The sequence below is a fragment of the Pseudoliparis swirei genome, chromosome 15 (assembly GCF_029220125.1).
Source record: "Pseudoliparis swirei isolate HS2019 ecotype Mariana Trench chromosome 15, NWPU_hadal_v1, whole genome shotgun sequence".
In the NCBI taxonomy this organism is placed as follows: domain Eukaryota; kingdom Metazoa; phylum Chordata; class Actinopteri; order Perciformes; family Liparidae; genus Pseudoliparis; species Pseudoliparis swirei.
In genome coordinates, this window is record NC_079402.1 from 9,283,793 (window position 1) to 9,417,342 (window position 133,550).

Consider the following 133,550-nt stretch of genomic DNA (forward strand, 5'->3'; position numbering starts at 1 on the left):
TCGGGCCTCTACAGGTGATGGCCAAGTGATCTTAGGGTCCAAGTAATGTTTTTGTAAATTGGGTGAGTACAAAGTCGTGATTAAACATCACCAATCTAGACATGTGCAGTTAAGAGTTTACACAAAATTATACCTAACTCTAATTAGATCATTTTCCGACAAAGATATGACTGGATTGTGCCGATTCAATTCAGGTTCTTGGAGCAATCTTTGGACATGTAAGTGCATTTTGAACATGCAACACACGGCCTCTCGCCTGTTCTCGGACAGCTCTGTGCATTCTGCACAAACCAACTAGCCGTTTGCCCAAAAGAAAAGTCTATATTTGTGGTCCGTGGTCTATATTTGTGGTCCGGAAGGAGAAACCCTTTTGAATATATTAATGAAACTACTAACTTCTTCAACAAGTTTTTGGCTAAATGCAAATATTGCAACTCCTAGATTTTTACAGCCACTGGTCACGCTAAGCAGATTACAGTATGCATGGCTGCATGTAAATGGGAATATTACTGGAACATTCATTTTGACATGAAGCAATGTAAACAGCTAAGTGGAGATATTGTCTTTTTCACAATAAGGGAATATTTTGTGTCCGTAAACATGTCAGTGTTTGGGGTTTCTGGGGTCCAGGAACGTGACCCCAGATGAAGGACTGCTGCATAGCGACTGGATGCATAAAGAAGAAGCAGTTTTCTCACACGTTTGCCATAAAGATATGTAAAAGCAGCTTTGTTGACAAATTCTCTGTTTATTCATCATCTCCATCGCACACAATAAAGATGAACTACAGGGCATGGTGGACTATTACAGGTTGTCACATTGTAACAAGACATTCATTCAGCTCGTCACCTTTGAAGCTGGACTTTGAGGTTGTGCATTGAAAACAAAATGGAAAGATTTTGAGTTAAGTTTTCTGAGGCAGAGATGCGGGGGGGAAAAAATCAATAAAAATGTGAGGAGAAAGTGTAGGCGGCTGAGTTGGCTTCACACCTCTGTGTGTCCATCTCCTCATCATGTTGTGACAGACAGAGAGAGAGAGAGAGAGAGAGAGAGAGAGAGAGAGAGAGCGATAAGGAATCAGATATGTTAACCGAGCATCAAACTAGAGCGTTAAATCGGAGAGGCCTTTTTTTTTAACTGCCTTTGAATCAGATCGAGTAGCCTCATGTGAATGGGGGACTAGTGCTGCCAAACCCACTCTGCATAACAAGTGTTGCTGTATTTAGATATTTCAGCCACCTGTTGTTCATTATTTAGTTTTTAGTCTCACAGGCCTTCCAAGGACTGTACAGCAAGTGAACTAGCTCGATAGTAAAACTTCAGGGGCGCAAAACAAATGGCTGCTGAAGAAAATCGTGACCAAATCAAAGGAGAGTGAATGTTGCCCTCTAGTGGTCACAAATCACACAATGCTGCTTTAAAACACAGTCCGGCCATTAGACAGCAAACAGACACAAGTCTCTAAGTCTAAAGCTTCTTGAGCGTGATATTCACCCTGGCCTGAATGACTAACCATCATGTCCCATGAGAAACATTTTCATATTGTTTGCTGACATTTTCGCAATTTCTCATTTTCCAGTTCACTGTGGAGAGAAACAAATAGTGCTTGCCCCGGAGAACATGAAATTAACTTTCATAGTTTTTTCAATTTGCATCAAATCAGTGGCTGAAAATAGTCCCCCACATTCCCCAGTTCACCCCTGTCTGAAAAACACTTGCTAAAAACTACAGTTCCCACCTTTACCTGTCTATAGTTACACATTCATGAGGTGGAAAAGGGGGGAAATCCATGTGTTGAGTTTTTTTAAAGGCCCAAATATCAAATTTATAAAAATAGATTACTACAATTGTGGTAACACTTGAAATAGCTGCTCTCTATGAAGCATTAGTATGAGTACACACTTAATTCATCACTTATAAAGCATTGTTCCACACTTTATGAATAATGGATTCACCATTTGTAAATGAATTATTATATAATGCTTCATAGCGTGCAGTTATTACATTTATAACTTTAAAAACTTTTATAACTGCATGCAAATGGTGAATCAATCATTTATAAAGTGGGAACAAATGCATTAGAAATGATGAATTAAGTGTTTACTCATAGGTAACTAATGCTTCATAGAGTGCAGTTATTATAAAGTGTTACCCAATTTCAAATCTAATGTTATTGAGACCAGATTTGAGGATCACAAGCATCCATCTCCAGGATCTTTCTTTCTCCTCGGCCCTGTCATGGTGGCGTCCAGCTGCTCTCGGTTTACGTTTCATGTTGAGCCCAAAAAGGGAAAGAAACATTCAGTGTGTGACCATTTGAATGTATTTTAACTCTAAATCTGTCCTTCTGTACACATGACATCTATTGCACCTGTCCATCCTGGAGAGGGATCCTCCTCTGTTGCTCTCCTGAAGGTTTTTTCCCTTTTTTCCCCCTGAAGGGTTATTTGGGAGTTTTTCCTGATCCGATGTGAGGTTTTGGGACAGGGATGTCTATGTGTACAGATTGTAAAGCACTCCGAGACAAATTTGTAATTTGTGAAATTGGGCTAAACAAATAAACTGAATTGAATTGAATTGAATTTGGTGGACAGGCCACATGTAACTACTACTTCCTGTTTCAAGGTGTCTTCTGCACAGTGCACATTACCAGAAAGTTTTCTTTCTCAGATTCCTAAAAGGTTCACTTTCATATACATGTATGTCCGTTTGAATGCTAAATATGTATACGTACTTTCAGTGCTTTCAAACCATTTCATTTACATGAATTCCTATATGTCTCTGTCGTTCCTTGCAGTAAACGCTGTCATTAAGCTCCTCCCCCTTGTTGCAGTAATGCATAGCTGCACGACCAGACCAACGCAACATCGTTGTTGGTTGTCGAACGACATGCAACACGGTATTCAGCCAGAGATAAGTGCAACAATATTTAATGTGCCATGAGCGGTTTGGGCAAGTGTTTCATCACAATGGTCAAAGATAGAAGTTGACACTGTATTTCATCACAAACTGCCAGACTGTGAAATGGGTCCCTTTCTGATTTCATATCCTGGGTTTTCAATTTTGATGTTTTGTTTACACCTATTTCAAGATGAAATATGAAATGAAGGATAACAAAAAATTAAAAAAACACATCTACTTTTGACATTACATTCAGCAGTTTCAGATTGCTCTCACTGCTGGTAAAAGACAAGAATACAAACTGCTCTACAATAGTGAACTTTACACCTAACTGTTACCTCGTCATTGATGCCATATTAGAGGTTTAAAAGCAGAAGAGTTTGGCATGTGATCTGCTGTAGTTTCTGAGATCTGTGGCGATTCATCTTCACATCCTGATGTCCAACTGAGAAGCCCAGTTCTCTGGGTTGAGAATCGGAACCTGGAAAAATATTGGCAGTGGATGGACGCAAGAACAACTCGTGTTTAAGCACAATTTGGTTAAATCTCATTTCGAGTCACCAAGAGTCAGATCGGACCATCTGACGGCCAGCAATAGTGCCTCTGACCCTGGAATACATGTAACCTCAAGAGGATTCTGGCTCTTAGAGTGAATATCCAGGTGAGATAATCCCAGTCTCAGGTCAGTTCACAGTAGACTGTGAAGAATGCTTCGCTTCTGAGCTAACTCAATGGTCCCCCACATCAGCTGATGATGTCATAGCTCGATCAAGACATTCTCAAAGTGGTCCGAGAGAGTCCTGGGACTCCTGCTCGTTGGCCAGTATCGTCTGCCCGTTGTCACTGTAGCTGCGATTTGGCAGGAATGACAATCTGAAAAAAAAAAGAGAGTTCTTTAGTAAACTTTACACTACGTCACCCTTCCTGGCTCGCGAGTACCGGAATCACTGTACATACACATGAGTTACGTGTGCTAAACAAATTATAGTGCATTTCTTTTTGTCAGAGATTTTCCTACTTACTTTAATTCATAATCTCTCTGATACCAAGACATCCATCATCGCAAGGACTGGCACAAAAAGAATGAAACAAATATAATAAAAACTAATACGACAAAAGAAAATGAGAAGAATTGTTTTTTTTAATAATGAAATACAAACGGCGTGATTGGTATTGTAAGAAGAGGTTAGTGGGAAAGGTTGAGTTCAAGGCAGAGCCGTCTCATAACTCATAAGCACAGCTTGTGCAGTGGAGGCAGCGGGAAGAGAAGAGGAAGGAGGCAGAGGAAATGAGTAAAGAGCGACTGGCAACTACTGACAACATTCTTCTCAAAGTTGGCAGTAAAGTTCTGCGCCAAGAGGGAGGGAGAGGAGGGAGACTGGAACAACGTTAGTTTACATATGACATTTCAAATAATAGAAAAAACAAATGCTTAGCAAAAAGGAAAATATGTTGTGGTTCTGTATGTTTTGTACGTTTTCATTGGTCTGTTGACTGAGTTTTAAAAAACAGCAGCGCAATGTATTCATGTTTAAAGTCCGTATGGACAGCCTCGATGTTTTCGAGGTTTTTTAAGGACAGTAAATGCACAGATATTATGTATTCACAGAATTTTACATTTATTATCCTCAAAATTTGGCAAAATTAATAAATTGATTAAATCGGCACAAACAGCACTTTGGGAAATGTACATCGTTAAAAACTGTGTTTTAAATTCTTTAGGAAAGAAAACTTGAATTAAACGTGACTCAAACTGACACTCAGTCATACAAATGAAAACCCGTAACTAGCCTGAAGTGGTCCTTTACTGGAGAGGACTTCAGTCATCTGTCCCTCTGTGTGATGACTGCATGACTCCATGAGCATGATCATTCTAGGAAATACACGCACACACACACACACACACACACACACACACACACACACACACACACACACACACACACACACACACACACACACACACACACACACACACACACACACACACACACACACACACACACACACACACACACACACACACACACACACACACACACACACACACACCTGAACGGAAGTCAGGGTGGCTTCCTTCTGGTAAATCCCATTGAATTATTAGCTGTTATCAGACCATTCACTTCAGGTACACACACACACACACACACTCACACTAATGCACACACTCGGGCCCATGTGGAGGCTTGTCCAGGGTGAGGAGGTGACAGGGGTGGGATTATAAACACAAGATGTTCTGTAACTTTTACTCCTCTGTTTTCTGGACAGCGAGTGTGTTTACAGTCTAAAACCCGCCTGTCTCTCCGTCACACTGGGGAAGGACCAGCATGAGATACCGAGGAGGAAAATCTTGGAATCAGGCATCCAGATTACAAATAATCATGAAATTAGAGTCGAGGAAACTCACGGTCAGAAAATAAATTCTGTGGTGAGAAAGTCAACATGATGCAAGATTCAATTTGGAATTAACTTAAGATGACTTTAAATACTGAACCAAGACCCCAATCTGTCCATGACCTTCACTGAGGGGTTACTGAGTTGTCAGGAGTGAATCATGGAGGAAAAACGAGTGGCTGGCACTAAATACGAATATTTTACACATAAAAATGTCTTTCTTGTCTTCAAAAACAAAGGAACCCATTCTAATTCGTTGTATATGAATGCAATTTTAGGAGGGCTGAAAACTCACATTGTTGAAGTAACTCTGCAAAAGAATAAAGATAAATATGTATCTTCAGTATTTTCTACAATAAAAAACGAATTCACTGATGTTTATTATTGTTATTTCATTTGGAGACTTTATATTTATTTATTTTAATCAAGTAACATAAACCTGGATAGGTCCAGGTCCTGCTTTTCAGAAACACAATTCATTTTCTATTTATTGAGTTATTTAATTAACAAGGACAAAGCACATCAACGATCATAATTGTAAATGGACCTAAAGGCCGTTACGTAGGCACCATCAAAATGAATACTGAATTTACCGAGCATATAATAAGTATCCTTTCGTGGTGTAATGCAGATACTCTTTTTGCTCTACCTCCAAAAAAATCTGGATCGGATTACATCAGAAGCTGTTCGAAATTGTAGAATTTTGCACTCAATAGTCATTCATACTTCTCATTCACACATCTTCAAGTTTAGCCGCCAACAAAATCCTCTCATAATTTAAGCTTAACTCCCGCTCATCAGTTCAGCACATCTGAAATGGCGCCGCTCCGGCTACGAGCAGTTCCTGTTCACACCGTCACAACAATCCCCTCCTGGTTTTGGAGCAAAGACATCTGAATCTGGCATTTATCCGCCAAGATCTTACGTTGAAAGGACGTTTATCTGTAGGCACAAAGATAGATAGATAGATAGATAGATATATACTTTATTAATCTCCAAGGGGAAATTAGTTCTCTGCATTTAACCCATCCTTAGTTATTAAGGAGCAGTGGGCTGCAGTGATGCGCCCGGGAAGCAACTGGGGGTCCAGTGCCTTGCTCAAGGACACTTCGACTTGCTACTAATGGGGAGAGCCGGGAGAGCGTCAACAAGAAGCGTCTGCCCGCCCCAGCTGTCCCTACTGCCTTCCGGAAGATTACAAGTTTATTGAGTTTATTTTAATCAAATTGTCATGCATAAATCCTTAACTAGACCCTCTTGTAAACATGTTGTGTTCAATTTCATCCTCTAGATTGACTAGCATTTAAATTCATGTTTACAGTTTGACCAAAACACTAATATCCGGAGAGTGAGACGCAGGTCACTTTGCAGACTTGCTGATATGGTATTTATTGTTCATAAGCAAAACACAAATATGTTATCCTTAAATCTCATCCGTATGGCAAATGTTTTTACAATACAGATTTTAGATGCTATATATACTTTGGCAAGTTTCATCTATAGCGTAAAAAAGAGATAGAACGGATCATCCCCAGAGTCAAGGGGGGTAGGAGAGCGTTGGAATTGTCCCACCTGTTAAATCAAATCATGCCACTTCACTCTGTCCAGAGATCCAGTGGTCAACTCCCACCAGAGCTTTCCCCTCATGTCTCCTCCAATCTGTCTTTTTACCGTCCAATAAGGAGAAAACGTAAAAAGTAAGAGAGAATTTATCTTGCAATGCATGTACACTTTGGTAATCTTGCATCATTTCCTTCAGTTTGATGGCAGTGACATGTTTTATGAGGTTGTGTCAGCTGGCAATTATGATAAAACATTTTTTTAAACTTGTAGGGACCAGCGAAGAAAGGAGAAACTAACTTATCTCGTGGGAATATACAAATATTTTTCTGTTTTCTATTCGGACACGACACGCAGCAGTGGCAAGGAAAGCAGAGCTGTTTTCAAACTATTGTTTGTGTTAGATTTTCACAACATGAAACCGCATTTTTGTCCCTATTTATAGTCTGCAACTAATGTACTTAGAACCAGTAATAACCTCTTCGTATATCTGATTTTATTGTGGATTTAAATTGCCTTAACAGGATATGATGCAGCTCTTGCTGTTTTCACAACGAGCCTCCCTGTTGATGGCTAACTCTCCCACAGCATTGTCGAAGCTGGATGCAGATGTTTGTAAGATTTAGGGGGATATTTGGGAGAGGTAGAATATGAAATTAATAAGTATGTTTTCATTAGTGTATAATAAACTAGGAATCCGCCATGTTGCACCGCCATGTTTCTACTGTTGCCCACAATAGAAAAAAACACTTTAGATAGGGCCATTTGTATTTGTTGGTGTCAGTCGTCGTAGTTCGGCACATGGGAGAGGTTTCAGTTGGTTGCAATCTGCAACCGGACCACTAGATGTCACTAAATCCTGGCCCTTACTCTTAATGCAAACCCTTCATTTCATATTATTCACATTAAAAGCATCAAACTGGTTCTCATTGTAAAGCAGCCACACTAAACACAATGTTTTGTATTCGTCATTAAGCTTTAACTTTAGCATTAATCGCAACTGTTCTTTAAAAATGTGTTTACATAAAAATACATGGTCACTTTGGTCATATCTGAGACAGGATCATGAAAAAACAATATAACACGCAGTGATGCAGTGAGGTTGCACATTTGACAAGAAACGAGAAGAAAGAAAACTGTCTGGATCACCACAAATCTCGTATACTATCAATGCTATCCAATTACTTTTGAATACTTTTAAGACAATTTAACTGCCATACATATTATTCATGTCATTATTTAATAGGCTTGTTTACATATTATTATTTGTACAACTTGTTTCTTGAATATTAATTCTGTTTGTAGTTACACTTGATAGGAACTATTTGTACATCCTATGTTGTGCTTTAGTTGCGACCAGCTCCTGAAGACATGTGCAGCGGTTGTGTGGTATTTCAGTTTTTCTTTTTTAATACAAAATGTCTACAGTTCTGTTTTTGTCTATCAAGATGTAGTGCTGAGTGTACATTCATGATAAAAACAATAAACGTTTCTGATTTTAGCAAATGGCTTCACTGAAACAAAGAGTGAACAATTTAAAGGGGTCTGAATACTTTCCGTACCCACTGTATACAGTTGGGCGGTGGAGTGATGACGGTGGTGTTGACTCAGGCGCACGTGAGACGAATAAATCCACCAGTAACCGAAGAACTATGGTGTGGTGTATTTCCTGGAGGGAGTGAGAGACAATGTATACATGTTCTTCAATCCATAAACTTGAGATCAGTCAGTGGAAACATGCCTGAGTTCCTGAGAGGCAGCTCTCAGAAAAACAGCTCAGTTAAAAATAGCCCAGGAGTCAGGACAGGTCATGAGGTCAACGTACTGCTCCTGACTGCATCTGGCGCCTTGGTGCTGCCAGATTTGCTGTGATTCGTTTGATATTTGGCAACATTCCACAAAAACAAAACACACATCAAGGAGCTACAGTATATCAAGGAAAATACCGTGAGAAAGGACGGCATTTGGACTCCTTGAAATTTGTTTTTCTTTTGGGGCAAAGAGGGCATTTTAACTGACAGCAGGCATTTCAGATGAGCTTTTTGAAACTAGTTATTGCTTTAGTCTTTTGTTTACGTTGCCGTGTCCTCTCCTGCTCGTGTGTTCAAACTGTCGAGGTGTTTTATCGATCAATGTTTTGCTTTTGTTATGATATGTCAACACATATCATATCATAAGATGTTTAAATAACAATCTTTTTATTTTTTTTATAAAAACACTTTAAACTAGAATGGGCACTCGGTAGAGCGCATACCTTCGCATATCACAAGATTGTGCATTGAATTATGAACATTTTGGCATTAGTTGCATGCCAATTGGACAAAAATGTATCGTGCTATGGTAAAAAAAGAGTTTGACCTTTCCATGACCTTGACCTTTGACCCGATTGATCCCAAAATCTAATCAAATGGTCCCCGGATAATAACCAATCATCCCACCAAATTTCATGCGATTCAAGAACATTTTGACCTGTTCATGACCTTTGACCTTGACCTTTGACCCGATCGATCCCAAAATCTAGTCAACTGGTCCCCGGATAATAAACAATCATCCCACTAAATTTCATGCGATTCGGTTCAATACTTTTTGAGTTCTGCGAAAGATTTTGACCTGTTGATGACCTTTGACCTTTGACCCGATCGATCCCAAAATCTAATCAACTGGTCCCCGGATAATAAACAATCATCCCACCAAATTTCATGCGATTCGGTTCAATACTTTTTGAGTTTTGCGAATAACACGCATACAAATAAATAAATAAATACACGGCGATCAAAACATAACCTTCCGGCATTTTCAATTATAGCCAATCCTGCACTTCCATTTTTTTTAATACAGTTTATACAATCTTTTTAATTATGCACAGTTAATCTTGAATTTAAAACATTATAAGGGAGACACCGCAACTGATCCATATTTCTTGCTAATGAGAACCACATTTTGTTTGTACCCGACCTCGTTCAGGATTCAGCATGCTTCAAGAAAACTAGCATGTTCATGCCAAGAAACAACACGTGTGGACAATCAACTTGATCTCTCTGTCCCGATAGAGCCCCGTCACGCTCCATGCACCCTTTTCATATTTCCGTCTGGTATGCGGCCCTGTCATGTGACCCGTACCCGTGACCTTAAGACAGATCAACACGAGATACAAGAGAGGTTTGTGTTCCTTTAATTTAGCGCCAATATCTTTCGGGGACATTAAATAATCAGATTTCCCTCTTATCTCCTCGCTTTCGTGGCTGAAGTAGCGAGGACGCAGCGCTGATGGGAAAACAAGATAAGCTTTGTTTAGCCACAGAATCCCTGAGGATATTACTGGAGGAGCTACTTTTTTTTCTTTCTCAGCAAACTTCTCATTTCTACCTATTTCACATGTTTTAATTACAAACATTTACCAACGCAAGAAGGGATGTTGTACTTGGGAAACTTTAGTCTGAACACAGGGTATCACGGACAACTTTGGCCTTTACACACACTGAAACAGTTGTGTCCACACACACACACAGACACACACACACTGCGTAGGCAGCTCCATCGCTCGAGGGAAAATTCATCGACTAATTGTCAGCGTGAATCCACGAAGACAAACTGGAATCTGGGCCAGTAAGGACTTCACTGTTTCCAGTACGATGAATATGTCTAGATTTAAAATGTTGAAGCACCTGACTGGTGTTGACACACCGGCCTCAAAACAAAGCCGGAAGGAAGCAGAACCACTCAGCTCTGATGTATGGGCTCTTCACGCGGTAATGGAGAAGACATGTTAGATAGTGGACGCTCGGCCCTATTAATTATACATCACAGGCTTTTAGAGACCCAGATTTTGTAATTTATTTAACTTCTTCTTACTGCACACTTCTATAAACAATGTAACTTCCCCCCTCCTCTCTGGAAGGAGTCGGCCTCTTTGTGTGCTCTCATCCAGGCTTTTGTTCCAAAACCTCCTGTCACTCTTCCAAGAGACCAAACGCAATGAAACCATGAAGGGACACAACAGACCATCGGCTCATAAATAGACAGCGTCCTAAAAACAAATCCCAAACCACTGGCGAGGCCCGAGCATTCACACATCACACAAACCCCCCCAAGAAATCTAAAATTCACACTGGTGTCCTGCAGCCCCTTCACGAGCATCATCTGGGTTTCTAGGACAGAACATCCTCTCGTTTCATGTTTCTGCTATTTCACTGCGGATGATGAAGAGGCAGTCATTCTGGACGGAGACATATTTCCATGCAATGACCCGACACCATCTCCCTACAGATCTCAACATCACACTCGTTTATATTACGTTGACTTGTAAAAAAAGCTTTCTTTCCTCTCCATCTGAATCTCAGTATCTGCAGCAACGTTGCCGTTGTTGTGCAGCTCATCGGAATGAGATCAGTCGATTTGTTAAGCGTGATTCTTCCATAAACTGATCTGATGTCAGTTTTGTCCATATCAGCTCCGGTGCCGGCTCTGTGTGTCTGTGCAAACTCCCGTCATATAACAAGCACTGGCTTTAAAGAAAACAAAGAAGATCCCTCCCGTTCATCAAACAGAGTCAAATGCACCTGGACCTGATCTCCCCCACATCCCACTGAAGTTAAACCACCTCACTTCCTGCTCAGAGATGGACCCGATAGTGAGAGGCTGCTTCTATTTCGGACACTGTGTGTCTGCGTGTTTGCACAAGTGCGTGCGCATGTTTTAACAATATGATCTTTCAGTTGGGTGAAATGTTGTCAAGTCATTGAACCTTTCTTCATCTCGTGACTCATGCAAAGATGTGTATTGTTTTGGATGAACTTCTCACAGCTTGTCCTTTGTTTTTTTGGGGTTTTTTTCACCATCAACTACAAGCTTTAAACTATTTACCAACATTTTTAAAGAGGAAATCGTCTTGATTCCCACGGTTCTTCATGTGTTTGTCAGAATAATTTGGTCTGTGCTGCTGTGGTAAGCTACATGTGACACATTGTGCTGCTGCTGTTATTCATCACGTCCTGCATTTGGATGTAAAGACAGTGGAAGATCGTTACCGTCACACCAACAATCACATCAATTTAGTTTTTATTTTACACACTTTTTTTCATCATTTTATGTAGTATAATAAATACAATCTCTATGTCTCCCTGTACCCAAGGGTGTAGGTTGTTATTATTTATGTGAAATATTGCATACACATTATCACACTATGTACAGTGTGTTTTTTTGTACAGTGTTTTTTTAAAATATGTTTCATATTTCTATTATTACGGTTACTATTATTATTATTATAGTGTGTTTGTTTTGTACCTCTGTTGACTCGGAGAACCCTGCAAAAATAATTCCGATGTGTCTGGACTGCCGGTCTAGGCACAGATGGCAAATAAAAAACCTTGAACCTTGAACCTTGAACCCAATTAACATCAAATAAAGTGATTGAAGTACAGCCAGAGTTTTATCTGGCTTCACCAGATCTGTTGGACCGAGCTCTGAGGACTGTAGGACTACTGGCCCGTCCGCACGTTGTACCGCAACATGCAACTTTCTTTTAATCAAATACACACACGCAATCCCACTCGCACACACACACACACAAGCCTGGTCACCATGCTCTGCAGACGTGTTGCCTGTCACTAACTTCAGATCTAATCCAAAATCTAACCAAATTTCTGCAGGTCAATGTTCCTAAAAACGTCCATTTTAGGATCCAATATGATGGCGACAGCAGAGATGATAAGGTTTGTCACATTTTAAGCATTCAAATAAGCAAAGAACTGGATGGTAGACACAATTGAAGAAGAAGGTTAACATGTATTTGTGTCATTTCTTATGCCCAAGATGTGTGATTTTTGGGGGCTTTTAGTATTTTTTCTTGGAGCATCTACTTCAGAAAGAAATGCGTGGATGCTGCAGCCACGTCATGCACCAGGGAAAAGAGCAGACTGGGCCTTGAGGGGGGTCTTAAGAGACGGGCGTTAAAGCAACACCTTACAGATCGAGGGTGAACACAAGTAATTTAAAACAGGCAGAATGAGAAAAATAATGTGTTTTTGAAACCCAAAATACAAATGTGGGCCTGAACATGGGCACACGACCCCTCTAACACAGATAAATGCACAATCTAAAGTTAGCGAGCAGTCCTCTGAGTTTGTGAATACTTTCTAGCCGTAACTAAACAAATTCGGTTTTCTCATGCCTCCTGTTGGGTTCATAAACATCTGAAAACAGCACCTTCTATTCTGGAGAAGAGAAAATGACTCATGGAATGATGACTATCATTAAAACATTTATTTGGCATTCACGCAAACATGTTGTTCCCAAAGCCATATATCTTTTTCAAAGTATAGGCAGTCGGATGTAATTATCTTATCTATCAAGTGCATAAGAGTGAAATCGATCTGTGATGACTAACTAACCAACGAGGTTAGAAAAACTGTTAATCATTTTCTCCTACCTGCTTGCTGTTGCTCAGGAAACAAATAGAGGGGGGAAAAAGACACTCACGGTTTTCACAAAAAAAACGTAAATGTCTGGTTCAACAGAGGGCTGACAGCACACAGGGAATCGCAGAAAATAAATAGATGAAGAAAGTAAATAAGATGTGCTCTTTCTCTCTTCAGTGGCTCCCTGAAGCTCGACGACCGGCAGCAGATGGCTGAGGCTGAACTCGAAGTAATACTATCTCTGAAGTATTATGTATATGTGTGACTTGTATAAAAAAGAAAGGTAATCGGGCTGTTGCTAAAATGCAAACAATCCAGTTTAAATAAATACAGCACACACACACACACACACACACACACACACACACACACACACACACACACACACACACACACACACACACACACACACACACACACACACACACACACACACACACACACACACACACACACACACACACACACACACACACACACAAGAAGAGCATGTGGGCTCAAAGTGAGTGTGACATTGAGAGAGTAATGAAGTAAGGATGACACAGGCTCATCAGATCCATGACCCAGCTGCAGTCTGACTACAACAAGACCTTTATGCTTTCATCGCTTCCTGGTTTGGCCACAGTCAGCCTCGTGGCAATAAGATGCAGCGTTTATCAAATTCAATACAGAAAGTTAACATGCGATACGGCTGGTGATCAAAAATAGACCAAAAGAGACATCTATTTATGAGCAATTCAAGTAGTCAAGCATCAAGTTCAATTGGGCGCATTCCTAAAAAAACATTCGGAACTGAACTGAACCGAATGATATCTCCTTTGTTTCTTTGGGAGGGATTGTGCTCCGCAGAGTTCAAAGTAAAAACACAAGATACTCAACAGAGACTGCCCTCCTTGCTGTCTCTGAGCAGCTTCACACTGCTAGAGCAGCCTCTCTCTCCTCTGTCCTTATCCTTCTAGACCTTTCTGCAGCATTTGACACCGTGAACCACCAGATCCTTATCTCTTCTCTTCAGGACCTGGGGATCTCAGGCACTGCACTCGCTCTTTTCTCTTCCTACCTTAACGACCGCACCTACCGGGTAACCTGGAGAGGATCTGTGTCTGATCCTTGTCCTCTCACTACTGGGGTTCCTCAAGGCTCCGTCCTGGGTCCACTGCTCTTCTCTCTGTACACAAATTCTCTCGGCTCTGTCATTCGTTCGCATGGCTTCTCCTACCATAGCTATGCTGATGACACCCAACTGATCTTCTCGTTTCCACCGGCTGAAACACGGGTGGCGGCGCGAATCTCTGCCTGTCTGACTGACATCTCTCAGTGGATGTCTGCTCACCACCTGAAGATCAACCCTGACAAGACCGAGCTACTATTCCTTCCAGGGAAAGGCTCCCCCACCCATGACCTGACTACCACCTTCAACAGCTCTGTGTTGGCCCCTACCCTGACTGCCAGGAACCTCGGGGTGACACGAGACAGTCAACTCTCCCTGACGGCCAACATCACTGCGACGACGCGTTCCTGTAGGTACATGCTGCACAACATCAGGAGAATACGGCCTCTTCTTACTCAGAAGGCGGCGCAGGTTCTGGTCCAGGCTCTGCTCATTTCACGCCTTGACTACTGCAACTCCCTCCTGGCTGGTCTACCTGCTAAGGCCATCCGACCTCTGCAGCTCATCCAGAATGCAGCAGCTCGACTGGTCTTCAGTCTCCCGAAATTCACCCACACCACTCCGCTCCTTCGATCTCTCCACTGGTTACCGGTGGCTGCCCGCATCCGCTTCAAAACACTGGTTCTGGCGTACCGTGCTCTGAACGGATCGGGCCCCGTCTACATCCGGGATATGGTCACACCGTACACCCCGGCACGTTCGCTCCGCTCGGCAACAGCCAACCGTCTTGTGACTCCTGCACCTCGAGCTAATCACTCGAAATCCAGACTGTTTGCTGTCCTGGCTCCTCAGTGGTGGAACGAGCTCCCCACTGACATCAGGACAGCAGAAAGTCTCTACATCTTCCGTCTGAGACTGAAAACACATCTTTTCCGACTATATCTGGATTAAAACACAGATTTGCATTTTAGTGGCACTGGGATGGCACTTATTGTGGTGCTTTTGTGGTTCGACTGAGTTGAGGAAGTGTTGCTTCCTGTGTTCTTGTAGTTCTTGGTTTGTACTCTAGGTTGGATGCACTTATTGTAAGTCGCTTTGGATAAAAGCGTGTGCTAAATGACATGTAATGTAATGTAAAAGATAAGACCAGGGAAGACAAAGGACAATAACAAATCCGAAGAATACCTGCACCTCTTCCCCGAATGTAATACCAGCTGAGCTGCACAATACTGCGGGTGTTTATGACCGATTTAAACTGACACAAGGCCATTGTTGAGCTTTTTTTTCAGCAGACGGAAAAATGTAAAGTATGTGATTTACCTGGAGCTAAAACAAGAGCAGCAGGTAAAGGTCAGAGACTTTACAACACCACGGAAAGTTGACCTTATACTTTATGACTGTTTCCCCTCGATACATCCACATATACACACAGGTTCTCAAAACACAACAGCAACAAAATACCAGGAAAGAACATGTGATCCACTCGAACGGCAGGAAATAACCCCAAAACACAAGGAATTATGGGTCGCAGAAGATGGATGCCACATGTGATTAGCAGCAGGTGCTCATGCATGTAAAGTAAAGTAGAAATAAAAGTTAATCATCAGAATTCTTGCAAAGCATTCATTCGTCTAACCTCGCCTGCGAGTCATGTGACTGTTATGGGCTAAAAACGAGTCCGTCAGCACCCCAAAGGAACCAAACGCAACAACGCTGACATTTCCAGAATCATTTGCACCGTTCTCAGGTGTGATCACACCCTCACTCGTCATCATACTGTCTTTTCCCCTCATGTTCGGACTGATAAGACGTGCGGCATCAGCGTCTAAAGACAGCAGTGAGGGGCGGAGCGCTCTCACAGGGCGATGGGAAACCCGTGTGAGTCCTCAGAAGCCTCTTCAGACGCCTGGCTGGACATCTGATGTTCAATCGCAATGTCTCAATGTGCCGAAATTATTTTTTCCTGCCCCGTGTTGTTTTGAGCAGAATCTCCGTGTCAGCTGAGGCGAAGTCCTTCAGTTTCGATTGACAACGTTGTGATATCAATGACAAGTGACCCGCAGTTCCTCTGGTGGTTCTGTCTTCGTTACATTGCACGTCCAGAACCAAACGGCAGCTGAAGGGACTGACAGTGACCAAAACCCAGTGCTAAAAGGACAGTGAACATTGGCGTCATCTTGTTCCTGCTGCCCCGATGTAGCCAAACAAACTTCTTTTGAAGGTCTAATAATAGGTCCTGGTTCTTTTTCCCACGGACATTGACTTCTTTGAAGAAAAGCCCAGGTGCTACTCACATTAACAATGACATTGTCTTTATAACAGCATCCTGAAACTCAAGCAGCTGATTCATTCACCGTTCATTTCCTCATGTACACCTATGCGTTTCCTCCTCAACAAGTCCTCCATGACAATAAGCCTATTGTCAACGTCCTGTTCGATGCAACACAGTGCGTTTACATGATGGTATAATTCGAATCTTGCTTTAGTCGGACTATGCTATCTTTTGGGGATCTGCTGTTATCCCAATATACATGGCAGTGAGTAATTCAAATCATTGGCCGAAAGCATGTCATATCCGATACGATAGGTGGCGCTGTTTTCATTACAACTCGTGGTGATACAGTCATTTCCGCTTGACCTCTTCACCACCACCAACAACAACCAACAACAACAACATCAACATTTCGAGAAAGATGGCGAACAGAGAGCAAGGCGAAGCTACATCCCTCTACTGTTCTTGCATGATGTTAATAGTGACATTATCGTCTCTTTCGACTCTTTCGACTTCCGGGTCACGGCATGGGAGGGAGGAGGGAGGAGGGCGGCGGGATCTCAAGCATGCGTAAAGACGCAAAGTCCAGTTCCTAATCCAATTCACCGTTACATGCCGCGATAGTCGAATTATCAACTGGATCGGATCAAGCTATCCAGGGGTGTTAATCGGATCGAAGTCGGACCGCACATAGTCCGACAAAGGTGTTTACATGAAACGGATAATTCGATTTCAGTCCGACTAAGCCAATAATTCGAATGCATGTAAACGCACTGAATGTGTCTGCTACCGGCACACACAGACAGCAGCGGATTTGTGATTCCTATTCTACTGACATTCATTCTGTGTTTACATGTGTCATATGAGGAGCATTTTCAGTGGCAGACTCCTGTCACTGTCATGCTCATCGGACAGGCTGAGGAAGTCCTTTGTCCCCAGGGCAATACAACTTTACAACGCCACGCAGAAGGGGAGGGAGATGGACTTCTCTGCATGAGTCTACCTCAGTCTCCCCTCCTCTTCTCAGCTCTTTATTTTTCCATCCCACTGTCCATCTTTTTACTCTTTTTACTGGCTATACTAGCCCATTGCACACTACTATTTATATCACTTTGCACACTGTAATATCTGTATAATATCTGTATACACCCTACTCCCTGTGAACATGTTCTCCCTATGTGTATTGTTTTTCTACTGTGATTCTACTGTGATTTGTGTCTGTATGTTTGTGAGTTAAGTTAAGTGTATAAGCTACTGGATGACCTAAATTTCCCTCGGGATTAATAAAGTATCCATCTATCTATCTATCTATATGGAAGAATGCTAAATGTGGAGCTGAGTCTGAGTTTCAAATCAGGGAAGTAACACCAGAAGATCTTCCATAACCAAAACCATCTTAAAAGAAAGAAACACAAAGCGAGTCTTTTGTCCCTCACAGAAAAGCAGACGAATTGAGATTCAAAGAGCTGATTTGACCAGGTGGGTTTGTTCTACTGTCCCATTTGTCACCAAGGAAACCACGTTTCTGTTACAGGGGAGAGCAAAACTAAGAAACTGAGGGAGAGGTGAGTTTAATTTAGAATCACAGATGAGTTTAGAACATCCGGATATCTATCATTGAGGAGGAGGAGAAACGACAGCAGCTGATGCCAACGGGACGCCAACAACTTATATCGTACGCTTGTTTTTAATATCATTTAGATGCGAGTTACTCTCTCATGTTCTTTCCTATTTATTTATTTTATCCCATTGTTGTTTTATAAAATAGGATGACGAACACTAATTCCTTTATTTAGAGCTAGAGATGAGAGGCAGGGATGAAGAAGAAGAAGAAAAAAGATCCACATCTTCTGGGAAGAAAGAGGGAGAAAAGTGAGAGTTAGAGAGGAGCAGCTGGAGGATTTGGGTTCTCGCTCAAACAATAATAAATCATTTAAGCCTGATAATAAATCACAGGCCGGAGTGTTTACACTTCTCCGGCCTGTCAGTCTAAACTTAGTGTCTGTGGTCCTCACAACAAGCTCAAAGCATCGCCTGTGCAATCAAGATGAGTTCTAAAAAACAAGCTTTGTTTTGACATGGCATGGCTCCGGCATTCTGGGAAAAAGCGCTATTGGACTCTCCTGCTGATGTGAAGGATAAACCATGTGGAGCAACAGGTGATCATCCAGTCCCGAAGGATGAAACCACGCGTCCTCAATCAAGGTTTGGAATAGACGGATCTATTTCGGGACTCTATCTTCTAAGATGAGAAGAAGAAGCTTAGTCTTTCCTTTGGATTCTCTTTCCTCCAACATCCTACCAGAGCTGGACCCTTAAGATTTGGGATAGCTTGAAACACATACATAAATAAAAAGCTTAAATATCCTTCAAAATCTAGATCCATAATGCTACTTCTTGCACCCTCTTCCTGGTTAATACCAACATCTTCAAAACTCCACATCTCCAGTTTATAGAAGGCTTGTTCATCAATGGGGTTTAATTTCCAGACTTGACAAAACTCCCACAGACCCACAGAAGACTTTACACATCTTTTTTTTTTTGTGTTAGTAAATTGATCCTGTGTGTGGAAAATTCCATGAACAGCCCGTTTAATGAAACAGTTATGTTGGGTGTCATTCGCTTCAGGTTTCATTAATTTAGTGTTATTATTATAGTGTGTATTATTTTACATTGCATTTTTGCTCCCATTGCTCATTTGTCTTCTTGTCTGCTGCATATAACTTCCATATATGGAGCTGAACGCTTTAGCTTATTCTAATACTGAAAACATAAGATTCAGGATGGGAAAACAGCTTTGATTGAGCACGGCAGCAGTCGTCATGCTCCGGGGAGATTACAAATGTTGCTGTTTTAAACGGCGGCGCATTGCTTTGGCATCATGCGGCAGATCGTCAAACCGCGTAACAATCCCACTGATTGTACAGGACTCACAGTGCTGCGTCTGTGGAATCCAACAGGACCGGTCGATCCGCATGCGGAGTCGAAGGTGAACTCGGGACGGATCTCGCTGAAGTTGAATAACTGCAACAGGAAGAGTTGGACATTTTGAGTTGTAGCTTGTTATTTTTCCTCACCAGACACTTGACACGTAAGAGGAAAAAGGTTTTTACGACAGTCATTCCTGGCGTCCCTAAAGGTTTCGCTACGCTTTGATATATAGCAGTGAAAAGTGCACGTATCCTGGTCCGCCTGGAATACAGCGAGGCCCATTTTGTTGGTCGCTAATTTGTTATCTGGGGTCTGATTTGTGCACATCAAGACTGTAGCTACCCCTCACTTTACACCTTTCACTCTTGTTTGGATCACTCCCGTGCTTGTATGTTTTGAGTTGAAGCTCACACGTTCAGCCCACACTGTTTTAGGTTTTGATGTCAGCTGCTCTGAAGGAGGTAAGAAGACGGAGCGTCACGGAGAAAAAAAGTGATTAACAGCAGAGTGATGAGATTAAACTGGTTTCAGAAGATTTAGCGGCCACATAGAAAACCATGATGACCACGAGACTTTCAACATGTTTAACAACAATAAGCTACCGAGGAGGAGAGCTCACATAATTCCTAAAATGTCAGTGTGTAGTAACGGGGAGAGCCCCGGATGAAAGTAGCAAATCCTCCAACAACTTGTTTGATCTTTCAAAACTATGTTAAATGACAAGAGTATGTTGGCAGATAATTAAGTTGAGTTCCAATTTATTCATTTTCTCATAGAGTGAACAAGGACTCAAATTCTGTGAGAGGAAGGTGTTCACTATCTTCTGGAGGAACTCAAGGCCCCTGGGGATAATGCAACGGTATTTAGTCAACAGCGTTTTCTACTTTCTCCACGACACAAAGTTATGATATGACTCTAAACACAAAGAAGTGTCTCGTATCCACTGCTGGAGCGTAGTGTCGATGGTGAGTGTTGACAGCGTGTGTTTGTTGTCAGGACCACTCAGGAAAACAACAATGCTAAAAGCCAACATTCACAAATCCCATATAGTAAAAAAAACACGTATTTTTTCTTTTTTATGAACTAGAAGATGTATAAAGTCAATGTTAACTTAACAATCAATAATTTTCCAGCTACAAATTAAAAACTGTCATACAACTTTGTATTTATTGCCATCTCATGGTGGCTTTAAATATTTCTCCATATTGATTCAAATTGTGTATCCATTGTGTCATTACTGCATATTATCAAGTTGTGTGTTGCCTTTCTTCCCTGTAGGCAGTAACTGTTTAATTCCCTCTTCATCAACTTGTAGAGACGTGAAACCAAAATGACCAAGAAACAAAAGTTCTTCATCTGTGACCCGACTTCAGTAGAAACCAGAAGACTTTTGCTGACCGTGGAGTGGAGGAACAAATGAAGCTCTAGCGTAAGCTCAGTCAGGAAGACGATGCTCTTTTAAGCTTGTAGTTTATTTCTCACACATCTGCCCTCCAATCCATCCTCATGCATGCTCACTCATTGTCCCTTGCTGTCGCTGCCTGGGGCTGTCAATCATGACATCAGCTGTTTCGATCAGCTGGTCTCCTCTCCAGAAGCAATTACATCGTTAGGCTATCGTCCTGCTGCTGTCTCTTTTTAAATATGAGTGTCTCTCTAGCTTCAGTAGCTCCACCTCCACATCTCCCTCCCGGTTTTTGCAGATCCATCAGCTCCATCAGCTCCATCAACTCATCATTCTATCAGCCTCATCAGCACCACGACCGCCGCCAGGTGTGGACTCCACGGGGGCATTGCTCCTGGCAGACACCCCTTGATTACAAATCTCCCTGTAGAGTTATCATCACAAATCATCTGTTAATAATAAACCATTATATTTTCTTAATCTGACTTCTCTCTACTAATTGAAGTGTTTTAAAAGATGCTGCTAGCAATCTTTGAAGATGAATGGTGCATCTTTACAAGAAGACATCTATCTGCCTTTTTGGTTCTGTGTCCTACAAACTGCAAGATTGTTGTCAAGTGTGAACAAAAGCACATTCACACAGGAATAGTAATAAATAAAAAAGCAGGGAGACACTTTTGGTGATAAACTGCACGATGGAGAAAACACCCACACAGACTCGTACACCGTCCACGCGTAAGCGCCTCACGGCCCACGGACAAAATGACTCGTCAGGATTCCTTTCAGTAATTTCAGTTTCCAGTATCCGGTTGGCTGTAATCTGATCGTCTGAGTCTGTTTTCTGTCCGAAAAAGTTTATATGAGAGTACATCAGATTGGAGTTAAAACTGTCTTTTCAGTTTCCGACACACACCGGCAGAAAGCCCCCAAAACACACACAGAAACCACAGAAACACACATTCCCACAAAACCACTATGACCGGAGCCAAGGTGTAAACTCAGCAAGCTTCCTCTCTACACACTGCACACACACACACACATGCACGCACAGACACACTCACGCATGCACTTGCGAGCATGAAGCATTGTATGTGTGTTTTTGATTTTTAGAATCTCTCACTCACTGCATTGTACATAATTTGTACACATACATTTGTCAGCTGTGTGTGTGTAACTGTGTGTTTGTGTGTGTAAGTGCGTACGCCTCTGAATCTCTCCAGCAGTAAAGTACTTGTGTTAAAGTTAAACAGTGGAGACACAAACAGGTCACCTCCTCCATCATCTCCACTTAAAGGGGGGAGCACAAACACAGACCATTCACGTCATCAGAAAACCCGCTGTAAAATCAAAAGAATGTTGCACTCTCATTGTTCGTATTCATTGTCATCAATTAAAGATCTTGTGAAATAAGAAAAATGTAGGAAAATTAAATCAATCCGCCCTGAATTTCAACAACTCGGATGACTAAGCTCTAGAAAGCTCCGCAGCTGTGTGACAAACGACTTGAGATGGCTCGTATTATTTAAAGCAACATGGGGTTTACTTTCAGCACTTTAATTTAGGTGTCAGTTTTATCCAGTGAGGGCTTTATAAAAGCGTTAAATACAAAGGCGACACAGTTTAAAGCCAGTGCTTTGTCCAATTTGGTACAATTTGTTCCTGTGACACGTTAAATATGTTAAAAACAACGTTAAAAAAACAAGTGTTCTGTTCAGAGCTCTGCTCACCGATGCTGCAACCCATTGTACATTGGAAGTCGATAATTCTAGGTCAGTCCTCCCGACTTCTGATCTAAATGCATCCCAGTGCATCTGCTCAGTAAACATTGACGCCTTCAGCAAAGTGGTGCTTGTGAAGCTGAGATACTTGCCATACAAACATCACTTTGCTGCAGGCGACCATGTTTTCCTCGGCAGATGCATGGGGACGCATTTAGATCGGAAGTCGCTGACTCAGAATTAACGGCTTCCATCTACAGCGGCACAGATGAATCTTGCCAGAGTTTTGACCAATCAGTTGCACTTCTCCATGCTGGAGTGCATGGATTTTAGTCTGATTATAAAACTGCTACTGCTGCTGGTTTATAACTCCACAAGCTACATGCTGATGGGTCAAGACAGAAAGAAAAGCACACGACACAGCTCATGAGCTGACCTCTTTTCTACAATACGAGGACACACCATGCTCCAAAATCCTTTTTTTCCTGGTAAGATGTTGACCATGAACATTTATTATGAGAGAAGTCACAGCCTGTTCACATCTATTATTTACACATTAGGCTATGACACATGGCCTCAATGAGAAATGATGGCTTCATCTAAATCAGATGATGGCTTGCATTCAAGCAGACATTGAATGTAGCATAATCTATGCCAGCAATTAGTCATTTAAACGGAGTGTCATCTTGTACTGATGAATGTGAGGTCCACGTTACACCCATAAGACGTCTGCAGTTCAGCAGAATTGGGCCGACTGGCGTAACTTCTGCAGATGAACAAAAGCAGGTTGTGGGGACAACAAGACTGACAAAGGAACAAAAACAGTCCAATCCGTCATTCTCTTTTCGATTTGATGGTGAAGTACATCCAAGAACATATGAATACAATAAAAAAGACCAACAGCCCACTGGCACTCAGTCCACAGTTGAAGCACACTTTGCCTCTCTTTGCAAGAGACGACAAAAGAACCCTCTTCCCGCCTGAGGGCCTTTATTTCTTCTCTGATGGATTTTAACACGGACAACACACACACACACATACGATGCACACTTTCAAATGCCTTTACCGTGCGTTTACCTCAGTGCCATCGATGTCCCGTTGACCGATGCGGCCGAGCACGCTCTCTGGGTGTGTCCATAGGAGCAGCTCCCGTGCCGTGCATACCGCTCATCGCCACAGCAGAGAATCACCAGAAACGCCCTCCGAAATGCCCGGTTCAGAAAGGCGTACAGGAAAGGGTTCAACCCCGAATTAATGTAGCCGAGCCACAGCCAGGCTGTCCACAGCTGCCAGGGCACTGAGTAATGGATGAAGGGGTCCACCACGTTGGTGATGAAGAACGGCGCCCAGCACAGACAGAAACAACCCATGATAACCGCCAGCGTCTTCGCCGCCTTGGTCTCGATGCGCATGCGGCTGTTCGCTAGGGGAGCCTGCTCTGAGGGCGGGGAGCCCGTCGTTGTCCCAAGGCGGGAGTGCTCCGATGGATCCGAGGAAGTGGAGGACCTCACGGTTGGGACTGGGCTCGTCCCGGTGACGGGAGCAGAGCCGGCACGCTGCAGTGTTTCGATCTGCCGGACGTGGGTCATGGCGGTGACGTAGATCCGCTGGTAGGCCAGGACCATGAGGGCCAACGGGACGTAGAAGGCCACTGTTGAGCAGATCAGGGCATACGGCCGGTTGACCAGAAACACACAGCTGGTGTCGTTGGAGCCTCCTGCCAACGCGTTCCTCTCTTCAATCTGGAAAGGAGAACAAAATTATAGAAAATAATCAAATTTTAGTTTTCTGAACATCGAGGAGGCATAACCTCGGAACATTTCAATGATATTGTTGGAGCTATTTATTTCGACATTTGTATTTAGTGTTATTGTAAAGTAATATTGGTTATTCATTGCTTATTACCTTCGCATTGAAAATGCGGAAGGTTATGTTTTGATCGCCGTGTATTTATTTATTTATTTGTATGCGTGTTATTCGCAGAACTCAAAAAGTATTGAACCGAATCGCATGAAATTTGCTGGGATGATTGGTTATTATCCGGGGACCAGTTGATTAGATTTTGGGATCGATCAGGTCAAAGGTCAAGGTCAAAGGTCATGAACAGGTCAAATCGTCTTGAATCGCATGCAATTTGGTGGGATGATTGGTTATTATCTGGGGACCATTTGATTAGATTTTGGGATCAATCGGGTCAAAGGTCAAGGTCATGGAAAGGTCAAAATCTATTTCTTACCATAGCACGATACATTTTTGTCCAATTGGCAACTAATGCCAACATGTTCATAACTCAATGCCCAATCTTGTGATATGCGAAGGTATGCGCTCTACCGAGTGCCCATTCTAGTTTAAGTTATATTTTGATATGTAAGAAGTGCTTTTTTCTTATGATAGTTTTAGTTTAGTTTAGTTCATTGTGATTGTTGTTTGAATATATTTTGTTTTAGGATTGGTTCACTGATTGGGTAACACTGGGCACCTGTGGTTATATGTAGGTGTGGGTAGCTTCAGGACCAGCATGCACCAGGGTGGCCTATGGTTTTTTACCAGTACACGGAAGGCAGTGTCAGCATTTTGTTTATTCATTTTGTTTGTTTAGGAAATAAATTATAAAAATAATGACATACGGAAATGGACATTACTTTCTTCATGGCTGCGTCAACTCAAAAACCCCACGGTGCGTCAGTGGCAATTTGATTTATAGTTTTATTTGATTTATTTGGACAAATGGCCACTACAGGTATCATTCACACAATACACTTATTGAGTCATTCGGGTTTCAAAGGTAGATGAAGACAGAGATGAGACTCCTCAGTTTCATATCGCGTGTGATCCTGTCTTCGGTGGAAACAGACACAGTTCCCACCAAGCGGCCATACGCTCCCGTACCGTTTAACTTGTGTCACAACTATTAAATCAGTTCTGACGGCTTTCTGACACCTCGAGTGAGAAGAAGATACAATTTCAAACAGTTCCTTTTTGGGGCAGAAAAAAGAGTGCAATGGAAGAAAAACTAAGCGACTAAAGACAAAAAGTGAAAAAACAAACAAAAAAACCACTAAAACCTGGCTAATAACTAGTCATTGGCAATTTTGCTTGACATATGACTTCAAGGCATCCATCCAGCTTTTAAAAATCCCAAAGATTGTTGTTTGGATGCTGGCAGACTGAAAGACAGAGAAAAGAGTATTTCATTAACTCTGGCTGAATGAATTCATCTACCCTGCTCTGCCTCTGGGAGTCCTGCAGCTCATTTCAAGGCAGCTCAGAAATAACCTCACGCCAAAACATATCCAAAGCAGCAGGAAATGCTTGTTGAAGAGCTGTCTGTGCTCGCAGCAAGAGAGCCTCCACAGGGACTGGGATTGTTTTGTGATCACTGCATTAGCGTGTGATATTTCAAGGGATTGGAAACATTATTAGAAACAGAGAATATTAGGCTGGAAAGGTATTCTGCATTTGCCCTCCTCTCTTTAGGCATTTGAGGGATATGAACTCTTAAGTGTGCTACTTTGTTCAAATACACTGTGTGTTTTGTTGATGCCCGGCTGTTTCTAATAAGTTGCTTTTGAGCTTGCCCCCTTTTTTAAATTCCGATCTCAGCTGCTGAGGACTCACAATGTCCTCGATGCCGATGGCGTTCCAGCTTTGCATGATGGGTAGAAAGGAGATGAATATGGGGATGAGCCAGCAGCCACTGAGCATCACTGCCACTCTGACTGGGGTCATCTTGTTTCTGTAGACCAGCGGCTGGCAGCAGATAGCGTAATACCTGGAGTAAGATACACACACACACACATGCTGTCCACCAGAAAGACTATGAATGAGGTTCAAATCTCACACACACACACACACACACACACACACACACACACACACACACACACACACACACACACACACACACACACACACACACACACACACAAACCTGTCCAGTGCGATGCAGCAGAGGTGCAGTATGGACGCTGTGGTCAACAGGACGTCGAGGGACGTTCGGACCAGACAGAAGATCTCTCCGTACCTCCACTCTCCGGTGGTCAGCTCGATGGCAGCGAAGGGCATCACCAACAAGGCGACCAGCAAGTCAGCGAACGCCAGCGACACAATGAAGTAGTTAGTCTTCTTTTTTCTGAGAGGACAAGCAGGGAAACAAGTCTGTCTAAGTTCATAGTGTACTTACTGTATGTTGCACTGGGCCATACAGACATACACTTTGTTTGCCAGCTGACAGTGATCAAAACAGGAAATATAACATTTCCTGTTTTGCTTCTTTTATATAATGAAGTCTGTCTAATGTCTGTTTTAGGATTAAGGATGTGTCTTTAACTATACGCGTTTTATGGAAATGTCACAGTAACCTGAGATTTTCCAGGAAAGGACCTCTGTAATGTGAGTGCTCTGACATTTGATGGGTTTGTTCCAAAGCATTGCGTAACACTGTTTCCTCAGAATGCAATACACCATACATGTGTGTTACAGTACAAATAGAAAGAAACCAAAGCCCTGGTGTTGTCTCCTGGTCTGTGTTGCTTTGATCCGGCGGTGAACATGTAGCCGCCTGTGTTGAGGTAACAGGCAGAACCTGGAGGTGTGTGTGAGGTGTCCGCTGGCTGCAGAAAGACCCTTCTCACTGGGGCTATAAAACCAACATGGACCATTGTTACTGCTTCCAGTATTTTTTTAAAGTGACAACCGGCTCACCTCAGATGTCTGTCCTTGCAGAGTGCCACCATGACCAGCAGGTTGCCAAACACTGTCATGACGATAATAATGGAGAGAAAGATGGTCAGAACAATTGTCTCCAGCGATCTCAGGAATTCCTCCTGCTGCTGCTGCTGCTGCTGTTCTTGTCCTCCTTTTTCTATGTCATCCAACAAACTGCAAAAATTAAAAAAATTAAAATCTCAGATTATTGAGGGTAGATTATATTGATAGTATTGATAGTACTGTAGATAGATAGAGATACATCAAGGTAGAGAGAGAGGGGGGTGGGGGGGCAAAATGTCAGTGATGTAATACAAAGCAATAATAATAAAGACTTGTTTTTGTAGTTTGTAAACTGGTTCATTCTAAGTTTATTTTGAATTCATGACTTACTGTCGAGGTGATGTTGTGGCCATCACTGGTCGTCTGCATTGAGATCAGCAGAGGATAGTCCTCATCATCCCATGCTCTGGCCCTGTTGACACACACGCACACACACACACACACACACACACACACACACACTTGCAGTGAGTCTGCAATCTAGTAGCCAGCTGTACAGACGGGACCAAAAAGATGATATTTGTATTGTAAATAAAAAACTGGAACCCAGCTTGAGAGAGTGTAATATTTAGAGGGCAGATTCAATTCAATTCAATTCAGTTTATTTGTATAGCCCAATTTCACAAATTACAAATTTGTCTTGGAGTGCTTTACAATCTGTACACATAGACATCCCTGCCCCAAAACCTCACATCGGACCAGGAAAAACTCCCAAATAACCCTTCAGGGGGAAAAAAAGGGAAGAAACCTGCAGGAGAGCAACAGAGGAGGATCCCTCTCCAGGATGGACAGATGCAACAGATGTAATGTGTACAGAAGGACAGATTTAGAGTTAAAATACATTCAATGAATATGACAGAGTGTATGAATAGTTCATAGTAGGCATATTCCACGATGGAGACCTCCACGATCCATCAGGCAGATGGCGGTGGGGAGGAGGAGTGGGCGGAGTCTCAACAGTGGGCGGAGTCTCAACAGGACAGTGGCGCAGTCAGGAGCAGGAATTCCACGACCCAGACCTCGATGATCCATCAGGCAGATAGGATCTATGCCGTCTCATAGGGTCCCATGACCCCATGAGACGTGAAGTCAAAAGGACTCCGGGGAGAAAGCAGAGTTAGTAACGTGTGATTGAGAGATGAAAATTCATCCTTAAGGAGAGAAGCTGCAACAAGCATCAGCTGTCTCTGCCAGATTCCATCAGCATGTTAGTTTGTCTTTGTAATGCAACAATAATAACATGCTTTAGTGAGTGCCACAGGGGGGATTCCCCTTTCTTACTTCCCTTTCAAGGGAGGTCAAAGGTCAGGTATTAGCTCCAGAACAGCACCTCTGGGACGAGTTGGGTATCAGTAGATCCTGGTTCTCCCTTTGAGGGACAGTCTGCCTGACAACATATTGACTTTAAGAACAGCAAGAGGTATTGAGAGGACATTTACTCCACCGACAAATGAGAGACATTAAAGCATTGACGTTAAAGTGATTATCGACCAGGACCCTGTATGCCTCTTTTTTTCGGCAAAATCAATAACTTCTGATCCGAATCAGAAGACAGCTTCATATGTTTTTGCCTTGGCTGATTGCAGCTCTCTTAAGTAAGTGGGCACTCCTGAAATCACCCCCAAAAAGGGGTGATGTACCAAATTTTCCTAAAAAATGATTTTCAACTAAATCCAAAAAGAAAAGGCGAAGGACCACCGACCTTCTTGAAATGTATCCACAAGAAAGCTTCACATTCTGTTCCAAGTTTCATGGCAATCCATCTAATAGTTATTGCAATAGTTTTGTCTTCACTAACGTTGTTGCCCCTCTGATACACTGAAGTAAAGACGCAGGTACATGTAACGTCTCTCTATGTTTACGGTATAGTTGACTGAGAGGATATTGTCAAAAATCAGCCAACGTGACAGAAATGACATGTAAAGGTTGAAAATGTCTCCGGCTCACGGTCTGAGTCATTGTACCGTGAGTATCTGTTCTTGAGGAACAGCAGAGAAACTTTCATCACTGCAGTTATAGATGCCTTATCAGTTTTAAGCACCTATTTAAACATTTGCTTTCGCTGCCTTTTTATGACTGCTGTCCAGTCTTATCGCATTCTACGGTCAATATCATCTGACAGACCGTGACAGCCGGCGTTCCGGTCAACGACTCCCACTTCCTGCAGGCTGATCACCGATTCCAGTTCGCCACATCTGCGTATCATTTATTCCAGTAATTTTTTGAATTGTCCGATCTTGTGTCGTTGCAATGTTGACTGTGAGGCTCTGATGTGAGTTCAACTAAAACCAATCACTTTATTTTATATTGACAATTTTCTATCCACCAAAATTGACAGGGGTTGGCTGTAGCTCAGTGGGGAGAGTGGTTGCCCCGTAACCCCATTAGTGCATGTCGAAGTGTCCTTGATCAAGACACAACCCTCAGATGCTCCCCGGGTGCTTCACTGCAGCCCACTGCTCCTTAATAACTAAGGATGGGTCAAATGCAGAGAAGAATTTCCCCACGGGGATCAATAAAAGTGTACATTACTTACAGTGTGGGTCAGCCAGACTGGTCTTGATTTGCTTGCTGGTCCCCAGACACACAAAAAAGGCTGCGAACCCCTGGCCTAATCAAGGACTTTACATAATACATAACATTCATGGGACTGTGAAATTGAGCTGAAATCGAAACCAAAACAAAGGGGTTTTCTATCAACAGCTCCACAGTCTCGAGGAGAGCAGAGAGCGATAACAGGAGAAGATAACGCCAAAGCCTGAAGAGCAGCCATACCATGTGGACTGCCATGGGCCAGGTTTCTGAACACATGTGGAACAATGGACAGACAAGTACCCACACCAGGGGTGCATGGACCCAAGGCTGTAAGATTGTGAAGCGATTTGAAAATAAATGTAATTGTGTGGAGAAAAAACACATATTCGTCTTCAGGGGGAAGCAAAATAGAAAGAAATGGAGAAAAAAAACTTTGGAACAGGCCGGATGGTACTTGAGCTCATCCAACAGGACAGCAGGAGTACGTCAGACATGACAGGCTTGGAGTGACTTTCATACACAACCTTAATAACAGCCCCTTAAAACATACGCTCGGACTAAAGGGTTCAGTACTCTGTAAACGTTTTTGTCCAACCACACGTCATCCGAACTCATCTAAAGGCAGTTGCAAGTGTTCAGACCAGTTACAGGAGCCGGCATCTCAGAGAGCCTTGGTAGCCCAGTGGTGGCGGCGCAAAGCAACGGGGCCGAGGCAAATGTGTGGTTGGGCTATACAAAATAGATGTAATTGAAATGTACCATCTCGCCCTTCCATTTCGACACTGTCGTCTGCCAAATAAAGGCGAAAATGTAAGAATAAAATAAACAGAGTTTGAGAAAGTAGATCAAAACCTGTTTACGTTTGCACCTTCACACACCAGGCCAAATAATGACATGGTATACGATCTAACAAGCACTCATTTGAAGCAGACGGAGGCCTTTAGGGGCCTCTGAACACTCACCCACTCACACACATGGCCCTTGTACCCGCATGCATGATTAGGACCAAAGAAAAACACTGATTATATGCACAGCAAATATAATTACATATCAAGTTGCTGCAGGAATAACTTGGCGCAACAATGGTGCACAGATTGGATGTTGTTCAGCTTTGCATTCTCATTACGACACCCAATTTTTACCAGAACACCGAAAGATGACTGATTACTGTTTGCATTTCAAATGGTCCGGAGAGGAAACTGTAATGAGCATTATCCTCTCACACGCAGAAATCATCACTGGACAACACAACTAACACCACCCACCCACCCTCGTACTCGTTGCTCACTCAGTTACTCACACTTAAGAATCTAGGGAATGAGAAAAATATTTACTCAATCTGAGTTCCAACAATAGGGGGAGGAAAAAAAGGAGAGTGAGCCAGACGGGTGAAGAGCCGCGTCACTGCTGCGGTTCTCTTGTGTGATGTGCGTCCAGGGAGGCGCGTTTTCACAGCTCATCGTGTCCATTTCACATCGGGCTGACACCGTTGCACAGAACAGAGTGACCTCTGGAGAGCAGGGAGAGACTGCGTGGCTCTGTGACTATTGACGTCCTCTTTAGTCCACTCTTATGGTCATTATTGCTAAAAGTTTCTTCGTTTTTTTTCTTGACAAAAATCATTATTTATTTTGACCCAAACTCTACACACATATCCAAAAACTAAATTGTGCATCATCTCGGTGAAGCTGATTTATATGGAAAAAGAAATAAGACTAACTGTCCTGAGACACAAGCAGCTCTGTCAGACGACTTCGGCATGGAGGCGCTCGAGAGCTAAATTCCAATGTCAACGACAATAATAAGATGGTATTGTTTGACAGGTTTAATGTTTACTATGTGGTTATCATCTTGGTTTTTAATGTTAGCATCCTCATTTTTGCCAGTGAGGTCTAAACAAAGCACACATCTGAGGCTGTTTGGGAGGTCAGTTTTATAAGTATTTGGTCATAGACAAAAGTATTCTACATTTTGTTTTCATTCTGACTTGATGGAACTAAACGGGTCAAAAGGAACACCAAACGTATTACAATTCATCCCTTCGGATGGGAACAATTTCATGGCAAGTCATAAAAGGTTGAAGCACATCCTGGAGAGGGATCCTCCTCTGTTGCTCTCCTCCACGTTTCTTCCCTTTTTTTCCCCCTGAAGGGTTATTTGGGAGTTTTTCCTGGTCCGATGTGAGGTTTTGGGGCAGGGATGTCTATGTGTACAGATTGTAAAGCACTCCGAGACAAATTTGTAATTTGTGAAATTGGGCTATACAAATAAACTGAATTGAAACTGAATTGAATTACAGATCCTAAAACTATAAATCTGAACCTCATGCTGGCACAAAAGTAAAAGCCAGTAAATCTATAGTGCCAATCCATTACAGTAAATTAGTGTTATTTATTATTTAGTTGTATTACACTGTATGAAAGAAACCTTTGACCTGCTGTGGACCAAAGTGGTGGAACAACCGATTGACAGACCGGCATTGGCATCCATAAAGTTACACAGGCAACAAATCAGCAATATGAACAATATAAAGTGAAGAGGAACAAGTACAAATACCAAAGGGGATCAGAAAGATCTATATATCTGTAGATAGATAGGAAGAAAGACAGATTAATAGATGAATAGATAGATAGAAAGACAGACAGACAGATAGATAGACAGATAGATAGATAGATAGATAGATATACATACAGATAGATATACAGATAGATAAAAAGATAGACAGATAGATAGATAGATGGACAGACAGATAGATATATAGATAGATAGATAGAAACAAACAGGCAGACAGACGACGTAGGAGGACTGACTGACTCATCTGATGTGAGCTGAAATTAGAAGATGCTCACTTGCCATCTGGGAAACTTCCTGAACTGCCGACCTAATGTCTGAAACTCTGATTCTACTGAACTGAAGAAACGGTTTATGTTTGTTTCCAAGACATTCCTGAAAATATCAATTTTTAGGCTATTTTCACCTTTACATCTAGACTTCAAATTGAGTGTTCTTCATCTGTGGGACAACACGACGGCTGTGATTCTGTTTCTAATCAATTTCTGACACATCTATCCATCACCTTGTGGAGATTTATTCTGCACCAATGAGGCATGTGTTGAACCTCATCTCGTGTGCCTGATTGGCTTTCAGCAGACTGACCACTTGCACGCACACACACACATACACACAAACACAAACACACAACAATTCCACACTGAATAACAATGAGCAGGTGTGCAGACATCTCAACAAGAACAGCGTGCAATATGCTGACCGCTTGACAACGTGCCCACAAGTGTTTGCTGAGATCATTTGGGACGCAAAGAACGACGAACAATTGCAAATCACATTAGTTTGATGAAACAGTCGCGTGTTTTTTTCAGTGAATCCAGCTAATTAAATTATCTTTAACTCTTTCGTCCTTTGATTTCTTTCAGGTGGGAAGTAGTTCTCGCATAATCTCACACCTCAGATTGTGAGAGGGCTGAACCATGTGTATGTGTGTGTGAATGTGTGTGTGTGTGTGTGAATATGTGTGTGTGTGTGTGTATGCTCATATGCACATATTTTGTTTGTATGCGGAGGAGGAGTCTCTGGTCCTGTTGCCAAGGAGACTGAGAGGTATCATGCTCAACAGACTCTCCTACTGTAATTTTAATTGTTTGAGTAAGGAAGGCTGACGCTTAAGCAAACTATTGCCGGACAGATGTTCTCAGCTCAGGCTGTGCTGGAGTGTCTAGATTATAAACAGTGTTGATGAAGATCAATTGTTAGATTTAAAAGATACGATATGAAACATCACCCCAAATCTCAGGAAAATACCATAATCCAGAAGTGAGTAGATCCAATTTGCCTGTGTAGCCAAAGCTGGATGTAGTTTATTCGACACTAGCAGGGTGACATGGTCCTTCATTATGATCCCAATCCCAAATTCACCAGTCTGGTGCCGATAAATACTCAGTGAAGCAACAGATGGCATTAATCTGCCACTGAAAATAGCCTCCAACAAATGCACTATTAACTTTTCTACCTTGTCTAACAAATGAAAGTATTCAAAAGTATTCACATATGACAACCGTTCACACCTACGGGCAATTTAGAGTCTCCAATTACCTGAGCTGCATGCTTTTGGGAAGAAGCCTGAGAACCCGGAAGGAACCCACAGATTCCCTCCGCTGTCATGAGGAGAATACACAGAACCCGGGCCCCTCTTGCTGTGAGGTGATGGTGCTAGCCACGACACCACTGTGCACCCCCAAATAAAACATTTTCAATATTATTTGTGTTTGAATAATTATTTTTTTAGAAGTACATTTCCCTTTTGAATCGCACCTTACGTAACACCACTCACCATTCAAACTTATGTTATTCAAATATTAATTATTAGTCCTTGGAGCTGCAATGTATTTTGGGAAGTTGAGTTTGTCCACTAGGCTCTATGCCAAGAGATTCTTGCTAGTTTAGAATACATCCAGCCATTTCTCCCGTACCCAAATGCAACATATTATGCATTTGGAACGGACTTCATACTTAATTTTGCGCCGTGAAAAGTAGTGTGAATATGTGAGTCTGCGATTGGGAACACAGCCTCTGTCTCTTCTGAAATTAATCTCGCACTTAATGATGGCATTCGCTATTTTTCTTTTAGGTCCGTCAATATTTTTGATGTGCATCTTTAGACCTTTGCCAGTGAATGGTGCGGTATGATTAAGACTCACGGATGGAGGTGTTGTTTACCCATATGTTGAGACCTGCAAACAACACTGAACGCCAATCTTCTTTTTCATAATGCACTTGGAGCCTCACACAGAAGCCCAGTGTGTTTGTGTTTCTGGATTATGTTTGTCATCCACACGCCCTGCGCCGCTCCAAATGTCCACTACTTCTCCACTACTGTGTGAAGCCACAGGTGTCACCAAATCGACCAGGGCTGTGATGTAGGTATTACATATCAGCGAAAACACAAACTTGAAACTTGATAAACATTTTACAACTGATGTCAAATGGCATTAGAAATCCGGAGAGATGCATCGCTCGCTTAACGAGGCTCCTCCCCTCGACTGATCGCGTATTTGTATGACTGCGTAACTGCAAAACAGAAAGCAGAACCCCCGTCAGAAATGATCAGCCAAAAGCAAAACACACACACACACACACACACAGGACCGCTGTTACTTTAATACCATGTGAACTGAAAGCAGCAGCAGGAAAGAAAATAACTGGAGAAATGACGTGTAAAAATTGCTCAATTGAATTGTTTGGGACACAATTCAAAACCATCAAATAAGTGCCAACCACCAGCCGCCAGCACACCAACACATGATTCAACAACACTTTCTCTGGTTGGGAGTGAAAGGCCTCCTCAGTCAGGAGTCCATCTCACACTAAACTCTCGACTGCAACCAAAAGATATTTGATTCTTAAATCTGTGGTGGAAAGAGTGTATTGAATATCACGAAAACTCTTTGGAAAAATAACAGTTTTCTCTTGTAATTTCTCAGATCCTTGTTTGTTTTTTGTCTCCATCATTTCTGCTCAGCACTTGTTGATGTTGCTGAGTTTTCTGCACCAGGAGTCCATCGTCATACCTATTCATGTTAGGCTATATGGTTTTGGATTCTCTGTCAATAATGTTTCTATAGATGGTGCTTATGCTAACAGTGCTCATGCTAGCAAGGTTCATGTCCAGCATTTTTTTTTTTACATAAAAGTAATTTAGTAAACATTACTTGGCTAATAACTCAACATACTATTATTGCTCTGGCTATGGCTATAATAATAATAACTATTATTATTAGTAGTAGTAGTAGTAGTAGTAGTAGTAGTGGTAGTAGTAGTAGTAGTAGTAGTAGTAGTAGTAGTAGTAGTAGTAGTAGTAGTAGTATTGTCCCATATGATACATATAAAAACATGACTACAACACACTACTCAGTTCATCAGCACATTTTAACATCAATTTATTTTTCCTCCACCTTGAACTCACAACCTTCTCGGTCATAAGCCTGAAATAATTGCTGTAATGACAGATCCTGTTGAACAAAGTCTGCTGAGAATGAACTCATTTTCTCAAACCAGGGTCACATGTAGCAGGGAAAGAAGACTTGATATGAAATATGAAAGGACTTTTGCTCCACTGGCTGGCTTTGAGTCTATTTTGAGCCCACATGAGCGTTGTGGACGTAGCATGTGATGTTATGAGTTCCAGTCTAAAGACCATATTTGGCGGCTAGAATAAAGATTACTGAATTTTTTTAACATCCAGTGAGGCTGAAGAAACTATTTGGCTTCTTCAAAATAAATATATATATATATATAGATAGATAGATAGATGGATAAATAGATGGATAGATTCATAGATGGATAGATAGATAGATGAAGAGATAGATAGATAGATAGATAGATAGATGGATGGATAGACAAATAGATACATAGATAGATGGATAGATAGATAAATGTATAGATAGATAGATGGATGGATGGATAGATAGAAAAATAGATAAATAGATGGATAGATAAACAGATGGATCTAAAATGGCAAGTCTAAACGGCACGCTAACAGGAAAAGCTGAGGAACTTTGGATCTTGAAATATTTGCAGTCCAGTTTTATTCCACGTCAAACACCAGACCACCTGAACGAAAGAACCTGAAACTGGTGGCCGAATCAGAGGGTCCGTCAGCACGCATGTCCCCGCTGGACTAGTACTACGATCTGGACCAGGAGCTGATCCTGGTACTGGAGAGACCGATGCCGGCCTTAGACCTCAAACACTTTAGAGTCAAAGGAGGCTGCTTGGATGAAATGGAAGCCAAGGTGAGCTGCTGTCCTCAGCTCAGGGTCACAGCCCTAAAAACATGCGAAAGCATCCTCCACTGATCCCTCATCTCTCTCTTTTTGTCCATCAGACGATACAGACACAGCTGGTCGATGCAGCCATTGACCTCCAGTAGAGAAATTTTCCACCAGCGCATTAAGGTAGAAAATCTCCTTATTGAGAGCTGGTGGCGAGTTCACCTCATCAACTTTGGTCTAAGATGCTTCGCCAAAGAAGGAGACGCTTATCGCTTCTTCTGTGGCAAGATGTTACTTGCCCATCAGTTACTTTTACATTGAAACAAAGCTCCTCCTCCTCACTGTCTTTTTATCATGTCTGAATATTTTAGTTACTCACGTCCCTTCAGATTGGTTCAGTCGGCTCCACCACAGTATTTAAGATGGGGGTGGTCCTGTCTGACATGATCCACAGGGTGTCATTTAGAACATACATGTTCTATCAAAGTTAGCAGAGAATCAGCTAAAGTCTCTCCGAAAGGAAGAAAAACAAACAGGTCGGCAGACAGAAATCTGTTAATTTGGGTTCCCGCTCTGATGGATCACCAGAGCCGTCGCCCGCTCCTTTCTTTCTTTCTCTCATTTTACTCTGGAGCAGCTCAGGAATCACCCGGGAATGCGATAACACAACACCACACACACACATGCACACGCATGGACACATACACACACACGTCTAAATTTAAATTTAAACATAACTACTTAAACATACATGTAAATGTTGTCCATGTCCTTGAGCAAGTCGTGCCTTTAGTTCTCCAAAGACTAAAACGGCGTTTTGCTATGCAAGTCAATCTACCAATGTTTGATTAATAATACAATAATTAGTATTAAGCGACAATGTTATTATCCAATGTCATCGAAATACTAATGTTGCTCCATCTTTGACAAGAAGGAGGACGTGAGGAACTTTTTATGGACAGCTTCAAGGACTTAAGGATTATTTAGTATCTACAGCACAGGTATATAGATAGATAAATTGTTTAATTAATTTAGATCCTGTAGCACGCCCAGTGTTTTTTCTCATCTCTAAGGAGACGAGAAAAAACAGGAGCTGCTGCTGATTTGGGAGAATAGAACCCAATTAGTAAAATAAACTTTGAAAAAAAAAAAAAAAAAAAAAAATTTGAAACCCAATAAATACACCTTTTCTTTCGAATACATACAATACAGTCTGTTTCTGTATTCTGTATAATTAAACCTACAGTATGTTGGAAAGGTGTTCATGGAAAGCTTCAAGCTTCATTTTAGCTAGCTGTAGCTTTTTATTATTGATATTATTTGATGTGTCGTTACATCTTTGTGTGTGTGTGCGTGTGTGTGTGTGTGTGTGTGTGTGTGTGTGTGTGTGTGTGTGTGTGTGTGTGTGTGTGTGTGTGTGTGTGTGAACATGGATTCTATATTTTCTTCATGGAAAAGTCGTTGTTGCCCGATTAAAAAAACTAAAATGAATCTAAATAAACAACAAAAAGCAACGAGTAAACATTTTATAGCCAGATGTTGTTCAACAGAACCTTAAACGCGGCCTGGAATCAACAATGCCACCTGCAATTACGGAAGATTAAAAAACACTTCTTTTTTTCTGATTTTAAAGAGGCGCTAATTTCCACGTGGTCACTGGGACGCACCAAATCACACACTAGCCTCGAGCACGCATGGGTGGAGCAAGATGCAGCTCTGAGTGTATGGAGCGTGTCCTCTGAATAAAGCCGTGTGGGTAATGGGTTGTGAGCGGGTTGTGAGCGGGTAATTGAGCGCGCTGGGCTCGTCACAAAAAGGGTGCAAGCTCACTGGATGGAGGTGGTAAACGGGGAATGACTGTGGAATGAAAGTGAGTAAAACGCAAGCATGTGCATGGAAGCACACGGACAAAGTTTCATGTGCTCAAAGAGGAAGACCGGCAGGCCGTGGAAATAGAGCCTCTATCCGGGGGCCATCGCCCACCGTGTGCCTCCCCCATGGATTGAGTTGGGACTGATCGCTTTTCCACTTTCTCATTGCACCGCTGTCCGAATCAATATCTCTTTCTGGATAAGCGTTGCTGGCAAATGATGCTTTAAATTTGTTCACGGAAGCAATTCGTCGACACGTCAAACAATCTAAAAAATAACAGCAACAGTTTGCAGCTTTTCACGACCATGACCAGGTCCAATTATTCAAGAAGAAACTCCTAGGAACACATGCAATTCTTGAAACACAGAAGTTTCACTCACGATAACATTTCACTTGTTGATCTATACGTTATGTCAAGTGAAGCGATCGACGATCAAATCACATCCTTATCTCTTCTCACTGAATAAACAACCTCAATTAAGTCATGTGCAAGCCAAACAATCTCTGTTGTTCCACAGGAAAAGAAACCCGACCCCGGCTCTTACCTGCTTTCTTCATGAAGTAACTTGTAGCAGAATTAGAAGGTCAACAATGTTTCAGGAATTTCTAACAAACGCCAGACATGTAATTCTAGCTTAAAGAGATTGACAGTGACACAACCTAAACTCTATCTGATCTAATGATGTAAATCTTTGATTAATAATCCGGAACTGTCGTCATTTACAAAACATTACATTCAGCGAACACTTTTATCCAAAGCGACTTACAATCATGTTACATTCATACACCCTGTGTCTACAGGGAGCAACTCAGGGTTAAGTGTCTTGCTCAAGGACACAAAGACTAGGACAGGGATTGAACCGCCAACACCCTGATTGGAAGACGGCCCTGCTAACTACTGAGCCACAGTCGCCATTTAAATTCTCCTTCCATGTGATGCTGATGTTTTCTGATCCTCATGCAACCAGGGTGGAACTACATGCATTAAATGGGAGTCGGTGTGTGTCACAGCAGAATGCGGCCCTTGAGAACTACCAAGGGGGCAGGAGGTGGTGAAGGGGCCATTGGTTTCCCCACGTTATGCTCTTGGCCCAATGGTGCCGTCACGAGGCTCCACAGTGCAATAAAATTAAAAAAAGTTTGGCGCAACCGTGGGAAAAAAGTAGATGGAAGCCGGGTTGTGTTTGTTCATTGTGTGAGACAATGTCAATGGAGCATCCAACGACTGGAGGAGGACAGCTGGGCAAGTTGCACAGTTTCAGCTTCAGAAGGTCTGCAGAAGGTCCGGCGCATATAAGCCGTTGCTAACCTTAAGAATTAGAAAGCTCTACCCATTGGCTGTCTGTTATCTCACTAAGCTGGTAGGCCTACGATGCATGCATTCTACAACATAATTACATCAACTAATACTGTCAGCGTGAAAGTCAGTAAATTAAAAGTAGCTATTTGTCATGTCCGAGTCAAAAGAGGAAACCCATTAAACAATATGGTCTCAACACAACTTCAGGAAGAGAAAGTCTGGCACAAATGTTTTAAAGAACTGGGTGAGAAAAAGTTTACGGCAGTTGAAATAACCAAAGCGCTTAGGTCAATGCTGATAGCATCGTGTTGCCTTTACGACTGCGCAAAGGACAACGTATCTCTGATAACCGAGAGGCAGAAAGTGTAAATGGATATGTTTCTTCAGATGAGGTGAGATTGACAGGAAGGAATAAGGCCGGGCTAGCCCAGGAAAGCAGGCTAATGAGTTGGCGTGGATGCCGTCGGCTTACATTTAGCCTGAAGGCTCTGGCTCTTCCCTAAATGTCGACAGGGAGTGGCTAATAAGGACAGGACAGCACAGGCACAAGACACTAACTGTTTTAGACATGAGCTGATCCACAAAATCACTTTTTTTCTGTGACTAATCAACTGTTTTACCTTCATTTGCCTTGGCTGCTTACTCCTAAAATAAACCAAATCTGATTTACATTTTATCCTGATTCAACTTATTATGCAACGAATGGCCTAATAATGGTGACTCACCATGACAGCTAGTTTCACAATGTGCCTTTTATTTCTTTATGTTGCCTCTTTCCCAGTTGTTGCAGGGGTGACACACATTCAATTCAATTTAGTTTATTTTGTATAGCCCATTATTACAAATTTAAAATTTGCCTCAGAGGGCTTTACAATCTGTACACATACGACATCCCTGTCCCAGGACCTCACATCGGATCCGGAAACATTCCCAATAAATAGAAAAAAACCTTTCATGGGGAAAAAAGGGAAGAAACCTGGATGCCTCTACCCGGATGGACAGAAGCAATAGATGTCATGTGACCAGAAGGAATCATTCCGGAGTTGCAACACATTCAATGAGTATGACAGAGTGTATGAATAGTTGATATTAGGCATGGACCACGATCCATTGGGACTATCTATCCCTGGCAAAACAATGTATGGGAAGATGAGCAATGAGGATCTATTGGTTCTTATGTCAAAGCGAAATAGGACCAACGGTGTGTGTTTTAAGAATTGCTTTACGTTTGTGGACGAGCAATAATAAAGATGTTGGCAAACAGATGCTGGTTGGATTTACTGAGAATAGGAGACATGTCAAGGGGGAAAGCACCGAGCGCCAATGGAGGGGATTTGAACAATGGCCCAGAGAATTGCTTTTTGGAAGACGCCACTGCATCCGCCTTGTTTGAAAACACTACATGGTATGTGATAGCTTAGTCACATGCCAGTCTAAATATATATATATATGATCTCTTCGTAATATCCGTGGTATGCATAAGCAAAATGCTGCAGGCAAACATTCAGGACAGAAGGAGTGGGGCGGTGGGTCATCACGTTGAGCTGCCATTTCTTTTTGATTACATTTGATCCCACCACTGGGGCCAATGCACATTTTATCCAAACTTGCCTCCTTCAGTAGCAAAACGTGTTGGATGAAATCTCGGGAAATTATCTCTGGAGACTGACAAACCCTACCTTTGTTTTCAGTAAATGAGCGGCAGGCTTAGTGTTGGTTACCCGTGGGGAAGATTAGGAGTTTAAAAAAGCTCAAGAACACATCCCAAGATGTTCGATGCCCTTGCCACCTGACTTCTACACCTTCACTTGCAAGAATATGACAATATAAGACTGTAAATGTAATTATATTCATGACTTCTATTCAAGCTCTTTTCTCTTTTTTGTATGCCTCTCTTCATCTCTTTATCCCTCTCTCGCTTGTGCACAAACAAACCCGCTCAAACATGCTCAAATCGTGCAAACAGTGCAATCTGAAGTCTACCAGGGCCGTTATCTTACTGTTGTCCAGAGCTATTACAATGTTTAAACTTTACAGTCAATTAAATGATTAATCAATTGAAAATCTGCCAAATATACAGCAGCGGCAGCATGCTGAAGTGCATTTGCATCGATGGGTGGCGTGAGTAATTGTGTGTGTACGCAGTAATGAGTGAGTGTGTGCGGCTCATGTTCCGATTAGACAAACTACGCTGTAATAAAGTTACAAGGATGGAGAAATTGAGGCACGTCAGCATTGAAATGTCAGCACTCCGTTCACCGTGTTGGGGATAATTGAACAACAGCAGACCTTTTCAAGTGTCCAGACACTTGTTGAGATGTGGACGTGAAACAAACTCTTAATAACCTTTCCATGCCGGTCCCAGCAGTGACGAGGCAGATGCACCTGGACTTTTTTTTTTATTCAGAGATGCAGCGCATTTAAATCATCCAGTTTGGATTACTGTCACATTTGGTTGTCAGGGCTCCCACATGCTAGTAGGCAACTAAGTCTACACTGCAGCATCTTGAATAAAACTATATTACACCGCTTTTTGCTTCCCTTGAGACCAAATGGTACTTTTGATGACCCACAGCGCAAAACTGTAAATGGGCACGGCCCTTCCTACCTGCCCGATCTCTTTAAACCTCCTTAAAAAAAACAGGTCCTTATCCTATTGTTTTGTCATCACTTTCAATTAAGTTTGTTGTTCACACTTTGAAGCTTTCTGCAGAGACAACGCAGCTTATTGTTTATTCATTATTTTCTCAACCCCAGCGCATCATATATACGCAGTCCTTGTTTGTCCTGCCGACGAGAACAATGTAAACTTTTAAAAGCCACTGCATCTCTGTCTCTCTCTCTCTCTCTTTCTCACTCTCTGTCTCTCTCTCTCTCTCTCTCTCTCTCTGTGTCTCCAGCCTCATCCACATGTTGGATCTGGATCTCCGTCCCCGAGGAGATTCATCCTCATCTCTTGTCTTTTTCACTCTCTCTCTCTGCCGGTGCTTGTTTTCTATCAGTGGTAATGATGTGCTTCAGTTCTCTTCCTGTGCTCATGTAGAGAGGAGACTGTGGCTCAGGTTATTTTTCACCTGGAAGCTGCTTAACATCCTCCTGGTTCCAATTGTTTAATATATGTTCACTGTCATTTAATCATGTTGGTTCATCCGTGCACACGACATACCGTTTTTCCTTATCGCAAACAGAGTTCTAGGGACAGAGGGTGTAATGTGCTGCACAGATTGTAAAGCCCCTTGAGGCAAATTTGGTATTTGGGATATTGGAATCGAATAAATTGACTTAAAATGTAATAAAATGGACTTGTATTGTGTTAACCCTGATCTCTCCTCCTATTCTACTTATTGTATGTTTACCCATCCGTCCTCTTAGATGGACACACCTCTCGTAAAATAAGTGATAAGACCATAAAGGTCAGCTACAGTTTAAGCACTTATTCTCAGTCCAGGTTGCTCAGAATGAGTCCTAAATATTAAACAAAAATGTTATCTGTCTTTATGCAAAATTATCTGCCTGTAGCACAATAACTTCTGCTATACATGAATCAACTTTTTTCCTATGAAGCTAACCTTCATGTATCTCGTCCTACTTGTATCAAATTTCTAGAAAATACTGCTCACTATGTTTCTGTCTGTATATAAAAGTCTTGGCTCCGACATTTAGATTTCGTTGTGGGGTTTGAGGAAATTAACAAATAAGTGGTGAAATCAGGGAGAAAATGTAACAGTTTATTATGAAACTGATTGCAGTATCGTCTTCTTAGTAAGAAAACCCGAATACTTTAAATAACCATCAGCTCAAAAGCCCCGTTGTGTCGCTGTGATGGGTTCAAGTGGAACCTGAATGATCATTCATTAAACCACTGAATAGAATGCAGTGAATGATAATAAAAATTATAAACAGCCATATTGAAGCGTATTGCCTTTGATGACTGCATAAACAAGGAGGAAGATGGAAACATGGTTTCATCCCCTCTCAATCATGCACATAAAAAAATAAATAGAGGGGACGATCAGAACAAAATTGCATAACTCTTGGTTGGCAACAATTCACAGTGAAATATCTCTTTCAAGTTACCAATCAGAACACACATTCTTAATTAATTACTTTAATAATCATTATCTGGAAAGAAGCGGCGTGTATACTAATTCAAATATCTCTCATAAACATTGTTTCTATATTTCTATCTTCCTTCTCACTGTCAAAACTTTTTTTAAATTAATAATAATCGATGTAAACTGCTCACCTGTGCCGGGCTCCTCGCCTCCCTTCCTCGGATCAAGGCGCCCCAGTAAGAGCTCGTGGCTCCCATATTACCACTGAAAAGAGGAATAGAAGAAGAAGAAAAAATGCCGCGCAACCTCGATCTGCACAAGCAGCGCAAATGAGTGACACTGGGCGGCAGTCCGCCTCGTGCGGTGGAGAGAGAGAGAGAGAGAGAGAGAGAGAGAGAGAGAGAGAGAGAGAGAGAGAGAGAGAGAGAGAGAGAGAGAGAGAGAGAGAGAGAGAGAGAGAGAGAGAGAGGTGAGTGATGCTGCCATCATGTGGCAGATTCACAAAGAAAAGTAGGACCAGGTCTTTTTAAGTGGCCCTCAGAGTGCGGACTCAGAAGTGTTAATTTCATGGTTTGGCCCCTATTCACAATTGGTTTCAAAGCTTGATGCTTTTCCTGTTGTTTTCTTTATGCTCCGCTTTACCTCTTAGCTGACGAGAGTGGGTGAAGAAAGCATTTAATGTCCCGCCACGAAGCAGCTTGAGCACATGGCAGCGGGCCTCCTAACAGGGTTAAAATGCTTTGATATTCATCGACATGTTCATATATAACGTCGGTGATATCAAAGCAACAAAGTGTGTGAGTAGCCAGCGACAGAGAGTGTTAGAGCGCACCGGTGGCCTGTGTTTATGAATTATACATGACTCATATACATATATTCTGTACTCTTTGTTGGCAGAGGCATCCTGTGGCGCCCGCCATGCAGAGTTTGGCTTCTCAAACGCAGTGGTGCTGAAATAACTCATGAAGTGATAAGTTGCACTTAATAGTTTTTCAGCAATCAAATTGATTTTGCCATGATTGTTGCTACCTGTGCCAGGAATAGTACCAACAAAAAGAAAATAGGAAAAAAGGATGTTATTTTTGACTCAATGCTGTCACAAGATGCAGAAGCCAACAAGCCAGTATTAACCGTTATTTCCTCCGTGATTTAATTGAGGTGTCTGGTTATGCAGAGCGTGTTGATTTTTAATTCCTCTTCATGTCAGCTCGTTGATAGTTATTCATTATTACAAAATCTCCCACTATACAGTATATTGTTCATTATTACATGTTTCCATATACTATACTTAAGAAGAAAACTATCTTACATAGCAAGGTCATCACAAATACTTGATCATTCTTGTCGGGGAAATAGACATCCTTTTTAATGATGACATCTGTTACGGCCTAGAGATACTGGACCCCCCCAAAAGGCTGGCATGGAGACGTCGAGACAGGAGGCAAAAACCAGGATATAGCAGCGACACACACCGTGAGGGTGGAATTATCTGACTAGGCCTTTATACACAGGTGATTAGGTGAGAGAAACAGGTGTGTCGCTGCTGGCTGCTGGGAGCCAACAGCCAACCCCACAACAGTACTTCCTCAACGGACCCTCTGGCCCCCCTACCCTTGTGTCCAAAATAAGGGAGCGGAGATCACGAACGCCCTCTCCCGCCCCCCTCCCAATCCACCATACTGGAACCCCGGCCTCGCCGCGCATCCAACAACCGCTGGACGGTGAAAGCAGTGTGATTGTCAATCCGGGAGGGGGGGGCTCGGCGGAGGACTTGGTTGCGAGCAGCAGTGCAGAGAGCTCTGCTTCCTGCTGGGTGGGAAGAGAGGTTGGAACCAATAGGATGACAGACTGGCCGACGCCAACGCCTGGGCAAAGCCCTTCAAACGTGTATTGCCCGATGGGAAGACCGTCCACGACGTCCAGTCATGTGTGAGGAGACCCGGGAAGAGGGCCAGAGAGGGCAGCAGGCGCGATGACCAATGCCGCGGAGGAATGAAGAGGGAGAACACAGACATACGGGAGGGCACCCAGAAGCGCTGCTGGAGAGGCCTAGAGTCCAAGTGCCTGTCCCCACGGAGACCTCAACCGGAGGAGGCGAACTGACGTGACAGGGCATCCGCTTGCGTGAGCCTGGCCGATAGGTGAGGGTGTGAACGAACCGCCCAGAAAAAAGCGCCCACGAGCCTGGCGCAGAGTTGAGCGGAGGCAGAAGAACGGAGATATAGTTTCACCACACAAAGAGAACTAACTGAGGGTGAGCTTGGAGTGTGGCGGCTGCTCGACTATAGTCAAATATAAACCTCTGCTAAAAATTACCTTTGGAGTTGCTTTCTGTTAGGAGGAGGCCATTCGCCACTGCCATGACTTTGGCATGGTGGGCTCTGACTTGCCCTTTCTACCACAATGTCATTCAAGCCCCTGAATCAAATGCAGGCGGTGAGATTATCCTTTTTGCAAAAAAAAAAACCCTGCCCCCAATGGAAGAGAAAGGGAATGAGACAGGGCACGATCCTTGCTGAAAACCTCCTGGAGGTCATGATACTCGAGGAAACTGACAGGAGGTCAGGCAGAGGGGGGGGGAAAGTAACAGTGGCAGGTATGGGAGATAAGGTGGTCCAGTCTATGTGGTTTGTGGTTTTAAGCCAGAGAGACTAACACAGCGGAGCAGGGGGGTGGGAATGAGATACTGGAGGCGATTAACGAGGGCAGAGAGGGATGATGGCTGCTCACACCCCCCTCCCCTGGCTGATGAGCCTGCTTTTTTGGCAGGAAACAGTTGTTTTAAATGTGGTAGCCCTGGCCACAGTATATGCAGAGCTTGAGGAGGGCGGCGCTCCTCTCGGCAGGCCTCAGCCCTCATTCTCCAGCTGCTCTCTGATGGAAGTGGGTCCCGTAGGGAAAAAGGGGGCCAGGGAAAGGAGTCGACATCCCCCTTACCCCCCTGCGGTGTGGTCAAAAACGTTAACATTCGGTCTCAATTACCCTTGGCTATGACCACGCCCATGCAGACGCTTTTTACCCGACAACAAACATAAAACGAAGCTATGCTGGGCGCGGTGAAGCAGGAGTTGGAGCCGCCAGCGTTGAGCTGGGTGGAAAACTGGGTCCAGGCTGAGGCTGCTGTTGTTAGCATCAAGGTTCTGGAGGATTCCATGATTGCTTGCAGGAGCCTGCGTTGCTGCCCCCACCGAGCTCCTTGTGAGAAAGAGCCTGCTTCTCTCAGTCTCCTCTCGGGGTCCATACTTCCATACTTTTGTTCTAGCCTAGCTGTTACTGACCCCAAAAAAAAAAACTTAGAGAGAGATGATGAAGCAAAAGTTTAAGAAAAAGGCAGTGAGGCAGGAGGCTGGCTGGCACGGGAGACCCAGAGACAGGAGGCACATCCAGGATGATAGACACACCACACACAGGGTCGGAACACAAGGATTATCTGGCAGGGGAGTGGCAAGAGGACTATATACAGGTGATTAGGGTGAGTGAAACAGGTGTGCTCGCTGCTGCTGGGAGGAGCCAGCCAACTCCTGTCACACACCAGGCCAGCAGAGGAAAAGAGGGAGGAGGGAGGGAGAGAGAAGAAAGAAAAAAAAGGCAAAACACAAAACCACATCTAAACCAAACACGCATATAATCATTTGGTTTTGCAGCTGCTTTGGCCTAGTTTGCCATCTTGCAGATTGAAGAGTATCCACTCCAGCAGAGAGGACAGATGTCTCTGTTTGGAGCAACTCAGAAGTGTGTTTGTGGGTTTCATTCTGCAAATGTATTAATATACTTGTTTGACTGACATGATATTCATGTAATGATATGTTGTGCTATAACTGTGATGAATAATTGATTTCCTTTTATTCTACACTATAAAGCCATCCAGCTGTCATGGTGCTGCTGCAAAGCCACTTTGATTTGTCAACAAAACCCCAACAGGTATTATTCAAATCAGTCCTGTATATATTGTATACAATATATTGTTCCACTCTTGTTGATTGTTGAGTGAAATGGCGCTTACTTACATTTCATAATAACATAATTACATTGTCATTTTGACATATATTAAACACCTCCTCTCTTGTCTGCGACACTGCATGGGTCCTTTGCCACACAGGTTATTTATACTGCGTCAACCGCCCCTCTCACTCCCACCATCCATACTGGATTGGTTCCCGACCCTTATAACTGACTCTCAGTCAACCCTGCCTCTGGGAGGTCAACCTACACGCATCTGATCCATCTTGGCTGCTCACGAAATCAGGCACGGTATAGGGGGATTTAGGTTTTCAGAACAAAAGAAAAGTTGCCTCCTGAAATAGAGAGCATGAGACAGTGTGTCCTGAGCCTTCCCCAATGCCAATACAGCTACTGCTTGAGAGAGGTCGAGAAGCTGGATCTTGCAACGTCTCCAATGCTCGTGGCTGCTGATGCCTTGCTGTTGCCTCTCTGCCATCAGCGTGTTTATCACCTGCATGTCAGAGCCAGTACAAGGGTGCAATATACTATCGTAATACAGAGGCTTTTCATCTCTTAATGAGAGAGACAAAAATACGTTCACCACAGGAGCCGGAAAAGTTGAAATGGAACTTTATTTATTTTCCCATTTATTCTTTGCATTGCTCTGTCATCTGTTTAGGATCACTGGCACTATTAGAGCAGCAGAAGTTGCATTAACAGCAGTACCACATTTATTATTTAGCCTTTAAACCATCTTACAATGTAAATCCTGCTGTATTTGTGTTATATTACTGTTGTTGATTTGTTATTATTAATTCATATTTTGTCTGCATTAATTGTGCTCATTTATTCCAGAATGTGTTATTTATTTAATACTAAATTAGTTGTGTCTCCTTCAATCACTAGACAGAAAGTCCTGTAAAATGAGGATTGCGCAGCTGAACAAGGTGCACCTGCAAAACACACGTGTGCATCGCAAAGAAAAAACATGTCCCATACAAAACATATACAAGTGATGATTGGTGCACTCAGGCTTCATATGTTCTCGTGTATGAGAAGAAAAGAACATTTAAATAACTGCCCAGGATCTTTATTATGAGCCCAAACTCCACCGGGCCCATTATGCAGGCTATCACACTGTAGTGCTGGTAGCACAGAGCTGTCGGAGCAGAGAGGTCGAGCAGCAGGGTCCGTGTACGTAATGTTATTTCGTTTTTTCGTTTCATTCCAAATACACGGACCCAGCAGAAGTAAACCCCGCAGGAGCAATTTGGACAAAGAACAAACAGTAACGCGTCCGAAAGGCCAAATTACGGATGTCCCATGAACGCGTCCCTCTCCGGCGCAGATACGTCGAATTACCTCAGAGAGCACAGTGAGACCGCAGTAATTTAACACACAGGTAGAGAGCCATGTGGATTAAAATGATTAGCAGGCGAGGACAGCGGATTTAAATCTGAACCTGGACCGACTATCACAGTTCAGAGTCGCTCACGTCGAACCTGAGAACCAACCAGTGCTCTCTCGTGCGCGTCTCAAGTGCGTCTCCAACCTTAAAACCCGAATGGCTAAACTACCAGGAAGTGCCGGTGTGCCGGTGCTCGGGGACAAGTCGCTGGAGTTTTACCGGGACCCGGTGATATTCTGCCGGCAAAGGGTCGAGAAGCACCGGGGCAGAGTGTTTCAGTGCCGCGTGCTGAATAGACCGACCGTCTTCGTCTGCTCTGTGCAGGGGATGAGAGAGATGCTGTGCGGTACGTCGTGTGTGTTGTGTGCGCAGGCGCGTGTGTGCACTTGTGCGTGTGCGTATGCTCGTGAACGCAACAGGTGAGCGTCGTAGAGTTGGGCCGTTAAAAGTGCGTGTTTGGTCCCCAACGACAAAATAAAACACCAGTATTTCATCATGTGGACGGATATATTGTTTATATTCTGTGTGCTTAGGGAACCATTGGTCATGTTATTAGATATGTCACTTTGTTGGTTTGATGATGTATTACAGGTGAACGACCATATCAGTATTTTATAGAGAGCGCCCGTGTCTCCTTTGAATCAGAATGATGACAAACATTAAATAAAGGAGGAATATCCCTCATGTGGACCAACATTCACCCCGGGATTAGTCTGCCCGTCATGGGAGAGACTCGTGATGTTGCACGAGAAGGGGGAGAGAGAGGATGTGTCCAAGATGTCTGTGTGTGTGTGTGTGTACTAATTGTAAAACTAAAATATATAATACTTTCGGATACTAGACAGTTAGGCTCTGTATAGTTGCATTTGAGTTCCCATTGTACCTGTTTGTGGATGTTTCAGCTTACCCTGTTCTCTTTAATGCACTTGTTTCATGATGTGTGGTAGATATTTATCTATTTAATTTGATACGTGATCTGTTTGTGTGTCTGATATGTGATCTGTTCGTTTGTGTGTGTGTTACATTTTATGTTGTGTGTTTCAGAGAAGTCCAACATGTTTCTGAAGGATCCAACTGACCTGATGACCAACATGTATGGCGACACCCTTGTTACCACTAATGGTAAACACATCCACACACCATGACCCCCACAGACAGCAGATATGTATTTCATACACAAGGTACTGCAAAGATAAGAATGAAAAAAACACTCTAAAGCAAAGAAAATAAGATTTCCAAGATGTAGGCACTGATGATTGTTTTCACTAAAAAAGACACTTTTGTTATTTACACAGATATGTATACTCCACACTGGTAATGTAAGACCAGAACTATGAAATATGCTCAAATTAACCAGAGCAAATATGAGTAACTTGTTTTTGTGTGTTCTAGGTGAAGAGGCGTGTCTTCTCCGTCTGTCCCTCACCAGCCTGTTCACAGGAAGTTGTTTGAAAACATCCCATGATTACATCACCAGGTAGGGAAAAACCTTATTTGTATAATATTTACGTTACTGTGTATTTTATGACCTGAGGAGTCACAGGGGGGAGTTTTATCAAATTAAAATGGGACCATGGAGCCGATGGCCATTTCTACTCTGGGTGTGTATTGAGACATTATTTCTGTTATCGGTTCTTGTGCAATGGATAAAGATCGGACTGCTACATTTGTGACAGGGCTGCAAAGTCTGTATTTCTGCAACAATGTGTTCGTCCAAGTCAAAGGCTTCTTTGAACTGACCCCGTCTCGCTTTTTATGGAGAGAAAAATCCCCTAAAATAACATTTGAAATGCTAAAATAGCAAGTGGATGTAGCCTTACATTATTGTTACAATCAACATAATGTATCAACATACCTATATTTTTTATTTTTTAAAACAACTGTGACTTCATCTTGTCTGAGAAGTGTGTGTGTGTGTGTGTGTCTCTTTCACGCAACAGTGTATGTGAGCGCTGTCTGAAGGACCTCTCTCTCAGGTAACGCTTCACTCAAAGCATATACATTTACATGTGGGGGGGGGGGGGGGGGGACACTTTGTACAAAGTCAGATTACTAATTACTAACTGGAAAACCAAAATATAAAAGACCCTGTTCTCATTAATGCGCATGCTGTTTCATGATGTGTGGTAGATCGTATCTATTTTATTTATTTGATATGTGATCTGTTTGTGTGTGTGATATGTGATCTGTTGTGTGTGTGTGTGTGTGTGTGTGTGTGTGTGTGTGTAGTGGCCGGCCACAGTGTGTGTACTCTGCCTTCAAGCGTTTGGGGACAGAGTTGGTGTTGGGCCTTTTTCTGAACGTACGAGCAGAAGAGCAACCTGAGCTTTTCCAGGAAATCATGCAGCTCTGCACCCAGCACTGGCATGGTAGGGGACAACACACACACACACACACACACGCACAAATACACACAAAAATGAGTGCAAGGCTGCTAACAACTCCTTCTTTCTCTCTTCAACTATCAGTTTATATACACTGCTCCAAAATGGTATTTTATTGAAATGTAGCACTGGTATCGACACTCAATGTGAAACCCGTTCTATCTTTTCCAGTCAGCTTTGTTGTTCTGCAACACAGTCTTGCAAAATCTTCCACTTCCCCTTCTGATTCAGCTCAGTAAATATAAACACTTTGTGTGTTTTTGCCCTTCTTTGTATTTGTTTCCTGGTCACATCCTCCGATGCCGCTGCAGGTCTGATCTCTGCGCCGGTCAATGTGAAAGTTCCTCTGTGGTCGTCGGGTTTCTCCAGCGCTCTGGAAGCCAGAGACCGACTGATGGACATCATCAAAGACAAACTGGAGAATGACACACAGGGGTGAGACTGAAAGAACCACCCACTGCTTCTCGACTTCCCCCTCTTATTTATTTTTCGACCACATAGACACAGATCAGTATTTTCCAAAATAGAGCCTCTGTTTTTTTTTATTAGATTGTTGCACAACAACTTTAGTGAGTACATTGCTGGAAGTTCCCCAAAATAAAATGCCTTCTTTCCTGTCGGCCTGTTCCCTGCTAGCCTGTATGAGCCTTGGACTCCATTTGACCATTTCTTCTAATCCAGGGGTTAGCAAACCCGCGGCTTTTTAGCCCCTTTGTTGTGGCTCCCTGAGGCTTTGACAACAAAATTATATATATATTTATTTATTTCTGTTTTGCCCAGTGGACAATCATTCACAGGGAACACCTCTTATCGTTGAGTGTTAGCTATTGCTGTCACTGAAAATAACACAAATTTAATATTTGTAATACTAAAATGTGCGTCACATCCTATGACGTCTTTCCCTGCAGGTGGCTCATCATGATATGCAGAGCCCCGCCTTCGTTAAACTGGCTTACATTCACGCTTGATACGTGACAGGAATGATCAAACATGTAGAAAGACTCTTCCAGAACGATTACAAAGCATTTTCTTGAAGAGAGAGCGATTTCTCCACTGCTGCAGCAAACTGAGCAAAGTAAATATACTTTCACAAAGTCTCAAACCCCACTACTGCTGCTGGTTCTGCTCGGGAGATATTATGGAGTCCGTTTGTGAAAACGTGTCCATCCTCCCGAGCGATCCATAACTCCTCGTCCTCGTTTCATAACTCCTCGTCCTCGTTTCATAACTCCTCCGTCCTCCGTGCTCTCGTCTAAAACTCCTGCAAAGTGACGACGCTCAGTTTAAACGTAGCAGAAGATACGCGGTTTTAAATGGTCACGTAGTAGTGTGGACGTGGCCGATTTATTTCATTCAAATAATAAGTCATTGCATTTAAACCATCCTTAACAATCTAGGAGCAGTGGTCTGCTGTGAAGGGAGCTACTGGGGGTTCAGGGTCTCGCTAATTGACACTTCGACCCCACTTTGAAGTGCTTCGAAGGTGCTTCGAAGCTGCTTCCTTGTGGTTACGGGACGACCACTCTACCCCGTGAGACACAAATACAAATTCAGGACCTACATAGTAGCCTGATTAATTGACCAGTGTATTTTTTTCCCTACTCTTCATAAGAGTTTGACAGGTAAAATCACAATACAATGACAACAAATCTCTTTATTCTGGTTCTATAATTTCACAAATACAACAAACTATAGTTTTTGTATCTATAATATGACTATACAGGACTGTCTCAGAAAATTAGAATATTGTGATGAAGTTCTTTATTTTCTGTAATGCAATTAAAAAAACAAAAATGTCATGCATTCTGGATTCATTACAAATCAACTGAAATATTGCAAGCCTTTTATTCTGATTTATTGCTGATTATGGCTTACAGCTTAAGAAAACTCAAATATCCTATCTCTAAATATTAGAATATCATGAAAAAGTATACTAGTAGGGTATTAAACAAATCACTTGAATTGTCTAATTAACTCGAAACACCTGCAAGGGTTTCCTGAGCCTTGACAAACACTCAGCTGTTATAAATCTTTTTTTTTACTTGGTCTGAGGAAATATTAAAATTTTATGAGATAGGATTTTAGAGTTTTCTTAAAGCTGTAAGCCATAATCAGCAATATTAAAAGAATAAAAGGCTTGCAATATTTCAGTTGATTTGTAATGAATCCAGAATGCATGACATTTTTGTTTTTTTAATTGCATTACAGAAAATAAAGAACTTTATCACAATATTCTAATTTTCTGAGACAGTCCTGTATATATAAAACTTTATAAGCAGTGATATCAAATAGATTTTGCGGCTCCGGACACATTTTATTCGGTGTTAAATAGGGCCAAATGGCTCTGTGGATAGTAAAGGTTGCTGACCACTTATCTAATCCATTCCTCGATAATTCCATTCTTTGTTTTATTGGCTGGTTTCCACGACTTCTGCCTTTCTTTTCTTTTGACATCGAGTAGAGATGAACTTTGATGTTTATCTACTTGATCTCTCGGGCCGGGCTTTCGGGTCAAACCTAGCTTTACTCCGTCATTACAGGTATGTTGAAACATACCTCACGACGTACCTCTCAATTGACCGACAGCAACATGACCCCCTTGGCTCTTTGCAGTGACGTTCTCACGCGTAAAGCCGCCTCCCTCTCTGCCATCAATCACAGGCTACAGGAGGGGCTATTGATCTCTGATTACGCGCTGGTTTGTTTATGGATCCCGTGCCATTAATTACTGCTGATCCGTTGAACGTGGAACCTGAGTCTCAGTCTCCTCTCTGCGGCTCTAGCTTTGTCGGCTCCCTCGGTTCTCTGCCGCTGCCCGACTCCAGTTCCGCCTCCCAGCATCTCCTGCTGTTCATCTCAGCGCTGATCCCCAAGGCGCTGGCGTCGCTGCTCACCTCCTTCACACTGGCGCTCAGTGGAGACAAGCAGGTACACTGTCGTATCTTCCCGCCGATCGTGGGATGGTGAAGAGATTGATGATGAGAAAGTATCTTGAGTGACACAGCACTTTAATAAGAATATTCAGTTTTATTCTTAACAAGTACAGGTCAGGAACTGATGCCTGCAGGACATCTGGAGAGCTTTCAGGAACCGAATTGAGAAAGTCTGCCGATAATGCATTTTACCATGAACTTTATACAAAACGAAATAGGAGGAGTTTATTCTTTCCGGCCTTTGTGGACCAATCACCTCCAGGCGTAATTACGTCATTCTGGGACTGATCTACCAGGTTGAACCCAGAAACGTGGAGCCCCTAGTCCAAACCTGAACCGAGACCTTCGTGACCCAATTAAAGACAGGCAGAATCCCGTCATATTCTAGAAATGATCCGCTAGCCCCCCCTGCACCCAGGATCTAACCTACACCCAGTGACGTGGTCTTCCAAAGTCGGGCACGTCACACAGAGAGGAGTGGACTTCGGAGGGCTACACATAAATCGAGGCACGTCGTACAGATTCTTGAACCTTAAGCTCTGACTTTTCATGTTTTGGATAATCTGACATTACATAGTCGATGAAATTATACTACAATACAAACACAGATGGGTGTGTTGATGGGGGAACAAATTAATGATACACATCTTCAGTATACATTAAATCACCGAAGCAGTCAAATGTGCAGAGGTGGCAAATGTTGGCATAATCCAAAAATGTGCACATGCTTTGTAGCGCTTTGGATTGTAAGAACTTAATCACAAAAGAAAAGTACGGCATGTCCTTGAATTAAAGCATGCCAGAAAAATAACTCATTATGCTTCAGCGCTTTGTGTTCTTGAATTGATACTTTATATGATACTGATATAAATTGATATTACAGTAGTACATGTACAGTGAAAGTTATCAGTATTTTTTTTCTTCCCTCTTGAGCAAAAATGAGGCCTCCGAAAAACTACGACCATTTGCCGTATTTTTACTTGCCCAGTTGTTTCTGCTTTTAAATGAGATTTTTCAAACCAAAATCTTTCCCCATGTTCACGAGGAGACCCGCCAGCGAGCGATGGAAGACCCTGAATACTTTCGCGCAGTACTGCTGGAGGTGCAGAGACTTTGGCCTCCTTTCATTGGTGGACGCAGAATCGCTGCTCAGGTAGGGCCGCTCACCGGGGACCGGGCTGCATGTCGGACTGAATGAGTGTCGAGGATTTCTGATCTCGTGTTGTGAATTTGGGAGATTTGTTGTCCCGTTTGAGACCTTCTTGTCTTTAAAGTCATTATAGATCAAAGATTTGGTTCTGGGGACTGATCTTCAGATCCAAATGATAGGGGAGTCCAACCACTTCATGCTTCACATATTTGGCACGACAGAATTTGGTTATCAAGCCGTTGTCTTGAGAGCACAAGTTAATTGTTATGGTAATACGGTTAATGTGATTATAGGTAGAAATGTGGGACTTTTACTTTTTAATTCGTAAGGGACGCAGGTTTGATACTTCTCTTAAATATGATCAAATTACTCCTTTTTATTTATATATCTTTTTTATAAAGAATTCATTATCTTTTTATATTTCGTTAACAAGGTTCTTTTTTTTTTTTTAAGATAAGAAAATAGATCTTGTGATCTTGAGATAACAGTAGCTTCCATGGCCCAACCCTGTGCTAATATACACTGTTGTGTGGTATCCCGTCCATGTGTGTACACTTTGAAGGATATATGAAATGAATGAACCTCTTTTCTAGGTTTATTTTCCAGTAGTCTAGGCTTCTGTGTTGCACTCCGTTCCTCTAGATGGCGACATATTCCTGTGGTTGGAATCTCCTCTGCTGTCACGGTCCTCTCTGCTGTTCACTGTACAGTACTGAGAGCTACTGGGCCTGGACTGGGAGCACATTACTTTCAGTACATTACATTGGCCCTGACTATTTGCTCAATCTTGTATTTGTAATTTGTGCGTTAAGTGTCTTTCAGCTCCAGTTGGCGGGTCTCTTTCTCTTTATTTTTGAGACTTTTCCTCTCGCAGCTTTAATGTTTTGACAGAAACTACAGGACACAGAAGTCAACAACGCATGCGAGTCCCTGCTTGCGTTGTGGTGTGACTGTCAGTGTTTGAGCAGCTTGTGTGTTTTACATGACACACGTGAACAATTACAGAAGGGCTGTTTTATCTGGTGTTTATATTATTTTGTACAACCCGTGTTTATTGTAACTTGTTCCATGGGGCCATTATTTCCACTTGCTTTCGTAAACTGGGGACTTATTATCTTTGTGCTAGACACGTGAACATTTTAAATCCCCTTGGCATACCGTATATATGTTACAATATACTTTTTCATTCATTAACAACAAGTGCTTTCCGGTTTGATCTGAGTACATTTGGGATTCTATGGTTTGATAGTGCTAAGAAGTCCTGTGTCTTGATTGGTCGGCTGCTACCTCCTTCTGCATCTGCTGTGTTTATCATTATGACCTCATCACACTGCCTTATGCAACAGCTCAATCAGAGGTATTGATCCATCTCCGCTATTGATTAGCTCCGCTCTCCCGGAAGGAAATGAGCGTGTGTGGGGGGGGGGGGGGTGTTGGCAGTGGGATTGATGTGTGCTGGTGGCACTGTGAGGCCGAGTGGAAAGACATTTGTCACTTCTGGGAAATGCATCAGTACTCTTTGATTCCTAACGGCCCGATGGGATGCGGGGTCATGGTGCGTGGGCGTGTTGGAGAATTTAGGAGAGGAAAGAACTCAAAGAATAATGTGGGTTTTTTTCATATAAGGTGGATAAATTATTATTGAGGAAGGAATGAATACTAGCTCATTTATGCTGACTCAAATAGACTAGATTATGTGTGTTAAAAGGTCCTTAAGCCGTAGTTTAAAAGTAGCTCTTTTGACGACTACTTTCAGTTAAATAATAGTTCATTCATAATTAACAGTTGGCATCTTGACTGGAACCACATCAAATTCATATGTTTCACTCTGAATATCTTTTATATTATATTTTTTAAGTTGACATTTTTAATTCAATGTAAAAAATGTATGGTACATTATCATATAACCCTCACCTATGCTTTTCGTTATTTTGTATATTTTTGATTATATAATTTTTTTATCATGACAGACATTTTTTTATAGAGAATAATTAACAAGCAATTTAAGCTGAAACAGTTAACCCCCGCGTGTTTCCAACTTCAAACACATTTCCCCCAAAGTGCCGAGTCCTGAGTGAAAAGAGATGATGAGATGTTTATGCGCGCAGCTAGGTGTGTAAGAAAGAGAGAGATTATTAGTATTCACAATCCGGTGGAAAAAGTAGAAGCTCCATCCAGGTGGAACTAAGATATGCAATTGTGTGTGTGTGTGTGTTTGTGTGTGTGTGCGTGTTTGTGTGTGTGTGTGTGTGTGTATGTGTGTGTGAGTGACTAACTGCCATGGCCGAGGCATCTCTGTGCGAACTGGGAGAAAATTGTAAAATAGGTTTTCACTCCAGCAGTGAAAGAAAAAAGAGAGTAGAGGAAACGGAAACGGCGGTCCTGTACCGTGGTGTGCCATTAGTGCAGCGACTAATGGACGGAGGGAATAGGTGAATTAAATGGGCAACATTCGGGTAAGTGGTCTTTTAGCCCCAAGGTGGCTCCTTTCAACAGAGCTTGGTGAAACATCAACTCGGGACATTTTGCTTACAATTCGAGCCAAACATCAGCGCTCCCATTCATTTTGGTTCAAAGGGGTATTAATTCAATTCAATTCAATTCAGTTTATTTGTATAGCCCAATTTCACAAATTACAAATTTGTCTCGGAGTGCTTTACAATCTGTACACATAGACATCCCTGCCCTAAAACCTCACATCGGACCAGGAAAAAATAGCGTGTTCTTAAAGTTGCGTCATTGCGCTGTTGTTCCCGGCTCACATTTAGTTCTGATTGTATGTCACCGCTTACAAATCTGCTTCAGAATCACAAAGCCTCCTGATCAACAGTTTGTAAAACACACGGGCGTTGTAGATGTGACGCAGGATTCACTTCATTATAATACAATATGAAAATTGGAATTTCCCCCACTGTGTGTGTGTGTGTGTGTGTGTGTGCAGGACTCCACGCTCGCAGGGTTTCATGTCCCAAAGGATTATGGTGTGATCTATATCAGCCATTCTGTCCACCGCGACCCGGAGGTGTTCCCGCAGCCAGACAGCTTCCTGCCAGAGAGGTGGAGCGGCAGGTGAGGATCTCATTCTCGTCTTTAAGTCGTGGTTTAGCTCGGACCGCGTTGCAGAAATAGACCTGTTTAGGATTTAGTGTCATCTATGGGCAGAATTGTATAAATATCATTACCTTCGCATTGAAAATGCGGAAGGTTATATTTTGATTGCCGTGTATTTATTTATTTATTTATTTATTTGTATGCGTGTTCCTCGCATAACAAAAAAAGTATTAAACCGAATCGCATGACATTTGGTGGGATGATTGGTTATTATCCGGGGACCATTTGATTAGATTGTGGGATCGATCAGGTCAAAGGTCAAGGTCAAGGTCATGAAAAAGTCGAAATCTTCTTGAACCGCATGAAATTTGGTGGGATGATTGGTTATTATCCGGAGACCATTTGATTAGATTTTGGGATTGATTGGGTCAAAGGTCAAGAAAAGGTAAACATCTTCTTTTTACCATAGCGCGGTCAATTTATATCCAATTGGCATGCAACTAATGCCAAAATGTTCATAATTCAATGCCCAATCTTGTGATATGCGAAGGTATGCGCTCTACCGAGTGCCCATTCTAGTTCCATTATGTTTTCGTTTGTGTATAACCACAGCGATATAGAAATTGTCTTGTTTTCGTTAGCTTAGAACGAGCCCTTCATATCTACATGATTTACAGTATCTATCTATATCTTCATCCTCTTCCATGGAGTCCGCCGTGCTGCGCGTGTTGTTCAGCCGTGTTTCTCCAGTGGCCCTGAATGGAGCTACCAAACGCTGGCTCTAAAGAGGGCCTTTTGCGTCGGTCGCTGCTTCAACTTTGTGCAGCAAATGCACCTGATGGTGTCGGTTCTCCTACACGCTTGGAGTGGACGGTTGTGGGGGACATCGGAGGGGTGGTGATGGTGTTGCTATATACCACCTCACTGCTAGAGGTCACTAAATCCAACACGGTAGTCTTTCAAATGTCCTAGCTTCTTCCTCCTTTTGCACAAATGTCCACTTGGACTTGAGGGTAAACTGCTTGGATGTTGGTGCATAAAGGTCAAGTTTACTGTAACCAGTAACATCTTCAGGGACACCTGGAGGGAGTTGAGTTACATCTGGCACAACATCAAATTAGACTCAAAGGGGAACTGACTAATTGTCTTTGTATATTGTGGGTTTGAATGTATGTTTTGGTTCATGTATCCATGCAGAGTCTTTATCGCGCACATGGGATTGCTTTGCATACAAACCCAAATCAATTTTAAAGAACCAACAAAGAAAAAAGTTAAAGTAATCCTGTCTCTCTTTGTGTTTTGTCACGCCAGCAAATCAGCTCCGTCTCAGACTACAGTCTATAAAATGACCATGAAGTTGAAACAACACCTTTCTAAATATATAACAATACCTTTGTTGACACTATATCACCAATACTTGAAAGGGGGGTATGTGTGTCCCAGTGAGTAAAAGAACTCTGCTGCAATCTCAATTTATCTCAAGTGTCTGTCCTTTTAGAAAGAGAAATGACTTCTGCCTCATGCTGTTAATTTGCTTCGATAATCCAAAATCTCAAAAGGAGAGAAAAAGAAGAGAAGAGTCAGAGAGATCAATATCTTCACAAACGGAACCAGAAAATAAACCCAAATCGCATTCAGGAAAGTTGTACAACTTCTTCTCAAAACTGGAAAAAGCAGCAGCATGAAAGACATTCTTTAAGATCCCATTAAATAGCTTTTCAAGGAAATAATGACTTTTGAGTTTCTAACTGTGATTCTTTATTTTATTTCAAGATGCAGGATCTTCTTCTCATTTACTATCTCTGGGATAGTGACATGTATGTGTCTGTATTATAAGTGGCTTTTCATGAAAGGTTGAACAAGTCTGGCATTGACACACATGCAGCCTGTCACTCACATTGTAGTAATATCGCACGCTGACACAATCACACACACACACACACACACACACACACACACACACACAACGTAAGATGGAGTAAGGAGGTGCTTTGACACATTAAGGGTTGAGGATAAGCTTCTTCTTTTTAAGCATTTTTCCATAATAGAGAAATTGAGATAAAAAATGGTGCTTTTAAAAAGAAAAATAATTAAACTGAACAGAAGAGAAAACAAATGAATTGTGGCTCCATTTATATTGATGGGTGGCTGAAACAAGTGGTCATGGACAGATAAATGCATGATTTTTTTTGAAGTTAGTGGTGAAGAAATGAGGTGCCAGCTAAAATGGTGAACAAGTGACACCAGGCATCCATGTCACAATCTGAAATGGTACCATAGCCACAGGAAATAAGCAGGTGTCACAGGTATGTATTAAACTCCATGTAACCATAGCAACAGCACCAGATGCTCTTTTATCGTTAACCGCTCCAGTTATAACATAAGTGTTTATTAGGTGCAGATGTACGCATCCCTAATAGAACAGGGTACCTCCCACATAATATACATTGAGAATATTTAGTAACGACTAATCTCTTACTGCCTTGTGTCACTGTTGCTAATCTAGTGCCAACCATTTGAAATGAAGATTTAAAGCAGCGGTATGATTTATGGCCAACAAATCAGATCTGACACTTGATCAAAAAGCTGCTTAACATGAGGGAAATAAATAAATAAAATAAACAATAAAATAAAAGACATATATGTAACTTGATCTGGCTCTTTTCACCAATTCATTCATCCACTTCCTCCATTCACCTGTTTATTCTCATTCATGTCGGTTCATTCAGGCGACAGAGCAGAGAGGTGTGGGGGGGAGGGGGGATCTATGAATGTATGTATGTATGTAGGGAGCTGCTGCCATGGAAACTAGTCATCTGACACTGTGTGTGTGTGTGTGTGTGTGCGTGTGTGTGTGTGTGTGAGCAGGGTGGGGGATGATGCCCTGTGGAATGGGATGGGATACAGAAAATGAGTCAGAGAAGACCCTATCCTGTTTTTTTCCTTCTCTCTCTGCGTCTCTCGGAAAAAGAAAAGAGGGTGTTTCCTCTCAAATGAAATGTCTCTGGGTGTGGGGCTTCCCTCCATCAATAGAAACGCCATTATGAAATCCCTTTTAGTGGAACTGACAGTTTAACTCAATGAAGACAAATAAAATACAGACACACACACATACGCACGTCTAATAGAAACAGTGAGAGCCAATTTTGCCTCTATCGAGCATGATCATCAAGAAATGACGAAGGATCTGTTTAGAGACACATTCCCAATGTCTTAATATATTTTCTGTGGGTGTGAGGATTTAGCCGGGCATCCCAGTTAACCATTTAATTGTAGTTTTATGTTTCCTACAACAGAAATGTCCACAGGGTGCCTACTGGTTTTAGTAAAGGTCAGGGTATATTTCATTGTACCCCATTCACAAAAAATAAATGCTATTGTATGGAAATTTTACTCCTAAACCCACAAGGACAAAATAAATTAAAACTAGATTATTCTAATGATTCTTGTAACAACGGGATTATCTGCTTATTAACACAATTTCAACTGAGTAGGTGCAATTTAAAATGGACTGAAGTGAATGTAAAAGCAACGGAGCACTTCATGAATGAATAGACAGATACCCGCTGTCCACCTCGGACCGGGTTTTACCAATGGGGATTCCCTGTGTGTGCGTGTACGTGCGTGTGTGTGTGTGTGCGTGTGTGTGTGTGTGTGTCCTGCGGGATAAGATAGGGTTGAGGAATGAGTCAGAGGAGATTTCCCTTGAGACAATATGATGTTAAATCAAGTACCAACTAAAAAAAAAACATCGTACAATGTATGTTCCTGCAATTGTGTGCCCCCATGAAGACTAAGAAACGACAAATAATTATTCTCGTCGACAAACCGATCCACTTCTGGAGCGCATCCATCTTTATGAAGCAGTCGATCTCTCTCTTCATTACAGTGTGTGCCTGAGTACTGCAGTTTATTTTGAGTTGATCCCACACACACACACAACCTCTTGCTGCTAAACATTCTCACTAGTGCACCAAATTCACTGTATTTGTGACCAGATTGTGTGTGTATGTGTGTGAGTGTGTGTGTGTGTGTGTGTGTGTGTGTGTGTGTGTGTGTGTGTGTGTGTGTGTTAATTGCTGCTCAAACTAGTGAACTTCCCTCAGGGTGTAACTGTATTTCTGTCTCTCTGCTTGTTTACTGTATTTACGCTTCTCTTCCTCTATTTATCTTCCGGCCTGTTCTCTTTCCTCCTACACGTCCTTCTCTCTGCTCCTCCATCTCTCCGTCTTCCTGGAGACTGTCTTCCTGTCTGCCTTGATAGTTGCCTGGCTCCTTTCCTTGCCACCTGCCCGTGTAATTTAATGACTGCAGTCCTGCCCACATACAATAACTACAGTTTAACCACATTGTGTGTGTGCGTATGTGTGTGTGTGTGTGAGATAAGTGCGTATATTGTGCGATGTGTGTCCCAGTACATACTGTATCGTCAGCTTGTGTGTGTTTGTGTGCTTTTCCAGTTGGAAGCAAACGTTAGAGCTGGCGAGTTAACATCCGATCCTCCAAACGCCCACACAGGCTCCGGCCGCCAGATGAATGAATCGGAAACGCAACCAAACGCAGATAGAAATCTGAGCTCCAACGGGCTGCGTTGCTGGTTTAAGATAAGTCTGAGAACACGGGGGGGGGGGGGTTCCTGCTCGTGGACAGTAGTTCTGAAGTGGAAATTATTAGCAAATCTTCAGTATTAGTTTGGATTGCTTGTAGGGATTTTCAGTTTTTCATGAATACCAAAATATAAGTCCCTGAAGATAAACTGAGATCTGTTTGTTTTGGTCTGTGTATTAATGGACACATAGGTATTATTCTGAGCTTGTAACAATTATTCAAACTATAGCTTTGATAGGTTGGATGTTTTGGTAGCACTTTATTGAAAGGAACATTTCTTTAGTTCACCGAAGGTTTCTGGGAAATACGTATATTTGATTTGGTACAGTCCTAATGATCGGAAAAGTATCATTCTCAAACATGATGGGTTGTTCAATTGGGATGTTTTTCACATTGATCATAGCATTCTAAAAATATGTTGATCAATGAGTTATTTTTCATGAACATAACTTAAACAGCTGCATTTATGATTTTCTTTGTTGTTCCTTTTTTTCATGTATGTAGCTGACCGGCTATCTATGAAAGCAGATGATTCTCAGTCTATTAAGCTCTGATTGGTCAACAGTTAGTGGCACAACAACCGATCTAGTTTTTGAGCAATTCCGAGTGTTCAACTTGTCCTGAAGCGCGGCTTCTTGGGACAGTCGTACAGTCGTACAGTCGTACAGTCACAATCACACGGCTGACACTGTCAAACTCTAAAGGAAATACTTGATACATGTCAATGGGATGTATCCAAGTTCAGCAAGAAATCCATGGAAAGATATGAAGACGAGAGTAAATATACCACTGAAGGATTGTTTAACTCTTTTCACCTTTCAGGAGGATCCCTTTTATTAGAGCTAATACTCAGCTGGATGAAGCTAATAACATCTTGGCTTCAAAGCAAAGTCATGGAGTTTGCCCACACATTAGAGTCGAATAATTAATTACACTGGACAATAGATTATACTTCTCTGAAGTACTTCCCATCTATCGAGCATATCCGATATGGCCTTCTGCTGGACCGCTTAAGACTTCCTGTGTCTCGGTGTTCCAGGACTGTATCGTACTCTCAACATCTAGCTGCTTCAGGATGGGCCTCCAAGTACATTAGACCATTAGACAGATGCTGCAGAGAACACTCATATTCTCCCTTCTCTCTCTGTCTCTAACTCTCTCTCACACACACAAAGCCTCTCACACACACTGGACCCAGACTATACACACCACTAATGCTTCCTGTTTGCCTTTAATCAGAGCTCAGGTTTCAGGAAGACAGGATGCATTAGTGGTGAGAGGGAAGAGATGGCCTGCATTAGCACGCTGTTGACAAACCTGGCGGCTGGAAACGACCAGAATCTCTTGACTTCTGAGTATATTTTTAGGTGATACATTTAAATGTTATGACAACCTGTGCCATGATGCCCACCTCGTGTGAGCGTCACAGTTATTTGGATATTTCAATCTGGAAAGTGGTGGAGAGGCCAACAGAGCAATGACGCTTGCGAGGCTAAATATATCGATGGCAATGATTTGAAGTTGACAAAAATATGTGTAAAAAAGTAAATCAATAAAGAAATGAATGAGCCACACAGTATGTATTTCTAAATGAACACGGTTTCCTGATATCATCGGTGACCTCTGGCCACCATTCAGGTCGTATCATTGGTTGAGAGACATGACATCATGTCGTCACCATCGGAACCTCATCTGATGATGATAAAATATGATATGTACTTTATTCATCCCCAGGGGGAAACTTCTTTGCAGCAGCAGCAAGCATGTTTACATTTATACAATACAATAACATAAAATAGCAGGGCAGGACATATTACAGTTAAGAATTCAAACAATATAGGAAATTAAAATGTAAAAATATATGATCACGTATTCTATGTCGGTTTTGTTATGGGCAAGCAACAGAGGCATGAAGTGGTCTATTGAGGGACTGCCTATGAATGGATATAGGCTCAAGCACTCTGATTTATATAAAATAAATGTAAAAAAAAAGTTTTTTTATGTTACTCCAAATATTAGAGCATGTCAAAATATTGATTTCTGCAGCTCTGATCTCATTGCAAATGTTTTGGACTAGGCCTGGGCGATTTAATAGCCGCTTCTATCCGTCGGAGTACGCAACATGTTGTCAGCCTTTATCTGCAATATTCAAAGGACGGTGGTCAGCTTGGTAACAAAGTGGTTAGATTCATCATATTTTTTCTCATGGTAATTATTAAAGATAGGTCATTCAAAATTATAATTGTAATGTAGTTTAAATGATCAATATCGACTGAAATGAAAGTGTAGTGAACGACCCTCTGTATTAACATGTAACTATGTTTCTGTATGTGCAGGAATGCAGGCCAGGAGCACTTCCTGTGTTCCTTCGGCAATGGGCCCAGAAGCTGCATTGGACTTAAACTTAACGACGTCTTCCTCAAGGTGACTCTATGTCTGTACTCGTAACACTTCCCTCTGCACACACACACATGAATACACACATGCATGCACACTCTTTCGTGCCACAGTCTGTGAAATGCTCTTCTTTTGGAGATGAGGAGGTCAAAGATGTATCCGAGGTTGCATGTAATGAATGTTCTTTAGTCAGAGAAACGGACACAAAGAAGAAGTGCAAATCCTGAGATGATGAGCAGGTTGCATGTGTGTATAATAAGAACTGGATGTGGCGGGGTCACTCAGCCTTTGACCATTACACCACCGTTATAAAAGAGAAGTTTGTGACACACCTGGAACTGCAAACAAGCTCTTTCTACTGTGGATTTTGTATTTTATGTTGTGGTTATATTTATATGTGTAAAGCTTTCTTTGAGCTGAGAAAAAAGCCATTTAACCCTCCTGTTGCCTTAGGGTCATTTTGACCCGATTAAATATTTAACCCTCCCGCCGCCTTAGGGTCATTTTGACCCGATTCAATGTTTCACCCTCCTGTTACCTTTATATTTACTAACATATTTTACACTTTGGGTTCAATTTGACGCCAGCAATTAAAACATCCAGAAAATTATTAGAATTAATATTGTTTTCCAAGTTTAAGTGTGAGGCACTTTATGTTTGTTTGTTGACTACCGAAAGAACACCGACATTAAACATTGAATTAACCCTAAGGCGGCAGGAGGGTGTAATATTGATTCGGGTCAAATTGACCCTAAGGCAACACAAGGGTTAAAAAACTGTGATGCAACCACAGACAGATGGATATTCATACATAGGCGCAAATAGTTCACAGAAAGTCTAACATGATGCAACTGAGCTGCAAGTGAGACTACTTAATGCAGCTGAACACTACAAATCGTGTGATTTAAGGGTGAAGATATTGATAAGGAAGATATTATATGTATTGTCTTTTTGAAATATGAATGAATTTGTTCTATAATTGGAGAAAAATGGGAATTTGCAACCAAGATGGAAGTGATATTTGGGAAGTTTGGAGGAAAACACATGAGTCATTTGTAGAAGATCTGCTACCAGACAACGACTGTACTGTAGCTGTCTGAGTGAGTGAAATAAAGAACTAAGAGACACAGAGAGCTGTGTGTGTGTGTGTGTGTGTGTGTGTGTGTGTGTGTGTGTGTGTGTGTGTGTGTGTGTGTGTGTGTGTGTGTGTGTGTGTGTGTGTGTGTGTGTGTGTGTGTGTGTGTGTGTGTGTGTGTGTGTGTGTGTGTGTGTGTGTGTGTGTGTGTGTGTGTGTGTGTGTGTGTGTGTGTTAGAGATAACAGACGGAGAGCCCGGGTACAGGCTGTCCTGTTTAAACCACCTGCCAGTCCCCACGGCGGCTCTCACCATAGCCACCATTGCCTATACTCAGGAGTCGCCTACACACACACACATGCACATACACGTGCATACAAGCCTATGGAAGGAACAAGAACAAGTCCGGTGTGTCACAGGTGTGACAACAGGAAGGGCAGAGATTGGTTTCCCATGTGGGATGTTCCCTCTGGAAACAGCTGAGTCTATGTGTGTGTGTTGTGAACCTTGGAGGGGACGCCGACCTGACAACAGCCACGGCGAGCGGCTGGATTCCCATGGTTTTAATTGGAAACATGCAAAACCAAAGAAAAGGATTCCCTTATATTCTCAGTTATCACAGGCAAACCACGTGTAGAATATACACTTTTATTTATCCCCAAGGAAAAGTTCTCTCTGCATTTTAACCCATCCTTATATTAAGGAGCAGTGGGCTGCCGGAAGCGCGCCCGGGGGGGGGGGGTTCAGTGCCTGCTCAGGACACTCACTTGCTAATTATTGGAGCGGAGATGGACCCCCCACCCCCCCACCTCTTGCCTCTCCTTACCCCCCCCCCCAAGCGCCCCACCCATTAAATGCTAGGTTACACATGTATGATACGAGGATTGAATATTTCACGATCTTGTTACAGTCATTGAAGTTACACTTCCCAAATCCCGACCGTACTCAGGTACAGTAACATCTCCCGTCACATTGTTTTGTAATGTTGTGGCAATAGGTCCATGATTTCACACAGTAGAGGGAAAACAAGCTTCTGATTTCCAGCCAGGTTGAAGATAATCTTAATAGCTAAATATCCTTAATAGGGTTTTAAATGTGCGAGCTGCTATGCACTTATGCCAGGTGGAGTGTGTTCCACCATGCAGCCAATGAGAAGTGGATCTCAGCAGCTCCCATCGTCGAGTCAATCTGATACACGTAATGAGCGTTATTTAACCTGCGCTGGTAGAGTAACGTCACTAAAACACAGTCAACATTGAAACATTATATGAATGGGGCTGTTTCTGAAAGCTATCCTTCATGCAAATGTTAGGGATGATTCAAGCCCACACACACACACACACACACACCCACACACAGACACGCACGCTCTCATGAGTCATTGTAAATGTTGGGCGTGATTGAATGGAGCGCAGGTGAAATACTCAGAGCGGTTTATTGATCTTCTCTCTCCTCATTCAGCTCCCTGTATTGTTCCGCAGGACAATCAAATGTCTTTGTTTATACTAGATTGCTGATTCTAGATATCCAGCAGTTTTCTTGCTTTTATAATTTTTTGGTTTAAAGAAGTGGCATGAATGGGTTAAGAGGCGGTGCATTGCTCTCATACTCTCGCTCCAAATGGACAATGGGCAATCGTCTTTTTCTCCCCATGCATTCTGCAAATCAATATCTATAACCGTATGTATGTATGTGTGTGTATACAATGAATACAATAATATACATATCTTATGTAAAAAAAAAAATGAATCCAGTCTAGTTGCTTTTCACACTTGCATGTTGATGAATATTTAATTTTTTACATCAATAAATTCAGAGACATGATGTCATCCGTATCAACGGGGTCCGCCCCGCCCCTCCGTCTGTGAGCTCAGGAGTTCTCCTGACCCCTTAGTGAATGATGTTCTCCGCAGCGTGCCCCAACACTGCAAAGGGATGTAACGTACAAGGAGTACACGCCTATCCATCACATTGGGAAGATTTATTCTGCACCAATGAGGCATGTGTTGAACCTCATCTCCTGTGTCTGATTGGCTTTCAGAAAACTGACCACGCACACACACACACACACACACACACAAAAGAGGGTGTGACCAGAGGGATCTAGGTCAGAGATGTGAGTCATCGCCTCCTTTATTCATCCTGTCTCCCACCCCCACCACCATCTTCCATACCCAATTCCCTCTTCTTCTTCTTTCCTCCCTTCCTCCATCCTCGTTCATTCATCCGGCTCCTCCCCCTCTATCAGGAAAATCTTCATTCACAACGTTGAGGGAGGACGGGCAACTGGCTGTTACTGGTGATGTGAGCGGGCTGCTCCGTGGTGTCATGTAAATTGTTGACATATTTGTTGAAACTTGGAACTTGTACTTTAGATGATCGTATTAGCAAAGATATCAAGAACTAATTTGAGTCCCCGAAGACTTAATGTTCCCTTTCAACTTGGCTGCTGAGAGGTGTTGCGTTGCTTTCCTCCTTCACCAGGCAAACAAACGACAAGTGTTATGGAGGCTGTGGCTTCACAAGTTGGAGCTTTTTGTTTTCAGCGTGGGCGGAGGCTCTCGCTCTGCCGAAAGCCTCCCGGTTCAACATTCTGTCTTTGATATCAAATTAGGATTTTGTCCAAGCCCTCCCACTGCTTTAAACTCTAAATATCATCAAGCAGAACATCCGTTTGGTTTATGTCAGTTCAGCGGAGACACAGACGTTCCATCACAGACAGAAAACGCGTTGTTCTTGTTTTGCCAACAGGAAGCGTGCATGTACCTGTTAAAGAACTACGACTGGTGTTTGGACCCTCCGTCACAGGACCTTGAGTACAAATGGCTGCCTGTGTCTCGCCCGGCCAACCCGCCCTCCGTCTCCTTCACCCGACTCGGTCACACCGGACGTGACGGGAGCGACACGGCTAGGGATGCACAGAACGTTTAGGGAGGCAGCTGAATGTGCCAGAACAACCTGGAATATATGTGAACACACCGAGAGGGACGCCAGCCGACTGTGAGCCCCCCCCCCCCTCCTCCATCCCCTCCTCCGCTGCATATAATGCAGGAATCGTCCTGGGGAAAGCCGCTTGAGGAATCTGCAACAAGACAAAATAAATGACTCGTAATCATTCTCCTTTTGCTGAATCTGACACCGCTGGACAGCATTTTATTTGTATTCTTTTTTTAAGGTGTCATCGATGTCAGTTTAAAAGGAATCACTGGATTCAGAAAATGAAACTCTTTTCCCCAATGAATCTTAGCAGATGTTGCTCAAAGGTTAAATAGAGATGCACCTTCTTTTTGTTTTATTTTGAACAGAAATGACCAAAACTGCAGCCCAAAAAATGCATTTCCCCCACTCTGCAGTATCAATATTTAAGTCACATAAATCCAAGGGAACACACACACACTTACACACACAGAACACACACACAAGCATGCAGAGGTAAGCCCTCATATTCAATACCTAACTGCAAACCTGTCTCCCCTCCCCCATCCACCACCTAGCAACCACGACTGCTTAGCAACAGTTCGTCATACTGACACTGACTTTCGTATCCAAGTCTCTCTCTTACACACACACACACACACACACTATCATTGATAGACACACCTTCTGAGTCACATGTAAATGATGCAGGAAGGTGTTTGAAATCATACGCCTCGATTTTAAATAACCTTCGTAACCTAAATGATTTTAACACATGAATCATAAATCAAACTCGAGTTGTTCTGTGTCGATCGTATGAAAGATTTAAAAAGATGTATTTGTTGATATTAAATTGAGAAATGTATTTATATTACATTGCATATTGTTTATGTTTGCATCTCTCCGTCATATTTATTGAAGTGATAAATAACTTTTATGCTGCCTAATGGTTTGACGTATATGCATTGCTCTTTTATGAACCTGTGTGTAATATTTATGTAAAAGACATTTGGAGTATTTCACATTTCTCTATCATGTCAAATCTCCAGATGAAATAAGAACTCATTTTGAATGCTAGTGGTTTACAGTTTTTTTGTCAGGCTTGCCAATTAGATATTGGGGGTTTACTCTGACAAAAACAAGTAATGATTAGTTCTATTTATTTCATTTTAAATAACTTGATAATTTTGCCTCTCCAGGCCTCATGTCTCCAGATACCAAATATCTTTCTGGTTGACGTGCTCACATCACATCTGACGTGCATAACATAATCAGGGATCACAAGTAGATTCATTTGAAGGTGTCGCAAAAAGTTTGAAGCAGCTAAAATACAACAATAACATGTTCTCTGATTGCTTCCACACATTGCATCTAAAAGTAGTGTAAAAGCAGACTGAAAGTTATAACATATTATAATACTATTCTCAAGGAAAACCTCAAATCTAAAATAATAGCCATTAAAAACCGGACAAAGAAATACAAACAGTTGCCCCAATTACATATATAAACATCTAGCACCATTAATGCTTTATTATATATTCCAGCAACATGTCCACGAGGCCTTGAGTGTAACTCGTATGAAAGGGGAGCTGTGCTGGTGTTGCTGCAATCTCTGCACACGGCTTTCGGCATGTGTCTCAGAAAGATGCTTTTGTCCTGCCCAACAAACCTGCTTTGTTCTCTCTCTCTCTCTCTCGCTCTCTCCCTCTCTCTCTCTCTCTCACTCTCTGTCGCACCAAAACATACTTCCTCCTATACACAATGAATTATGCTGCAGACATATGTCTTACTTGTCACACTCTGTCGTTGTCTCAGTTTCTCCCTCACTCGATCACACACACATACACACTTGCAGACATACATCACACACACACACACACACACATGCAGACATACATCACGCGAGCTCAGGCAGAAAGTGGGGTGCTTGTGAACAGAGTGGTATGACTCACTGCTCTCCCTGCACTTGTCTGTTAGCTGCCGGTACTCGCAACAACGCACGACAGGCGAGAGCGATTTACCATCACAAGTGATGTCGCTGTATTGGATTCTGAGTTGTAGATCATTGTGATGTCAGATATTATATTAAACTGTATATTTTAATGATCAAATGCCAACAAATGATACTCGATTTGATAAATGATGAAATATTGGGTCTTCTATTATCCCCGGTGGAGTTGAGTGAAGCTTCAGAAATTCGAAACACAGCGGTGGTTGATTGGATTTGGACACGTTGGACCTGAGAGCTTCCGGTCGCCCGATGAACAGATCAGCATTTCACGTGACATATGTCATGCATTCCAGTCTAAACCGGCTATCTGTGTGCTTGTGGTCCACCCACGTGGTTCACATTTCAAAACATAATAAAAAAATCCGCTCACCACGCACCCACAAACAATGGCCGAGTGAATTTGCTCTCGTGAACGTAAGGTCAACGAATTTCAAGAATGCGTGGGCAGAGGCGGCGTGTGCTCTCTCTCTCGTACGTGTCGATTTCAATGAGACGCAGTTCATTCAGAGGAACGTTGACTGTCACTCTACAACACAGGGTTTCACGGCAAAATGTGAGTTGCCGTCCCTTTATCCTACACACACAAAAACAAAAGAAAGTCGTGGTTGAGAAAGGAGGATGGGTGGAGGAGTTTTACAGCCTGAGGAAAGAAGCAGCTCTGGTGTTTCAGTCCATACTTCTCAGTGTTTGCTTCCCTATTGAGTGTGACTGGTTGGTGGATGTTAGGCCTTTGCGGAATTTGCCAAATATGTTCAACCAACACAACTCACGTTGATTGTCATGCACATGTTTGATGAAGGAATATATCAAGTGATGGAGAAGGAAATTGTATACAAACATACAATACACTAAAGGTGTGGGGGGCATTTTTTTGTCATCATCCAGGATGGTGAGAAAAAGGAAGTGATGTCGGTCCCTCGCCGACATGTCTAACAGGAGGTAGGGCAGAGCGTCCAGATGGCAGAACAAAGCCTGAGGTCAGTTTTAATGAGCAGAGCTAATTACCACATGACTGTCCTGTCTCTCCTCTCCCAGTGGGCTGTTGGCCTTCAACAGGGTAAACAACAGGAAGTAAAGGCAGGAAGTACCCACCGCCTACCCCTGCCACATACACACAAATAAGAGCGACTGGACAGTTGACTGACAAGTCGACTTCTTGTGAGCGTACAGAGCTGTAACCAGGCAGAACTTTGAAATGGGACATTTCGACACATATTTGAAAGGAATCAGACGGTGATGCAAATCACTCAAGATATCGCGATACACGTCACTTTGTCAAAATTGACAATAAGCACACTGATTCAAATACAAATTGTGCACTAAACGTCTTAAATAAATGAAAATAATGTCCGTTTGTTTCATTTGTCAAGTATTACATTCACACAGGAGTGTGCAAAACCAAGTGTTTATTCCATATAGACTATATTTGTGTGTCGAATTACTTAGAAATGCATTATATCGTGCTGTATATATCATATCGGAGATATGAAATGACCCTGCCACACGTAACCAGTAGACCCAATGCCCACAAATATGATGGTAAGTTTGTGGCATGCTCCTTGTAGCTGACATGTCGTTAGGCCCTGAGCTAGGTAACCAGGTCTGTTTAACCCTTATTATGCATTCTTCCCTAGTTTTAGGATGAGATAGATGTTGTTTTCACGGATGCAAAACGCATCACACGCTCTGTGGACATTCAGCACAGCAGTCATACACATGGAAACAAACGTTACAATTGTTTCCAAAAAAAATCCAAATCAATTCAGCTACCGATTTCTTTCTTTATTTTTGTCTCACCTGGTAATCTTATTACCTTCGCATTGAAAATGCGGAAGGTTATGTTTTGATCGCCGTGTATTTATTTATTTATTTGTATGCGTGTTATTCGCATAACAAAAAAAGTTTTAAACCGAATCGCATGAAATTTGGTGGGATGATTGCTTATTATCTGGGGGCCATTTGATTAGATTTTGGGATCAATCGGGTCAAAGGTCAAGGTCATGGAAAGGTCAAAATCTTCTTTTTACCATAGCACAGTCAATTTTTATCCAATTGGCATGCAAATAATGCTAACATGTTCATAATTCAATGCCCAATCTTGTGATATGCGAAGGTATGCGCTCTACCGAGTGCCCGTTCTAGTTCTCATTGTTTTGATGTCTTCACGCGGCAAAGCTCCTGCCCACACGGCAAGACACACTCGCATAAACACACAAGCAGGTGTCCATCAGAGCAGCACACACACACACACACACACACACACACTCCTGTTTACTACGGTGTGTGTCTGTGCTCAGACAAGTAGGAAGGAAAAGCCATGAGTCACCGAGGTGCCATCAAGCACAGTTTGATCGTCTCATTTATCTTCCCTGTGCTGCTGAACTCCGCGCCGCCGCTCAGTTTCACCTCAGGAGCAGAGCACTCTGCCAAATATAAGTGCAGAATTGTTTGTTGCGGCAAGTGGTCCTATATCTTCTGATGCCAGAGTTCCTGGCAGAAGTCGAGAAGCGGTGAGCGAGTTGAATATGATGATCACATCCGGTGACTTGTGGAGGAAGTCGATGCACATGCGCACGCATCTTTCAGTCAGTCCTGTCCTCGGACGACAGCGCTGACAGGAGACAACACACGCCTTCCTGTTGGAATTCAGCCTTGTGAATTCCAAATGTGTACTTTTGTGATATACCATGAATGTCATTAGTTTTGCAAGTATCTATTAAAATGTTTACCTGATGATGGCGCTACATGGAAAGTCAGGGGATCACTTTATCATGCTCTGGGGAACATGAACGTCAATACCAAATTTATTGGCAATCCTATCCGATATTTGGATGCCAACGCAACCCGACCCCGGATAAGCGGCTGGAAATGGACGGCTGGATGGAATCTCTTGTGTTCCTGATCTAGGATAATAATGTATTACGTTAATGTCCTCAAATGCTTTAATTAGATGCAATAAACCCACATAAACCATTTACGTGAAATAGCACAAATGTACCTGCTACTTTTAGTCCTCTTGTTTTTTGCGTCAACGTAATCTGGACCCAGATGCTTCTGATTCTGAAACAACTCGGCTTTCTACGCACAGACTATTTCAGGACCAGCTCTCATCCTCTTGAGACTCTCATCATAATTTCAGAATTACAATCAAGCGTTGTTTCAATGATGCTGCAGATGTAATGTGAGAGATGGAGAGGAAACGCGGGAGTCGGCTGAGTGGTTGGGAGTTCAGCTGAGTAAAAGAACTCCCTCCTCTCTAATTGACACACTCTATTTTAACCACTTTTAACCACTTCTCCACTTCCGTCTCTCCTGTGGCTGCCCTCCATCTCTCCATCTCTCCTCTCTTCCGGACTGTAGTCTTTCATTTCAACATCACGAAACAACACTTGACCTGTTGTTAGCTGCCGGGATCATGACCCCTGTCTCTGGTGACGTCTACATGGGAGGAAGAAGATGAGGTGGAAAAGGATGAGAAGGGCGGAGGGATGGAAGAAAGGAGAAGAGAGGAAAGAAGGTGTGTATTTAGGTAGGGGGAAGACAACAAAAAGTTGAGCTGGAATCTGAATATAAAAATATAAAAATAAAAATAAAAAATTATTATTGAAGTTACTGAAACTTACTGTATTTTTACTCACATAATTTAAATTTGACCTTTTTTTAAATTGTCATTATTTTGAGTCACTTCCATGATGTTGTACATACTCTCCAGCCCACCAAATGTGTGTTAACTCACCTTAAAAACAGTAGCTAATAAATGTGCTACAGTGTCAAGCTGTTTTAGGAATATATATATATATATATAAGTATTATTTTTAAATGAAACCATATTTGCATATTTTTAAAGATATGTCATAGCATCAAAGTAAATGTGAAAACTGTTCAAATGGGTTCGCAAAGGTAAATATGCCTCACTAACTTAAATATAAAACATGCATGCATTTTAATTTGTGTTAACCTTCTGAAAAACTTCCTGGATTATATTGCAGAGAAATATCCTGGATCTTGGTCCGGCTGCCTCGTGCACACTCTGTGAGCGAGCAGCTCTGCCGACTGCATTCTTACCCTCAATCTGTGCCGTTTGCCTGGTGTTACAGAGCTCTGGGAAAAGTATGTTTATCCTCAGCTGTTGGGAAAGCTGGCTTCCCAACACGCTCTGATATAGCGACAACAATAGCAGGCCTGTTTCTCCCACAGCGTTAGCCGTGCTCACACCGTTTGAATTAAGAGGTCAGGCCACTTTTCTAATAGTCACGTTTTCACTTCTGCACTTGTTTTGGTTTTTTTACGCCGAGTGACCTTTTGTTCAATTCTGTAAAAACCTGGCAACGCACAGCGCAAAACATGTCACATCATTTAAGACTTAAAGGGGAATTAGGACAACTCAGTAATTTGTTTATGGACTGCATGGATCAGAATATATGTGATTCTACAAGCCATTTAGCTTCCCTTCCTCTGGCTCATTAGAATCAGAATACATCTAAGTAACTCCATTTGAAAAAGATTCTCCATATTCTTCCTGCAAGCCAATCGAAGTATTGAGCATAACAGAAAATGAGCATATGTTCCCTTTAAACACATTGTCCTATTTCAAAGGGTGCATTGGAAATACAGCACAGAAAGTAGATCGTATCATGTCTGAGTTCTGAAGACAAATACAGTCATCTACCTCAACGAGCACCCAGGACATGCTTCTTATTCATTTCCGAAATATTAAACTTCAATATAAGTTCATAATACAGTCGTTGCATCAGAAAAGAAGCATGCTGGATTTTTCAATCAGCAAAGTAGATAAAAGGGACAGTATATAAAGACACATTCAGCAGAGATGAGTGTATATACAGGACTGTCTCAGAAAATTAGAATATTGTGATAAAGTTCTTTATTTTCTGTAATGCAATTAAAAAATTATTAAATATTAAAAGAATAAAAGGCTTGCAATATTTCAGTTGATTTGTAATGAATCCAGAATGCATGACATTTTTGTTTTTTTAATTGCATTACAGAAAATAAAGAACTTTATCACAATATTCTAATTTTCTGAGACAGTCCTGTAGGTGCATTGCTGGGATGATGCATTAGTATAGCGCACAGTTTTGATCACCAGAGAAAAGCAATAACTGGATACATTTGACTAGATTTATTCATTGCAGTTACATTTGAAAAAAAATAATTCATCTACAATTTGGAGATGGAAAAATATCTTGAACAACATGTCCGAATGGAGCATTAAGCCTGCTGTCTATTGACAAAATAAAAATAATTAATTAATGAGGTATAGGACCGTGATACTTGTTGTAAGGCTCCCAAACAATAACTCAGTTACAGCCTCATGTAAAAGCAATTCTTTCTCAATTCTAGTTTTCTTAATTCAGCGCTACAGCACAGTGTCTTCCACGCTTTTCCTCTGAGCGTATCCCAGTGGGCGTGTAGCAGGAGATTTGTGTCTGTGCACAATCAGAGACAATACCAGCAGTTAGCACATGAGGAGTAACGGAGAAAGTCTCAACAACAAAAACACATTTCCTTAGAAACAGAAGAATCGGCTCAGTGTTTGGCTGCGCCTCGCGGACTAAGTAGGAGTTGGACTGCGAGTTCCAGTACTTTCTCGTGTTATATCCTCCTCCTGGGCTTTGGATGCTTTCAGGATTTGGATGAAATAAAGTACACAACCCACAGTAGTGCCTTCCTGTGATAAACAAAGTGAAATTCAAGCACAATGGAGATGGGTAATACTCCCAGCAGGGGACAACAATTGAGACACAAGGACAAAAATATGAACAAGTGTTTCCTGGCAACCGCAAGATTCAGTGGCATTAAAGCACGATGCGGAGGCAAGTGTGTGACAGGCTTAAGGCATAATTCATGGGAAACATGTTGACGGAAGAGGCATTTCCCCTGCAGCTAGAATGGGAACTGGTTAGTGGGACACATGTCACACATCTGATATGGAGAATGCAGTCCTCTTTTAAAAAAAGGAAATCACTCAAGTTGTCTTTAGTTCCCAGAATTAGGGCCGCCATGAATAAGCATAATTGTGTTAGTTCCTGAAGCTCTTCTGTGAAGTTGCTCTTTACTGGTTGGGTATTTATAGACAGCATGAGCAAAGGGCATGCAGCACAAACAGTCATTGTGGATAATGCAATGTGCTTTAAAGGACAAAATATACATCCATCTCTTCTGAAGCAGCATGTGATATTTATTCATTTTCTATGTTCCAAATATAATTACAAGAAAATTATATTTATATGCACAGAAACATTCACATAAATAAACACACAAAAACCACACAAAAACAGAAAAACACAGCAATAAACAAACTATATTGCCAATATATATATATGTATATATATAAATATTTAGATATATATATATATTTATATATATATATACTGTACATATATATATATACATTGCAGTGTGTTTATTTTCCACCCTGAAGAAGGCGGTAGGTGCTAAAATGTAAAAATAAACTGCACAACTCTCCTCCAGCTTATTCTCAGTATTTTTCCATCTCCGGGAGCGGCCCGAGCAACCAAAGGTTTTCCTTGGAAGAAGTAACAACTACACCTGATGTGGTGCAATTCTATTTTATATCTATTTTTGTATCTTTAAACTCTTCAATGACTGCAGTATTGAACACTCACATGCCTATCGCCTTGTGCTGTTGCTCTTTTGAAGCTGGAGTCACTGTAATGCTGTGAACATAAACAGTGGATTACTAAAAAGGACCCAATTTGAAAATCTCCATAAAACACATGGCTAAATGTGTCGACTCATTCAGTGCAACCCATAAAATAGTCCATATTCAATAGAATACGCAGATATGTTTCTATGAGCTCTTTTGGCATATTTAGAAGAAATACATTAGAAAACAAAAGTAATATCATGTCCACCCAAATTGTGTCTGCAGACAGCGCCTACGCTCGTTCTGTTAGCAGGCCACAGTGAGCAGGTCCACACATGGCCGTGGGTTGGTTTTCCTTCAGGCAACAATACACAACACTGTGTTTGCTTTTTAGACAGTTTATGCCATTTGAAGAAGAAATCAATTAGAGAAATGTTATTGCAGGTCCTCTGGTTTCTACTGGAATGTATTCATTTCAATGGAGCGTTCTAATGTTACTGATCCATTGCTGCCAGCATTTATCTTTCATTACCAGTCTCTCTGCTTGCACATACCCCCCAGTCAATATTAATCATATTCTGTTGCCTGACATGTGAGGGTTATGAAGTTAAATGCCACAAATACACTACCGTTAAAAAAGTTTGGGGTCACTTAGAAATGTCTTTATTTTTCAAAGAAAAGCACTGTTTTTTCAATAAAGATAACATTAATCAAAAATACACACTGTACATTGTTAATGTGGTAAATGACTATTCTAGGTGGAAACGTCTGGTTTCTAATGAAATATCTCCAGAGGTATATAGAGGCCCATTTCCATCAACTATCACTCCAGTGTTCTAATGGTACATTGTGTTTGCTAATCGCCTTAGAAGACTAATATCTGATTAGAAAACCCTTGTGCAATTATGTTAGCACAGCTGAAAACAGTTATGCTGGTGATATAAGCTATACAACTGGCCTTCCTTTGAGCTTGAAGTTTGAAGAACAAAATTAATACTTCAAATATTAATCATTATTTCTAACCTTGTCAATGTCTTGACTATATTTTCTATTCAATTTTCAATTCATTTGACAAATAAAAGTGAGTTTTCATGGGACGCTGCATGGTCTACTCTTAATCTACTCTTAACTTCTTCTTCTTTACGTCTCTGCTGCAGCTTCCTACAGTATTGGAGCAGGAAGAGAGCGAGATCTTGTGAAATGTTACAACACTCAGGACATACTGTAATATGATACGATAGATGTGATGACGCCTCCAGCCCCGAGTTTCGTTTTGAGCCTCTAGCAGGCGCAGAAGGGGGACATATATCAGTTGTGTGTTGTGTAACTCTAGTCATGTTGGCTGTGAAGCAATTGGGAAATTGACTCATGGATATACACTGATGAACACACACACACACACACACAGACAGTCACACAGAGGAAATTCAATCACTTAAATGTGACTGTGTCACATTAACAAGGACACTCCGCTTCCTCTCTTCCCTCCCCCATTCATCTCCTGTCTTCCTCTCCCCCCCCCCCCCCACACCCCCTCCTCCTCCATCGCTGGTCAGCTGCCCCTTCATGTTGATCTCTGGGAAAAAGAACAGGAGATATTGTATGAGGCGCAGGTCAACATGAGTTCAGTGTGGTTTGTCTTTCTGTATTTGCAATGTTGCCTTTGAGAGTACTTTGTATAGACGTGTGTGTGTGTGTGTGTTTGCTCACGTGAGTGTGAGTGTGTGTGTGTGTGGCATGTGTGTGGCGTCTGTGTGTGTGTGTGGGCCCTTGTTATCAATAGCAACATATACCCTTTTAGCATAATTAATGATCTTTTCGCCAACAGACTGCAGGAGAAAGGCACATAAGAGTGTTTGTGTGCAGATGTGGAAATGGTTCGAGTCGGTCTGTTTCCTGTCATTAATCCTCGTGTCTGTTCTGCTCAGACGGCCACATGTCAGACAAACACACTCACACACACACGTACACACACACACACACACACACACACAAGTTGTTCTTGAGTCCTTCCTGCTTTTGACTTGTGGATCATCTTCCTCACAGTCTTGATTCATAGTCATCCGATGCACAGAGGCACATTCACCCCAGCGACCTTTTCACATGTGCACATGTTTCCATGTGTGCTCATACACAAACATCTCATTGTGTCAGTTATTTTGTATTTTTTCCGACTTTATTGTATTTTTCTGTGTGTATTTGTTGTGTCTCGTCTATTCATTTTCAAATGTACTTTTTAAAAAAATTAAATGTTCATGTTTTTGCACTGCTAAAATAAATGAATTTAACAAAGGGCTATCTGAAATTTTTTGCATTACTAACAGGAACCTTACAAGTAACTATTACTTTCACATTACACTCACATTCATAGTTGAATACATTAATTCCAGTGGATTAAGTATATTTTTCACAGAGAGTTAAATTCAGGTAAACTCTGACACATATTCACAGTAGGCTACTGACCTTTAGGGGTAACCGAGGACTGGAGAGTCCAAAATGAAGAAATATGTTGCGCCATCTACTATTATTTAACCTTCTCTGTCTGAGCATGAACTGCAGTACCCATCAGGAATGATGTGACAGCTGGGAGGCTGGAGTCAAGGAGTGGCCCCGATGTCACTGAGCTTCTCTAACGACATATTTTGTGAAAAGGGACAGATTAATGTGGCCGTGCGTGTCTGTTGTGAACGTGCCAAAGCAACTTGAACATTAGCCGTAAGTGATGCAAAACTCTTTTGGGAACTGTTTCATGTCATGGCGTCATCCTAATATAAAGCCTGCTGGTAGCTTCACCTTGTTCTTCTTTGGCATCGGTGCCGTCCGTAAACCCGTTAGCACCAGCCCGTGGATACTAGCCAGATGGCAACATATAAAAACATGCGGCCTGGACTCGTGCCCAAGCTGTGAGACAGTATTTATGATAAGACTTAGTTTCCTCCAGGCTGTGAGCAAGAACTTGTTACCTATTCTCATTGACTAAAACAATGTTTGTGTAGCTTCTCAGTTTGAAAACGCTCTGTTAATGTTGTCGGTGTAAAAGGAACGTTTGGCCGCACGCATGTCGCTGGGTTGCAGATGTTTGAGCGAAATATGAATACGTTTGAATATGAGCTCATCGGTTCATCCTGTGCTACTTTGACTATTCAAACCGATGAACGATATTTGAATGAGGATGTTTTGATGGTGTGTGAGAGCGCTGAGAGGAAAGTGAGAAATTAAATACAATCTAATCTAAATAGTTCTAAAGAGTTAATAATCTAAATAGTTTTCTCTCCTGTGTTTATGGCTGAACATGTTTTGCCAGCCGACGTTGTGGTTGGCTGGGTTCCCCGATACTGTGTGTTCGAAAAAGGACTAAAATCATTCATGGTTTCCAGCAGGTAAGTTTTAATTTCTCCCTGAACATAAAATGCTATTATTCCTTTTTATAACATTAACATAGTGGTGCCCTTCATCCTCTTATGGCCAAAATGTGAACTAAAACACCAAAAACATGTACACAATTCAGCTTTCACAGACAATCGCAAAGAAATTGTGAAAAAAAAGGACGAACGTCATTAAACACTCACGGTGAGGTCATCAAACATGCAATATTGTCGACAAACAAAAGTCTAAAATCTGTTTAACCAACTCTTTATACTCATCCCCTTTCACCCTATCTTCCCCTCTCCCCGTGTGATGCGAATGGACTGTCATAACCAGATGGGACTGAGACTTAAAAAAGTAGTAGTAAATGTAGTCAGAACAACCGGGTTCCTCGTTAAATAAAGAGCACATTTGAAAAATAGATTTCCTGCAAACTGAGGCCCCTTTGGGTCAGAAGTCAGCGGTTGTCAAACAGTGTGAGCAGTGTGAGCACATAAGGCTGAGGAGGAAGTAGGCGACATAATGACCAAATAAGAAACCCACGATTCCCATTCACAATAACCGGTGGGAGGAAAGAGGCAATAAGGCACGTGCTCGTTGCTGTGCCGACAAAGTGTCTGCAGCCTTGAGTTCACTAGATTAGCATGTGAGGTCCAGACTTGAAGGGATTCAATGCAATAACCTTGTGTGTGTGTGTGTGTGTGTGTGTGCCCTCAGTAAGTTGGTCCATTGAAATGGGGATAAGCAGCTGGTGACCTGTTTTATTACTCATTAACCAACAGAGTCTCCACAAAAAGCTCTGGACAAACATGACATCAACCCAAAAGAATATATCCCAGAATCATCACGTGCATTTATCCAATACACCCATCCAGCTTCATAGGAATATCTACGTTTTTGATGTTTAATGATGTCCCGAGATTTTAAAATCACGGGCTAAATCTGTCGTGTGGCCAGGGGACGCGAGGCTGACATATTTAAGTATTTGTAGTTCATTTGTCGGCATTTGTAGCCTACAAATGAACTATGAATACTTAAATATCAAAACATGTTAGTTTTAACTCTGCCTTTAATGCCATGAAACTGCGCAAAATACAAGATTGTATTATTATTATTTTTGCGGTTTTTTGTTGCTTTATATATATATATATTTTGATTTTACAAATTCACAAGACAGGACTTTAAGGATACAATACAAAGGGAAAGGAGAAATAAAAGGGTAAAGAACAAAAAAAACAGACCAAAAAATAGATAACAAATAATTCGATAAACCACAGCAAATAACACATTGGCACATCACCAGTAACCATAAACACATATTTCAGGTTACGAGTCGGTCCTTCTCAACGCACTTGACCAACATGTAAAATAGCACTGACAAAATGTGAGTCATCTTTATTATTTGGACATTCCGGTGGTTAAACAGTTTGTCAACGATGAGAATTTGGCTCTGACAGAAAATATGGATCTGCTCTTAACAGCGTACCAACCCCCACCCACCACCCAACCCCCACCCACCACCCACCACCCAACCCCCACCCACCACCCACCATCCAACCCCCACCCACCACACCACGCACTCAACTCTCGCTGCCTCGATCCTTTCTCTCTTTCCCTCCCTACCTTTTCTTCTGTTTATTTCCCCCCCCCCCTCTGTTTCCCTCTCATCATTTGAATCACATTTACTCGTATTTCCCTCTTTTCACACATATAAATCTCCTTCATCCGTCTCTCGCTGCCTCTCTCGACACACACCGACGCAGACGAAGGACAAACGACACAAACTCATTCATGGAAATGTTGCGGCACTCAGTCAAGGTTTATCCATTGGATTATGGGATTAGAGAGTGGGACAGATCTAGAACGTACACACATGAAATACACAAACGCACACTCGGACAAGTTTGAGTGTGTGTTGCTTTTTTAATGGCGTGTTGGTGTTTTAATTATCCTGCCTTGTGCACTTTATTTGTACTTAATGAAAGCAGGATTTCCATTTTAAAACCCCAGCACTTCATGCCCTATTTTTTACTACTATTAAATAGTATTTACAAAACTACAGTTACATTACAAACAATTCATCTCGAGCTCATTTCAAGGGACACTTTGACCTTTTGAGATATGCACGTGTTTGCTTTCATGCTGAGAAGATTGATATCATTCTCTTGTGATATCTCAGCCTTTTTCTGTTGCTTTTCTTTTTATATTTTTATATACATTTTTTAAATCAGAGCCTGTCATTTTGAATTGATGTCCTAACTCTAAATAGTCCTTATAGTCTTTACTCACATTGACACATTGGTATTTATTATTGCTTTGCATGCTTGAACTGTTTTTGAAGGGCCTTTCGATGTCGCCCTCTTGCTAACTACACTGCGTTTACAAATGTTGGATTACTGTAATATGCAACGCGGCTGTAAATGATAAGAAGAAGAATAAAAGACAACATCATATAGAGAGAATGCTGAGGTTGAAAGAAAGATATGAGAAATATTTAACTATCCTCCCTCTCTCTCTCTCTCTCTCCCTCCTCCACAGTGTTGATGGGGGACAGCATGCGGGCGAGGAATGTGAGGGGATGAATGGAGACAGGGGAGAGGGAGGGAGGGAGGGAGGTAGGGAGGGAGGGAGGGATGATATCAGTGCGGAGACGATTTTCAGACAATTTCCTCGCAATCTGTGCAGCATCAGTCCGCCAGTGCGGAGCATTGTTTAGGGTTGGTAGTAATATGGCGTGGTGTGTGTACGTGTGTGTGTGTGTGTGTGTTTACATGGGACACTAAAGGCTGCAATCTAGCACAAGTAATCACCTACTGCCAACCCCGGATGCTTGACTAGCTCCCTGGAAGAAGAAGGGGGGGAAAAGCCAGAGGGATTTTTCCATTGAATTATAGATGAATGCAGAAAATAAGATCTGTGATAAACACGAGTGTATGATGCTTGATACATTTTGCTCTGCAACATAATCTTTACAAATCAACAGCAGTTTTATGATTTGTTTTCATGCAATAGCTAGAGATTTAAAAAAATGAGAAGTGAACTACACAACGAGGCTGTAAAAAGGAGGACGAGTCGGCTAGATGATGTTTACTTTTCTTTTCAAAATGTCCTGCAACTTTATTAAAGTGCAATACTAAATTGCTCGAGTACCCCTTTAAGAATGTGGAAAATATTTTTCAAATAATACATAAATACTCTTTTTCATGGAAAACACATTCATGCAATATTTCCTTTCCTGAGGTTTGTCTTTTGCTTACTTACCCCGACACTAAAACATTGATCAGTTTTGGATTCTGATTGTCTGCTTACACGAGTCATTGCTGTATGACATTAGCTACATCTTGTCTGAATATTCATAAAAACAAGACCTCATATAAAAGACTTTGAGCCTTCACTTCGCTGAGCATATGAACAAAATTAACAGGTCGATATATTGTGTCTGTACATACACGTACTCTCATGTTTTCCCCCATTCATAATAAATCAATCTGAGAATGCTACAGCATTAAATCAGTTGTTTTTCACGCATGCTGTTTATCGGTGGGTCTCTTCCAGCTGGAGTGTGGCGAGCCGGTCTGTTTGTGTCTGACTCCTCTCTTTCCTCTCGTTACCATGGAAATGGGATCAACATGCAAATACCTGAGCACGCACACTAAGGCTGTGTGATCGTAGATGCAAATTGCGCTTCCGCTCGTAGGATTACACACACACACACACACACAGATGCACACCCACTTGTAGTCCAGCACCTTCCTCAGCACATGATAACAGACATTATCCATTTAGCAGGGGAAGTAGTAGCACTTAAACATTCAATGGAAAAAATTCATATGAACTATAGTTCAATTTGAAGCTTAATTTAGATCAAAATGCTGACCTCAAAGGCAAGCTAAATAAGTTGATGTATAGCCACATCCCACTTTCACATCCAGTGAAAACAAAGCTGTATTCATAGCAGTTGTATGCATTGGCTAATGATTAATGCAAGTCTAATATTCACAGTTTTACATCATCCTAAGAAATATCTTACTTTTAGAAAGACTCTGTCCGTCTTGTGTTGCTTTCACCCGGCAGCATGGAGTGGGTTTATTATTTTGCTGAACATGGTGGAAGGTTTAAAGGATAGGGACGGCATATTAGGTAAGTGTGTGGCTTAAAACAAACCGAAACAAACAATAAAAAAATAAAAAAACAATACAGGGCTAAAAATCTCCACAGCAGAATTACGTGTTAATTATCATGGTTATTATTACACGTTGTGTTTGTACAAGCACGCACACTTTTCACATTCATTTGATTCATTTTTCTATAATTTTTAATTATGTGATGTAAAGCATCTTCGAGTACTTCAAAAAAGCGCTATAACAATGTAATGCATTATTTTTCTTTTTATTATTTTTATTGTCAAATATTGTAATGCACATTTAAAGGCCCATTGTGTGGTTTTTAAGACCGTTCCTAAATTGTATCACAGTAATAAACCCTATTAAAATGTGACCATGAGCTGGTTAAGGCTGTGGCCATCGGGAGACTCCACTGCACGCCTCATCGAGTCTCATCTCCATCTCCATCGCCTCTCGTTTCATTGATGTCTATTTTGTTTTATGAATGAAGAGCAGAGGAGGGGAAAGGGGATGGGACTCTGGACGCTTTGCCATTGGCTGCTACCGGTTGACGTCACCTCCGCCGTGACGCGGTGCACCCATTCACAACACACGCACACACAAAAAAAGAAAAGGAAAACAGAAAAAAGAGAAACAATCCTGAGGAGAAACACTCGCAGAGGGAGAGAGGGAAAGAGGGAAGAGGGGACAGGACGGAGCGCGAAGAGTAGTGCGGTCACGATGCGCGCATAGAGAGGCAAGCCGCCGCAGGATCCCACGTTTGGAGGGGGGTGAAGGGGAGATAAACAGACAGACAGGCAGGCAGACAGGCAGACACTCACCCACACACACAGACCAGAGGAGATAACCCCTCGGTGAAACAGCCCGAAGCGACGTGCGATGGAGGACCTGGGCGAGATGGACTGTCCGGTGGTGAAGCGCTTCCTCAAGGACGACAGCGCCAAGTGCCTGCTGCTGGACTGCCGCTCCTTCCTCGCCTTCAACGCGGGACACATCCGCGGCGCCGTCAACGCCCGCTGCAACACCATCGTCCGCCGCAGAGCCAAGGGCTCCGTGCTCAGCCTGGACCAGATCCTGGCCGGGGACGAGGAGGTGCGCGGCCGCCTGCGCTCCGGGATGTACTCCGCCGTGGTTCTGTACGACGAGAGGACGCCGGACTCCGACACCGTGAAGGAGGACAGCACGCTGACGCTGGTGCTCAACGCAGTGTGCGGGGACTCCTCCGGCACGCAGATATACCTGCTCAAAGGTAGAGGGCCCGAAATGTGCTCGTATTCATATTGTTATGGCGCTCAGCCCGGGGGGTCAAGATGCACGTTCCGTTTAACGTGACCTATTAGTTGTGTTTATCCTTTGAGTCAATAACCTATAGGGCGGTAAAGAGGAATCACTATTATATTGTGAGAATGTGTTATAATAATAATGATAATCATAATATCGCATTGTTAAATTCAGCTCTTAAATTGGGCAATTACAGCCCATAAAAAACAAACAAGTATACTCCTTTTTTTCTAAATTTTTCTTCATCTGTGACACTGTTATATGCAAATACAAATGGAACTTCTTCTTTGTATTACTACACATATTTGTCAATGGAAAATAATTTTGGGAAAAATTTACTTAATTTGGAAGATTATAATGTTTCTCTTAATGATCATTTATTATAATATTTATCATCTTATTGATGCTTTTTAAATGAGAGCCAATAATAACAATAATGGCTCCAAATATTGTGAATAGCCTCATTTCAATTGGAATGCCACCAAGCTGTCTGGTAACATTTTTCAACCAATATAACCCGTGTTATTGGCATTGGTATACAGATGTATTGTTTTTATAGCTGAATTTGAATTATCCTCCTGATTGTTCCCTCTCTATATGCACTGGTGTATTTCTTTACAAGGCACTCAGGCATTCACAGCTTCACACATTCACACACACACACAGACTGAGTGAATGAGGTAATGCCGATGCGTAGAAGCCACATCAAACCGCAGGGACTTACTGCACACACACATGACCCTTTCAGAAACAGACCGCTTTTGGTAAATCCTCCGAATGGGAAGCGGTACAATCTCAAAAATCAACGCTGGGTTTACCCACCAGACTATATTTAGGCTGCAGGGAATTTGAAAAGGCAAAGCTGCTGCAATCTGTAAACTGTGGCGCATTCTGTTTCTTGTGTGCATTCTAATGACGCAGACGCCTTGAAGCACAGGAGTGTGTGTGTGTGTGTGTGCAGCTCATAAAGATGACATTTCACAGTTAATCTGACGGGATCCCTGAGGTGCGGAGAGCAGCGGTCAGCCTGCAGATGTGTAAGGGAGGGGGGGGGGGCAGCATTGGGATGATGAAATTGTTTTCAAATCCACAGAAGTAGACGTAGGACAAAGTAGGTCAGGGGTCGGTTTAATAGACTTCATGTCAGGCACACTGAATTCAGAAGGTGGAAATCTTGGTGAAGATTGTGCTGCGAGTGTTTATGTACATAAAGCCCCTGCAGCAGCAACAACAACAACAACAACAGCAAAAATCCCTATTTCTGTCAAGATTTTGGAGGATTTGAAAGTCTGTCTGTGGCACTTTGTGGTGATTGAATGTCTCATGTTTTACTATCATATTGTTTACAATGTGATCATTCATGTGCTTTGCATTGTATTTGAACCGCGGCGTCTCTTTTTCCAGGTGGATACGACAGGTTTTTCTCAGAGTACCCGGAGTTTTGTATCAAGACCAAATCCTTACCGACCCTCACCAGCCAGTCCAGCATCGAGTCTTCCTGCTCGTCTTGTGGGACTCCACACCACGACCAGGTGAGACCCCGGGAGACACACGCACTCAGCGTGATCATGTATTTCAGAGTTGAAACCATATTTAGATTTTTGTATTCATAAATGTAAAACATTATCACCTTTTAAGTAATTGGAATATATCCATTTCTCGTCAGTCTGTAAAAGTCAACTTGAGTTTCACACATTGACACGCAGAGCCGGCGTGAGCAAACACTGGCAGTTATTTGCTTTGCAGCTTGACTGTTTTTAACTTTCCCACGATGCATTTCCCCATCCAGTCTGGGTATTCAAAGTATATTTACTTACTTGTTTCATCAGTATAAAGTCCTGTTGGGGAACGAAAAGAAAAAGACGCTCACGCAATGTGTGAAGCTTTTCTTAAAATCCACTTTTTGTTAAAATGAGCGATTCGTAGTGACGGGCCACAGAGGTCACAGGTCGCTTTTGATTCACCCCTGCGTCACATCCTGTGATCCCGGTGGTGCCATTTCTTTGTTGTTGGTCGCTGAGCTGCTGTCGCAGATTTTTACGCAACATTCAAAGTCACATGTTTAATTCCCCCCGGAACCCATGAGGAGAGCGACGCAGACAATCCAGCCTCTGTGTGTTTTCTATGAAAAAAAAATGCTCCAAGTTCTCTTGGCCTTACTGTTTTTTTCTTTTTTTGTAAACCAATACTGTAGCTTCCTGTATCTCACTCATTATTTTCCTCTCAGAATCCGCCCCCCCCACCCCCCATCCTCTCTCCTCACATTACCTCTCTTAGCAGTATTGATCATTTCCTGACGCTGTGTCAGTACAGAGGTCGTCAGCGGCAGTGACATAAACAGACAGAGCCCTCGTCAATAAGTTTCACCGCCGGTATAGACTGCCAGCTCGCTGACCCCTCAGATCCACTGAAAGGGAAAACCGAACTTCTAACTCTGTAATTAATGCGTTTCAGTAGAATCATTCCCTCTTTGTGATATACGACAGAACACTAGATAAGACACTAGATACTAATGGTTTGTATGAATCATAAAACCTGTTTGTTGGAGGTTTTTTTACCATGAGAGCTTTGTGTTTCTCATTATGAAGGGGGAGGGCGGTGTTTTAATCTTGGTTTAGGCATTACATGTTATGGCCAATAATTAATATTTTCAACGCATATTCACATTTGTATGTTCCGCTAGATAGTTATTTTCCAGGAAATGCAAAAAAACCTATATATAATATTTTTTTCACAGAATCACTTTAGATTGTTGTTTTCCACAAGTGAGACTGCAGAACACATGCAAGGTGTCCTCAACAAAGCGTGAGAGAGTGGTGGTTGTATTTACTTATAAGTAATAAAAAATAAAACAATTCATGGTTCGCATTGGCAAAAGTTCATCAGACATTCACTGTGTTTCCTAGAATAGGAAATAAATGCTCGAAACTAACAAACTAAATGGCCCATATCAAATGACCCTTGCATTAATTACACAGATAATAAGCAACCCCTGTCAGATGAAAGGCGCGCCTAATGTGATTAGAAAAATATTCAAGCGAGGTCACACTTATGCTGGAGTCATCTGCCATCTGGCCTCTGCCGCACAGCGCCACAGTGGATTCTTTGTCTTGTGACGTAAGCTGTGTTACATTCAGTAGATTCTGTCCAACATGGCTCACCAGGTGGGGTCAGGAGATGTTTCCACATGTAATAACTCCATTACGACTGAATGAATTATGAACAGACTGCCTCAGAACAGAATCATGTCCCTTCAGTGCTCATTTCTAATGAAATAATAAATGAATCCTCTTCCTCCTCCTCTCTGTCTTTTTTCTTCCGACCAGGCCGGCCCAGTTGAGATTCTCCCGTTCCTCTACCTCGGTAGCGCCCTTCACGCCTCAAAGAAAGAGGTTCTGGACGCCACAGGAATCTCCGCCTTGCTGAATGTGTCCGCCGACTGTCCCAACCACTTCGAGGGGGCGTACCAGTACAAATGTATTCCCGTGGAGGACAACCATAAAGAAGACATCAGCTGCTGGTTCCTGGAGGCCATTGAGTTCATAGGTTAGTGAATAAGAGAGTGTGTGTTGTTGTTGTTGTGTGTGTGTGTGTGTGTGTGTGCGTTTAGCAGAACAAATGCTTTCCTATGGGGAATAACCACAAATGAATTGGGCTCCCCTGAGACATGTTTTGTAATTCATCTGGTTTTGATTTGACCTTTTTGCATCATTTTAAGCGCATGAAAAAAAATATATACTTAAGGTTGTTTAGCATTTCTGCCAGAACATGTCAAAGACATTTTTTATACAATTCAAATAAACACCTTCTGCTGATTACGACCAGAGAAATTTAAAAATGGCCACAACAATTTCCGAGAGCCCAGAAGGATGATATCTCACGTCTTGTTGGACAACCAGCAGTATAAAAACCAAAGATTTAAAATTTACTGCAAATTCAGCCGATAAAAAACAGAACATTCTAACGTCTGAGAATCCAAAATCATCAAATATTCTGCATTTGCTTGAAAGATAAGCTAAAGCCTAATTGATTTAAAGTATATATATTACTTTTATTTTGATCGACTAATAATTTCAGTTCCAGACGTGCGTTTATTTGAATGAAATCTAATATTTCCCAGAAAAGAGATTTTAGAGGAAAGCTTTAATGTACCAGGCCCACTGTGCGTATAGGGCAGGCAAGTCACACATTCATCCATTAAATCATATTTTCCTAGTCCCGTCATCACACGTGTCGCAGCAGAGGAAGAAAAAGAAAGATACCTCCCAAAAATCGAATTGAATGAATCCATTGGGCTTTAAACTAGCAAGAAAAAGACATGAGAACTAAATTAAAATACTACACTTCTTTAGAGCACGATTTCTCAGTTAGTGTTTGTGTATGTAATATTGGCGAGTGTATGATTTAGCATTTGCATTGCATAAATACACAGACATTGTGTGTTTGGTTTCTGTACCGTGAGTGCATGTTCGGTGAGAGTGGACTCCGATGTGTGTGTGTGTGTGGAGGTGCTGGTATGCGTCATAGTTAGCTGCTATGGGACCAGAGTCTGACTCATCCACTGTTACCGGGTTAACAGACTGTGAGTTACCTGGAATCTGTTTGTGTGTGAAAGAGAAAGAGAAAGAAACAATTTAGACGTCTGTAAAGCAGGTGTATTGTTATCAGTCCAGCATCTGTGTATTTTGGAGAGTAGGCAGTAAATATTTGTCCTTGTGTGCCAGAAAGACGTCGCGGAGTGAACTGGATTCGGAGCAGTCATTTTATTTTCACATTTGTAACAGCAGCATAGTCGGTTGTGGTGGAAAACAAGATGAAATGAAACACTGTGCAACAAAAAAACAACTAATAATAAAGAGAAGACCCTTCATTATGTCCTTCATGTTCGGTGCTTCTAATTTCCTGCAGACCGCCACACATGCTCCATAATATGACCAACTAATCACTCAAACTGAGGCTGTTGGAGGAAATTGAGTTACTGTAAATGCTTTACTCAAACAATTACCTAAATCTAGTTATTCACATAACAAAATACTGAAAGAGACCGAGACGTAAATAGGACGGGGGAGGAAGTGTGAAAGAGGCGGATGACTCCAATTTATTTGCTCTTCCGTGTTTCTTTTAAATGTGATTTGCTGCTTTCTCCCTTTGACGCGTGTTGGGCTGCACGGAACGGGGGAAACATCAATGTGTCGAGAAGAACACTTGAAAACTGTTTGAGGCAAAGCTTGGACATCAGTTCTAAACACTTAGATGAAAAACTGCAAATAAAATTCAATTCTTCAGCTATTCAGAGATTTCTTAAAAATACAAATATATATATTTATATATATATATATATTTATATATATATATATATATATATTTATATTATTTTATTTTATTTATTTCTTTTTGCACACACGAGGCCCTGATGTAAATATGATACATGCATTTAAAGTGAACTGAGATTCACATGTTGAGCTGTTTCAGTGATATTTGCCTGTTTGGTGCCACCAAGTTCAAACGAGGCCTTCTCACTAAATAAAACACAAATAAATGTGCCTCAAATGAACTCCACCAAACACTCTTGGAGCCCTTTGCCTTAAGATTAAATAAAACCGGAAAACATTATCATTGTCCGTGACGGAAATAGAGCTTGCAGCAAACCACAATGAAAAGAAACCTCATGCCAACAAAACAACAACAAGTCTAAGACCTAACCTTAGGCAGAGCACTGCAACACAACAACATGTCAACATGCTAATATACCCACAACATGTTTAATATTCATAACGGTTACCCTGTTCACCACCATAGTTTATTGTCATCAGCTGAGGCTGAAGAGAATGGAATTGGCTTTGCAATATATTGTAGAGACATTTCAATGGATATAAACTTAATCTTTACTGTCCATGGTCTGACCTCTGACCCCCTTCTCTCATCAGATTCCGTGCGGGACTCCAGCGGGCGAGTGCTGGTCCATTGTCAGGCGGGCATCTCGCGCTCCGCCACCATCTGCCTGGCCTACCTGATGAAGAGGAAGCGGGTGCGTCTTGACGAGGCCTTTGAGTTCGTGCGGCGGCGGCGCAGCATCATCTCGCCCAACTTCAGCTTCATGGGGCAGCTGCTGCAGTTCGAATCCCAGCTCCTCGCCACCTCCTGCGCCGCCGAGGCGGCCGCCACGTCGAGCCCGCTGCTCGGACCCAAGTCCTCGACGACGGCCGCGGCGGCGGCGGCGGCCACGCCCACCTCTCCGTTCATTTTTAACTTCCCGGTTTCGGTGGTGAACGCCGCCTACCTGCACCACAGCCCGATCACGACCTCCCCCGGCTGCTGATGGACGGCCGGTCGCTAAATAACCAACTCGGAACATTGTGCTGGAAGAGTCGTCCGTCCTGCTGCCCGCCGCAGTGCGAACACGCTTCCAGGGCGAGGAGGCGAGAGGCGTCACTGTGCCTGATTTAAAAACTCAAATACTTGGGGAAAAACACTTTTTATTGTCCAGAGACCAGCCAACGCTCCTTCCACAAGATGTCTTCAAATTGACCAAAAATGGACTGGCTCCACCTGAAAAAAACAACAACACACACACACACGTTGACACGGGAGGACATGAGCGGCAGCACACACTCTCTCTCCGCCTCGGTCTCACACACACACATTCATGACTACCAACTGAATAAGCTCAGTATGCAGACAGGGCCTGTTGCTATGGAGACAACAGGTCTTTAGGAGAGGAGATGGACACAGGAAGGAAGGAGGAATTTTAAGCACCCGCTCTTTCTCCTTTGGGTGTCCCTCCTGTTGCCAGACAAAAGAGATGGATGGAAGGAGGGGAGGAGACGGTGATAGAAAGCAGGAGCCTCTTCCGTGACAGGTGCTCTGACCGGAGCTTCCTGTCTTCATTACGTCCTCTTCCTCTCTCTGTCTCTCCCCCACACCTTCCTCTCCTCTCATCTCCTTTTCATCCTTTTATATTCCTTCCCCCCCCCTCCTCCTCCTCCTCCTCTCATCTCTGCCTCTCATCTTCGCCTCGTCCGCCCCCTCTCCTCTGCTCCTCACCTCCTCACTGAAGAGGCAAAATAAATAGAATAAGTTGCCAAATAAAGGCCAAGGCTCTGGGAAATGAACTGGGAAACCCCATTAGAGGCCCCTGATACACACTGTAGGAAACCCCTTCAGCTACATGTCAAAAACATTTTTGTTTTTGCGAGAAAGGTCGAGCATAATTTTCCTTTTTTAAGATCAGAGGAGACATTTTGCAGCAGTGTCTGGAAGGCGTCCACTTTAAGGACCACCCTGGTGGATTTGTATGTTTTAATGCATTATAAATTATCTATCTTTACTTTTAACCATATGTGAAACATGCATACCTTCTGAGACATTGGTTTCAATTAGTTTCTCGTTTTAATTTTTTAATTGTATTTTGAAATCAGCTGAAAACAGCTTTGGAGATTTTAATTTTAATTTGTTCTTTAGATCTAAAATGTGCATCACCAGCGAGTGGTCCTTTTTTAAGATGTGTGTGCCTTGTTCACAAAGGTATCCCATAAAGTAGAGAGGTGCTAGAAAGCAGATTGCTGAATGTCCATATTAGGCATTACACTGACATCAATATGACCTTTTTAAAAATAGCAATTGCTCAGGCCGGCAACAAAAAATTCCATATATATTTTTAAAGCAGTGTGACGGCAGATGTACAAAGACAAACTTGAAAGTAATATAATGATAATCAGACAAAAAAAGCATTGGTATTCCTTGACATCTAAAATATGAGACATTTTATCGGCAACATGTGTTTTTCTGTTCATAACATTGTGGCTGCATTTTAAAGAGAGAACATTCACACTGCTTACAAAACATCAGGGAGCCTGTGTTGTTCTTCGTGAGGGGAATCCAGGTTAAGAAAAAAACACACAATCACTTCCTGACTTCACTTTTTAAATCCAAACTGAATAACAGAGTGATGGAAACAGACACGCCAGGAGAGCTTCGTGCTTTGAGACCATAAACCAATAACCGGTATTTGTCCTTTTATGAGTCAGTTGATTCTTTGGTTTTGAGGTGCTCTCCGTGGCACTTTGGAGTCTTGCAATACTTACAATCCACTCAAGGACAACAGCGACAGCAGTGACGTTTTAGGTCGTAACACACACACATCAAGTCACATTTTTTATAACATCACAATCTAAGACGGTGTTTGTATCGCTTATGCTTTTAGGCTGAGCTTTACACTCTGTGCTAGACATCCAAAGGCACACATTTTAACCATGGTTGCTTTTATTCCCTCGGTCTTGATATATATATATATACACACACACACACAGGAAACAAACACCTTTTATTTCTGTTTCTGAAGATTGTCGGCACCTATCTCTGTAGCACTTTGAAGTGATGCAATACTGTATTTATACTTCATGATTGATTTGTACATCGTGGTGATGGTAGACTGACTAGACTTTGCATATAGACATTTTGTCTTTCTAGTGAGAGACAGAGAGAGAAAAGAGAGGCAATCAGTGAAAAACGCAATACTTTGGACACATCTCTGGTATCTGTCTGTCCGTCGGCCTCTCTGTGTTAGTCCATCTGTCTAGAGTCTAGACTCTCTCTGTCTGGTCGATGCTGTTTACCTATCATGGCAATATCAATCCTCCACTTGGAAATTTATATATATATATTTTTAAAAAATCTTTCCCTCAATTTTATTGTGGAATGAATCTGTGCATTTATTTATTACTGAAGATCCGCTGTTGAATAAACAATGTTCTTAATTAATACGTTGTGTATGTGCTTCCTTTTTGTATGAACCGAGTAGATATAAAGTATGCACACACGCACTTTCATAAAAGACAATCAAATATAAATTGAGACAGGGCATAATATATTTTTGTTTAAAGCGATGTTGTGGGTAATGTAGGAAGATGGCGCGGCTGTGTCCAGTCGCCGTCGCGGCAGCTCCGCGGAGATTGTGCGCTCTTTTAGTTTTTGTATTTATTTTTAATATTTTCTTTGCCACAAACACATCGGCACTAACAACATACGACCGCAGCACACTTTTGGACATAAACTTTTGCGCAAAACAAGGGTTTTTGTCCACTTTTTCCATCGATCCAGCGTGGCCGGCAGAGATTGTACGAGCGAACCACAACAACAGTGGAGCCGCTACTACGGGGAGACGAAAACATCGAGGGAAACGGAGCGAATTGAACAGACTGAGAGTTCAAGCCCACCGTCCACCTTTGCCCAGCATCCTTCTTGCTAACGTCCAGTCTCTGGAAAATAAGATGGATGATTTTAGGGCAAGGATCAGATTCCAACGGGACATGCGGATAGTAACATCGTTTGTCTGACGGAAACTTGGCTGTCCCCGCTGGTGGCGGATCGAGTCATATGCCCAACCGAGTCCTTCTCTGTTTTCCGTGCAGACAGAACGGAAGAGTCTGGTAAATCTAAGGGTGGAGGGGTTTGCTTCATGACAAACAACATGTGGTGTGACCCCAAGAACATTAAGACTCTTTCTCGTTCCTGCTCGCTGAACCTGGAACATCTGACGATCTCATGCCGTCCATTCTACCTTCCCCGGGAGTTCAGCTCGGTCATCACCACAGCCGTCTACATTCCACCACAAGCGGACACCGACGTAGCACTATCGGACCTACATGATGTGTTATGTCGGCATCAGAACAAGTATCCCGACGCGGCTGTGGTGGTGGCTGGGGACTTTAACAAGGCAAACCTAAAAAAAGTCATGCCGAACTTTCACCAGCACATTACGTGTGCTACCAGAGGAAAGAACGTTGGACCACTGCTATCGCCATTCAAGAGAGGCTACAAGGCTGTCTCTCTCCTCCGTTAGGAAATCAGACCATGCCGCCATTTTCTGCTTCCGGAGTATAAACAAAGGATCGCGGGAAGCGGTAGTGACGAGGAACGTAGCGGTGGTCTGACCAATCAGAGGCTGAGCTACAGGACGCTCTACGTATCGTCGACTGGGACATGATCCAATCCAGTTCCAGTCCCGTCAGCGAGTTTTGGAAGTAGCAATGAGCCTCATAGCAACGCTTAACGGACACCATCGTCTCCACGGTAAAAGTTAGGGTCTTTCCTCACCAAAGGCGGTGGGTTGATAGATCCATCCGTGAAGCTGTGACCGCCCGTACAACTGCCTATTACTCCGGGCTTGTATACGGCAACATGGACGAGTACAAGGCAGCGGTCTATGGACTGAGGAGGCGGTGAAGGACGCCAAAAGGAGGTACCGAGACAGAGTGGAATCACAGATGGAGCAGCGCGACACCAGGCGCCTATGGCAGGGGCTACGGACTATCACAAACTACCAGAGCAGACCCCGCAATGGTGAGTGCCGACGCATCCCTAGCGGACGACCTGAACTCATTTTATGCACGGTTTGAGGCTAGCAACAACAGCGCTAGCTCGCCGCTAACAACAACACCGTTAAGCGTAGCCGAGGTGAGTTCTACCGCTGGGGATGAACACACTCTCTGTGACCGAGCACAGTGTGAGGAGGGCTCTGTTGAGGGTGAACACCAGGAAAGCTGCAGGTCCAGATGGCATATCTGGGCGAGTACTGAAGACCTGTGCTAACCAGCTAGCTCCAGTGTTCACCACAATATTCAACCTCTCCCTGGCTGAGTCCGTGGTCCCCGCCTGCTTCAAGAGATCCACTATTGTCCCTGTGCCCAAGAATGCTTCTCCAGCATGTATGAATGACTACCGACCGGTGGCCCTCACCTCGGTGGTCATGAAATGCTTTGAGAGGCTGATAAAGGACTACATCTGCGCCTTCCTCCCTTCCTCCATGGACCCGCTGCAGTTTGCTTATCGCCCAAACAGATCCACGGATGATGCTGTCTCCCAGGTACTGCACACCACACTCTCTCATCTGGACAGCCAGAGGGGGGGCTATGTCAGACTGCTGTTCATTGATTATAGTTCAGCTTTCAACACCATAGTCCCTCCAGACTGGCCGGCAAGCTGATTGAGCTGGGACTGAACACCCCTGTGTGCTTGGATCCTGGACTTCCTGACCGCCAGGCCACAGGTGGTCAGGGTGGGCAGACACACCTCAAATCCCTCACCCTGAACACAGGATCCCCCAGGGTTGCGTCCTCAGCCCCTACTGTACTCCCTGTACACACATGACTGTGTGGCCAGGTTCAGCTCAACACCATCATCAAGTTTGCGGATGACACAGTGGTGGTGGGCCTGATCTCCGACAACGACGAGAAGGCCTACCTGGAGGAAGTTGCTGATCTGTCACTCTGGTGCCAGGACAACAGCCTCATCATGAATGTCACCAAAACTAAGGAGCTGATTGTGGACTTTAGGAGGGTACAACAACAGAGGACGTACTCACCACTGGGGATTAACGGGACTACTGTGGAGAGGGTGAGGGTATAAATACCTGGGAGTCCACATCACCGAGGATCTGACATGGTCAACAAACACAGACACTCTGGTGAGAAAGGCAAGGCAGCGCCTCTACCACCTCAGGCAGCTGAGGAAATTTAAAGTTTCCCAGAGGATCCTTCAGTCCTTCTACTCTGGAGCTGTAGAGAGCGTCCTGACAGGAAGCATCACAGCCTGGTTTGGCAACTGCTCCGCTCAGGACAGGAAGGCTCTGCAGAGAGTAGTGCGTTCGGCTGAGCGCACTATTGGAACTACACTCCGCACCCTGCAGGACTTGTACACCAGGAGGTGCAGAACCAGAGCCGGCAGGATCATGAAGGATCCTCACCACCCCAACAACAGACTGTTTCAGCTGCTGCGGTCAGGCAGGCGCCTCCGTAGTCACGCTGCAAGAACAGAGAGACTGAGACGGAGTTTCTTTCCTCAGGCCATCAGGATTGTGAACTCCGACCTCACCAGGACCCCCACATAGACCCACACAACTGCCCCTCTTAGGCACACACACACACACACACACACACTTACTGTAAATATTGTGTTGTTTTTTATTTGTAAATAGTGTGTACTTGTTGCCCTTGCACATTCCTGCTGAGCATTGCCACTTTCATTTCACTGCACACCCTGTGTGTGTATGTGACAAATAAAACATCTTGAATCTTGAATCTTGAATTAGATGCTGAAGTAGAGTTGATGTTTTAAATGGATCAAAGAATCCTCTTAAAAATATATTTTCGCCATATGTGATAACATGTGGAATCTATGGACTGCGGGTATCATTTGTCATTTAATAAACCAGGAACTTATGTGTGGTGTTTCTTTTACGCCCTTCTACAGAATAATACATGTTAGCTTCGAGGGCCTCCCAGTGGTGAGAACATGTAATTGTCCTCAGCTCATTTCAGATGAAACACGGGGGTTTCTTGAACTTAACGTTTCCGTCTAGACCTTCATGCTTACGTCTTCACCTCATGTAAACTTCACCTTCCTTTTGTGTCAGCTTTCTAGTACCATCTCTTGTGTTAACCGGTCGGTGGCGACCCATGTCTTAAATCAGCTGTAAAATACACTAAAAACGGTTTTCTATCATCCCGTGTGTTTTTCATCTCTTGATTATCTTGTTAGGCTTCCTTATCCATGAGAATATTGGTTTTAATATTTTTGGTGTGGGCCCTTGGACCTCGTCTTTGTCAGTAAATCTTAATTTCAATTTTAAAAAATGGTAAAATGAACCTCAAGAGAATCATATAAATAAATAAAAGGTTGTCGTGTCTCTTGACTAGTAGGCTACAAATCTCTTGAATACATTTTTTTTTCAACTTTTCCAATTAATTATCACAATATTGCCCACAGACCCGTTCAGAGATACCTATTGAGGAATCCCGAGTGGCTCTGGTGATCCCCCACAGTCCCTTGCGTCTGTTATGAAAGTGCAAGTACACATTACAGCAGGTGACATTACATTACATTACATGTCATTTAGCAGACGCTTTTATCCAAAGCGACTTACAATAAGTGCATTTCAACCTAGAGTACAAACTAAGAACAACAAGAATACAGGAAGTAACATTTCCTCAACATAGTCGAACTACAAAAGTACCATAAGTAAGTGCTATCTAAGTGCCATAGTTTCCATTTAGCCAGATTTAATACCGACCGTATTGGATATGTTACATATGTATTGTTTATGTATTTAATGTCCTGTACTCTAGGTGTTATACAGTGGGAGGGGTGGGGGGAGTGGGTTTGTTATGATATTTCAACAAAATATGAAAAACAATGGAAATATCAGTTAATGTTTACTGTGTTATCCTGTCAATATTTTCAAATGAAAGAATACATTATTTGTTTAAAGAAGAACAAATGGACTGAAGACTTTACAAAAAAAATAATGGACTGTCATGTGGTGTCACAGCAAGAGAGGACCCAAACGCCGACATTACTGCACAAACTATTTAATTACAAAAATCACAGACCAGACCAGACAGGAACGACAAAAACGCGGACCAAACAGTACGAAGCCACCCTGGGAATGAGACGAACAGGGTTTACATACACAGGCAAGGTGAGAGGATTGGACAACGGGGAACGAGACACAGGTGGACACAATGAGGGCGGGACCAGCAATCACACAGAAGGAAACAATCAGGACCAGGGCAGACAATCACAGGGAGACAGACGACACAAGGACTTCAAAACAAGACACAAAACTAGACACAAACTCTAGATCATGACAGTACCCCCCCCCTCAAGGGACGAATTCCAGACGGCCAAGCGTTCCACAAGGGTGGGTGGACGGGAGCCGGAGGAGGGTCCAAGGCTGCAGAAGCAGTCCGGGGGGCGGGCCGCAGGACGATAAACAGGCCAAGGGGCGCGCTCCGGAGGGCGGGCCGGCGGACAAGGGCGGGGAGCTAGGGGACCGGGCTCAGGAGAGGAAGTCCCAGGGGTACCAGGGTCTGGGGATGGGGGCCCTGTGGGACCAGGACCAGGCGACGAGACATGGGGAACCGGGGCTGGACGGGACGGTTCACGGGGAACCGGGGCTGGACGGGACGTATCACGGGGAACCGGGGATGGAACACGGGGAACTGTGACTGACCGGGACGGAGGCGGGATGGGGAGAACAGGGGCCGGGCGGAACGGAGGCGGAATACCGGGGACTGGAACATCGGGGGCTGGAGCCAGCAGCGGAACACCGGGGACTGGGACATCGGGGACAGGAGCCGGAACACCGGGGACTGGAACCGGAACATCGTGGACTGGAACCTCGGGGTCTGGAGCCTGTGACGGAACACCGGGGACTGGAACCTCGGGGTCTGGAGCCTGTGACGGAACTCCGGGGACTGGAACCTCGGGGTCTAGAGCCGGAACACCGGGGACTCGAACAGGAACATCGGGGACCGGAACCGGTGATGGAACACCGGGGACTGGAACATCGGGGGCTGGAGGCGGCGGCGGAACACCGGGGACAGGAGCCGGTGACGGAACACCGGGGACTGGAACCAGAACATCGTGGACCGGAGCCGGAACACCGGGGACTGGAACCAGAACATCGTGGACCGGAGCCGGTGACGGAACACCGGGGACTGGAACCAGAACATCGTGGACTGGAGCCGGTGACGGAACACCGGGGACTGGAGCCAGCGTCATTGACTCCAGGGCCCGGAGGGACTCCCACATCTCCTCGAGAAGAACCTTAGCGCAAGCTGGCCAGGAAGGAACCGTGCAGCGGAAACTGAAGGCTGGGTCCATTATTGGTGGCTTCGTTCTGTCATGTGGTGTCACGGTTGTCGCAGCAAGAGAGGACCCAAACGCCGACATTACTGCACAAACTATTTAATTACAAAAATCACAGACCAGACCAGACAGGAACGACAAAAACGCAGACCAAACAGTACGAAGCCACCCTGGGAATGAGACGAACAGGGTTTACATACACAGGCAAGGTGAGAGGATTGGACAACGGGGAACGAGACACAGGTGGACACAATGAGGGCGGGACCAGCAATCACACAGAAGGAAACAATCAGGACCAGGGCAAACAATCACAGGGAGACAGACGACACAAGGACTTCAAAACAAGACACAAAACTAGACACAAACTCCAGATCATGACATGGACAGTAATCATTTGACCTCTAACAGTTTCAAGAAGTTGAGAGGGGGAAAGTATAGCTGTCAAATAAATGAAGTGTTTAGTCGGAAGACCATACACACACTTGCAAGCCCTCGTCATCTATTTCTCATCCATCTGCCAATCATCAATAGAAGTAGATGTGCAACACATTAAAGCAAATAATAAGGCTCCATATGTTGCGTGATTAATTACAACGAGATCATCATTATAATCTACAACAGTGGTTCTCAAATGGGGGTCCGCGTACCCCTGGGGGTACGTGAAGGCACTCCAGGGGGTACGTGAGATTTTTTTAAATCTATTTAAAATTAGCATCCATTCAAAAATCCTTTAAAAATAGTTATTTAATAAATATTCAATAAAACACAAGTGTAAGTTCATCAACTGAATTTTATATTAAGTAGGCAATTTAATTTAATTATCCTAAAAACCCAGAGTCTACTCTCCCCCATATCAGGATGGTTTGACCCAACGTGGCACACGCTAACGGCATGAGCTGGAAATCCTGCCACAGCATCTGCACGGACGCAGCGGCCTCAATGACGGGCAGCGCGAGAGGACTCATAGCGCGCATTAAAAATGAAAACCCCGACATGAAGTGGACTTACTGTGTCATACACAGGGAAGCGTTGGCGTGCAATAAAATGAACCCTGTCGGAGCTCTGCGGCGCACGAGACGGCGGGCAGAGAACTGTCAACGCGACACGTAGAGACAGAAATGACGTGCTTCTGCTGTAATGTGGCGCTATAGAGAAAGTGACAGGGGGGCGGGCCAATTTTTTTTAATGTCATGCGATCTACCATAGGCTACTACGCCGCCATCGACTGGTAGGTCGCTGCGATCGACTGGCAGGTCGCCGCGATCGACGTATTGAGCACCCCTGGGCTTCATGATAACTTTACCACAAACATGAAACTTAAACGTCCTTTTCAACTCTGCCAGAGTGCCGGTGTTCTGGATAAAAATCAAGGCAGAATATCCTGAAAGCGCTGACAACCTGCAAGCAACATCCAAACCACGATGAGTGTGAATACAGCTTTCGATCAGTAGTGTTGCATGCTGGGTGTTGGAAACCATGAGTGTGAGTACACATCGCGAGCAGTCGTATGAATTTCAGTCAGTGATTTTTGACTTTTGGTATTAAGAGTAATTTATGTGTTCTGTAAAGCATAGAATTTAGCGGGCCGCGCATGTCAGCTGGGGATTTCCCAGCGTCACAAATGATGACATGCCTTTGATCTGCCCCTCCCCCCCAGCGGTGCGTTCAACGTGCTTTGATCTTCCCCTCTGACATCACTCTTCATTCACAGAGAGTATATATAGGACCCAAGGAACCAGCAGGAGCCAACGTTTCACAGGATAATTTTCCTCTTATTTTTCACCAACAATTGTAAATCTGAGCAAAATGAGTCCTAGCAAGATGAATCACCAGCACATAAGCCCAATAAGATGGACAAAAAAAAAGGATTTGCCATTAGAAGAGCCCCATACATCACAGGAGAGGGATAAACCAGTGGACATCGCCAGCTGCCAAGAGTTGAACTTTCAGGATTATATGGGACACGAGACACGCAACCTGGAGTTCAAGAGAGGTCAAGGTGTGTATCTGACCGTCCACTTTAGAGACCACGCTGTCAAGTACGGCTGTGCCTTCTTGAACACAGAGGGGGGTACTCTGCTGATTGGGGTGTCTGATGATGGACTGGTTCATGGCACCTACGTCGACGATCAAAAGGAGAAAAATATACGCCGGCTTATGGGACAAGTCGCACGAGAGTTCAATCCTCCACTATGTCGTGATGACTACACCCTGCGCTTTCTGCCAGTTTTAAAGGATGAGGAACCAGACCTCAAGGTGGTGTGCCTCACCTTCAGAGCGCCTCCAGCCTTGTCCGAGCCAACCCTCTATCGGACCAACGAGAATATGGTATTTATAAGATGGGATGCGAGCGTACAGGGGCCCTTGAGTGACTCTGACAGTGAAGAATACCAGAGACAGAGAGTGATTCTTAGATCGTCGGAGAAAGACTTTTGGTTTTCAGCTGGGCAGAAACACGAACAACCCCAGGCCCTCGGTTCTCGAGGACCGTGTCCATTCTCGGGGCCGTGTCGATAAGTGGGAACGCAAACGAACACCATACTGTAAATACAATAAGCGAGTATATAGAAAGAAATGAAGGAGGATAGAAGTAGGAAGGAAGGAAGAAGGAACATATGGTTGGTTCACATGGACAAATGTGGATCAAAGACCATGAGGGTTCCCGCAGCCGCCTCCAAGGCCCGGATTTAAATGTAGAGCAGAACAGTGTCGAGCACGGAATGTGATCATTTAAATCCTGAAGAAAAAAAACCTGTTCATAGTTGATCTATTCCCTGTCCCGCTTCCGGCTGTCCTGTCGCCAGGTGCGCAACATTGGAAAATTCAATCTAGCCCCTCCACCTATAGGCATCGAACTAGGTTGTATACTCCGGGCCAGAAGGTGGCGGTAATGCAACGAATATATGGATGCAAACCTCCATTAGACTTCAAGAAGAAGAAGAAGCATCATCACCTGTGCCTTGGATCTGAGAGGAACAGAAACAGCAGATTTAAATGTAGAGCAGAACAGTGTCGAGCACTGAATGTGATCATTTAAATCCTGAAAAAAAAACTGTTCGTGGTTTATCTATTCCCTGTCCCGCTTCCGTCTGTCCCGTCGCCGCCCCCCCCCCCCTCCTCCCGTCTCGCTTTTGGCTGTCCCATTCACCTGAAAGAGGTGCTGCTGGGAGGAACAGAAACAACAGATTTCAATGTAGAGCAGAACAGTGATCTACACTGTTCTGCTCTACATTGAAATCTGGAGAGATCAACCACCGAAAAACAATGAGCGTCACCTGTGCCGTTAATCTGGGAGGAACAGAAACAGCAGATTTAAATGTAGAGCAGAACAGTGTCGAGCACTGAATGTGATCATTTAAATCCTGGAAGAAAAAAAACTGTTCATAGTTGATCTATTCCCTGTCCCGCTTCCGGCTGTGCTGTCGCCAGGTGCGCAACATTGGAAAATTCAATCTAGCCCCTCCACCTATAGGCATCGAACTAGGTTGTATACTCCGGGCCAGAAGGTGGCGGTAATGCAACGAATATATGGATGCAAACCGCCATTAGACATCAAGAAGAAGAAGAAGAAGAAGAAGCATCACCTATACCTTGGATCTGAGAGGAACAGAAACAGCAGATTTAAATGGAGAGCAGAAGCAGAACAGTGTAGAGCACTGAATGTGATCATTTAAATCCTGAAAAAAAAACTGTTCGTGGTTTATCTATTCCCTGTCCCGCTTCCGTCTGTCCCGTCGCCGGTCCCCCCCCTCCTCCTCGCTTTCGGCTGTCCCATTCACCTGAAAGAGGTGCTGCTGGGAGGAACAGAAACAACAGATTTAAATGTAGAGCAGAACAGTGTAGATCAGTGGTTCTCAAATGGGGTCCAGACCCTGGGGGTACGTGAAGGCACTCCAGGGGGTACGTGAGATTTTAAAAAAATCTATTTAAAATTAGCATCCATTCAAAAATCCTTTAAAAATAGTTATTTAATAAATATTCAATAAAACACAAGTGTAAGTTCATCAACTGAATTTTATATTAAGTAGGCAATTTAATTTAATTATCCTAAAAACCCAGAGTCTACTCTCCCCCATATCAGGATGGTTTGACCCAACGTGGCACACGCTAACGGCATGAGCTGGAAATCCTGCCACAGCATCTGCACGGACGCAGCGGCCTCAATGACGGGCAGCGCGAGAGGACTCATAGCGCGCATTAAAAATGAAAACCCCGACATGAAGTGGACTTACTGTGTCATACACAGGGAAGCGTTGGCGGCAATAAAATGAACCTGTCGGAGCTCTGCGGCGCACGAGACGGCGGGCAGAGAACTGTCAACGCGACACGTAGAGACAGAAATGACGTGCTTCTGCTGTAATGTGGCGCTATAGAGAAAGTGACAGGGGGGCGGGCCAATTTTTTTTAATGTCATGCGATCTACCATAGGCTACTACGCCGCCATCGACTGGTAGGTCGCTGCGATCGACTGGCAGGTCGCCGCGATCGACGTATTGAGCACCCCTGGGCTTCATGATAACTTTACCACAAACATGAAACTTAAACGTCCTTTTCAACTCTGCCAGAGTGCCGGTGTTCTGGATAAAAATCAAGGCAGAATATCCTGAAAGCGCTGACAACCTGCAAGCAACATCCAAACCACGATGAGTGTGAATACAGCTTTCGATCAGTAGTGTTGCATGCTGGGTGTTGGAAACCATGAGTGTGAGTACACATCGCGAGCAGTCGTATGAATTTCAGTCAGTGATTTTTGACTTTTGGTATTAAGAGTAATTTATGTGTTCTGTAAAGCATAGAATTTAGCGGGCCGCGCATGTCAGCTGGGGATTTCCCAGCGTCACAAATGATGACATGCCTTTGATTTTCCCCTCCCCCCCAGCGGTGCGTTCAACGTGCTTTGATCTTCCCCTCTGACATCACTCTTCATTCACAGAGAGTATATAGGACCCAAGGAACCAGCAGGAGCCAACGTTTCACAGGATAATTTTCCTCTTATTTTTCACCAACAATTGTAAATCTGAGCAAAATGAGTCCTAGCAAGATGAATCACCAGCACATAAGCCCAATAAGATGGACAAAAAAAAAGGATTTGCCATTAGAAGAGCCCCATACATCACAGGAGAGGGATAAACCAGTGGACATCGCCAGCTGCCAAGAGTTGAACTTTCAGGATTATATGGGACACGAGACACGCAACCTGGAGTTCAAGAGAGGTCAAGGTGTGTATCTGACCGTCCACTTTAGAGACCACGCTGTCAAGTACGGCTGTGCCTTCTTGAACACAGAGGGGGGTACTCTGCTGATTGGGGTGTCTGATGATGGACTGGTTCATGGCACCTACGTCGACGATCAAAAGGAGAAAAATATACGCCGGCTTATGGGACAAGTCGCACGAGAGTTCAATCCTCCACTATGTCGTGATGACTACACCCTGCGCTTTCTGCCAGTTTTAAAGGATGAGGAACCTGACCTCAAGGTGGTGTGCCTCACCTTCAGAGCGCCTCCAGCCTTGTCCGAGCCAACCCTCTATCGGACCAACGAGAATATGGTATTTATAAGATGGGATGCGAGCGTACAGGGGCCCTTGAGTGACTCTGACAGTGAAGAATACCAGAGACAGAGAGTGATTCTTAGATCGTCGAAGAAAGACTCTTGGTTTTCAGCCGGGCAGGAACACAAACAACCCCAGGTCCTCGGTTCTCGGTCGATTCTCAGGACCGTGTCCATTCTCGGGGCCATGTCTATAAATGGGAACGCAAACGAACACCATACTGTAAATACAAGAAGTGAGGATATAGAAAGAAATGAAGGAGGATAGAAGTAGGAAGGAACATATGGTTGGTTCACATGGACAAATGTGGATCAAAGACCATGAGGGTTCCCGCAGCCGCCTCCAAGGCCCGGATTTAAATGTAGAGCAGAACAGTGTCGAGCACGGAATGTGATCATTTAAATCCTGAAGAAAAAAAACCTGTTCATAGTTGATCTATTCCCTGTCCCGCTTCCGACTGTCCTGTCGCCAGGTGCGCAACATTGGAAAATTCAATCTAGCCCCTCCACCTATAAGCATCGAACTAGGTTGTATACTCCGGGCCAGAAGGTGGCGGTAATGCAACGAATATATGGATGCAAACCTCCATTAGACTTCAAGAAGAAGAAGAAGCATCATCACCTGTGCCTTGGATCTGAGAGGAACAGAAACAGCAGATTTAAATGTAGAGCAGAACAGTGTCGAGCACTGAATGTGATCATTTAAATCCTGAAAAAAAAACTGTTCGTGGTTTATCTATTCCCTGTCCCGCCGCCTGTCCGTCGCCGCCCCCTCCTCCGTCTCGCTTTTGGCTGTCCCATTCACCTGAAAGAGGTGCTGCTGGGAGGAACAGAAACAACAGATTTCAATGTAGAGCAGAACAGTGATCTACACTGTTCTGCTCTACATTGAAATCTGGAGAGATCAACCACCGAAAAACAATGAGCGTCACCTGTGCCGTTAATCTGGGAGGAACAGAAACAGCAGATTTAAATGGAGAGCAGAACAGTGTCGAGCACTGAATGTGATCATTTAAATCCTGGAAGAAGAAAAAACTGTTCATAGTTGATCTATTCCCTGTCCCGCTTCCGGCTGTGCTGTCGCCAGGTGCGCAACATTGGAAAATTCAATCTAGCCCCTCCACCTATAGGCATCGAACTAGGTTGTATACTCCGGGCCATAAGGTGGCGGTAATGCAACGAATATATGGATGCAAACCGCCATTAGACATCAAGAAGAAGAAGAAGAAGAAGAAGCATCACCTATACCTTGGATCTGAGAGGAACAGAAACAGCAGATTTAAATGGAGAGCAGAAGCAGAACAGTGTAGAGCACTGAATGTGATCATTTAAATCCTGAAAAAAAAACTGTTCGTGGTTTATCTATTCCCTGTCCCGCCGTGCCTGTCCGCCGGGTCCCCCTCCTCCCGTCTCGCTTTCGGCTGTCCCATTCACCTGAAAGAGGTGCTGCTGGGAGGAACAGAAACAACAGATTTAAATGTAGAGCAGAACAGTGTAGATCAGTGGTTCTCAAATGGGGGTCCGCGTACCCCTGGGGGTACGTGAAGGCACTCCAGGGGGTACGTGAGATTTTAAAAAAATCTATTTAAAATTAGCATCCATTCAAAAATCCTTTAAAAATAGTTATTTAATAAATATTCAATAAAACACAAGTGTAAGTTCATAAACTGAATTGTATATTAAGTAGGCAATTTAATTTAATTATCCTAAAAACCCAGAGTCTACTCTCCCCCATATCAGGATGGTTTGACCCAACGTGGCACACGCTAACGGCATGAGCTGGAAATCCTGCCACAGCATCTGCACGGACGCAGCGGCCTCAATGACGGGCAGCGCGAGAGGACTCATAGCGCGCATTAAAAATGAAAACCCCGACATGAAGTGGACTTACTGTGTCATACACAGGGAAGCGTTGGCGTGCAATAAAATGAACCCTGTCGGAGCTCTGCGGCGCACGAGACGGCGGGCAGAGGACTGTTAACGCGACACGTAGAGACAGAAATGACGTGCTTCTGCTGTAATGTGGCGCTATAGAGAAAGTGACAGGGGGGCGGGCCAATTTTTTTTAATGTCATGCGATCTACCATAGGCTACTACGCCGCCATCGACTGGTAGGTCACTGCGATCGACTGGCAGGTCGCCGCGATCGACGTATTGAGCACCCCTGGGCTTCATGATAACTTTACCACAAACATGAAACTTAAACGTCCTTTTCAACTCTGCCAGAGTGCCGGTGTTCTGGATAAAAATCAAGGCAGAATATCCTGAAAGCGCTGACAACCTGCAAGCAACATCCAAAACCACGATGAGTGTGAATACAGCTTTCGATCAGTAGTGTTGCATGCTGGGTGTTGGAAACCATGAGTGTGAGTACACATCGCGAGCAGTCGTATGAATTTCAGTCAGTGATTTATTACTTTAGGTATTAAGAGTAATTTATGTGTTCTGTAAAGCATAGAATTTAGCGGGTCACATGTCAGCTGGGGATATCCCAGCGTCACAAATGATGACATGCCTTTGATTTTCCCCTCCCCAGCGGTGCGTTCAACGTGCTTTGATCTTCCCTCTGACATCACTCTTCATTCACAGAGAGTATATAGGACCCAAGGAACCAGCAGGAGCCAACGTTTCACAGGATAATTTTCCTCTTATTTTCACCAACAATTGTAAATCTAAGAAAAATGAGTCTGAGCAAAATCAATCGCCAGCACATAATCCCAATAAGGTGGACAAAAGAAGGATTTGCCATTAGAAGAGCCCCACACATCACAGCAGAGGGATAAACCAGTGGACATCGCCAGCTGCCAAGAGCTGAACTTTCAGGATTATATGGGACACGAGACACGAAACCTGGAGTTCAAGAGAGGTCAAGGTGTGTATCTGACCGTCCACTTTAGAGACCACGCTGTCAAGTACGGCTGTGCCTTCTTGAACACAGAGGGGGGTACTCTGCTGATTGGGGTGTCTGATGATGGACTGGTTCATGGCACCTACGTCGACGATCAAAAGGAAAAAAATATACGCCGGCTTATGGGACAAGTCGCACGAGAGTTCAATCCTCCACTATGTCGTGATGACTACACCCTGCGCTTTCTGCCAGTTTTAAAGGATGAGGAACCTGACCTCAAGGTGGTGTGCCTCACCTTCAGAGCGCCTCCAGCCTTGTCCGAGCCAACCCTCTATCGGACCGACGAGAATATGGTATTTATAAGATGGGATGCGAGCGTACAGGGGCCCTTGAGTGACTCTGACAGTGAAGAATACCAGAGACAGAGAGTGATTCTTAGATCGTCGGAGAAAGACTTTTGGTTTTCAGCTGGGCAGAAACACGAACAACCCCAGGCCCTCGGTTCTCGGGGCCATGTCGATTCTCAGGACCGTGTCCATTCTCGGGGCCGTGTCGATAAGTGGGAACGCAAACGAACACCATACTGTAAATACAATAAGCGAGTATATAGAAAGAAATGAAGGAGGATAGAAGTAGGAAGGAAGGAAGAAGGAACATATGGTTGGTTCACATGGACAAATGTGGATCAAAGACCATGAGGGTTCCCGCAGCCGCCTCCAAGGCCCGGATTTAAATGTAGAGCAGAACAGTGTCGAGCACGGAATGTGATCATTTAAATCCTGAAGAAAAAAAACCTGTTCATAGTTGATCTATTCCCTGTCCCGCTTCCGGCTGTGTTGTCGCCAGGTGCGCAACATTGGAAAATTCAATCTAGCCCCTCCACCTATAAGCATCGAACTAGGTTGTATACTCCGGGCCAGAAGGTGGCGGTAATGCAACGAATATATGGATGCAAACAGCCATTAGACGTCAAGAAGAAGAAGAAGAAGAAACATCACCTGTGCCTTTGATCTGAGAGGAACAGAAACAGCAGATTTAAATGTCGAGCAGAACAGTGTCGAGCACTGAATGTGATCATTTAAATCCTGGGAAAAAAACTGTTCGTGGTTTATCTATTCCCTGTCCCGCTTCCGTCTGTCCCGTCGCCGGTCCCCCCCCTCCTCCCGTCTCGCTTTCGGCTGTCCCATTCACCTGAAAGAGGTGCTGCTGGGAGGAACAGAAACAACAGATTTAAATCTGGAGAGATCAACCACCGAAAAACAATGAGCGTGACCTGTGCCGTTAATCTGGGAGGAACAGAAACAGCAGATTTAATTCAATCAGGAGAGACGGGTATTTAGAGTTTAACAATCATTTATTACAATAGAATATTGCAATAGTGCAAAGTCTTTTTGGCGATTGGACTCCATCCTGAAGTAGGATAAACCAGGGGTAGCGATGCTGATATCTGCGCAGGCAGAATCCCCCCATGGAGTCCAGACACTGGTGGTGGTGTCGAAGACGCGTTGCCGCAACGCCAATTGGAGGAGCCTGGGGTGGCGGAGGGACGAACTGACGCGAGCTGAAACGACAACTGACAGCAGCAGAGAACACAACTTTAAAGTGTTACCAACGACTCTGTGATAGGCTTATCCAACTGGGCTGGCTCTAAATGGTTGGTTCATTCATCGGGCCCGCCCCCAATCAGCTAATGGAGTAATCGCTGCAAGACTTGTGAATGAACCAGCTGTACCCAATGTCTTCCTGTCTGAATTTTCGCTGAGCTACATTTCAATCAGGAGAGACGGGTATTTAGAGTTTAACAATCATTTATTACAATAGAATATTGCAATAGTGCAAAGTCTTTTTGGCGATTGGACTCCATCCTGAAGTAGGATAAACCAGGGGTAGCGATGCTGATATCTGCGCAGGCAGAATCCCCCCAAAGAGAATTATTTTATATGTATAAAATAAATTCAACCTTACCTACAGCCGCAGAAGTTTCCGAGGCACCCCTAGAACCATTTCATGAAACCACTAGTTATGGTTCGAAGGGGTTAAGGCTAGCCGTAATAGTAAACATCACAGAGTTAAGAAGGTCTAGCTAAAAAGCAAGAGAGGAAGGCCCCGAAGGACTGCAGACAAGGATACGGGGGTCTCTATCGACCGCAGAAGCTAATAGTGCCGATCTAGATATACAGCACTAAAGACAGCAGGATCCGACCGGATCCCGAAAATGATAGTGGGGTCGGAAATGACGCAGAAAGGCAGATTAGGGGTGAAGACGCACCGCAGACAAGGACAGGAGGGGGTCGAGAGTAGACCGCAGAACTGGACAGTGTGGATAGGAACTACCACTTCAAAGGAGAAGGGGATTTTAAGATCCCCGAATGGATAGCGGGGGGTCTCGACATGCTTGGTCGCGCCCAAGGACCGGATAGGTTGGGTCAAGTTAGACCGCAGACAAGAACAGGTTGGGGTCCTGTGTAGACCGCAGAACAGGATAGTAGGGGTCACTTTCAAGACCGCAGGACAGTTCGAGTCGGATTTTAACGGTTGGTCGCTTCTCGTTAGACCCCTGTCGGACTCTGGCCTGGGCGTTCCCAGGCATCCGGGGAAGTACGTCCGGGAAAGAGACTGTGTCCTCGTTGGACGGGTTCGTCGCAGACCCAGAAACAAGAAATACCCGGAAACAGGAATTTTATGTCATCTTGTGACGGCCCTCCACTGGACCTGTAAACGAGAGCGGGTTTTCATATCATCTTTTGCCTGATTTTTTTGCTGGAAATTGGAAGATAATCCGCTTTGCCAGGTAACGGAGACCTAGGAAAATAAGAAAGATACCGTTACGCCAGGCAGCGTTTACCCAGGAAAATAAGAAAAGATCACGTTAAGCCGGGCAACGTAAACCACTAACTATTACGTTAAAATAGGCAACGTCAACCAGGGAAGTAGAAACTTCACGTTAGTTACGGGCAACGTGAAACCAGAGAATGCTAGAAGAACACGTTTAGGCGAGGCAACGTAAAAGCAGGAAATAGAGAACAGATCACAACAAGGCAGAACAAATGTAAACCCAGAAATGACTGGGAATTCTAGCTACGGAATGAAATTACCAGTAATAAGCTATGGTTCCCAAACCACAATAGATTTAAGGCCAGCATAGCCGCGAAATGAACACCACCACCAGTTATATGTATACCTTACCAATTTAAGGTTTCAGGGACCTTTGATTTGACCATATGGTGTCGAGGTCCAGCCGGATGTAGGAGCCAATGGCAGAGGAGGACCACCTCCCCATTCTCTGGAGAGATGAGGCGGAGATGCCTTGGCAGGCAGCCGAAGTAGCAGCCCCTATCCGGAAAGAATGCCCCGAGTAGTTTGGCTAAGCTAAGTTGCTATTTGGGAGGATGACCTTCAAATGACCCCGGAACCAAGTCTGAGATATGGCCACCTTCCCCGGGGTAAGGAAGAGAGGAGCAGAGAAGCCAGTCTTAGGCCGAACCAAGAGGTACTCAAGCATGCTTCACGTTAGTTAAGGGCAACGTGAAACTAGAGAATGCTAGAAGAACACATTTAAGTGAAGCAATGTAGAAGCAGGAAACTGAGAAAAAATCACAAGAAAACTGATCACATCGCACCAGAATGGTTCCACAAGTCCGTTTTAGCGAGCGGATCTGGAACCTTAGCTCTGGTGAGATACGGCTGTACATAAGATGACTGACAAGTCACTGCCAACCAATACTTGAAACGGACACCACAAACAATTATATGAATGACTTACCATATAGTGCCGGACTTCAATGATTTATGATTTGCCAGCATTAGGTTGAGGTCAGGGTAAAGGTCTACAGCTGTCTCATTCCCGGCATCAGTGCAACTGCGATGCCTAGGGGTTAGCCAAATTAGCAGCCACTGTGCTACCCCTTTGACCTACATAATGCTTCGTTGATCGAAGAAAAGAGGCCCTCCCGTACACAGCTGCCTAGGTACTTGGAGTATTGCCCGGGAAGACCATCCAGGATCCGAAAATGGCCTGAGGTCTTAGGAAGATGAGCGTCTCCTGAGCTAATGAAGTTGCTTAACGATCACCATTGACGGACTGCAACTGTGTGACAGAGGGAGGCCAGTAACCCCCCAAAACCACGGATGGCCTGCATCCGTGTAGCCCTTCACTGCATCAGGGAAATGCACCATCAGCCTTTGCAGCAAACGCTACTCCATACCGAAATTGTCCAACAACCTGCCCCGCAGGTCATACCGGCCCGTCAAGATAGATAATATCGGGCAAATTTGAGATAGGCCGATGCCATGTCCAGAGAGCAGGTAAAAACGCGCATTCCTCAGGTATGACACCTGACGAATGTACCAATGGCCAGGAGAGTGAGTAAGAGTAAACTCTTTTACTTGTTCTTGCGTCCTAGACCAAGCCTCCGCAGACGCACACGACTATACTGCCGCGTTCACACCAAAGCGTTTATGCAGTCCTTTATGCAAGGGGCAAGACCCAGCCGATATCATCCTCACGCTGGACCTACCCCTGATAGATACTTACTCTCTATTCTACCTTCTTACCTCTCTAGTCATTCCACATGCAACAGTACTAACCAGCCGTCTGCCCCCTGGGGTCACGAGGCGTACATTTCGGGTGTCCGGGGGTCAAAAACTTCGGGCTGCATTTTGGAGCCTTTTTGAGGGTGCTAAAAATCGAAACACACCTCAGGCTCACAGTGCCCCTTCCCACTTGACCTCTGGAGAAAAAATATTTCAGTTCTGACCTTCGATCGCAGATTTATGATTTATTAAAAGATTTATTAAATGTAGTCCAATCCTCCCGTGACAGTTTTTCGTCACCAGGTGGAGCCGGGTCATTCGGAATACATTCCCGGCCCATAAAAGTGTATTCCAAATGACACAATTTGGTTCCCCTGAAAAATGTCGTTTCAACTACATCTGTATGGGCCGGCCGTGTCTGCCAAGTTACCCTAACTTTTTCTCTACTTAGGTAGGAAGATGGTCAATTTGCAAGAAAAGTAGCCAGGATCAAGGGCCCATCTCCTAGGGGCACATCAGTGAGGGATGTCTGAACCCATGGTCCTTGACCCTGTATTTTTATTCTCAATATTCACTTCAAAAAAAGCTTTAGAAGGCTTGGCTAATGGTTAGCATATGGCTATAGCGATTTTTCAACATGCTCCAAAATGCTTGAAATTTGAATGCCAGATAGGCCTGGATGGCGTGATGAACATACTCAAAGCACTAAGCTCTAGACCCTTTATAAGAGGTACTTCCGGTTTATTTTTAAAAACGTCCAAACTGCTTGAAAATGAAACGCCAGACTCCCATGGATGCCCTGGTCCTTTATGGGAGCACCATGGTCACTTTACTATGCAAGTACCCAGGTTTTGGACACATTTTATGGGTACAAAACAGGAGAAATACCCTTAAAATAACCAGTGTCATTTCACATACTCGGCCGGCCCATAAAAGTGTCTGTCAAATGACCCATTTTAGGGTCATTTCACATACTCGGTCGGCTCATAAAAGTGTATGTCAAATGACCCATTTTAGGGTCATTTCACATACTCGGCCGGACCACCAGGAGTGACTATACTGGGGTAAATGTTAGTCAAATCCCCCTCTCAAAGATCCAGGAGGATTGGGGGACAGTGACGGTCACCAGGCATACATCACATACAAGGCCGGACCACCAGGAGTGACAATACGTGGGTACATGTTAGTCAAATACCCCTCTCAAAGATCCAGGAGGATTGGAGTACAGTGACGGTCACCAGGCAGACATTCCATCCTAGGCCAGACCAGGAGTGACGATACGTGGGTACATGACCAGGAGGATTGGGGGACATTGACTGTCACCGGGGGGACAAAAGGCAAAATGCAATTGGTCTGTGGGGCCTCTGGAGCTTACTCCCTGACCTTGCTCACCCTCCGACCCCGTGCACCCACACTTAAGCACTGCCCTGAATTAAAACCCCCTCTGCAAACATTTTTTAATTTCGGGCCCCTGGTCTTATAGCCCTCGTGGCGAATGCCTTGTGACAATGTATGTGTATGCCTCTTTACATGTATACCACCAGGGGCCTGAAAATATTTTTGTATGTATGCCTTGTGACAATGTATGTGTATGCCTCTTTAAATGTATACCACCAGGGGCCCGAAATCCAAATTTTTTGACAGAGGGGTTTTAACTCAGGGCAGTGCTTAAGTGTGGGGTCCACGGGGTCGGATGGTGAGCAAGGTCAGGGAGTAAGCTCCAGAGGCCCGACATAAGAATGGAATTTTGCCTTTTGTCCCCCCGGTGACAGTCAATGTCCCCCAATCCTCCCTGGATCTTTGAGAGGGGGATTTGACTAACATTTACCCAAGTATAGAGTCCTTTGTATGGGTGGAAGATGGTCACTTTAGCATGCATGTACCCAGGTTTTGGGCACCTTTTCTGGGTACAAAACAGGACAAATCCCCTTAAAATAACCAGTGTCAGTTGATGCCCTGAACTACGAACTCCAACTGATCTTTGTGTGGGAGGACCATGGTCACTTTAGCATGCATGTACCCAGGTTTTGGCCACCTTTTCTGGGTACAAAACAGAAGAAATCCCCTAAAGAGCACCAGTGTCAGTTGATGCCCTGAACTACTAACACCAACTGATCTTTGTGTGGGAGGACCATGGTCACTTTAGCATGCAAGTACCCAGGTTTTGTGCACCTTTTCTGGGTACAAAACAGGAGAAATCCCCTTAAAATAACCAGTGTCAGTTGATGCCCTGAACTATTAACACCAACTGATCTTTGTGTGGGAGCACCATGGTCACTTTAGCATGCAAGTACCCAGGTTTTGGCCACCTTTTCTGGGTACAAAACAGGATAAATCCCCTTAAGTGCAACAGTGTCAGTTGATGCCCTGAACTACTAACACCAACTGATACTTGTATGGGAGCACCATGTTCACTTTAGCATGCAAGTACCCAGGTTTTGGCCACCTTTTCTGGGTACAAAACAGGATTAGGGCTGCAACTAACGATTATTTTGATAATCGATTAATCGGTTGATTATTTTATCGATTAATCGATTAATCGGATTTAAAAAAACAAAAAACTTAAATTTTAACCCTTTATTCAAAACAGGGTCCGTACGGTCATGGAAAACCTGGAAAAGTCATGGAATTTTTAAATGGCTATTAGCAGGCCTAGAAAAGTAATTGAAAAAAATAAAATCCCAAAATATTTGGGAAAGTAATGCAAATTTGTTTTATTCAAATGTTAATTTACACGGTATATATACGGTATGCTTTGGAATTCTCATTGTTATTTTAAATACTACATCTTCTCACTTTGTCACGTATAGACAGAGTTTTCACAAAATGTTTAATCATGGAAATGTGGTTTAAAGTCATTTTTTATTTATTATTTATTTATTTAGAGAATAAAGGACAGTGCATATTGATTGACAGTACAATGTACATGTAAATATGCCAGATTATAGCCGGGAGGCTAGTTTCCATCTGTAGTCCCTTGGCAGGTTGATGTAATTTAAGAATGCAAGCAGAGTGAAATGGAAAGCACACATCACTTCACACATGACAGTACAGTAATACAAAAGAAGAAAAAAAGATTAATAAAAAGGTGCATGCAAGACATTTGGATACCGTGCGGATTAACTCTAATGGTCACAGGGCTGATGAAGTCTGAGCCATGCCTTCAGGTGGCCTTTGAAGGTGACCAGGCTGGGGCTTTCCCTTATAGAAGGAGGTAGGCTGTTCCACATCATGCATCCTTTGAAGGACAGCACATTTTGCCCAAACAGGGTTTTTCTAAATGGGACCTCACAGTCCCTGTTTGTGACAGCTCTGGTGGACATGGAAAGGTCCTGGAGATCCACTGGTCAGCATGTGATGAACCGTCACAAACAGACTGACAGCTTTCCTCTCCTGAGCAGTGGTCCCCATGTGGACCGGCCCCCTGAACAAAACCAGAGACGCGTTCCGATTTATTATTTTTTTCACCTGGCCCGCTGCCGTTGAGATTTCAGTGAGACGCGGAGAAAATGTGAAGTGGTGCTCTTCACAATAGAACATCTTTGATGGGACGTGTCGCGTCTCGGCCAATCAGCGTTCAGATGTCCACAGCGTTTGGGAAGTTAGGTTAGCTTGAATGTTAGTCCGCTACATCTGCTGCTGTCACGCTGCACGGTGTAGCGATACTAACAAAGTACCCGTATGTTAAAAACGATGTGATTTAGCATATTTTTAGTATCGATACTTTATTAAAAGAGCGATCAGAGTGCACGCTCTGCTCCGCTCCGTTAAATCTTGTCTGCACGCGCAGCGGAGCGCTCACAGCGAGTCGTGGCTTATCTCCGTTGCCTTTCTCCGTGGAAAAATATTTTCCGCTATCCGCCACGGAATAAATAACCACGTTTTCTCCGTTATACTCTTGTGGAAATGCCACACACGTCGTGACATGTAGCGCCCTGGTGTCTGGGTTCATAACGTCACCCGGAGGCGCACACAGCTCCGTGAATGTCTCCGACTACGTGAATGACTTCCGCATCCAGTGCCACGTGAGCAGCAGCAGCCAATTAGATTCATCAACAGAGGAGCAGCTCAGCGCTGATTGGCTCTCACAACGCAGCGTTCCGTCTCTCCTCTCCCTCTCGCTACGCTCTGGTTTCTCCTGCGCCGCTCTGCGCTCAACTCAACTTTGTTTATACTCCGTTACTTATTGAGCGCCGTAATAATCGCGCGACACAACGAATCGATAATGAAATTCGTTGCCAACTATTTTAATAATCGATTTTTATCGATTTTATCGATTCGTTGTTGCAGCCCTAAACAGGATAAATCCCCTTAAGTGCAACAGTTCCCCTTAAGTGCAACAGTGTCAGTTGATGCCCTGAACTACTAACTCCAACTGATCTTTGTGTGAGAGGGAGGACCATGGTCACTTTAGCATGCATGTACCCAGGTTTTGGGCACCTTTTCTGGGTACAAAACAGGAGAAATCCCCTTAAAATAACCAGTGTCAGTTGATGCCGTGAACTACTAAATTCCCATGTATTTACATGGGCCCATTGAAATCAACAGTCTAATGGTCACTAACAGTCTCAGCAATTCAATAAATGAATCAAGATCGCCATCTAGCGATTTTTTAATGTGTCACGCCAATTGACACAAAGTAACACATTCCTACGCATCGACTGTACGTTGTCTGACTCTACAATGTCATTGTGGTTACTTTCCTGTATGGCGGAATACATTGCATGTATTTTTTGTGTCACACGGGTTAAGTTCCCTTGCCTGCCAATCAGATTGCCCGCTGAATTACTTCTCAGGTGTCAAGCACACAGCTAGAGGTGAATATGAATTGCCACACTGAAGTTGAAATAGATTGAGATCGTGATCACGATATCCTGATTAATGAGCATTAGTTTAACCACATTTCTCCTCAGATTTAACATTAGACAAGGAGCATGGACTGATGGAAAACTCTTCCTTTTGCCATCTGTCAAGTATACTTACAACCAGCCAACGTTATCAACCGGTTACTTCTGTAAACTTAATACCACATTTAAAGACGAGCTGTTGAATTAACGTTTAATGACTATTAAAGAAAAACCCAAAAGCCCACGCCTACTACATATATGCTACCTCTATTATACTTCTAAATGTTGTATCCTAACAAGCCCACTCTGGCTTTTACCTTATTCTGCTACCCAACTACAAATATGTGACCAAGCAAAGCCACCTTTACCACGAACAGGTAGGCAGAAAGAAAGTAAATCTTTGAAAGTCTCAAGTTTCCAACAGATCGACTCCCATTCCCCAACTTAGCGACTCAATGCTTGCTCCTGCCTGCCATTAGAGGCTCAATGCTCGCTCTGGCCAGCTTTTACAGGGTCAATGCTAGCTCCAGCCAGTCTTACAGGCCCCGATGCTCGTGCCAGCCTGCCTTCCAGACCCAAGGCTCGCTCCCGCCAGTCTTACAGGCCCAACGCTCGCTCCAGCCAGTCTTACAGGCCCAACGCTTGCTCCAGTCTTCCGAGGCTCAATGCTTGCTCCTGCCTGCCATTAGAGGCTCAATGCTCGCTCTGGCCAGCTTTTACAGGGTCAATGCTAGCTCCAGCCAGTCTTACAGGCCCCAATGCTCGTGCCAGCCTGCCTTCCAGACCCAAGGCTCGCTCCCGCCAGTCTTACAGGCCCAACGCTTGCTCCAGTCTTCCGAGGCTCAATGCTCGCGCCAGTCTTACAGACTTAATGTTTGCTCTAGTCAGCCTTAAGGGACACAGCGTGAGTCCCAGCTGACTTGTAAAGGCTGAAACTTGCTCCGGACTACATAGGCTCTATAGACTTTACAGACTCAATAACTTCGACCTTCTTTACAAATATAAACTAATATAAACAATATTTATTTTCATTTGTATACAATATATAAATATATTTATATTTTATTCTCACTGACATCCTCCCACTAAATGTACTTCCTGCGGCAGTCAACTACATTACGTATTTTTTAGTTGCAACTGCATCCTTAAGTTCACCTAAATTAGAAACATTTATTTACACTACGTATCCGTTGATACAACTATCAGGCTATGTCAAAACAGAATACACGTTAGACAATGTGATGTCACGACCAAGCCGCAACCATAGCGGGACTACCAGAGTAATCGCCGGCTGCGATACTTCTCCTGACGCGGCATGCCTGGCGCCGTCCTACAGCGACATTAAAGTTTGTATGAACTGCTGCCCCGTTATGTCATTTCTCAAGCGACACCACTTTCGAACACGCTCCCCTTCCGTGACTGGAAGGACTGGTTCGTACTGCTTGAATCGAAAAGACGGTCCGGAGCTTCGGGCGCGAGTCTGAACTCAGAGTGCACTTGTTCAGTGTACCGGTTCACCTCACGGAGCCCAGTTGGCGGCGCCGAAACAACGTAATAAAGACACAGCGGTTACCGGGATTTGAAGAGAGCATCGATGGTGTGCATCAAGCTACACCGTGATTGCAGGGCGGAGATGACGCCGTTGTCAATCGCAGAGGAGACAAATTCCTGGCGTACCAACTACCAGAAGCGCCATGCTACCTCCTCGCCTGCAGCCTCGGCATACACCCGCTCTTCCGGTCCCGTCGCCGTAGAGGGAGCAGCTGATAGCAGCTAACTAACTAGCCTTACTTGCTAGTGAAGCAGGAGAGGAGGCTCTCTGCTAGAAACACCGCACTGGGTGAGTATACCTGAGCAGGGCAGCCCGCCGGCTGCCACTGGACACACCTCTCCACGAGATAACCACAATCGGAATCTGACATGTTTCAGCTCCCAATAACTAGATGCAATCAGCAGAGGACCAATCTCCCCATACGAACTGACGCGAGCTGAAACGACAACTGACAGCAGCAGAGAACACAACTTTAAAGTGTTACCAACGACTCTGTGATAGGCTTATCCAACTGGGCTGGCTCTAAATGGTTGGTTCATTCATCGGTCCCGCCCCCAATCAGCTAATGGAGTAATCGCTGCAAGACTTGTGAATGAACCAGCTGTACCCAATGTCTTCCTGTCTGAATTTTCGCTGAGCTACATATGGAGAGCAGAACAGTGTCGAGCACTGAATGTGATCATTTAAATCCTGGAAAAAAAATGTTCATAGTTGATCTATTCGCTGTCCTGTCGCCAGGTGACCAAAATTGGAAAATTCAATCTAGCCCCTCCACCTATAGGCATCGAACTAGGTTGTATACTCCGGGCCAGAAGGTGGCGGTAATGCAACGAATATATGGATGCAAACCGCCATTAGACATCAAGAAGAAGAAGAAGAAGAAGAAGAAGAAGAAGAAGCACCTGTGCCTTGGATCTGAGAGGAACAGAAACAGCAGATTTAAATGGAGAGCAGAACAGTGTAGATCACTGTTCTGCTCTACATTGAAATCTGGAGAGATCAACCACCGAAAAACAATGAGCGTCACCTGTGCCGTTAATCTGGGAGAAACAGGAGATTTAAATGTAGAGCAGAACAGTGTCGAGCACTGAATGTGATCATTTAAATTCTTTAAAAAAACAACTGTTCATGGTTTATCTATTCCCTGTCCCGCTTCCGTCTGTCCCGTCGCCGGCCCCCCCCTCCTCCCGTCTCGCTTTTGTCTGTCCCATTCACCTGAAAGAGGTGCTGCTGGGAGGAACAGAAACAACAGATTTCAATGTAGAGCAGAACAGTGATCTACACTGTTCTGCTCTACATTGAAATCTGGAGAGATCAACCACCGAAAAACAATGAGCGTCACCTGTGCCGTTAATCTGGGAGGAACAGAAACAGCAGATTTAAATGGAGAGCAGAACAGTGTCGAGCACTGAATGTGATCATTTAAATCCTGGGAAAAAACTGTTCATAGTTGATCTATTCCCTGTCCCGCTTCCGGCTGTCCTGTCGCCAGGTGCCCAAAATTGGAAAATTCAATCTAGCCCCTCCACCTATAGGCATCGAACTAGGTTGTATACTCCGGGCCAGAAGGTGGCGGTAATGCAACGAATATATGGATGCAAACCGCCATTAGACATCAAGAAGAAGAAGAAGAAGAAGAAGAAGAAGCAGCACCTGTGCCTTGGATCTGAGAGGAACAGAAACAGCAGATTTAAATGTAGAGCAGAACAGTGTAGATCACTGTTCTGCTCTACATTTAAATCTGGAGGGATCAACCACCGAAAAACAATGAGTGTGACCTGTGCCGTTAATCTGGGAGGAACAGAAACAGCAGATTTTAAATGGAGAGCAGAACAGTGTCGAGCACTGAATGTGATCATCTAAATCCTGGAGAAAAAAAACTGTTCATAGTTGATCTATTCCCTGTCCCGCTTCCGGCTGTCCTGTCGCCAGGTGCCCAAAATTGGAAAATTCAATCTAGCCCCTCCACCTATAGCAGTGGTCCCCATACTACGGCCCGTGGGCCGGATCCGGCCCGCCTCCACATTTGGACCGGCCCCCTGAACAATACCAGAGACGCGTTCCGATTTATTATTTTTTTCACCCTGCCCGCTGCCGTTGAGATTGCAGTGCGCGCGCACCACTCAGCCGTGATGCGCGCGCACCACTCAGCCATGGTGCGCGCGCACAGGTGAGATTTTCTGTTGAATAATGTGCACGTTCAATTTGTTAATTGAATGGCTTTTCCTGGAACTAAAACATACATTTTCTAGCAAAGGTATTATTACATGAAGTACCTTGATATATTTCACAAAAATCATTTTGCTTGATCTACTTATGAGTGTCGAGTGATCTTCTGTCCCTGCGTTGGGCGTCTCTCGTCCATGCATGCTCTATCAGAACCTGAAACGAAAGGGACAAAATGCAGACCGCGTACAGTCTCTGCCGAGAGTCATTCGTCCTGCTCTCAACTCTGAAACGAAAGGGAAAAAGATCGTTGCAGTTAAAAGTTTAACCGGTGCCTGGCACGCCGCATTCCGACGTCCAAGTTGAAGCGATCTTCTGTCCTGCGTTGGGCGTCTCTCGTCCTGCTCTCTGAACCTGATGATTTGGGTCTATTTACAAACTCTGAGAGTGATGAGTGTGATGTCACTAATGACATCAGCTCTCTTTTAGTGGGCAGTTTGAAGGGATCAAAGCCATCTGTGGTGTCACAGTGAGGTCATCAGCTCTCAATTATCAAATTAAATGTGCACATTATTCAACAGATTTTCTGTTGAATAATGTGCACTTTCAATTTGTTAATTAAATGGCTTTTCCTGTAACTAAAAACATACATTTTCTAACAAAGGTATTATTACATGTAGTACCTTGATATATTTCACAAAAATCATTTTGCTTGATCTACTTATTAGTGTTGAGTGATCTTCTGTCCCTGCGTACGCCTCGTCCATGCATGCTCTATCAGAACCTGAAACGAAAGGGACAAAATGCAGACCGCGTACCAGTCTCTGCCGAGAGTCATTCGTCCTGCTCTCAACACTGAAACGAAAGGGAAAAAGATCGTTGCAGTTAAAAGTTTAACCGGTGCCTGGCACGCCGCATTCCGACGTCCAAGTTGAAGCGATCTTCTGTCCTGCGTTGGGCGTCTCTCGTCCTGCTCTCGGAACCTGATGATTTGGGTCTATTTACAAACTCTGAGAGTGATTCGTGTGATGTCACTAATGACATCAGCTCTCTGTTAGTGGGCAGTTTGAAGGGATCAAAGCCATCTGTGGTGTCACACAGTGAGGTCATCAGCTCTCAATTATCTAATGAAACATGCACATTATTCAACAGAAAAGATTTTCTGTTGAATAATGTGCACGTTCAATTTGTTAATTGAATGGCTTTTCCTGGAACTAAAACATACATTTTCTAACAAAGGTATTATTATATCGGCCGATATTCCCCATATCGGTTTCGATCGGCGTTCTCAAAACGGCCGATCAAACTTGGCCGATCAGATGACATAGAATCTGCGAGAACTATCAGAGACGTCTCAATGGCGGCGCATAGCAACGGAGAAAATGCGCCCTGAGACGGCCGGTGTTACACCCCTACTGGTTTTCAAACCTACTGGTTTCCCTACGCGTGCGTGTGTTGTGTTCTCTTCACGTCTGCAGCGGGGCTCTGTCTCGCTCACCAGATTCGTCACACATTCACAAACATATTGCTGGAGATCTTCAAGCCTCCGTTCATATCCATTTCGGCGATTACGATTGTATAAGTGAGCAGTGCATCACAGCCACATAGGAATAAATACATTTAATAAAAAATAAAAAGATCGCCCGACCTGGTTTCGATCTGTCACGCAAAATGAGACTGCACTCTAAGCCACGCAGTCTGTGCGCTGCGCCACCAAATATTAGTTTCAACTCAAGTAATTGCAGTGGCGGGCCGTGGGCCTGGGGCCTGGGCCTTCAGTGAGGTCCTACACAGTCCCACCCGAATTAATCCACCTCTTATTACTATCATTATGATGCCATGGCTCTAGACCAGGGCTGCTCAATACCTCGATCACGGCGTAGTATTGGTAGATCGCATGACATAAAAAAAAATTGGCCCGCCCCCGTCATTTTCTCTATAGCACGTCTTTGTTTATTTATTAAACTAAACAGCCGTCTGATGTTGATCGTATCTACACAACAGCATGTCATTTCTCTCGGCTCTCCGTCTCGCGCTGCAGAATGCGCGCATCGACGGAGAAAAGAAGAAGAAAAAGTCACTTGCACTCGTTTGTTCACTAAACAGGGCATTGTCGCACCCAAAGCAGATTTCAAGTATATGCTCGACCAAATCGACATCTTCTCCTCCTTCCGCCATTGTGGGTTGAAAAATCAGCTTTGTAGTCCGCGAATTAATTCCTTTATCAAATTCAGCTTCCTAGTTCTGAGGTTTTGCATCTACCTGCCCATAGGACCCGCCTCTCAATATTGGTAATCCAATCAAAAGACGTGCAGCACTCGCCTGCTAGCTGGCTCCTGTGCGGTTCCGGGGCCTTCTCAAGGCCTAGAGGAGCCAACTCTAAAGCTGATTGGTTGACACAACATCGTCATTCCCATTCACTTGAAGCTACCAGCGCCCGCAATGTTGATTCTGAAGGCCTAAGGGCAGATTTTAGCCCCCTGGCAACACACGATGGCTGAATATGATTGGATAAAAGATCTAACATAAAGACCAGCCCTCCAAATCTCAACCTGGCGCTGGCAGCAGCGCAACCAAGAGGAACGCTATGAAATTAAGAGAATAACTCTTACTCTGGGAAATAATTGAATACATATTTGTGGGAAAATATATTTAGAAAAAAATATATATTCTGATGATGTTTAGGCCAGCAGAGAAGGCCTTGCTGGCCCTGACGGCCCGCCACTGAGTAATTGATATATTCAACCATTACGTCACATCTTTTGTTTCATGGGAACAGTTTGGTGGAGGGGATCTGAAACAACTGGTTACCTTGTTCGGATATTTACACTTTGAAACATGTTTAGCGATGCTTGTTCGCAACGCAACAGCCACACAATACCGACAACAACTAATTGACTTTCGTGACGAGTATATAATGACGATGGTACTGTGAACAGAGATTAGAAACATTGCGAACACTGAATAAAAAATGAAAAAATTATTTCTTCATACGTGGCTGTGATACACTGCTCACTTATACAATCGTAATCGCCGAAATGGATATGAACGGAGGCTTGAAGATCTCCAGCAATATGTTTGTGAATGTATGACGAATCTGGTGAGCGAGACAGAGCCCCGCTGCAGATGTGAAGAGAACACAACACACGCACGCGTAGGGAAACCAGTAGGTTTGAAAACCAGTAGGGGTGTAACACCGGCAGAGAGCAGAGGGGATCCTCACTTACCGAGCGGCGTCCCTGTCCCGCCAAAATGCGGTCAGCTCAGCCGACGCTCGGATCTCCGTGGTCAACTCAGCCGACAAATAATTTCTGTGCCCCGATAGACTGATGTTCACGGTACATGCATTTGATCGGGAGCGCGCGAGGGTTTTGATAAAGTTAACGGAAGGATTCACGTGACACAACATCCGGTTTTTCAAAATTAGCGTAAAGAACCACGTGAAAAAACATCCGTTTTTCAAAATAAGATGTCAACAAATCATACACTAAGAAATAAAAGTAAGCAATGAACTGATTTTGTATCTTTATAGATCGTTTCTGAGATTTAAATTATGCTAAAATTAAATTGTTACTGTACCAAGGAAGAGTTTATAAAAATAAAGGTCAGACTTTTGTGTGTTAAAAAAGCACATTTCTGATTATTTGAAGTCCTGTATATAGATTTCCACAAGAGTTCCAGGAAATGACTGATGCAGATGTGTTCCATACATATCTGAAATCCCCTACACTGGCAATCAAACAATTTTAATGTACTAAATTTAAATGTTGTGTATTTAATGTATTTTAATTGTAAATACTTAAAATACATAACCAATGTTGTTAAGAATAATTCATTTCATAAATAATGCTTCAATCGACACTGTCGATTCGACAGTGATCGGTATTATCGGATCGGCAGATACTGATTTCAGTGATCGGCACCAAAAAACCTGATCGGATCGGAGCATCTCTATTTTTAATGCTTTGTCATGCCGTATGATTCTTCGTGGGGAATCTGTTTTATAAATCCGTATAAACTTACCTATTAGTCAATAAAAATGTAAATATATCTCAAATGTGATGCCACTGGAGGTCTCAATCCAGCATTCCTTGATATATTTGAGTGAAAAGAAGTAAAATCACACGTACACGCGTTGAGTTACCGTCCAATTGTATTTATTCCACAGAACAGACAATGGGAAGGAGGGAGGGAGGGAGGGAAGGGCGGGCGGAGGTCAGAGGTCGGCCCGAACACATGCAGAACCTACTGTCTGAAACATGGCGTTGTTATTACACACAAGGTGCTTTTCATGACACCAATGAAAGGAAAACATTATCCGACCAATTAAAAAAAAATTTTTAAACAGCCAGCCATCTGTATTCTGGTGCTCACAAATTAATAACAGTTTAGCATTTAGGAGTTTATTGTAACTTACTTAATGGTTTAATAACACTTCATGTTTTGGAAGTTGTAAACAGTTACACATATGACTATCGCCCATCCTATGAAACATGTAGAAATGCTTAAAAACAAAACATAAAAGTTGTAATCATATGTGAATAAATCATGACCGTTATAAAGCATTTAATAACTGTTTATGTACATTTACAGGCAGGTTTAATATGGTTTATAAATGTATTTTGAAGGCATTGTTAAGTTGTAATAGTTTATTTTGATAACATCTGCAGAGGTCTTATGTTTTAAATTAATACATATAGAAAGATATTATAATAGACAATATTAAGGAGAATATTGATATTGTTATTAATGTATTATGAAGCATAGGGGTAATGTTTACTCTATGCAAATGTAAATGGCAAGAATTAATGTATATTGCATGAGAGTGACTGTACGTTAGTATTATAGATTGACGAAGCCGGTTGAAATCCGTGAAGTGACTCACAATAACAAGAGACTTTTATTGTGAAGGTGACTTTTAATGCAGTCAAAACCAAGACGGGAATATTATTGTGAAAGCGACTGGACCGGAAGTGACGTTTCGACCGGTGAGAGAAAATTCCGTCTCTCAGAGAGATCGGTCTCTTTCTCAGGTAAGGCGACGCAGGAGGGTGTGCTCCCGTGAGCTCCCGGAGGAGCCGAGAGCAGGGACACGAGGAGAGCGCCTCGAATGATTGTTTTACACTTCCTGCCATTAAATGTTGATAACTTAATCCATGCGTGTCCGGAAGCCTGTTTTTCCACCATCTGCAGAGTGCCCAGTTTCGAGAATACCTTACAGCATATATGATAACTATGTATTGATTATTTATTATCCAATTATAGATGTTTTATACTGCAAGGAGTTTAAAGGGTACCTGTAGTGAAAGCGAATATGTAGCCAGATCAAAGGATAATGTGTTTCTAAAGGTTATTCATGCACTGACGGTCCAGTATTCAATAACAATACGTAGTTTAGGCTGTTCAAAGTCCTCAACTCCGACATGCGACATTGCACTGGAGCTTGAATATGTCGCGGGTGGTGTGACGTCAAATCGTTGAGAGATCGACAGCCAGCCACAGCGGATGTGTTCAGAAACCAATATAAACAACGTTGAGCGCTCGCAAACAAATGCTGAGAGATTGATAATATGGACGATGAAAGATTGTCTGATTCAGCAACTGGATACTTGTTTGAACCTTTAAAAGCAGACTATCCCCATTTAGTGAATTGTGACAGCGATGATAGCGATGATTCTGATGAAGTTGATGCCGGGGACCGCCGTCCAGATGCTTCACCGTGCGGACCGTGCACGCAAGTCGGCGGACGTTTGGTGCAGTTGTGGGAAATGTGTGCCACAAAAAACAGACATAGAGTGCATTTGTTGTAAAGAGCACGAACTTATGTCCGATGATATAGTGTCATTAGACCTAATCTGCTTCACACAAAAGCGTGAGCTTGATAGCTACATCGCGCATAAGCCAGCGCTGGAGATGTCTTTCATTGATGCAATGATCGGCCGACATGTTCGGGGGCCTGCACCCGAGGGAGAACTGTCAAATCGGTAAGTTTGCCAGTTGTTTCATGTAGGCTAATTTGCGATCACCAGAGTTGGTGTGATTATTACTAATATTCTGAATATATTCACCTTTATTCTCCCATAAGCGAGAGGCCTAACATTTGCCTGCATACTCCGGATTGGCTGAATTCCTTTCAACGACTCTACGTCATAGTGACCTTTGACATGAGTAAATAACTAGCAAAATGGCTGCGCCCTGAAGCGTTCACGGACTCGGAATGTTGACAAAGAAATGTAAATCCTCGGGCTATGCGTGACTTGTTGACAATAGCGGCGGGGTAAATATGATTTATTTGATGCGCCGAATGGATGTAGCACGTTGTTGTTTTGCACTACAGGTACCCTTTAAGTTGGATTAAATAAACAGTTTACTTATTTGTTACAACTACATTATAAATAATGTGTTTAATAAACAGTTATTAAGTGTTTATGATATACATGCTGAGTAACAGGGTTCAAATTGAAATACATTAAGATTTGAGAACGTCAAATCTAAAACCGTATATATCTAAAATATATCTGAATTATTGCCACCATATATTTTTATACTTTATTATACTGTATGTATGTCACACACCTAAAGTTATATAATGTTTGTCTTGTTTCATCTGTGCTGGAAAATATGACGTGTGGATTTATAAATAGATATACATCTTTGTACAACTTATTAATAAGGCACGCATTATACATTAACTACAGGTTGTGAGTCATGGCTTTATTAATGGTTGGTAAATACCTTTTTGTTGGGGTTCATCCTCATCTTCCAATATTGGTGTTTAAAATGTTAAATAATCCATCACGTCTGCATATTAATGTTTAATATGTAATCAATAAAGCATTTTAAATCAAGTCTACAGCAATAAGTGATGGAAATATATAGATTTATCAGGTTTTAAACCATTTATTATCGTCTCTTACCGGAACTATGAAACATATTAAGTAATTCATTCAAGGAAAATTAAACCATCACCGTCTCACCTTTTTCACCCCTGACCCGTTTTCATGCCTGACAGGCTACCGAAAGCTATGTCTTAACTGCCGGCACCGGCTGCTCGCGCTCGGCACGAGCTAAAATGCGTCACTTGCTTCCTCTCTACACTGCGGGCAACAAGCTGAACTACGTTCAAACTGCGGTGGCTTAAATATATAAATACAATGTTAACTTAAGATCAGAATCCTATTCATTGACAATTAATGTTAGGGTGTTCACATGCAAGGAATAGGATTTTATAACAAAAGACAAATACATATATAGAATAATATGCAATACAATATTTTAAAAAAGGAAGTACAATGCAGTTGAGAGCTCTCACACACACACACACACACACCTCTGCAGTTGGCTTATTCTCATCCTGGTTGAAAGCTTACCTTGGAATATTTTGCAGGTGGATGCTTTTCTCTCTCGTGAGGATGTGGACAGAGCTCCAGTCAAGTCGGTCATAGTGGGACATTTGACCAACGTGATTAAAGATTTTCATTCCTACTTTCCTGACATGGAGGATTGGGTGAGAAACCCATTTCTCTTGTCTGAAGCAAACAGAAGCAAGCTACCTGTCACTTATCAGCAAAAACTCCTGGAAGTGTCATCTGACCGTGGCCTCCAGATGAAGTTTGCCACATCCACACTCACACAGTTTTGGGTGTGTGTGAAGCAGGAGCACCCTGACCTGGGACAGAAAGCTTTGGAGCAGCTACTGCCCTTTGCCTCCACATATTTATGTGAGGCCTCCTTCTCTGCAATGACTGTGATCAAAACAAAGCAAAGAAACAGACTGTGCCTGGAGAAGAGCTTCATCACAGCAGTGGCCTCCCTGCCACCAAGACTGACAAAGATCCTCAGTGAAGCACAAGCACAAGTTTCTCATTAAAATGTAAATGCTAAAGCATTCAGTTTAATGCAATGTTCATTGTTGACAGTTTAATGAATCCGACACTGATGGCACAGTGCTGTGTATTACTACTTTTTTTCAAAATATGTTACAATTGTTGCACTTTGTTGATTGTTGATTGTTTAATGTTATTGTCTTATGTTGCACCACCCGCCATGACACATTCCTTGTATGTGAAAACATACTTTGCAATAGACAGACAGACGGAGAGAAAATTGATTGATAGATAGATAGACAGAGACAGAGACAGATAGATAGATAGATGGACGGATAGATAGAGCGATGAACAGATACTTTATTCATCCACAGGGGGAAATGTGGTTGTAGAAGCAAGGTTACAGAGTAAACACACACTATATACAATAAAATAGCAGAGAAGGAAATATTCAATTTAAGAAAATTAGATGATAAAGAAAATGTAAAGTCTATACAGTGAAAGGGTTATTGATGAGTTTAAGAAGGATATGGCCAGAGGTGATTTATTATAGTCTTATAGCAGTTGGCAGGACTGTTGTCTGTCCTTTGGTCTTCCTGTCCTATCACCCTCTCTTTAGCTGTGGAACGTCCTGAAGAAGCTCCGGCCCCAGAAACCAGAAGAGTCCACCAGGAGGAGCAGGAAGAGGAGGAGCCCGACTGCCCGGCAGGACAGCCTTCCCTCGCGCCTGGCATCTCCTTGACGACGACGAAGAAGAAGATGACGAGGGAGGACCACATGAGAAGGATGAAGGACTACAGGACCAGATGAAGAGCGGCGGTTGCCTTTCTTTTAGTGGGCGGAGTAAGTAATCCCTCACTCAGACGACAGAAGTATCAGTAATAGGATCCCATCATCGGAGGCCAGATCCAACACAACAATGTAAAGGTTGTGTCGTTCAGTTCAAACGTATTCATGTCTGGTGTTTGTGTCTCACAGGGCAGGACTCCTCTGTCTCACTGAGGGAGGACGCCAACCAACCCGTCACCCTCAGCTGACCACTGAACAGGTACAATCAGGACCCCCCCCCCCCCCGCCCGTCCACCCAGACCCCCGACACCGACCGCCCGCCCCGCCCACACAGGAAGCAGCTGTGAGAAGACGGACGCTTCAGCCTGAACAAGACATAATAATTGTAAAAGCTTTGTAGTATTTCATTTGTCACATAGAATACTGTATGTTCATGTAAACTGTGTCCAGTATTTAGATTGATATCTCCTGATTTTAATGAATACATGTACAACAAAATCTAAATATGTGTCTTTTTATTGAAAACTACTGTGTCAGCCAACACTGTTATGATGCTCATATCGGGTTATAAATCAACTTTAATGGTTGAGACTTATGCACTACAATGTTATAGTTTTTATATTTACTTATTGTGTTGATTCTTAATAATTAATGTCAGTAATATATTCTTGGTTTACGCCAGTGCTCATTTTTCATCTTCATAACGGGTAAACGCTTAAACCAAAAATTATATTTTTGTTTTGTATTTTGCCAAAAATAGCTTAAATGACCACAAAGATATTTTTATCAAAAACATCCTAAATGGCAAAACGTCAACATGTGTCATGTCAGTTGGCAACAATCAGTAACAAATACCAACATATATCTTCACTCTACATAATCCAACGAAAGCAATGCATCATTTATATTTACAAGATTTCCATTGACGAAAATAGGAAAGTAAGTAACAGACACCGGCAGAATATGAAATGATGCTTTTATACCAACCTCCTAACTGGATGGAGAACATTGAAACAAAACCAAAGAACAGACAACATGGAGGAGGACGTCTCCACAGCCGCTGGACCTCAGCAGCATGAATGACGTCCTCTGGAGGCTGAGGACAGGAGACATGAGCCGGCATCTCGTCCAGCAGCTCCTGGAGAGACCGTCTGGAAGCTCCTCGCCTCCTAGCAGCCTCCTCGCCTCCAGCCTCCTCGCCTCCAGCGTCCTCGCCTCCTCGCCTCCCAGCAGCTGGACAAAGGGCTCGGCCTTCTGGACTCGTTGAACGTGGCATGTCGGTTCCAACGTGTAGAAGGAATCAAACGGAGACTTTAATCGTCCCGTTCATCTTTGGGCCGACGGGCTTTCTGTTAGAACAACTCCCCTCTCACATCTAAAAAACAGAAAAAATAAACCGGAGCATGACGACCACAATAATGTGTATTTGACATGAATACAGAAAGGGCACTTCTCTCATCCAGGGCAACAGGGCAGGCGCTTGAGCACC

The 133,550-nt window shown here is 43.2% G+C and overlaps 3 protein-coding genes across 6 annotated transcripts; 2 read left to right on the plus strand and 1 right to left on the minus strand.

Annotated features, from left to right (window-relative positions):
- Window positions 1-734: 734 nt before the first annotated feature.
- Window positions 735-44,334, minus strand: si:dkey-247m21.3 (5-hydroxytryptamine receptor 4). 2 transcript variants are annotated; one of them, XM_056433240.1, is made up of 7 exons: window positions 44,220-44,334; window positions 27,809-27,890; window positions 27,413-27,589; window positions 26,640-26,840; window positions 26,327-26,480; window positions 23,786-24,450; window positions 735-3,774 (listed from the first exon to the last, which is right to left on the minus strand). In XM_056433240.1, exons 2-7 carry the CDS (start codon window positions 27,829-27,831, stop codon window positions 3,681-3,683), a joined length of 1,314 nt encoding a protein of 437 aa, XP_056289215.1. In that variant the 5' UTR covers window positions 27,832-27,890; window positions 44,220-44,334; the 3' UTR covers window positions 735-3,680. The 2 variants fall into 2 exon arrangements, with proteins under 2 accessions (XP_056289215.1, XP_056289216.1); XM_056433241.1 differs by having other exon boundaries at window positions 3,701-3,774; window positions 23,775-24,450.
- Window positions 44,335-49,331: 4,997 nt separating this feature from the next.
- Window positions 49,332-73,146, plus strand: LOC130205337 (cytochrome P450 26B1-like). Of its 3 annotated transcripts, XM_056432637.1 has the most exons (12): window positions 49,333-49,724; window positions 50,423-50,500; window positions 50,771-50,855; window positions 51,319-51,354; window positions 51,608-51,747; window positions 52,074-52,197; window positions 54,546-54,690; window positions 55,744-55,848; window positions 58,787-58,914; window positions 65,841-65,928; window positions 72,788-72,841; window positions 72,938-73,146. In XM_056432637.1, exons 1-11 carry the CDS (start codon window positions 49,535-49,537, stop codon window positions 72,833-72,835), a joined length of 1,167 nt encoding a protein of 388 aa, XP_056288612.1. In that variant the 5' UTR covers window positions 49,333-49,534; the 3' UTR covers window positions 72,836-72,841; window positions 72,938-73,146. The 3 variants fall into 3 exon arrangements, with proteins under 3 accessions (XP_056288613.1, XP_056288612.1, XP_056288611.1); XM_056432636.1 differs by lacking the exons at window positions 72,788-72,841; window positions 72,938-73,146 and adding an exon at window positions 69,727-70,765 and having other exon boundaries at window positions 49,340-49,724; XM_056432638.1 differs by lacking the exons at window positions 65,841-65,928; window positions 72,788-72,841; window positions 72,938-73,146 and adding an exon at window positions 63,357-65,825 and having other exon boundaries at window positions 49,332-49,724.
- Window positions 73,147-85,651: 12,505 nt separating this feature from the next.
- Window positions 85,652-96,063, plus strand: dusp4 (dual specificity phosphatase 4). The gene is made up of 4 exons (XM_056433101.1): window positions 85,652-87,269; window positions 88,706-88,833; window positions 90,628-90,847; window positions 93,229-96,063. The coding sequence occupies exons 1-4, from the start codon at window positions 86,900-86,902 to the stop codon at window positions 93,618-93,620; spliced, it is 1,110 nt and encodes a 369-aa protein (XP_056289076.1). The 5' UTR covers window positions 85,652-86,899; the 3' UTR covers window positions 93,621-96,063.
- The last annotated feature ends 37,487 nt before the right edge of the window (window positions 96,064-133,550 follow it).

Coding starts and splice junctions, on each gene's coding strand:
- si:dkey-247m21.3 (XM_056433240.1), bottom strand. CDS start 27,831: ATGGCCACAACATCACCTCGACA. Junction 26,481..26,639: donor TGCTGCATCGCACTGGACAG/GTTTGTGTGTGT, acceptor ATCTTACTCCAG/GTATTACGCTATCTGCTGCC. Junction 3,775..23,785: donor GGGACATCGATGGCACTGAG/GTAAACGCACGG, acceptor TTTTTTTTTCAG/ATTGTCATTCCTGCCAAATC.
- LOC130205337 (XM_056432636.1), top strand. CDS start 49,535: ATGGCTAAACTACCAGGAAGTGCCGGTGTGCCGGTGCTCGGGGACAAG. Junction 50,856..51,318: donor TCCCATGATTACATCACCAG/GTAGGGAAAAAC, acceptor TTCACGCAACAG/TGTATGTGAGCGCTGTCTGA. Junction 58,915..65,840: donor CCAGAGAGGTGGAGCGGCAG/GTGAGGATCTCA, acceptor CTGTATGTGCAG/GAATGCAGGCCAGGAGCACT.
- dusp4 (XM_056433101.1), top strand. CDS start 86,900: ATGGAGGACCTGGGCGAGATGGACTGTCCGGTGGTGAAGCGCTTCCTC. Junction 88,834..90,627: donor GGACTCCACACCACGACCAG/GTGAGACCCCGG, acceptor TCTTCCGACCAG/GCCGGCCCAGTTGAGATTCT. Junction 90,848..93,228: donor GGAGGCCATTGAGTTCATAG/GTTAGTGAATAA, acceptor TTCTCTCATCAG/ATTCCGTGCGGGACTCCAGC.